At 40.2% G+C, this 120379-nt stretch overlaps 1 protein-coding gene across 1 annotated transcript; it reads left to right on the top strand.

The window, feature by feature from the left end:
* Positions 1-27761: 27761 nt before the first annotated feature.
* LOC136859540 (zinc finger protein 596) lies at positions 27762-74179 on the top strand. Its single transcript, XM_067138702.2, has 4 exons — positions 27762-27845; positions 56201-56291; positions 61527-61579; positions 69944-74179. The coding sequence occupies exons 2-4, from the start codon at positions 56223-56225 to the stop codon at positions 70989-70991; spliced, it is 1170 nt and encodes a 389-aa protein (XP_066994803.2). The 5' UTR covers positions 27762-27845; positions 56201-56222; the 3' UTR covers positions 70992-74179.
* The last annotated feature ends 46200 nt before the right edge of the window (positions 74180-120379 follow it).

Raw genomic sequence — 120379 nt, 5'->3', positions numbered from 1 at the left:
CGTCAATAAATATTTCGATTTAAAAGAGCTACTCGTAGACTTTCCCTTACATAGAAACGAGACTTGTAACCCTTTTTCGTTTGTGACTGGTGTAGAACCGTTATTTGTTGAAGATATATCATTATCTGAATCAGAAATTCTACTAAATTTTGATGGCACGTCATTTCTGGGAGCTGGATTCTTCCTGCGCTTGTTACTGTTCTGTTTATGAACAGGGTACACACTAAAAACAGAAGGAACTTTGTTGGGAAGAATTCGCTTGATTGATGTGCTTACACTAAAATCTGACTTTTTTCTTTTTTTTTTTACGTCGCACAGACACAGATATGTCTTATGGCGACGATAGGGCTGGAAAGGGCTAGGAGTGGGAAGGAAGCATCCGTGGCCTTAATTAAGGTACAGCCCCAGCATTTTCCTGGCGTGAAAATGGGAAACCACGGAAAACCATATTCAGGGCTGCCGACAGTGGGGTTTGAACCTACTATCTCCCGAATACTGGATACTGGCCGCACTTAGGCGACTGCACCTATCGAGCTCGGTGAATCTGACGTATTAAAATGCGAGCTACACACTCGATAAAAATTGTTAGGAACCTAAAGAAATCCTAGTTTATCACCTTGCCTGGAAGTGGCTTGCCTCCACTTCTCTCTTAAACCGCGCTCCGAAGGGAAGCTATGAAACGGCACATTTTCTAGCTTTTTAGCAGTATCGGAAGTACACAGAGGTACACAACAGTTCGCCATCTTCTCAACCTCACATACACACACCGACAAAAAAAATACTGACAATAAATTGCACAAAATCAACACATCACACTATTAGTCCGCACATCGCAATGTTAAAGTCCACCAAGAACAGAACGGAAACCTGACATCTAGCGGCCAAGCCGTGAACACGGTCGGGCCGCTTTTTCAGCGGCAAATTGCTTCCTATTTCCCGGCCTTATGTATCTCGTAGGCAACGTACTGAATAAAGCGCCTGACGTCACCGACAGCCATAATAGACAGTGCTACCCCAGATTCAATGGCCTGAGTGTTGTGAGATGCAGTTAGTCGAGTATTTTTAATCTTCTTAGTTATTCTAATTAGCCTCCATTCAGTCATGAAATACAGAACTCGTGGATCTTTAGATACCGTGACATTTAACATTTAAAACTAATACGAAAACATAACATGACTTCAAATCCTACTCTGTAATGACAGGCACACTCACAAAGCCGATCGTGAGTTGAGAATCAACCTTTTACGAACAACTAAAATCATAGGTATTAATCAAGTCTTAATACTGCCCCAGTTTAAAGAAGGACGAGAACTACGAACATTATTCCACTTGTAGGTCGCAGAAAGTACAGTAATTTAAGATTGTTTTGTTACGGATTTGTAAATTATGTTGATATCCAGATATAAATATTTGTAATTTATGTGTTATGTACGGTAGTAGATTTTTAAGACTTTCCATCGGGGAGTAGGTACGATTCAAGCACACGGTAATTTTAAATTTCTCTAACCCACATTTCCAGTAGTCTGAATAGGTAAAAATGTATAATAGGTTAGAAGAGTGTTAGGAAAGAAAAGTTATATTACTTCTGTCGACCAAACTATTATGCTCATTCAAATTTTGAGGTTGTTTCTGATATAACCAATAGGCTTATAAAAATCCAATTACACCATACTTTTCCTCGTTTTATTTCACGTTAGTCTCAAATGTTTAGAGTTTTAAGTTTGTACTATAATATTTTTATGGCAAATGGAACGCAGGAAGTGCCCGATTTTTAAACGTGTTTTAACCATACCTCGTACGTCAATTTTAAGAAATTATTTCTCAAAACAGGTCATCACATCGAATCCAAATTTTAACACAATATAAAATGTAATGTTTTATACATTATTTATAAATTTAAGAATTTTCTGTTCCCAATAAAAAAAGCTGTTATCAATTTTGTAAGACAACCTTTTCTCGGCTCAGGTTAGTTGGAAAACTGCATTCCTGGTCGCGTTGTAATCTTTATATATCCAATGGTTATGCTGTATGACTGTGAAATTCGTAAATGAATTCAATTCCTTTATATCAGTTTGTATTTATATTTGATAGAATGATATACTGTACATCACTGACTGGCCGGTACAAGGAAACACGTGAGGCGTTGCCGCGCACTCCCTCATTTGTTCGGTAGGAGTATGTTATTTTGCAACCGTTCTATACAACGGTTGTCTGCGCACAACGGTTGCGGCGACAACCGTTGTCTGGGCGCAACTGTTTTGTCCAGCACTACTAAACTTCACGCCGAAGCGACCCTTCTTGGCGACTTGTCTACTACTCAAAACAACACCGGGTCTACAAATGGGATAGACAAACACTTAGGAAAAACTAGGAGGGAAAAAAGAAAAGGTTAAATCTAATAGGAGGATTAATTGAAGGAGTGAGGGGTAAATGAGATATATGCCACAGAATTTAGTGTATAAATAAGAGTACTAACCTAAAAACGATAATATACAATGTTTTGATCTAGTTGCCAAAAGACGAATGCACCGGAATTACGTACGTTAATGCTTGAAGTACGAGGAATTGGAGTGACAAGAGACAGTAGCTATGGGTAGTAGCGAGAAAAACAGTAGCAACTGAAGTAAAGTATAACGGGAAACAAAAGTAAACTAAGATCAAAAGAAAAGGAGTGAATAAATGTATACCCCAGTGAAATAGGTCAGTGAAATAATCATGAACGTGGAATGATTATAGGATCAATTGAGCATCGTCAATAAATTGATTAAGAACTGTAATGACGTCAGGTAATAGATCAATTAACAGACAAGAAAGACTTGTAGGAAAGGGAATTTTCATTCGTGTCAGGCTAATGAGTAGCTTGCGCCGGGGGAGGGGGGCAGAATAGACAGGACATTGACAAAATAGATGGTTACTATCCCCTTCTAATTCACCACACACACAGTTAGACTGGTTAACTAAGTGAAAACGAAACTTGTATTGCGGAGTAAGGGAATGATTGAAACGTAAGCGAATGATGTTAGTGATATGTCGACGTGTATATGCGCCCCTGGTAAACCAAGGTTTTGTGGTAAAGTGTGGTTGGAGCTGATAATAATAGGTGCCTTTATAACGCGCAGATTGATTCCATTCATCTTGCCAGGTTCCGTAGGCAGTATCTTTAAGACTTGGATAGAAATCAAGAGGGGGTATAGCTACTGTGAGAGGGGGAGTTGGAAGACGACTAGCTTCTTTAGCAGCACTGTCACCTAGATCATTACCAAGAATGTTGGAATGTCCCGGTATCCATACAAGTGTGATATATATGCCATTTTTTCAAGATGATAAAGTAGGGATTTGACAGTATATATACACTGACTGACAGAGCAAATGCAACACCAAGAAGGAGTGGTCAGAACTTTATGCCAATTGCAGGGTAGACTGACGTCACTGAGGTATGCTCATGATGTGAAATGCGCCGCTGTGCTGCGCACGTAGCGAACGATAAATGGGACACGGCGTTGGCGAATGGCCCACTTCGTACCGTGATTTCTCAGCCGGCAGTCATTGTAGAACGTGTTGTCGTGTGCCACAGGACACGTGTATAGCTAAGAATGCCAGGTCGCCGTCAACGGAGGCATTTCCAGCAGACAGACGACTTTACGAGGGGTATGGTGATCGGGCTGAGAAGGGCAGGTTGGTCGCTTCGTCAAATCGCAGTTGATACCCATAAGGATGTGTCCACGGTGCAGCGCCTGTGGCGAAGATGGTTGGCGCAGGGACATGTGGCACGTGCGAGGGGTCCAGGCGCAGCCCGAGTGACGTCAGCACGCGAGGATCGGCGCATCCGCCGCCAAGCGGTGGCAGCCCCGCACGCCACGTCAACCGCCATTCTTCAGCATGTGCAAGACACCCTGGCTGTTCCAGTGTCGACTAGAACAATTTTCCGTCGATTGGTTGAAGGAGGCCTGCACTCCCGGCGCCCGCTCAGAAGACTACCATTGACTCCACAGCATAGACGTGCACGCCTGGCATGGTGCCGGGCTAGAGCGACTTGGATGAGGGAATGGCGGAACGTCGTGTTCTCCGATGAGTCACGCTTCTGTTCTGTCAGTGATAGTCACCGCAGACGAGTGTGGCGTCGGCGTGGAGAAAGGTCAAATCCGGCCGTAACTGTGGAGCGCCCTACCGCTAGACAACGCGGCATCATGGTTTGGGGCGCTATTGCGTATGATTCCACGTCACCTCTAGTGCGTATTCAAGGCACGTTAAATGCCCACCGCTACGTGCAGCATGTGCTGCGGCCGGTGGCACTCCCGTACCTTCAGGGGCTGCCCAATGCTTTGTTTCAGCAGGATAATGCCCGCCCACACACTGCTCGCATCTCCCAACAGGCTGTTCGAGGTGTACAGATGCTTCCGTAGCCAGCGTACTCTCCGGATCTCTCACCAATCGAACACGTGTGGGATCTCATTGGACGTCATTTGCAAACTCTGCCCCAGCCTCGTACGGACGACTAACTGTGGCAAATGGTTGACAGAGAATGGAGAACCATCCCTCAGGACACCATCCGCACTCTTATTGACTCTGTACCTCGACGTGTTTCTGCGTGCATCGCCGCTCGCTGTGGTCCTACATCCTACTGAGTCGATGCCGTGCGCATTGTGTAACCTGCATATCGGTTTGAAATAAACATCAATTATTCGTCCGTGCCGTCTCTGTTTTGTCCCCAACTTTCATCCCTTTCGAACCACTCCTTCTTGGTGTTGCATTTGCTCTGTCAGTCAGTGTATATAAGTTTAAGCAGGGGGTAACTGATGTTAATGCCTGTAAAACACTTTTAGCGTCCGTATAAATGGTAGCTTTTGGAAAGGAATGTTGTATGTAAATTAAAGCCTGTTGGATGGCAAATAGCTCTACAAAAAGATAGAGAAAGCAGTCGGAAGATGAAAGCGTTCGACTGTGCTGGAGTCTCTAATAACGAAAGCAGCACCGACTCCTTGAGGGTGTTTTGCCCCGTCGGTGTTAAAAGTCGACACCTATAACAGAAGGGGTTATGCGCATTTTTTTCGACATGCAAAGGGGCAGTCAGATATAGATGACGATCCTGAAAAGAAAGAGTTATGAGAGAAAATAATTATGGGTGTGTAATGTAAGCTTGCAAATGGAGTGGAGTACATGGGTAGAGAAGGAGTCCTGAAAATCGAAGTGCAGGATCTGTGTAAAGCGATATAAGCAGTGTATATAGCTGGAACGCGTCCCGATCGGGGCGGACATTGTTGATAGTATTCCTGTAATAGCTGTAACTTTGGAATTAAAGGAGAGGATGAAAATGCAAGCCTTTTAAGCAGATATTTTTGTGCGAGTAGTAAACGTCTTATCACAAGTGGGACTTCACTTGTTTCCATTAATAATGCGTTAGTTGGGGTGGTCTTAAGTGCTCCAGTACAAAGACGTAAGGCTTGATTGAAGGGTATTAAGCGGAAGAAGCGAGGTAACTGAAGCGATGTCTATTATATGAGCGGAATAATCGAGAAAGCGAATAGTTGCTTTGTATAAAGAAAGAGCAGTATTGGGGTCGGCTTCCCAGCTACGTCGAACTACAGTTTTAAGAATTTTAATATATCCGTCAGCTTTGTGACGTATCGATGTAATATGTCGCTGCCATGTGAGTTTTTGATCATAGATTATGCCGAGGTATTTGTGATGAGTAGTAAGAGGGATACTATATCCATCAAAAGTAAAGGGAGAGCGATCATAAGAACATTTGTGAGTAAAAATCATTGCCGCACATTTTTCAATGGAAAGTTGAAGGCCATTATCCTGAAACCATGTAGGGCCTATGTACTTTACTCATGACCTGGCTCATCAGTTGTCGTGCAATATCAATGTTATCATGCGATGTGTAAAGTACTATATCATCTGCGTAAATAAGCGCTCGGGCATGCTGTGAAATGAGATGTTCCAAATCACTGATATAGAGAGCAAATAAAATTCCACTTAATATATCACCCTGAGACAAACCATTACAAGCAAAGCGGCTAAGTACGTGATGATACGAAGTTTTAATAAGTAATGAGCGATATGTGTATAAGTGTTGTAGGATGACGACAAAGCCTTTCGCAGCTAGTTTTTCCCAAAGACGGTGGAGTAAAACAGAGTCATATGCACTTCTGATATCCAAAAATACGGAAAGAGTACTTTGTTTACGATGCTTGGCTAGGAGAGGGTCTATAGTAAATATATTGATAGGATCTTTGGTGCTTTTTCCCTTAAGAAAGGCATATTGATTCTTAGGAATTAACTGATAATACTCTGTAGTCCATAACAGCTTTTGTAATAATATTTTTTAAAATGTCTTGCGAATACAGGATCCGAGGACAATACCACGATAATTATTCGGATCCGTTGGAGATTTTTGTGGTTTGAGGATAGGTATCAGAAAAAAATCCATTCCAAGGAGGAGGAATATGTGTACTAAGTAGAATATCGTTGTAAAAAGTAAGAAGTACATGTTGTGCTCTCAGAGGTAAGAGTCGGAGTATATTATATGTAATATAGTCCGGACCTGGGGTGGATTTAGATGCGGAATGAAGGACAGTTGATAATTCGCTTAATTGAATAGGTTGTTGGAGTAATGTGGGTGAGCATTATATGGGGGCAGTTCAAAACATGGTACAACATAATCAGGGTCAGAGAATGCAGGAACTTATTCATTATATCACGCGGGATGATTCGTTGTACTTGGTGTTGAGAGTCACGCGACAGCATGCGAATGGCGTTCCATAAATGTAGAGCTGACATATGTGAATTGAGAGAGGAGATAAACGACTTCCACGCAGCACGTCGTTTCTGATCAAAGGTAAGTTTCGTTTTGGCGGTTTTTAGCATGGTGTTCATACTTCAGTTTTGACTTAAAGTATTATTACATACTGTTTGTTGAATACAGCTTTATTGCGAACAGTTTCAGAGACATCAAAGTACTCCCATACAGCCGATCTCTTTCTACCTGACATTGTTAATGTTTACAGTACTGCTTAATTCCCGCCGCTATTCTTCGACCTTCGCTCAGCTTCCAAAGACTACACTCGGTTTTTGTTCCTTTGCACAGTCATGTGTTGCAATGATAAACGTCAAAACTGAGGGTGTATTTTGTTCATTGCGTTCCATCAGCTGTTTAGCTAGAACTGAATGACGTTCTGTCTGATGATTTGCTTCGTGTACATACATCACATTCTGGACTCCTAATCTTAATACCCTAGATTATATGGCGTATGGCTGTTAGTGCCGGGAGATCCCAAGACGGGTTCGGCTCGCCAGGTGCAGGTCTTTTGATTTTACGTCCGTAGGCTCCCTGCACGTCGTGATGTGGATGAAGTGATGATAATGGCAACACATACACCCAGCCCCCGTGCCAGGGAAATTAACCAATGATGGTTAAAATTCCGGGAATCCAACCCGGGACCCCTGTGACCAAAGGCCAACATGCTAACCGTTTAGCCATGGAACCGGACACCGTAACAGTGATTTTAAATAATACTAATACTAATACTAATAATAATAATATGAGTTTTACGGCCAACTACGTACATTTTTATGGTTTTCGGAGATGCCCGAGGTGCCGGAATTTAGTCCCCAAGGAGTTCTTTTATGTGCCAGCAATTCTACCGACACGAGGCTGACGAATCTGATCACCTTCAAATACCACCGGACTAAACCATTATCGAACTTGCCATGTTGGACTCAGAAGGCCAGATAAGCTATGTTACCAATATTAGAATATAGGGCATATTCAGTGGAGTGGGTGAGAGACGCCGTGAACGGACATTTTAATACTTTATTATGCGTATCGTTCGCAAGTCATCATCAAATTCAGATTATTTATTTTGTTCATTCATTAATAATATTTCAATTGTACCGGTCTATCGCAATCCCATAAAACACCAGCGACCACTTGTACGCATGGGTCTTTCATCGATCTCTCAGAAGTGTCTGGACTTGAACTCCGTATCAACTAACCTAATTTTTGTTCGGCCGGGGGCTCTTCACCTATACTCAAGCTCTTTGTCGACCGCAATAAAGGATATGGCCGACACCGCATTGGAAGTCAGCCTCCCCAACCTACGCTACGCTCTAACTAACATGGCCAATACCACCACCCTCACCACGACCACTACGACCTCCGCCTTGGCTTATCCTTACCTGCCTATTACCACAGTAACATTTCCCATCTTTCACCGTTTTCTACAACGATTCGTCCTCTGTTATCATCTCTTGATCCGTCTACTTTCCTTCGCGTCCCTCCCCGCTACTTCAACAGTTCGTCCCCAACACCGACGCCGCAGCAACGCCACGGGTCCCACAGTCATCCTCCTCCGCCGATTCCGTACCAGGACCATCATCTCTGTCGCCGCCACCAGATCGCTCCACTGCAGAAGCCGCTCGAGAACCGTCATCACCACCACCAGATCGCACCACCATGTGCAGTTGTGTCCTTCGCGGCGTGGATCCTGCAATCTCAGACCACGACATACTCACTGAATTAAACCTGGCAGACATACCTGTATATGGAGTCTTTCGTATATGGAATGCCTTGGGACCAACTTATCTAGTCCGACTGCACCTGCCCACTGCGGACGAAGTACAACGCCTCATCGCCAGCGGAGCACGCCTCTACGGCCGACGCCTGAAAGTGGAACCTTCCCGCTCCCCTCCCTGCCCGCCTCACAGCTCACGTCATCGACCCCGGCCACCACCTCCATATCGTCTTCCACCACAAGTCCGTCTACCTCCTCCTCCAATTCATTCCTCCTTCGCACCACCACCGCAAGCCGAACTCCTCCGATTTCTCACCACCTCCCTTTGCACTATATCTGCTACGCTTCACCTCCTCATTCTACATCTTGGAACTCCTATCTAAACTTCGGCCACTCCTTAAAACGCATCTCCCTACCCGAAGTGACCCGTATCATTTATCCTTCATCAACACGCATCTTCGATCACCTACCTTACCCATATCACACTTCACTATTCTCTTCACTGCACCTGGTCCGAGAGAGGGCGTAACCTTCTAGGGGGTCCGCCCCGCCCTTCGGGCGGGGAATAAAAACGTCTCCAGAAGAAGAAGAAGAAGTTGTACGCATGCTTCATCCATCCAAGAGCGGGCGAGAGAGCGAACGAGTGACGTCATGGTGTTATCGAGTCTTCGCAATCGAAACGAGTCCGAGCCTGGACTCGAAAGTGTCGAGTACCGAGATCCAGGCATTACTCGCGTACATCACTAGATATTACCAAGATCGACTCCAATCCTCAGACCTTAATGCTACTCTCAATCGTTCAAAGATGGAGAATCTAGTAGCCGGAATTGTTGGAAATCTGGGTTTGTTTTGGTTTGTTGTTATCGTATGTAGTCTGTGTAATTTTATGACAGTTGACGATAAATGTTAGTTTCTTTGTAGAATATAAGTGTGCGAGTGTATTTATATGAATCATTGGACACATACGATCTGTAATTATACTCAGTAATGTGAGATTATGCTTGTTTTGATCGTGTTTTTACCCATTAAAGAACATGAATGCACTAGGTGGACCAGGTTTTAGTCTAACTAGGGCAATGTCTCTCATACAACTATTTTTAAGTTTCCTACGGAATAGAACATTAAGATAGAAATGGATTGGGAATATATATCGTGATTATCATGAAGACCATGACAAAACTGGAGCGTGCATACATCATTTTGAGAATAAGTCTGAGGTTAGGGAAGCCATTTCTCTACTTCCAAACTATTCGTGTTCCTCGAAAAATATTTAGATAGAATATAATTGATACTGTGTTATTCCGCCAGTGTCTATGTGCTTCAAAGAGGCGAGTGATTTAGATGCAAGTTTATTTAACAACAATCTGTGCTTTGTCTGTGGCAATGTTTGGCTGGATCTTGGAGTATAACAAAACTTATAAGTGTGACAGTTGGAGCAATCTGTATACTGTTACACAGAAGAAATAGTGTCTTAGAGGGATTAGCAGTGTTTGTAACATAGGGTTTTACACTACTAACACCTTCTGATTCATGCTGTGGTTATCTGGTACCAAGCTGACTGCGCCGAACTGAAGCTCGTTGCATGTGGTTAAATATTAATGTTTAGTCAATAGAGTTTTTGCACTCATGTTCTTTAATGGGTAAAAACTCGTTATATCTTTAGTGTCTGAACGTTTCATTACTAAGATTACTATCATTGTGTGAAGTGCCGTTATGCCACTTGTCAACATTATGTTAACATTACCAGGGCCTTTGATTGGGTTTAACATAATCATTTCGGTTGTACTTGGGCTGAGTGACTCAGACGGTTAAGGCGCTGGCCTTCTGAATCCAAATTGGCAGATTCGATCCTGGCTCCATCCGATGGTATTTGAAGGTGCTCAAATACGTCAGCCTCGTGTCGGTAGATTTACGGGCATGTAAAAGAACTACTGTAGGACTAAGTTTCGGCACTTCGACGTCTCCGAAAACCGTAACAAATGTAGTTAGTGGGACGTAAAGCCAATAACATTATTATTTCGGTTGTACTTACTATTCGTTGGGTGCTGAATTTAAGAAATAGATTACCACTTCAAAATTAAGGCAACAAATTGTGTTTCACAGTTCTCATGAGAACGAATAAATCGAATAATTTCGTACCTTAATTTATTTTGAAACATTCAAAATGATGTTATAAGTATCATTTGAACAGTTTTATAATATATTTTCATATATCCAGAGAAGTGAAATCTAAGAAAAAGCGTTATTTGACGAATTGAAATTTCTAAATAATCAGCTTGTTGATCTCTTTTCTAGTAGAGTATATGTGATTCTTGTTGGCGAAGCGTTTTCATACGTGTAAAAGTGATTTTCCCTATGATGTTACATTGATAATGTTAATTTACTGCTTTTTATATAATATATACGTGATATTTTCGTGTTAGCCAAGACCAGCAATCCGGCTACTTCGGCCGCCATGTTTTTATTTATATATTTAATGCAGCCAAATAGCCATAACAGAGAATATAGGTTACATTGATGGGTTACATATTTGCATAATTACTTATAGACATTGTTCTTCTTGTACAGAAGTCAATGTGGTACTGTTCACACGTTTTTTCACATAGTTTGCACTCACAGTCTATACTTGGGTCATGGAAATGTTTTGATTTGCAGAGTAGGTGATGAAAACCGTGAACTGCTAATCTTGTAATGACATGTCTTAATTCAAAATTAGCTTTTGTCCACGAGCGATCTATCATTGCCCCTGTGCCATAGAAGTCTGGCTGGACTTCTTCTCTCTTCTCCGTCAGATCTGCTAGCAGTTTCTTTGATGCACCGGTGTTCGGTAGTGGCATACTTGTCCTGAGATCTTCTATGAGAAATGATTCCTTTGCGAGGAGATATACAAGTCTAGATCGTGTCGTTTTTGATACACCTATCACCTTCTTTATATAGTTCGCTTTCACCTTTTCCAAGGTTGATAAGTTCCTCATTGTTAAATGTGTCCAGATAATTTCAATGCCATAAGTCATTATTGGAAGAATTTTTACTCTGAATAGCAACATTGCTGTCTCCAGATTAAGTAAAGTAAACTCATGTCCTCATCCTGAGGTTGTGCAGCTCTTTTCAGGCACACCCCCAGTGGAGGTGAGCTGCATGTACCATTTTAACCACATACCAGCCCTCCTGCCATTCTTAAATTCCTGGCAGTACCGGGAATCGAACCCGGGCCCCCGAGGACGGCAGCTAATAACACTAACCGTTACGCTACAGAGGCGGTCCAGATTAAGTGATCTAATGTCTTTTATTTCATGCATTGCCATCATTGCTTGAGTTGCCTTTTCTGTGACATGTTTTGTGAAACAATATGCGCTCGATTGCAGGGTGATGCCTAAATATTTGAAGTCTGATACTATCTTTAATTTTTTATCCCGAATGAAGGTCTCTGCTGAGGCGGGTACTCTCCCTCCTTTCCTGAATACCATGGTGTCTGTTTTTGAGATGTTTATGAACAGCTTATTTCGGAGCACCAGTTTTGGGCGTCATTTACAGTTTCCTGTAATTTTGTTATGTCTCTTGAGCCAATTACAATATCATCGGCATACGCGCAAGAAAATACTCCCTCCTTTTGGGTAATTCTTAGGATATCTGCGGTTGCAACTATAAACAGCAAAGGACTCAGTGGGTCACCCTGTAGGACCCCGTTTGATTGAGCTATTGGATCTGATAGAGTGAGGTTATCCTAAACTCGTACTTCGTTCCATTGCTGTATTGATGTGATGAGACAGGTCCATATGTTGTTCGTGCCTAGCATCTCCTTAAGCTTGTCAATCACTAGCTTCCTGTTTATCAGGTCAAAAGCTTTAGTAAAATCTATGAAGATGGTGTAATATTTTCCGTAGTTTTCTAAGGCATCCCAGATTTGGTTTAGCAGGAGTTCAATAGCGTTTAGGGTAGATCGTCCCTTCCTAAAACCAAATTGGTTCTCTGGCAGATGCTCATTTATTTCCTCATTTATTTTTCCTGTTATAATTTTGGTGAATATTTTGAAGGGGCAGTTTTCCAGTGCTATGCCTCTGTACTTATTGGGATCTCTTGGGCCTCCTTTGCCTTCATATAGAACTTTTACAATTGACTTTCTCCACTGGTCGGGAATGGAAGCAGTTTCTATACATTTGTTATATAAGTTTGTCCATATACAGTAGGGCCCACGAGAGTTGAAGTCTGACGTTTAGCGCCACCGGCGAGAAAAAGTTGACTAACGCTGTTCGAAAATGGCCTGTTGCTATGGCAACGATAACAGAGTTGCAACATTTTAGGACGCTATCACCACGTGGATTGACTTGCTCTCAGTCGTTTTTGTGATAGTATTCCGAATGGTACTGTGTTAGCTGTGCTAGTCGTTGCTGCTTAATGTGTATGTTTTCAGAATATTATGTTAGGTGTTCGTTTATTTCTTTAAGTTTATCGGTGGCTAGTTGTTCAGTTTTCCTAGTTTTGTTCGTCTGTAGATGTTAGCGATCTTGTAGTGTGACTATAGTGTTAGTGTGAAGTACTCCATTATTCGTTAAGAATCCGTGAGTTTTATTTGATCGGTTCTTTTGAGTGTTTAACAATGACTTCCAAGTCGAAAGAAACGCCAAAAAATACAACTGGCCGAGGTGTGACTGTTCGAAGCCAGGGAAGAGAAATGATTGTGTCAGTGACAGTGACGGTGACAACGAGCAGGATAGTACAGGAGATGATATCGATGGGATAGAGCCCCTTCTAGATGACTGATTGCTGTCGGCAGAGCAGTGAGTACTTTTTATTTTTACAAATATCTCGGTTCAGTGCTTTGTGTACATTGCATGTCTGTACATTTTATTGCTATTTTCTGAGCAATTACGGGGGAAAGTCCGAATATCTCCTTAATTCCATCATTGTCATTCATATTCTGACTGATTTCTTTTCTCGATGAAGTATCGTCTTCCTATTGCGTTTATTATACCGTAGTTTATTCCCGAATTGTACAAGTACCGTTAACAATCGGCGTTAAATAATAAAAACTATCAATGTGGGTAGTGTTGTTCTATACTGTAATTAACATGTGCATTTGTTGAGGTTATTGTCAGAAACTGATGTTTTTGTTAGTGATTATGAAATCTTTTATATATACGGTACCGTATCGATAATGTCGTGTTCTGTCTTAAATGCTGGAATTATTAACACGAGCTTAGGAACCGGTCAAGGGTAAATGAATTGCATTAGGCCTAGGCCTACATGTTTTATTAAACACTCAGCCTGTCTGAAAGGTGGTAGACCGCGAATTAATTGAGGTAACTATGACAACGCAGCGTACTTCGTAGTTACAGCTTTCGCCGCTCACCTGTCAGACTTCAACTCTCGTGGGCCCTACTATAGGGGCTAGCAGGTGTGCAGTGTCTTTTACATATTCATTATAGATCCCGTCCGGACCTGCGACTTTCTTGTTTTTGGTGCTGTCTATAGCGGTTCTAGTTTCCTCTATGGTCAGGGGTATCCAGTCTAATTGTATATGTGGAATAGTGGTATGTAGATCATTTCTGGGGTGCGCTGGACCTTCGATGTTGAGAATCTTACTAAAGTGTGATTTCCATGTCTGTATAGTGCGTCTGTTGTTTCTTTGGGTGTAGGGCTATGAACGGATTTTTCTTGGCTTTTTCTGCTAGCTTCTTGCTCTCCGATTCTAAGTAGGCGCGTTTCTTTTCTTTCAGTGTTCTTTTGTAGAGTTTCCTCTTCTCATTGTATATGTATATTAGATTTTGATTATTCAAGTTCTGCCTTAACTGTTGCAATTTATCTAGGGTCTCCCTCCTCAGCCTATAGCACTCACTATCAAACCATATCTTTGTTCTTCTTGTGGTCCGCGGAATGGCGGCCTTTTGTAGGATTTCTTCTATTATTCCTGTTGCATCATCCAATCTTGAATTATCTATTAATGTGTCTAGATGTGTAGTTGAATCTAGCATATCTGTAACTTTCTCAACATCTATTTTCCTTGAAAGGGGGTGAATTGTCTTTTTCTGTAGTTTTTCCCACTCCCCTTGGATACTTATTTCAATTGGTAAGTGTTTCCTAATCATGGCTTGGTTTGTTGTCCATATTGTAGTCATGATGCCTGTTATTGGTCCTTTCGTAAGTGCAATATCTATTGTGCTCTTTCAAGTATGTGAGATGTATGTAGGGATAGTGGGGTTGTTTAGCAGGATGAAGCCTTCTTCCAGTTTCTCGAGGACTAGCTTTGCTTTGTAATGCGGAATGTCCAGTCTGCAGTTAAGGTCACCTGCTATAATTATTGGTTTATCTTGCTTGCTCTGAGTGATCATTTGGCCTAGCTCGTCCATTATGTCGATCGCTGTTATGTTCGGTTGGAAGTAAGCGGCTATAATTACGAGGCCGCCTATTTCCAGTAGTAGGGTATGGTTCTGTTGCCCTTTTGATAATATTGGGGTTAGGTGCAGTTTTATGAGGATAGTTATCCCCCCAGAAGGTCTTCCTTCATCTTACAGCCGGACAGGGAGAAAAAGGAAGACCATGTTTTTTAATATTACGGTCTAAGGATTGGAGTCAGTCTTGATATTACCACGTAGGAGCGTTGTATTCGCGTTGGTTCGTGAATCGCAGTTTGAAAACTAAAATTATTACAGTAACACAGGTGGCTTGAAATTTTGTACCATATGATTGATCTGTTGTTTTTCATCTAGCTTATCGTTCGTAGTGTAATGCATTCGGATTTAAAGCTGATGTGTACGTAAAAGACTACTGTATATATATATTTTAAATTGTAACATTTGCTGATTTTCTTTTGAAGTGTGCGGAACGAATGTCAACACTTGTTACTTTTTTTTTTCGCACATTGCTTCGAGTATAGAAATAGATAGAGAGGGCGCTCAGTATGTTTCTACCGGCCAAGCGTGGCATCATCATCAAGCTCTGCCGTTTATTCCGGATATATAGGAAAACATTAGCCCCCCATCATTATTTCCGTCTTAAACAACATATTGCTTACTCTAGACGAGTTTTTCTTTCTAAACGCCGTGCTGCATGGCGATCCTTTATTTCGTCCCTAAACGCTCATACTTCGTCTTCTCACTTATAGAGTGCAATTCGTTCCCTTACCCGAGCTTCTCAATACATTCCACCCTCTGTCACCCCTCCACAGATTCTATCTATCTTTCTCAACTCCCTCACTCCTGATTATGTCGTGCCCGACTTTACTATCCCCCTGTCTCCATGTTCTTCCCGCTTTTCTGTATTACTCCAACCTATACACCTTTCAGAACTTGTGGCCACCTTGTGTAACGCAAAGAGTTCGTCTCCAGGCCCTGATTATATATCATATGATATGCTCCGGATCCTCCCTCTACGTGCTAAACAAGCTTTATTAGCTCTCTATAATAATATACTTCTCACTACTTCTGTTCCTACCTCTTGGAATGATTTTTTTTTTTAGTGCCTATCCCCAAACCTGGTCAACTTCACACTGACGCTAACAGCTTTCGAGGGATTGTCCTTGGTTCGTGTATCCGCAAGATGTTTTTAAAAATTCTCCTTCAACGCATCCTGTGGTCTCTTGAATATTATAATTTGGTTCCCAAATATCAATTCGCCTACTTTAAAGGTCGTTGTGCTCAAGATGCTATTAACATTTTACTTATAGATATTTTATTAGCGCAAATTCGTAAGGATTGTCTTATTGCTATTTTTTTGGACATACGAGGAGCTTTTCACTCCATACCACTTCATCTTCTCTGGACTAATCTCGCACAGAAAGGTTTTCATGCTCATTTTCTCCACATCTTGCGTAATTTGTTTACGTATCGGAAACTTTCACTTAAATCCGCTTATTCTTCTCTTCCTTGTCGTCTGTCATCTGTCGGTGTTCCTCAGGGAGACATTTTAAGTGGTCTGCTTTTCGCCCTGTATATGAGTAATCTTGAACAATTGGTTACCCAAAAAGCTCGCATTCTCTTTTATGCTGATGATATAGTTCTTTATTACTCTGATAGTAATGTCGATGTGTGTCGTCACCATATATATCAGCTAATGGAGCAAGCCATTACATGGCTTACTTTCCATGGTCTTACACTTTCTACCTCCAAATGCTGTGCAATGGTTTTTACCTCTAAGCGTAGGTTTAACTCTGAGTCACTTGTTTTCGATTCTCATGTCATTCCTTTTTGTTCCTCCCATAAATACCTTGGTGTTATGCTAGACCGCTTGTTATCTTGGAAACGTCATATTACTCAGTTACGTAATTCTTCTGATACGTATATTAAAATTCTCCAAGTGGTTACTAGACGATCATGGGGGTGCTGACCCTGGCACAGCTCAGTTGTTATATTCCGCTACTGTTCGCTCTAGACTCGACTACTGTGCGCATGTTATAGATACTGCGCCGGATTCTGTTCTTAACCACTTAAATACTTTACAATTTAAAGCCCTGAGAACTTGTGTTGGAGCATTGTTGTCTACCCCTACTAATGCTCTCCTTGTCGAGACCGGTGAGCTCCCTCTTCCAATTCGCCGTAAAATGATAACATCTAAATATTTACTTAAAAGATTTGCTCTGGTTCAACACCCATTGCTTCCTAAATTGCAGTTATTAGATGAATATTCTCTTCTTTCACAGGCCCGCCGTCGTAAGATGCCTGCTTTGTTGTATGCATATCAATTTCTTCTCTCCTATAAAAATACTATCTTATGCACTGCTTTTTCCACTGTTTATTCAGTAAATTTTGACTGTTTATTTTTTGTCCCTTCTATCATTGTCTCCCCTACATCTTCTTTTTCCTCTTCTATTTCGGTTCTTCGTTGACTGGCCCTCCTTTTAAGAAGCTACATTTTGCTCTTAGTGATTCTGGCGTCAACATATATACAGATGGCTCAAAAAACTCTTCTGGCGTTGGAGCAGCGTTCTATATTGTCAATACCAATGTTGCTGAACTCTATCGTTTACCCAGTGACTTTTCTATCTACACTGCGGAAATTTTTGCTATTCGTCAAGCTCTCATGTACATTAAGCATCATTCTATACCTAAAGCAGCTATTTATACGGATTCTCTCAGTGCAGTTCGGTCGCTCATGTCATCTCATCTTTCTTTTAACTGGTATTTGTATCATGTTAAAAGTCTCATTTATACTTTGCATCAATCTGGGGTGGTTCTCACTTTTGTCTAGGTTCCTAGTCATATAGGTATCTATGGGAATGAACAGGCGGATTTATTCGCTAAGCGAGCTGCTCGTGATGGAAAATCCCTACTTAAACTTGCAGTTCCTCCACCCGATTTTTACCCTGTTCTTAAACATTACGCTTATCGTCAGTGGCAAGAAGATTGGACTCGATCAGCTTCTTATAAAGGTCGCTATTATTACAATATTCAGCCTTGTATTCCTCCCTATCCTTGGTATTTGAAGGGTAACTATTCTCGCCGTCACATTACCAACATTATTCGTCTTCGCTGTAATCATGCTCTTACTCCTCTGTATAAACATCGTTTTAACCTCTCCCCCCACTCCTCCTGTTTATGTGGTACTCTGAGTGCTGATGTAAATCATTTATTATTCCAATGCCCTGTGTATGATTCTTTTCGTCTGGCTTTTATTTCTCGTCTTCTCAGTCTTCAGAAAACTCTCCCCACCAATGTCTCCTGTTTGCTTACCGATATGTCTCCTGCTATAATACATGCTATCAATCAATATTTGGATGACTCTCATATTCATTTGTAAATTACTGTCTTTTTATTGTTCGCACAGTTACATACTCCTGCTTCCACTGTTTTTTGCTTCTACGCACTTCCTTTGTTATGTTACGCGCTACTTAAGATGTGTACATAGACCTGATGCTCAACTCTGTTCTTGTGACCTTCGTAGTGAGATTCATTGCGTGTGACCTTCGTAGTGTGACTAATTGCGTGTGATTTCGCATTATAAGTGTAATATCACGATAATAAGTGTAGTGGCTGGGTGAAATAATAGAGCTCATAACCTCTCCAACAACAACAACAACATTATCAAGCTCTGAGCGATCAGCTGATGTAGGGCAAAACAAGGCGGTCTTCCATAAGAAGAGCATTGCCTAGTGTTTTTAAATCCCGATTTAAGCTTGCTCCTTATGGTTAATTTATTTAAACTATCGAAGATGGTGATAAATGCAATTCCCTACGAATATTTCCGTTCCTTTTTGTATGAAAAATGTTAAGTATCATTTTATATGTGTGATATTCTGACACACACACACACACTGGTCGTGTTCGAGTTCTCATTGAGTGCGGTTGTTCCCAGCGAAAACGAGTGTTATTCATCTTAGCGTGTAAGTTGCTGCCTTGGTAGCAGAGTGACTTAGTATTAAACATCGTGTGCTATATTCTGAGTGCTATTGTGTTTTTTCATGTAATTTAATCACTACGGCATTTGACAGTGGGGGAGGAGGAATTAACCGTAGTCCGAACCTTCTAGAGGGTGACAATTTATTGGTAGATGGTCCAGTTGATATGACTGACTCAATTATTCTCAATTCAGATAATGGAGAAGATGACTTCATGGATTCTCTTGAGGATAGAACGCCTAACCCAACACAAACAACTAGTACCGCCATTCAACAGTCTGACAACCCTCCAATTGGGGATGAACAGAATACTAATTCACATCCGATTCCCAGAAGTAAAATTCCACCAGCGACAAAATACCCTGGCAATCATATGGGCCCCTATCTTATGGTTGTTGAAGCAAATGATAACAAAAATGTGGGCAACTTACACCCAATGGCATTGGGTAGGCTCTTTTATGAGCGAAAAATTCCGGGTATCAAAGCTATTCATAGAAAAGGGAAAAATCGGATCCAGTTAACTTGTTTCACAGGTGACGCTGCTAATCATTTTATGCAACACCCCATTCTCAGTGAGAAAAACCTGAAAGCTTATATATATTCCTTCAATGTCTACAGGGTCGGTTTAGTAAGGGGAGTGGATTTTACGTTAACTTAAGATGAAATTAAGAAATTTATTGATTCACCTGTGCCTGTTATAGGTGTCCAATGCCTTAAAAGAAGGAAATCTAACGCTGATTCATTCGAGTATGTTCCGACAGGAACTGTGAAGGTCACTTTTGAAACTCAAGTTCTCCCTCAGCAGATTTCTTATGTTTAGCGTCATTTTGGACGTTCAGATTTTCATCTTTAATCCTATTATTTCCAAGCATTGTCAACGTTACGGACAGACAGCTCTCAATTGTCGGGCGAAAACTCCTCGTTGTAGCCGATGCAGCAATAACCATGTCACGAAAGACTGTCAACAAACGCTTGTCAAATGCCTCCACTGTGATCAGAATCACCAAGTAGGATCCTCACGGTGTGCTGTACACCAACAACAGACGGCCATTAAGAAGCATATGTGTACTGAGAACGTTTCCTTTGAAGAAGCCAAAAATAGGCTGCAACCCGTTACCTATAATCCTACCATACTACCCCATCATTTTCCATCCTTAGCTGAAACTCTGGGAACCAAACCTGATAATTTCAACCCACGTAAATGTAAAATCACTACCTATGTACACCGGCAACCTTGTCCACCCCCATGCTCGGGTTATGATAGGGAGACCTGTCTCAATATAATACGAACCCCCAACGGAAAAATCACCATCTAACCAAACTCCGACTACCCATACTATTACACCGGCGGTCCCTACTAATCTTGCTAGCGAAAATGAGCAGGGAATAACCCCTTCCACATCAAAAGTAGCCGCTGTTAAAGATATACGAAAAGAGATCCAGGATGACTTTGTTAATCTGATTGAACTAATGAGACCAAATGTCCAATGGCGACACTTATTAAAGTTGATACTTGATAAAATCCTTCCCATTTTAGATACTAAATCTGCAGATACTGCAATGGAACTGTAGGAGTGTGGTAAATAAGCGACATGAGTTAATCCTACTCATTAACGAATTCCAACCAGATATCTTCTTACAAGAAACATGGTTTTCAAATTATGTTAACTTTCGCGTTAAGGGATATACTATCGAACGATTAGATGGTGCAGGATATGGCGGAATTGCAATTTTAATTAAGAATTGCATACCCTACCATTTTCTACCATCGGAACAGGCTATAGCAGGAACTTACTTTCAGCGCATACAAATAAAAGATTTTATCTTTTCTAACTTTTACTGTCCTCCCGATATACATGGTTCCTACCGTAATTGGTCCAATTTTTAAACCAATTTACCGGTGCGAAGCAAAATATTATATTTGGCGACTTCAATGCGCATCCCATAACTTAGGGAAGCAAGAGCAATAGCTCCAAAGGAACTCATATCTTAACCTCTTCTCTTCAAGTCAACCTCACCATAATTAATGATGGATCACCCACCCGGCTAACAGCCCCTACAAATGCTCCGAGCGCGGTGGATCTTACTATATGTACCACGGATATAGCGCATAAATTATCTCGGCAAACTATTAAGGATCTTCATGGTAGTGACCACTTCCCCATTCTCGTTACATGGTCTAACCACAAGCCTTTTTCAACTCACACGCTTCCTCGGATACCTATACGCAATCTGAATAATATGGATTACGATCTCTTTTCGCAATTTATTCAGGATTATTTCAGTTATACCTTTAAATGACATCCGCGGAATATGATTCGCTTTTACACTGTATAAAATCGTATCTTGACATCTATCATCCAATCATTTACAAAACCTCAACCAATCATAATCCAACGCTCAAAATCCGTCGGTGGGATCAAGAATGTGAGGTCTGGATTAGGCGACGGAGAAACCTGCTGAAAAATTTACGAAAAACATTTTACTTTTACTAATTACATGCAATATAAACGAATCTGTGCAAAAACTAGATGTTTATTTAACAATAAACGTCGAATCGCATGGGAAACCTTCGTAGAGAGTATTAACAGTACTACATCCAGCAAGATCATCTGGGCCAACTTCGCTCTCTTAGTAACTCTCGGCACACACCCCAACCCTTAACTTTATCTCCGCCCCAATTATATCAATTCTACTGCAATCTAACACCCGATTTTGTTCAGCCTGACTATCTCTTAAGTTGTTCATACACATCTAATAAATATCAAACTTTGATGAATCCTATTACATATCAGGAATTAGAAGTCGCCCTACATAAAAAACTACATCCCCAGGGCCAGATTTTATAACTTACAAGATGATCGGCTTTCTACCAACTAAGGCTAAATCCATTATTCTTAACCGGTATAATAAAATTTTAACAGATACTTTAATACCATCAGACTGGAATAATTTTGACATCATTCTAATATATAAACCAGGCACGGATCCGTTACAATGTCAAAATTATAGAGGTATAATATTAGGGTCCTGTCTCCGTAAAACCTTTCAACGCATCCTTCCCAGCAGATTAATATGGCAATTAGAGTATCATAATGATTTACCGAAATATCAGTTTGCTTTCATAAAAGGACGAAGTACCACAGATGCCTTAAATATTTTTCTAACCGACCTCTTATTAGCACGGTGCCGAAAACAAGCTACTATAACGGTTTTTCTCGATGTCAAAGGAGCTTACAATAAATGATCTTAACATTTTGTTTCAAAAATTACACAAGTTAAACTTCCCACTACCCCTTATTCTTATATTTAAAAACCTTTTACTAAATTGAACATTAAATTTGAAAAATTATAGACTTAACGCTTGTGCACGAAAGGCTAATGTTGGGATTCCGCAAGGGGATATATTAAGTGGCATACTTTTTACTTTATATACAAGTGATTTGGAATGAGTTGTAAATCCTCATGCACGTATATTGCAATTTGCAGACGACATACTGATCTATACCACACAAAATAACGTCGACCAATGTCGTCACTCCATCTCCCAAGCCCTCTCCCATATATATGAGTGGATGGAACACCATAGTTTAGAAATCACACACTCCAAATGTGCTGCGGTTATATTTACCCAAACACGAACATATGACAAATCTGCACTACCATATGCCAACCACCATATTGCTATTCAACCCTATACCAAATATTTAGGAATTTTCATAGACAATAAGTTAAATTGGAAGACATGTTTTGCCCGACTGAAGTCCAACATTGAAAATACAATCCAAATTCTTAAGTCCTTAACTCGTAGAAACTAGGGATCGGGTCCGGCCACGTTACTACTTTTATATAAAAATTCAATCCAGGCAAGGATAGATTATGGCTGCCATTTCTTCGATACGGCGTCAACGACCAACCTAAAAAACTAGACACGTTACAATTCAACTCTTTACGAATCATATTAGGTGCATTACGGACAACACCCACCAATGTCTTACTGGTTGAAGCAGCAGAACTACCCTTGGCTATGCGACGAGAATATCTAGCGTCTAAATATTTACTTAAAAAAGATAGCTCTGAATTGTCATCCTATATTACCTAAATTGGAGCTTTTAAATGAGTACCAAATATGTCAAAAATTGAAAGCCAACAACATACCGGCACTTCTACTGGCATATGAAGTATTTTTTCCCTTTAGAAATAATGTTGTACAGACAAGATCATTACCGGCATATTCTCACGAATACAACTTATCTATATACCACCCTTCCATCATAACTACTACCTTCGAACACCTTCCGGGTAATCTGAAGAATAATCCCACTCTAGTTAATAAAACTTTACAAGCATTTCTCAATCCGCATAAACAATACACAAATTGCTTTACAGACGGATCTAAGATTTCAGAGGGAACTGGAGCTGCCTATTACATCCCCCAGCTGAACATTCAGCAACAATTTACGTTACCACCCAACGCTTCCATATACACTGCTGAAACCTTTGCTATTCGACAAACTCTTTTATGTTTACGGCAATATAATATTCCCAATGCCATCATCTGTACCGATTCATTAAGTGTCCTTCAAAGTATCAAAACTCCTCAGGAATCTACTAGTTGGTATATATGGAACATCCATAAATTGTTATACAACCTTTCCGTAAATCAGCATGATATAATATTAATTTGGATACCAAGTCATTGCAGCATTCCCGGTAATGTTCAGGTTGATCGTTTAGCTAAAGCAGCAGCTGCAGGACAAGGTCTTCCCTATCATCTCGCCATTCCACACACGGATTATTCCCCTACTATCAAACAGAGCGTACTTCAAAAATGGTCTCTCTGGAAAAATTCCACAAAAACGAAGGGTAAAGCTTATTATCAACTACAACCCGAACTGCAAAGAACCCCCTGGTTCACTATGGGCACTTACTCTCGGAGACATATAACTACACGAATCCGCTTACGATTCAATCATGCGCTTACACCTGAATATAAGTATAGATTTCATATCAGTGACACAGATATTTGCGCCTGTCAGCAAGCAAGTGGTGCGATTCATCACATAGTATTCCAATGTTGTAACTATTCTAACCAACGAAAAACGTTTTTCCAAGCACTAATAAATCATAACGTTCCTCTACCAACTGGTGTCGCTTGTCTTATTCATACTCCTACGGAACCATTAGTTAATACGCTCACTAATTTCCTTGATGAATGTAAAATCGCCTTATAAGTCACTTTTATTTGCCTATACATGTCACTAACATTCTCACACTTACATTACATAACCTGGCTATGCCTTTAATCTGCACATGTTAACAACAGTACAAATCAGCTCACCAATAATAGAAGAACTTCCATATCTATCATGGATATCACATATCGGCGAAGCTCAACTTATTAAACCTAATATAGGGTTAAATTAATACTTTAATCATTCTGTACCAGCACAAGCCTACTCCTCTGATTCTTCCTTAACCACGAAAAGCAACTTCCAAAACTTGCATTACCCAAGATTACCAACCTAGAACCTACGAATATTATTTCAACACAAACAAGTGCATTACCAAACGGTGTGGTTATTGGGTACGGAGTTAAAACTAAGCCCAACAACATACAAGAAGAAGAAAAATAACAGAGAGAGAGAGAGTTGTTCAACTGTTCTAAATGCTCAGGCTATATCAAACTATAACTGAGTTAGTTCAGCCTAATGAGATGTAACATTCACAAAACTATCCTTAAAAACGTACAATAACATAGTTTACAATATGATGAAAGACAGGAAGCCATGTAGGCTACAACTCACCAAAACAGCTGCAGCCAGTTAATACACAAATGTATGATAGAACACAGGAAACAAATATTTACATGTAAGTTATTCACCATTCTTCTCCAGGCTGAAGATCAGGAATGTTTTGAAAACCAGAGAACTGCATGTCTTCACAATACTGTCCTAAAGCACTGATGATTGAACAATATGTACTTGTTCAATACACTTCTTACTTTCTTTCTGTCTCTTTTCTCTTCTACCTTAGCACATTCAAGTCGCATTCTGGAATTGACAACAAAATTAATTTCTTTCAAGGTCCACCTATTCAATACAATGACGTTTTATTGTGATTTAATAACATGTCAAATAGTCAAGAGGTACCAGTTTCGGCATCTATTTGCCATCATCAGCCTTGAGTACAAATTAAAACAAGATATATATTCCTAAAACATCTAAAACACATTTTAACACATTATAAAATAACATACAATTAATGTGGTGATACATGAAATACGATAAATTATGATACAATTGGTGTGATATAAAATTCTTAAAATTCCGGCTGTTCGTTACATAATTCAGTTTGTGTGCATCCGGGATAAGTGAATTTTTTTACAGTTGTATGCTGTCTCTGTGAATGACATTTGTTCCTTTAGATATTAGGTGGTTCCAGGGAAGTTTACTTTGATCATGTAAGATCGTGATGTATTTAGAGATGAATTCCCACTTCAATTTATACCTGAAGGAGAAAATAGCTAAGTTAGATGTTGGAAGCAATGTATGGGAGTTACTAGAAACATTAGAATCGTTAAATGATGATTGACTCACCTTGAGCAGCATGTGAACGTGTTGTTACACAGACGGAGCCGGACGAAGTGTGTGAGCAACGGTAAAGGAGGCTAGGGGAAGGCGAGGGGAAGGAAGGAGGCGGAGCACTTGCGGGGGAATGGAACTAAGGCGGGGCGGAAGGATGGGGTAGTGGGGGTAATTGACGGGAGTGTGTATTCCGGATTACGTGGAAAATCGAACTGTTTTTCGATAGTTTGGTATTTTTAAGCCAATCGATTAAAAGATCAAAAAGGATATTGGGTTTCTCGTAAATCTCATTTAAATTATAATTGGGGTTAAAATATTGGTCGCAGTTGATGTAACAACTTTCAATGATATTCATTGTGGGTCCCTTGTTTACTGTTTGAAGAACTTCCATATCTTGTTCAATGTCGGTAAATTTGTGATTAGTGTCGTGCATATGTACACCCATGGCGGAGAACTTATTGTGTCTCATCGCGTTGACGTGTTCCGAATATCTAATCATAAAGTTGCGTCCTGTTTGACCTATGTAGGAGCTGCTGCATTCATTGCATTTTAGTCTATATATTCCAGATTTGGAGTAGATACTGGGGGTATTGATTGATGCAGAGTTGTGTAAAATTTCGGAAGTTCTATTGTTAGTTTTGAATAAAATTCTTACGTTGTGTTTTCGGAAAAGGTTGGTGATTTTGTGGACGTCATTATTATAAGTGAAGGTGGTTGAAATATGAGTTTTTCTTTTTCTTTTATGAGTTTGGTTTTAGGCGGTACCTATATTTGTTTATTATTTGTTCTATAAACTGCCTGTTGTACCCATTGAACTTAGCAATTGCCCTTATGGTAGTAAGTTCATTATTAAGATCTTTCTTTGCCATGGGTATGGCGAAGGCTCGATATACCATGCTGTTGTATGCTGCACGTTTGTGCATTATGGGATGTATGGAATCTTTGTGTATAGTGTTAGCAGTTTGTGTAGGTTTCCTGTATATTTTGTAAGACAGGCCAGATGTATTTCTAATAATAGTTATATCTAGAAAATTGATTGCTTTATTGGTTTCTGACTAGTGTGCATTTAATGTATGGGTCAATATTATTCAAGTCTTGAAGAGTGGATTCCGCGTTCTTGATTAATTCATCCATAATGATGAATGTGTCGTCCACATATCTAGCCCACATGAGAATATTTGGAAAGTTTTTATTATTGATTTTTGTATGTTCTAAGTTATCTAAATAAATATTAGCCAAAATTCCTGATGAAGGTGATCCCATCGCCAGTCCATTCTGTTGATATATAATTTTGTCAAAAACGAAGAAATTATTGTTGATGACCAGGTTTAGAAGCTGAATGAAATCTTGTATTTCTAGTTTGCTAAGAGAACTATACTTAGATTATTTTCAATGATTTTTGGAGGTTTAGAAATTGGTATGCTCGGGTACATATTTTCTATGTCAAAGGAGTGGAGGGAGTGGTTAGGTTGTAGGTTTAATACCTTTAATTTCTCAATCAGTTCAGTAGTGTTTTTAATGGATTTGTTGGAGAGAAAGTGATAATTTTTTGTTAGAAAATTTTAATGAATTGGGATGCTTTGTAGAGTGGACTGGGTCTGTAGTTGATAATGGGTCGGATAGGAATATTAGGTTTGTGAATTTTCGGAAGGGCTTTAACTGTAGGAAGGCCTGGATTCATGGTTATCAGTTTAGATTTTTCATGGTCTGTAAAAAGAAATGTTAAGTTCTTTAAAGTTTGCTTTAGTTGCCTCTGGATTTTTTGGGTAGGATCTTTCTTGATTATTTTAAATGTGTTGTTGTTGAAAAATTCTTTAGTTTTGGATACATAATCAGTTTTATTCATTAAGACAGTAGCTTTACCTTTATCTGCCTTTGTAATTATTAAGTCATTATGTTTTATTTTACTTTTAAGTTCTGTGATTTGTTTGTGTTCAGAGGTAAATTTGTCGTCATTAGAGTTAATGGAAATAGTTTTCCTACTTACGTTTTCAGCTGTGCCTATCTTATCTAGTTTTCCTTTTTATTTCGAATCTAATTTCGTCTTGTTTCTCCAAAGGCATTTTGTTTATTGTAGCTTCTGATTCTATAATCATGTTAGTCATTATGTTTATTTTATTCATGTTAGGCCAGTTTTGGTTAGGGCCTTTTGATAAAATGGCGATTTCTTCTTTATTAAAGTTTACATTGGAAAGGTCAACTACAGGGGGAAGAAATTTTTCAATTAAATTTTTTGTCAAATTGTTTTCTTTAGGTTGATTTACAAGTGAAAACGTTTGTTTCTTCTTTTTAAAATGTTTAATTTTCTATCTAAAGTAAGTTGATTTGCGAAAGAATATCAAACAATTTATTGTCAGTTTGACTTTGAAATATGTTCCATTGTGCTATAGAAAGCAGATGAGCTGCTTCAAGGTGAGTTTCATACAATTTGTTATTTAAAAAGGATTTTTTTCTTATGTAAAAAACAAATTTCGTTTTTCAGCCAAATCTTGTTCGTTTTTTGTTGAGTTTTGATCAAATGTGGTGCGTAACGATGTTTTTTAATTGTTCCTTTCAAGAAATTGGGTGTTAAATCATGTGTAATGCATTGCTTCAGGAAATTGATATCTTTGCCTAATTTGGCAACTTTGATTTTTAGGCCCATATATTGATAGGCCTTTCTCTTTGCCTGATAGGCCGTTTCACTTATAGTTATGAACTTCATTGGTTCCGTATTGAAGTGGGATTACAACAAAATTAATTTCTTTCAAGGTCCACCTATTCAATACAATGACGTTTTATTGTGATTTAATCACATGTCAAATAGTCAAATGGTACCAGTTTCGGCATCTATGTGCCATCATCAGCCTTGAGTACAAATTAAAACAAGATATATATTCCTAAAACATCTAAAACACATTTTAACACATTATAAAATAACATACAATTAATGTGGTGATACATGAAATACGATAAATTATGATACAATTGGTGTGATATAAAATTCTTAAAATTCCGGCTGTTCGTTACATAATTCAGTCTGTGTGCATCACACTAGAGTCAGAAACCAATAAAGCAATCAATTTTCTAGATATAACTATTATTAGAAATACATCTGGCCTGTCTTACAAAATATACAGGAAACCTACACAAACTGCTAACACTATACACAAAGATTCCATATATCCCATAATGCACAAACGTGCAGCATACAATAGCATGGTATATCGAGCCTTCGCCATACCCATGGCAAAGAAAGATCTTAATAATGAACTTAATACCATAAGGGCAATTGCTAAGTTCAATGGGTACAACAGGCAGTTTATAGAACAAATAATAAACAAATATCGGTACCGGCCTAAAACCAAACTCATAAAAGAAAAAAGAAAAAAACTCATATTTCAACCACCTTCACTTATAATAATGACGTCCACAAAATCACCAACCTTTTCCGAAAACACAACGTAAGAATTTTATTCAAAACTAACAATAGAACTTCCGAAATTTTACACAACTCTGCATCAATCAATACCCCCCAGTATCTACTCCAAATCTGGAATATATAGACTAAAATGCAATGAATGCAGCAGCTCCTACATAGGCCAAACAGGACGCAACTTAATGATTAGATATTCGGAACACGTCAACGCGATGAGACACAATAAGTTCTCCGCCATGGGTGTACATATGCACGACACTAATCACAAATTTACCGACATTGAACAAGATATGGAAGTTCTTCAAACAGTAAACAAGGGACCCACAATGAATATCATTGAAAGTTGTTACATCAACTGCGACCAATATTTTAACCCCAATTATAATTTAAATGAGATTTACGAGAAACCCAATATCCTTTTTGATCTTTTAATCGATTGGCTTAAAAATACCAAACTATCGAAAAACAGTTCGATTTTCCAAGTAATCCGGAATACACACTCCCGTCAATTACCCCCACTACCCCATCCTTCCGCCCCGCCTTAGTTCCATTCCCCCGCAAGTGCTCCACCTCCTTCCTTCCCCTCGCCTTCCCCTAGCCTCCTTTACCGTTGCTCACACACTTCGTCCGGCTCCGTCTGTGTAACAACACGTTCACATGCTGCTCAAGGTGAGTCAGTCATCATTTAACGATTCTAATGTTTCTAGTAACTCCCATACATTGCTTCCAACATCTAACTTAGCTATTTTCTCCTTCAGGTTCAAACTGAAGTGGGAATGCATCTCTAAATACATCACGATCTTACATGATCAGAGTAAACTTCCCTGGAACCACCTAATATCTAAAGGAACAAATGTCATTCACATAGACAGCATACAACTGTAAAAAAAATTCACTTATCCCGGATGCACACAGACTGAATTATGTAACGAACAGCCGGAATTTTAAGAATTTTATATCACACCAATTGTATCATAATTTATCGTATTTCATGTATCACCACATTAATTGTATGTTATTTTATAATGTGTTAAAATGTGTTTTAGATGTTTTAGGAATATATATCTTGTTTTAATTTGTACTCAAGGCTGATGATGGCACATAGATGCCGAAACTGATACCATTTGACTATTTGACATGTGATTAAATCACAATAAAATGTCATTGTATTGAATAGGTAGACCTTGAAAGAAATTAATTTTGTTGTAATCCCACTTCAATACGGAACCAATGAAGTTCATAACTATAAGTTCTGGAATTGACATAACACTTCACAATTAACTTAACCAAGTCCAATTCATGGCTCTGCGCTACTTCTTGCTCAAGTAAATGGTCCTTTATACAAGAAAACAAGGTTCCATTCACTGACCTCAACAAACTTCTTTGCTCCTTAGTACATTGATATTTCTGAGTGCACTTTCAGTCAATGTACACAACACTATCATATCTTAGGAGGGCACGATTAATCCCTCACCTCCAGAGTACATCTTCTCCTTGATTAAAGTGTAGTCTGTGTAGTTCTCTCTGGCACTCCTCAGAGCACTCAAGCATACCGCACATTTGATAAGGCATTCCACCTTCCTCACGACAAATCCAGCATTATATGTCTCAACATCACTCACATATGGGGACAACTGTTCAAATGCTGGATGAGTACAGTAGTCACGATCAAAATCTGGGGTATATGCAACCCTATCCTGTGATACTGCGAGAATTGCATGACACTGTAAATCTGAGCTGGGCTCGGGGCTAGATACACTCAATATATTAATTTGATCCAAGGTAATGCAGTTACTTGAATCTGCTCCTTTTACCTCATGTTGAGCCAGTAATCTTTTGTATGCAGCTTTAAACTGAGCAGCAGTAGGGTTTTTGTTATTATCACCACCTCTCCTAATGGCAGAGAACAATACGGTACCTCCAAGTAGTCCTGACTGAATTTGTACAATAACAAGTATTTCAGTTTATGCTGCTCACTGAGTACTAAATACTTATAGAGGCCAAGGCAACTTCTTATGCACACCAAAAATCCAAGAAATTCAGTCTTCTTTCTTGAGTGGAGAACAGAAGAGTCTAATGAACTTGATGTTAATAGCTGCATGATTATGATTCTGCCTTGCTGAGGAAATCCTTTATAGAAACCTCTGTTGCGGGAGAGAATGTGCACTTATATCCCTTTTGTTCAAACTGTCAAATATGTTATTAAAAATTTCTACAAATTCAGCTGTAGCTTCACAATCTGCAGATAAATCATGCTGGGGCTGTACCTCAATTAAGGCCATGGCCGCTTCCTTCTCACTCCTAGCCCTTTCCTGTCCCATCGTCGCCATAAGACCTATCTGGGTCGGTGTGACGTAAAGCAACTAGCATAAAAAAAGCAAATAAATCATACCCTGAATTTTTCAAATACCTGAGTGCCTGAGCCACACTGTTACTCAAAGTTGGGGCTGCTAATCTGACTTTTACGTTTTCCGATTCCCAATTGATATGGCACTTATGAATCTTAGTAGCATAGTAGCAGGCGTTAATCCCTCTTCTAGTTGTATTTCCACTAGTTTTCCTACTTATGTCCATTATATGGCATTACCTTCACTGTTAAAAATTGTGCCCAAAGAAGCCAAAGTATTCCTCGCCAATTTCAGCATGTGGCACACATCTAGAAAAATAAACACTGGCTCTTTCATCACTGGGTGCTCAAATGACGTTTTCTCATTGGCTTGGGGAATATCCAGGCCCAGAAATTTTACTATTGACAAGTTGCTGGCTGCCCCATCAAATGTTAAATTGACTTACATGAATACCAGTGTCATGCAATATGGTCAGAGCAGTGGTTAGTAAATTTGCCTTATCTTCTCGTGACAAGCTATCAATTAAAAAATAAGCTATGGGAACCTTCCAATGGCCATTGATGGCATTTACCAGAAACACAAGGGCCTCCTTTGTTTCTGGGAGTGAATCATCATCAACATCAGCCCCCATGTCTACATAACCACATGCGGCCTTTCCATCCCATTCTATCTTTTCCTGATGGACATTTCATCAATGATGAGGCTACAAAGGACAGGTTTACCTGTGGCATTACCTTCTTCCACTTTAAACTTTAGAGCTGTTAGAGCTTCCTTTTTACCAAGCTCGATAGCTGCAGTCGCTTAAGTGCGGCCAGTATCCAGTATTCGGGAGATAGTGGGTTCGAACCCCACTGTCGGCAGCCCTGAAAATGGTTTTCCATGGTTTCCCATTTTCATACCAGGCTGTACCTTAATTAAGGCCACGGCCAATAGCAAAAAAAAAGAAAGAAAAAAGAGCTTCTTTTGTGAAGCCAGGAGAGCTATCAACATGTTGGTACCATTTCCTAAGAGCGCGTGGATGAGGCAAGCATACATTGAACACCTTTCTTACATAGTGGATGGAGCATGCTGCTCAGTTGAATTATCATTACTATTAATTACTGGAAGTGAAGATGAAGTGCAAGGGGTGTTTCGACTTTTAGGTGGCTTACGATGCCTGGAATATTTGTTCAGGTGTCTTGGAAATTCAAAAACAGTCGGAACTGATCCTTTCAGAGGAACTGGATGGGTAAACCTCTCTTTGTCGAGGGGCTGATGACCTTCGATGTTAGGCCCCTTAAAGCAACAAGCATCATCATCATCATCATCTCTCTTTGTCGAAGCAGTTAGGTTCAAAATGTTTTGAACAAAGTTTTCTAAATTTTGATGGCTGAAAACCCTCTCTCTTCATATTTATGACCCATTTCTTCAGCAATTCGCGGTCTGAAGGGAAACTGAAATAAGTGAATAACATAATCAGTTATGCTTAGAGGGTGATATCCACCAATTTATCCCACAATAACCCATTGTTAACCCCCTCCTCCAACATTTATATCTTACATTAAATAAATTATGATGTTACTTCATTTGAGTGGCTTGGGACATATTGGCCATCATCCCCTTATGCTCAGGTGTTTGTTGAATTTGTCTGATAACCTAGTGTTTGTAACTAGTTTTTAAGGTCTAGAATTCAGGTAGGGGGAGGGGGGGGGTTGCTTTAAACAAGGTACCATCCCGGCATTTTCCTGGTAGGAGTATTGGAAAATCTGGTCATCCAGCTCAGCCGCGTAGTCATGGTGCGCGACTTACGGCTGTGCTGTGAGGTCCAGAAATAAATTTATGATACCAGGAAAAACGAGTATGTCAAAAAAGTTCTAAGTAAGATAAGTCCATGATGTAGTTATAAGTCAGAACTAAACTATATGTAGGCCTACTTAGGCCTAATATTTCATTTGGTCCCAACGGTACAAGTAAACATGTTAATATCATCTATGGGAAAAGAGCACAAGTCATTTTCTGACTTATACTAGTTTTCCTTGGCAGCCTAGATACTGTATGAAATCAAGGCAGTGTCTTTTGAGTTACAGATTTTAATCCTTGCCTGTGAAAAGATATCTTACTCCCCTGTTCAAATCTCTGACTGCAATGGTAAGGAGAGCAAGATATGACAATTTTTGCTATATTCTTTCAGACTGGTGTACTTCACTTATCATATAAACAAAAATGCGTGTTTTTTATATTTGTAACACATTAAAATTGCATAGAAAAAGCCTGGTTTGTCGACAATGAATCCTTGAAATCTCCCCGCTTATGCCGATGACCCGCGCAGTTTACGATAGGTGCCCAACATCAGCTGATTTGTATCTTGGCGCCATGTTCTGCTGGCAGCACCCCCTCTATCTATTTGTATGCTCGAAGGCACATTGTGTGCACAACTCCCTTCTCTCTCTTTTTTTTTTGCACGGTGAACATAATCAGCTGTATATTGTAGGCGGGTATTACACTGTCAACGAACTTGGATGAAATAAATTTGATAATCTTTGTTAAGATAACTTTGTTGAAGACGATTTTTAACCATTCTTGGACGAGTTCCTCCATATTGCTGTATTGGATCAACGAATCCTGGTAAAAATGATTTTAAAAATAACTGGAGGAAATTGCGAATTGAATTACGGAACTATTGCCAGAGTCTACGGTTGACGGTGTGAGAAAGAAAATAAACATTCTCAGGACCCAATACTTTGTAGGAAATGCTGTATAAGAGAATTGCTCATATTATTATATCTTTATCATACATAGTAAATCTCAGTGTTATAATTCCGAAAATTGAAATAAATATTGTCCGCCTCTGTGGTGTAGTGGTTAGTGTGATTAGCTGCCACCCCCGGAGACCCGGGTTCGATTCCCGGCTCTGCCACGAAATTTGAAAAAGTGGTACGAGGGCTGGAACGGGGTCCACTCAGCCTCGGGAGATCAACTGAGTGGAGGCGGGTTCGATTCCCACCTCAGCCATCCTGGAAGTGGTTTTCCATGGTTTCCCACTTCTCCTCCAGGCAAATGACGGGATGGTACATAATTCAAGGCCACGGCCGCTTCCTTCGCTCTTCCTTGTCTATCCCTTCCAATCTTCCCATTCCCCCTGTTCAGCATAGCAGGTGAGGCTGCCTGGCCCTCCCCAGTTGTATCCCCCGACCTAGAGTCTGAAGCTCCAGGACACTGCCCTTGAGGCGGTGGAGGTGGGATCCCTCGCCGAGTCCGAGGGAAAAGCCGAACCTGGAGGATAACCAGATTAAGAAGAAGAAGAAAAAATAAATACACTTGCACGTTCTTGATTATTAGTAAATTCTTGGGTTCCTAGACTCCATCCCTGGCCAGATCGGAGCTTTTAATCGCGTGTGGTTAATTCTACATACGCGGATTAGGTTCGTACAACTGTCGCCTACGTGATCAGTGGTAAGGCCTCCGTATAGCAGCTTAAGCAAAGTCACCTCCCTACAGGCCATGAAGGCCCTTGGAGGAGTGGAAGGTAAAGGCTTCCACCATTGTTAACCTCAGCACGAAGTGGGTAGAGTGGTTAGCTCTACGCCCGGCTGCCTTTGCCCCCAGGAATTAACCAGGTACTCATTTTTGGTGTAGGCTGAATGAACCTCAGGGCCATATGCACCTCCAGAAGTGGAAATCTCGTTTCTTAAATTTTATGACTTCCTGACGGGGATTCGATCTCACGTTTTTCCGGGCGGACCGAGCACGCGTTTACTGCCTCAGCCCTTAGCCTACAAGGAATACAAAGCCTGCTCACTCTGAGTGCTCTCTTCAGAAACAGTGTCCACATGGCAGTGCACGTCTTGACCACTGCAGCGCTAGTATACAACCTCACATCAGCACTCGCTAGCATTGCTAACGGGAGTTAAAACCAGCACAAATTTACCTCTACACTATTCTTAGTGTATATAATATACGTTACTGAGTAGATTGAAGTAGAGTATAATAAATATTCACCTTTTACCCCTAGGAGTTCAATATTCAGCTGTGGATTTTCATTTCAGATAACACACATAACTGTCAAAATGTATGTCTGGCATTTAAAAGGATATAAGGTCTCAACTAGATATATTTACTACCGTACCGTAGATTTTCAGTGAAGAAGGAACGACTTAACCATTTTCCTTGATATTTTCTTCTCATAAATTGTTTTTCTTCTCAAGAAGTATTTTCGGCGATACTCATCTGTCATGTTATTAGCGTGTTGTAGTTAGCGACAGAGGGGCGCAGAATCTTCTGCAGTATTATTCAGCTTAGTTCCTCAGGATGATCACTTTTCTCACACTGTAGAATAGGATTTTAAGCAACATGTGGCAACAGTATTTTGGTTAATGCTTGTACTATTTTTGGACTGCCCAACGGTACGGATGTAATTTCGTCTCTTACTTGCCCCAGTTTCATCAGCAGTGATGATGAACTCTGGATACTACTAATTTTATTAACACACTCTTGACGTGGAATGTGGTCTCGGCAACTCTTAACCAAATACTCTCCAATATATGCCATTGCAGCACTCGACATAGAAACGCATGGTGCTCCTTCAGCTGCCTTTACAATGCTTTCCAGTTGTGTTTGAAAATTTCTTGCTAACTCAGGATTAGTTGCTGCCGGTTCATCCGCGTGTGTGATTTGTTCATTAACGGTTGCAAAAGTTGGAAGAGATACATTTTATTTATTTTGTTCCAAAAAATAAGTAGAAAACCATTTAGAAGCTTATAGGAAACCATTTATTTCTTTCCTGGTTATTTTTCACGAAAAACTGAAAGGTAAAAAGGAACTACTTAAATATTATGTCACTTTACGTTCCACAACTATTAATCTCTTCCTCCTGCATAGAGGAGCACATTAACTTACGGTTTGTGATAAGAATGGGCAGCTGCACTCTTCAAATATTCCAAGGTCCAAATCACAGTTTCGACACTGGCAATTCTCAATGTGAGTTTCATGTAGAGTATACCACAAAAATAATGAAAGTATGAGAGAGCCTTCAAGTCCTGGGTACCTACTCCAATATTTGTGCCAAATACGATGGCTATGACACCCAAGGAGTCTGGCATTGCTTATACCTTCCCAAATAATATGCTAATGTTGACGGATCATGTAACTACTAAATATTTTCATTCCTCCCCTGAAGAGCGAGGCAGGCTTCCTAGACGGTGACACCGTCTCTCTGGCCAGGAGATTTATATCAAAGATAATATTATTATCATCAGAACAGGAGCAATAATAATAAGTAACCTAATTTTTGCTGTCACATGGTCTGCGTATTTACTGTACCATACCTTGTCTATTTATTGCTTTAATCCATAATTCCCTAGTTGACTCTTAGGAATTCATGGAAACTAGTTCCAGAAACTTTATTTCTAGAACCTTGTTTACAAAACAGTACGCAACAGTACACCATTGTAATTATAATTGACGTACCTATTTTAACAATACGACGTCACCAGTAAGCATACAACTTGTAGAAATACTGCCAGCCGAGGTGTTCATGTGAGTTTGAATTGCAGCGCCTCTAGCGGCAAATATAGCATCCACAGGGCGGACAGCTATGAGTGGCTATTGGGCAGGCCTTGTATTTCTTGTAGGCTAAGCTCGGCCAGGCAGCCCCTCGTATAGCAGCTTACACAGCGCGAAATACGTTCTAGTTCCAGACTCGCCGCTAGACTTCGTGTTAGTCCTCCACTGTTTAACACTGACCTATATGGAAATTGTGAAGCAAAAAGTTAAGTCAGTGAGTTCTTAGGTCAGGTAGACCTTAAAAATAATTGGTGTTGATTTGTGTATTCAGCCTGTAGGGAGTAAGTATATCGTTTGTATTTAAACTTAATTTTAAGATAATTTTTGGTGCATAGTTATAAATATACGAGGTTCTGCACTTACCGCCGAGAGAGTATTTATTGTAAATGTCTGACTCCTTGGCTGAATGGTCAGCATTGAGGCCTTCGGTTCAGAGGGTCCCGGGTTCGATTCCTGGGCGGGTCTGCGATTTTAATCTTGCATTTCATATTAAATTCTTCTGGCTCGGGGACTGGGTTTTTGTGGTTTCTCCAAAACTCTCCTCTTCATATTCATACAACATACTACACTACCAACTACCACAAAACACGTACCGTAATAATTATTACATCCCTCAATATTAAGGTTGGTGACAGGAAGGGAATCCGGCCTAAAACAGGGCCAGATCCACGGGTGCGACACATCCACGACTCCACAACTGTAGGAAGAAGCGGTCGAAAAAGAAGAAAAGACGATTATTTATAGTAAACATTCTAATCACAGGATGTTTATTGTGTATACCATTCTGCAAAAGTAAATCAAAATCAAATCAAAATCAGTCAATACTGATCTGCATTTAGGGCAGTTGCCGAGGTGGCAGATTCCCTATCTGTTATTTTCCTAGCCTTTTCCTAAATGATTTCAAAGAAATTGGAAATTTATTGAACGTCTCCCTTGGTAAGTTATTCCAATCCCTAACTTCCCTTCCTATAAATGAAATTTTGCTCCAGTTTGTCCTCTTGAATTCCAACTTTATCTTCATATTGTGATCTTTCCTACTTTTATAAACGCCACTCAAACTTATTCGTCTACTAATGTCATTCCATGCCATCTCTCTGCTGACAGCTCGGAACATACCACTTAATTGAAATAATAACATTAAGTTATTTATTAGACCACCTAATCAATACAAAATCGTCTTGGATGATTTACATAGATTTGTTAGCTAATAGTGGTACATGTTTCGCCTTCCCTGAAGGCATCATCAGCCATAGTCTTAACCTTAAATTAAAAATAAGCGTCTAAATAACATGTAGTAATGAAATGAATTTTAAAATCTTGAAGAGATTTGAAGTAAAATAACATTAAAAATAACAATGATGGTTTGAAAATACAATGTGATGAGATATAATAGTGGAAGTATTGACAAAGTTAACTTAGAAGGCTGCTAAAATAAGTACAATGGATAAAACAACAGATTGTTATACAACAAGTAGTAAGATTGCATAAAAGTAAAGTTGATAGTCTGGCGGTTATAATTAGACGATGGCGAAAAATCGTATATAATCAAAGTAAAGAAGAGAGAATAAAAGTCAAAGTTAGTCGAGAGATCCGGAGTTAATCATGATCTTGAAGATAAAAGACGAAAGTCAGATGCATATGGTGAAGTTGTAGAACACGTTGAGGTTATGAAGTTGGTGAATAGAAGTTGAAGAACAGTTTCAAATAGGATCACTATGGACCATCTCAAAATTTGAAGTGATGTTCAAATGTTGTAAATTGTGAGTTTGTAGATATTCTAGTTGAAAAAGCATATGAAAGTGGAATCATCTGACGGCGACAAAGATAGCTTGTAACATTATGAGTTAGAAGTATTTGCATCGGTAGACTGCTTGCTTCTTGTTATAACATGTAACATACCACTTAGTCGAGCAGCTCTTCTTCTTTCTCTCAGTTCTTCCCAGCCCAAACTTTGCAACATTTTTGTAACACTACTCTTTTGTCGGAAATCACCCAGAACAAATCGAGCTGCTTTTCTTTGGATTTTTTCCTGTTCTTGAATCAGGTAATCCTGGTGAGGGTCCCATACACTGGAACCATATTCTAGTTAGGATCTTACCAGAGACTTATATGCCCTCTCCTTTACATCCTTACTACAACCCCTAAACACCCTCATAACCATGTGCAGAGATCTGTACCCTTTATTTACAATCCCATTTATGTGATTACCCCAATGAAGATCTTTCCTTATTGTACCGGGCGGTACACCTCTACACCATTTATTTAAAAGTTACGCCAGTTGAAACTCCTCTTCTGGAGGAAGGTTGAACTTTATCTATTCTATTAATTCTCTACTTTCTCAGAAGATGTCACCACGTGGAAAATTTTGAGTTTTTGAACTGTGTCACTTTTGATGTGTTTTTGTTTCGCTTGAAGTAAGAAGTGTGAACTTTCTCTTCTAGAGGACACTACTGAAGATCAACAATAGTGCAACCTAGTGCGGAGTCAAAGAACTATTTTGTTGAAGAAATTTTTATTTCAAATGTTTGTTCTTTGTTAAATTTCTTTCTGCCATTGTTTATGTTGGCTGTATACCCCTCTTTTTCCCCTTAGTTTGGATCTAGCCAATCCCGAATTTCTTTAATTAATTTTCCACCAATAATGTGTTTCTTTTTCCTCTATGTAGGGGTTTCTTTTCCCTAGCCAATAAAAATTTTGTGGGAGGGTGTTTTCTTTCCCCTAACGCCTAGAAACTTCCGCGAGAGTATTTAGACTGCTGATTTTGGGGTCTCCGGGCCACTTCTGTTCCATCTTTCAGTGTATTAAGTACATAGCAGGAGGCGGGAAGCGCCTCTTTCTTCTTCAGCCGTTCAACACCAGGTAATGGCCTATTAATAACTCCTTTTCTTGCTAGGTCGGCAGTTTAACACTCGCGGCGGGTTCGAAGCATTTCCATCATGTAACCTTTTCCTAAAATGTAATTACTCTTTTCATCTTTTTCTTGTAAAGCTACATATTGGGATAGAGAGTGCTAACCCTCTCGAGCTCCCACTCACATTTGTTTTGAGGTGAACTTATTTTTTTCAAACTATTCTTCGTTTATGTAATGTAAAGTGTTCTTCTCTAAGTCACCTCTGTAGTATGGGATTAGCCCTTGCGTTAGCGGCCCAGAGCCAGATTAGGTTTTAAAAACAAAGTGTATTAGGAGTGCAAGATCGCCTCCTCTCAAATTGTTATTTTAGAGGTCATGTAATCAACCTTCTTTTCATGTAATAGACCTCCGTAGGTTGGGTATTTTACCCCTGTGAATACGTCCTTAGAAGGACAGCTTGAAGGTAGAGTTTGGTGTGGCCTTGTGATAGGCTTACAATTTTGAGAGCGGATCGCTCTTTGAAATTTGTTTCTGTATACCTCGTGCAGGCTTTATGTGTAATGTTTGGAGCCAGTGCTCCTGGGCATGAATGGGGTTTTCTGCCCCTTGGCAAAATTTTTTTTTGGAGTAAGGCGGGGCTGATTGCCCAAGAGTTATGAAGTAAGGGCACTGAGCCCGAATCCAGTAATATTGTACCTACATTTTTGCTACTCTGTACCTGTTATGATTGTTATCTCTTGTTTTTGAAAAGAAAATATAACCTAGTTAAATTTTAAATTAATTTTACATTGCACGTTAATTTCGTAGCTTGAAACCCATTCACACCCGCACCTTCTTTCACCTCTACCTACCACGGATAATCTCCGTAACAAGTGGTAGCAGAGCGTGGTTGAATGGGTCTCAATTTAGCCCCTTTTGACGGCTAAACATTGCTTTGATTCGAACTCTAACAATTTTCTCAGTTGCTGGAATTTTTTGAGTTTTTCAAAATTGTTCTGTCATCATGCCCGGCCCTCGCGATGTTCTCCTCCTTAACTACTTGCGCAAAGAGGAGTTGATATACGAGTTAACTATCAGGAATGTGCAATCTGGAGGCACGGTTGCAATCGACACCAACAAGCTTAGAGAGTCCCTTGATTTGCCCATTTCCATCCCCAATTTGGGAGAGAAAGAAATTGATGACTCTCTTTCCACGATCGTCGAGAATATTACTGGGCTAGCATCTGTAGTCAGCTTTTTTGATGAAAACGATCCGTCTCCTAATCAAATTAAGCGTGTGCAAGGCAGGCTGTATCACTTTGCAAATAGAGTTAATGATCTGTTGTCTCTAAAGGTGAATGACTTTCAGAGGAAGGACGCTAATACGCTCCTTGAAACTATTTCTGAATTGTCTAATAAGGTCACTCAATTGCTAACCGGCGAAGTTCCTCCCAAAACTGATCAACCCGCCACGGTGAATGTAGGTAACGAGGAAGAGCCTCCTCAGGGAGAAGTCAATAGGATAACCGTTGCTGCTCAAACTATCTCTGCCCCATCGAACAACGAATCTGAACGCCGTGCGTCATTGGGTAACATCCGCTCTGAATTAACTTCTTTGCCATTGAAACCTTTAACGACTATGTCACCTGGGTTCAGTAGCTTGCCTCATCCATTGGCAATGTTGCTTAGAGGTATCTCTAAGTTTTCCGTCAACACCACCAGTGATGTAATTTCATTTTTAAGATTCCTAGTGGAATTTCAGGATCATGCTCTTGTTTTTTCTCTTTCGCCATGTCAAATTTTGCAAATTATCTATCCGTATGCTATTGGTATTCTATCTGATAAAATCGTAAGAGCCATTGCCGAGCAATCATCTATTGAGGATTTCCATGCCCATTTGCTAGCTAACTTCATCCCGGCTAGGGCCAGGTCCTCCCTGATTCAGAAGTACTATTACCGTGTACAGCGCTTGGATGAAAACTTGGCTGATTTCATTCAAGATATCAAATTCTACACTAGGGTGTTTGCTCTGCACTTTCCTGAAGATCAGATTGTGCAGGCTATTGTAGAAGGTATTTCGCCATCCTACAGGTCATATTTGTGTTTCGCGGCGTGTCCGCAAACCTTCTCTGAACTTGAAGCATTGGCCGTCTCAGCGGAAGGAGTTAGATACGCCGATTCTTTGCGTGTCGCGAAAGAACCCCCGCCTTCCTTTAGTAACACTCGGCCTCCACCTCGCCGACCAGTCAATCCCCGTAAATGTTATGCGTGCGGGTCGCCTGACCATCTGCGGAATAAGTGTCCTCTGATCAAGTCAAGTGGGACAAGGAATGGAGCAGGGTCATCACAAGGCTGTTTTAGGTGTGGGGCCTTCTCACATATCGCCAAGAATTGCCCAAACTCAAATAGCACCCCCTCCTGCTCAACTTCTGGTGCAAATTCCAGCTATGCCAATAATAAAAAGTGACTAGTGGCGTCGGCTGAGCCGACTAATCCATCTTCCCGAGACTTAGCCCCTAGTAAACAGGTTGTAAATGCAGAGAACGACCAGCCTTCAAATTCATCTTTTGAATGCCCTAAAGAGTGTCTTAGGATTGCGGCGGATACCCCCGCACCTGTTCCTTTTCTTAAGATTGAGTTAAATAACGAGCCTATAACAGCTCTCTTAGATTCAGGCAGTGTTTGTTCCATTATTTCGGCTGATTGGTATTTTAAATTGAAATCTGTTTGTAAACTCCCTGACTATGACTCATCTCCTGTTAAATATGTTTCGGCTAATTCATCTCCATTAGAAATTCTAGGTTCCTTACATGTCAAAATTCGGGTTTTTAAATTTACATGGAAGATCAAATTGTTTGTGGCCAAGCGTTTGTCTTGCCCCATCATATTGGGAGCGGACTTCATTTCTCACACTGGTCTTGTGCTCGATCTCCAGAGTAGGTCGTGCACATTCAAATTTGCGTCCAATTGTAGAATTCCCTTGTTAAAGTGTAATTCTGTATCATGTTCATCTATTTCGCCTACCCAGGATGAGATGTTGTTAGACCTTAGACATCTACCTGAGGAGCAGGCTGATAGTATTCGGAAACTGTGTCAGTCGTTTCCCGAGGTGTTCTCTGATACTCTTGGTGTTACTGACCTTATTGAATACAAAATTGAGGTCACGGATTCGATTCCTGTCCGTTTTCCACCGTATAGGCTATCTCCACCTAAAATGAAGGCTCTGAAAGAAATCATCGATCAGATGTTGAAGGATGGTATTATTAGGCCCTCTAAGTCAGCGTATTCTTCGCCTATTTTTCTAGTCCCGAAACCCCAAGGAGGCTTCAGGCCTGTCATTGATTACAGGGCTCTCAATCGGAAGGTGGTGTTGCAATCTGTGCCCCTTCCCGACCTTCATTCTTGTTTTTCATGGTTTCGTAAGGCCAAGTTCTTCACGATCTTGGACTTGAATCAGGCCTATAACCAAATTCCCCTTGCCGAAGAGTCTAAACATCTTACAGCGTTTGCCACGGACTGGAACTTATACGAATACAACCGCGTGCCTTTCGGGCTCCCCACGGGGGCAGCTGTGCTCACTAGGCTACTAGATAGGGTCTTTTCCGACATCAAATTTGAGTACTTATATCACTACTTGGATGATGTCGTCGTATTTTCCGAGACTTTTGAAGAACACCTAGATCATCTGCGAGAAGTTCTCGATCGCCTTCGTAAGGCTGGGTTAACTGTCAAGTTGTCCAAGGTTGCCTTTGCTAAGCCCTCTATGTCATTCCTAGGGCATATTGTGTCACCTGATGGTGTAGCTGTCGATCATTCTAGAACACAGGCCATCCGTGATTTTAAACCTCCTAAGGACATCAAAGGTATCGCTAGATTCATTGGTATGGTGAATTTCTTCAGGAAGTTTATTCCTAACTTCGCTAATAGAGCGGCGCCCTTAAACCTTCTCCGTAGGAAAGGCATCAAATTCGAGTGGGGACCGTCTCAACAAGCCGCTTTTGAAGACCTTAAATTAGCTCTCTGTAATGCCCCTGTACTTGCTATGCCTGATTTCTCGAAGAAATTCATCGTCCAAACCGACGCGTCGTCGTCGGCGGTAGCTGCAGTCCTTCTTCAAGAGACTGAACTAGGGAGGCGCCCCATCGCCTATGCATCTAGGACTCTCTCGGCTCAAGAAGCAAAGTACTCCATATATGAGCTTGAAGGTTTGGCAGTTTTATTTGCTTTAGAAAAGTTCCGTCTCTATCTGGAACATGTCAAATTCGACTTGGAGACAGATAATCAAGCCTTAAGCTGGGTCTTAGGTAGGCCGCGTCGTACTGGTCGTATAGCCCGTTGGGCCATCCGTATTTCTGCCTTCCAATTCGATGTACGACATATCAGAGGTACTGAAAATGTTGTTGCTGATGGACTCAGCCGTATGTTTTCTAACGACGTCGAGACCCATGAACCTGTCGACAGTTCATCACCTTCCGAGTCCATACTATCTGAGGTTAATGCCATCCTAACAGATGCTCCCATGCTCTTTAGGGATATCGAGAAATACCAACGTGAAGATCCGACGCTGGGTCCGATAATGGAAACCCTTTCTTCTGGGGAACATGTCGTCCCTTATGTTCTGAGGAATGGTGTTTTATGTTGCCCATCGAGGCATGATAAGATGATGAAGGTTGTCGTGCCAGCGGTTCTTGTGCCTATGATCTTCAAGTATTATCATGAGACCCCATTAGGAGGGCATCTTGGAATCTTTAAAACCCGTGAAAAAATTCGTGAAATGTTCATTTGGAAAGGTATGGACGGTGAAATCCGTGAACTTGTAAAAGCTTGTGAATCTTGTTTGCTTAGTAAACCCACCATGTCCACCAAGGTAGGCCTTTTGTCTTCGCATCAAGCGTCGCGCCCCATGGAACGCCTGTATATCGATTATGTAGGACCCTTCCCCCAGTCAAAGGGTAATGCTAACAAGTTCATCTTTGTGTGCGTAGATGGCTTTACTAGATTTTCTTGGTTATTTCCGACTAAGCTGGCTACCGCTCAGTCCACCATTACTTGCCTAAATTCTATTTTTGCTTCTTTTGGTCCGTGCCAATATATTGTATCTGATAATGCTAAGGCGTTCACATCAAATTTATTTCGTAAATTCTGTTTTGACTTGTCCATCTCTCATGTAACTACTTCTGCTTATTACCCTCAACCATCTCTGGCTGAACGGGTTAACCGTAATCTCAGGTCCGCACTCATTGCCTATCATCATGAAGATCATTCTAGGTGGGACACGTCCCTGCATTGGTTAGCTTTTGCTTTGAATTCGGCGGTTCATGAATCTCACAAGTTTACTCCAGCTTCCTTGATGTTTAAATTTGTTCCCAACACGCCGCTCTCTAACCTCTGGTCTCTGAATGACATTCTGCCCGAGACAATAGATCCGGACAACATTAAAGATCTTTGGAAGAAGGCTAAAGCCAATCTTAAAGTGTCTCATGAAAAGGTTAGGGAAAGGTACGATCGTGGACGGAGACCCACCACTTTGAAGGTAGGTGACCAGGTTATGGTCAAAAATTTTGTTCCCGCGGGCAAGCTTGCCCCCAGATTTCATGGGCCTTGTATCATTCTCGATTTTCTTACGCCGGTTACCTTATTGCTAAGTAATCCAGCCACCGAGAGGATATTTAGAGTTCACCTGTCCCAGGTGAAACCGGTGTAATTTCTGTGTTAACTTGCTTCATATTATTTTGAAAGGATATGAAGGTTATATTTTTTTTGAGTTTCACTTTTAAGGCATTCTGCCCCTTCTGTAATATTTTGGTTTTAGATGTAAGCCTTGTGTAAAACCTGCCCCGACCCGTTAAACTGCCATCCTGTTCTTGCCACGGCCATTACCACGCTCCCGTCTCCTGCTCCACCTTACACTGTGGCTTCATAATAGTAAATGCCATGGATATCTACACGCCGCTGGCCCCTCAACCTCTCCACAAGCCTGTACCCTCAAAGAAGATGATAGTCCAACACAATTCTGCCGCCTAGCTTTAATGTTTCAGCGCCCCCGCAGCCGCGCAGCGCCGTGCAGCGACTGGGGAGGGGGATGGGCCCCCTCCTCTCCAGCGAGGACGACATGTGCACGGCGAGCCGGAGCTCTCCTCCCGGCCAAGGCTGATGTGCGGCGCACGACCTGCTACATGCCCGCAGCCTGTATCTGTTCACCGCGGGCGCGGCGTACTTCAACACCTCTGCTCCCCTCATAGTGCGGGCGAGCGGTATCTCAGGGTACTTGAGGGGTCCGAGCGGCCTCCGTTGGACGCAAGCTGCAACGGCCGGTCTGGCCATCCGACTCAATCTACATCAACTACATGGACAGTCACCATAAGCAATAACTACCCTTGGGAATTCAACAACAATATTTGGTGGACATTGCAAAATTTTTCTTCACCTTTCAAGTATTAAAAGGTTATCTTCAGAAATCCAACTTCTACAAACATAAAGACTTTCATTCACCTGCAACAACAATATTTTGAAACTGAATTAAGAAATCTTGTGAATGCTTCTGCTATCTATCTTCGTATCAACATCATTACTTGGACTTTGTTTCAAACTGATTTCATGTGTCACCCCTGGAGGAACTTTTGGGGGGGGAGGTCTGTACCGGGCGGTACACCTCTACACCATTTATTTAAAAGTTGCGCCAGTTGAAACTCCTCTTCTGGAGGAAGGTTGAACTTTATCTATTCTATTAATTCTCTACTTTCTCAGAAGATGTCACCACGTGGAAAATTTTGAGTTTTTGAACTGTGTCACTTTTGATGTGTTTTTGTTTCGCTTGAAGTAAGAAGTGTGAACTTTCTCTTCTAGAGGACACTACTGAAGATCAACAATAGTGCAACCTAGTGCGGAGTCAAAGAACTATTTTGTTGAAGAAATTTTTATTTCAAATGTTTGTTCTTTGTTAAATTTCTTTCTGCCATTGTTTATGTTGGCTGTATACCCCTCTTTTTCCCCTTAGTTTGGATCTAGCCAATCCCGAATTTCTTTAATTAATTTTCCACCAATAATGTGTTTCTTTTTCCTCTATGTAGGGGTTTCTTTTCCCTAGCCAATAAAAATTTTGTGGGAGGGTGTTTTCTTTCCCCTAACGCCTAGAAACTTCCGCGAGAGTATTTAGACTGCTGATTTTGGGGTCTCCGGGCCACTTCTGTTCCATCTTTCAGTGTATTAAGTACATAGCAGGAGGCGGGAAGCGCCTCTTTCTTCTTCAGCCGTTCAACACCAGGTAATGGCCTATTAATAACTCCTTTTCTTGCTAGGTCGGCAGTTTAACACTCGCGGCGGGTTCGAAGCATTTCCATCATGTAACCTTTTCCTAAAATGTAATTACTCTTTTCATCTTTTTCTTGTAAAGCTACATATTGGGATAGAGAGTGCTAACCCTCTCGAGCTCCCACTCACATTTGTTTTGAGGTGAACTTATTTTTTTTTCAAACTATTCTTCGTTTATGTAATGTAAAGTGTTCTTCTCTAAGTCACCTCTGTAGTATGGGATTAGCCCTTGCGTTAGCGGCCCAGAGCCAGATTAGGTTTTAAAAACAAAGTGTATTAGGAGTGCAAGATCGCCTCCTCTCAAATTGTTATTTTAGAGGTCATGTAATCAACCTTCTTTTCATGTAATAGACCTCCGTAGGTTGGGTATTTTACCCCTGTGAATACGTCCTTAGAAGGACAGCTTGAAGGTAGAGTTTGGTGTGGCCTTGTGATAGGCTTACAATTTTGAGAGCGGATCGCTCTTTGAAATTTGTTTCTGTATGCCTCGTGCAGGCTTTATGTGTAATGTTTGGAGCCAGTGCTCCTGGGCATGAATGGGGTTTTCTGCCCCTTGGCTAAAATTTTTTTTGGAGTAAGGCGGGGCTGATTGCCCAAGAGTTATGAAGTAAGGGCACTGAGCCCGAATCCAGTAATATTGTACCTACATTTTTGCTACTCTGTACCTGTTATGATTGTTATCTCTTGTTTTTGAAAAGAAAATATAACCTAGTTAAATTTTAAATTAATTTTACATTGCACGTTAATTTCGTAGCTTGAAACCCATTCACACCCGCACCTTCTTTCACCTCTACCTACCACGGATAATCTCCGTAACACTTATAATTACACCTAGATACTTTCAAAGATCCCCAAAAGGGGATATAGCGGAATTTCTTTCCACGAGTTCCCAGCAAATACAGAATTACGAGAAAAAATGGGTCAGAATTATCTTACATCGGTATAACAAAAAAAAAATAGCATGTGACATCCTTCCTCGAAATCTGTAGTATGTAGTGAACAATTTGAAAGCAAGCGCTTTAGCATTTTCCAAATGCAATTCCAATACTTCTTTCAGGGTATCCATCGTGTTTTCATGACAAGAGTAGGCGTAGTAAAATGCGTAAGCTGCCCAGGAAAGGAAGCTATGGAAATGCATTGCTGAAGGCAAATACAAATGTTTCAAACAATGTGCAAGTAGAGCAAAGGGAGTGGTGGTGGTGGTGGTGGTGGTGGTGATTGCTTTAAGAGGAAGTACAACTAGGCAACCATCCTCAGTATAACACTAATCTGAGAGAAGAAGGGAATGGATTCGACATTTCAAAAAACGAAGTTATCGGTCAAAGAAAGAAAAGGCCATGAAGGGTGTGAAAATGAAATATGCCCTAGGCCTTGAATACTCTAATACCGTCAAGGTAAAAAAGATCAAGAGTTGACCAAGGGAGGTCAGATAGGATAGATGAAAAGTGAGGTGGTGGCACAAGTGAGTGGGAGAAATTCCTAGGGCTCAGCTAAGATCCTCGTGGTCGCCAACCCACGCTCTCAAGTTTAGAGCCCCTGGGGCCACTTTTAGTTGCCTCTTAGGACAGGCAGGGGCTACTGTGGCTGTTATTCTACCGCCCCACCCACAGGGTTTACTACCCGAGGCGGAGAGGTTGGCTAGACAGTACGAGGAATGAAGTTTAAGAAGGTGAGAACAGAAAGGTAGATACAGACATGAAGGAAGAAGAGCACAGACACTTCTCAGGTCACCTTGTTAGTCTGGCCCTACTTTCCAGTCGCAACTATACGATCTGACTTGTATGAGCTCTTCTTGAATTACTGTGTGATATATTTTTTATTTATTAAACATCATATATATATTTCACTTTTCTGTTCAAAACGCAAGGTTTTATCTTTGTAATGTGCTTCTGTGTGCAAGTTACTCTCGTAAATGCCAATTGGAATCGTACTGAGGAATGGTGGGCTAGCCTGACATCTGGTGGTGCTATTTGAACTACTGCTACTCTGCCACTTTAGTACTTGTAAAGACCGCACATGCAGTGGCCTTTACTTATCTCGTAGATAACGGTACAACTCATAACATACATATAATTGCGAATGCATTCCTACGCTTAGGGTTGGCATCAGGAAGGGCTAAGTCCACACTTGCAACACAGTTCACATATCCTGAGTGTGGATGTTTTATATAAAGCTACCTGTAATTCAATCATAATAGCCTATACTTAGTTGAATACTTAAATGGGAACATACATTTGATAAATATTATCGAATGTATCATGTAAAACTAATTATACAACATAAGATGAAAACTAATATTATTATTCAGATTTTTAAGAGCAAGAAGAGAGGAGACAATGATGTTTGATTTAGCATAATAGCAAGACCGACTACAATAATATCAGACCTTAATGTTACTATCGAATAGGAGGAAAATGGCGACTTCGTGGGCGAGCGTTTGAGACATGTGGTTGGTTCATATCTATGTTTACATTCTGTTAAAGAGTGTTATTTTGATCGAGTTATTGAAGTATAAAGTATATGTTTGGTAAAATAGTAATCTATAACGGTTTATCAGTATGGTGTTTTGTTAGAAATTTATATGATGGTATTTTTGATCTATAATAGTGTTTATATTGTCGTGCTGTAACATAGCACAAAATGGGTCGTTCCTGCTGCGTTCGTGGTTGTAGATCTAATTATACCGTTGCTGAAGCTTTTAAATTCCCTGAAGATAGATCTCTACAGGAGAAATGGATAAGGAATATTCACCGGGAAAATTTGGAAGTCAAAGACCAAACTATCGTACTAGGCTATGTGTGTAACCAAAATTTGTGGTTAGGGAAGATCTCTTTCCAACCGATAACGGTGAGCTATTCGTTTTAGTTTTCTCATTCAGTCGGAGTAATTTTATGTAAGTTGACGATAAGTATTAGTTTCTATGTAGAATATAAGTGTGTGAGTGTATTTATATGGGTCACTGGTCACTAGGATCTGGAATTATATGCAGTCATGTGAGAATATATTAGTTTTGATTGTGTTGTGAACCGGATTTAAATCGAACTATGGCAGTGCCTCTTATGCATCTATTCTTAAGTTCTCTAAGGAATAAAACATTAAGAGAGAAGTGGATTAGGAACATATATCGTGAATATTTCTACAAAACAGTAGTATGCATATGTCATCTGAGAGTAAGTCTGAGATTAGGGAAGGCTATTTTTCCTAATTCTAAATGGTTGACCTATTCGTATTCCTCAAAAAACAATTCATTTAGATATTGATAATTGATATGGTGATGTTCCTTCAGTGTCTATGTGCTTCAAAGTGTCGTTGATAATTGATATGGTGATGTTCCTTCAGTGTCTATGTGCTTCAAAGTGTCGTGTGATTTAGATGCAATTGTATTTTTAAAGAATCTGTGCTTGCCTGCGGGAACATTTGGCTAGATCTTGGTGTATGACAAAACTTATAGTGTGATAGATGGAGCAATCTGAACACTGTTACACAGAAGAAATAGTGACTTGCAGGGATGGTGGTGGTGGTGATTATTGTTTTAAGAGGAAATACAACTAGGCAACCATCCTCTATATAACATTAATCACAGAGATAGAATGGAAGGAGTCCGACACTTCGAAAAATGAAGGTATCGGTCGAAGGAAGACAAGGGCCACGAAGGGCATGAAAATGAAAGACTCCCTAAGTATCCATACGTAATACCATCGGGGTCAGAAAAGAACAAGTGTTGACCAAGGGATGACGGATATGATAGATGAAAGTGAGGAGCCTGCACAAGTAAGTGGAAACAATGCCAGGACTCAGCTGAGGGCCCCGTGGTCGCTCCAGAGTTCAGAGCCCCTGGGGCCCCTTTTAGTCGCCTCTTAGACAGGCAGGGGATACCGTGGGTGTTATTCTACCGCCCCCACCCACAGGGGGGATTTGCAGAGATTAGCTTTGTTTATAACTCAGGGGTTTTATTGTACCAAAACCTTCCGATTCATGCTGTGGATATCTGTTATCAGGAAGTCTACACCAAATTGTATCTCGTCCATGTAGGTTAAAGACATCATTGTTTAGAGTCAATAGAGTTGTTTTACTCATGTTCTTCAATGGGGAAAATCCTATTATATATTTCGTGTCTGAACTCTTCATTGCTAAGTTTACCACCATGGTTGAAGTGCTACTATATCATATGTCAACATACGATTTAAGAGTTTCCAGTAAGGAAGGCTTAACATCACCGGGGCTGTTCATTGAGCTGGCATAATCACTTCGAGTGTACTTCATTTTCATCGAGTGCTGAACATTAGAAATTGTCCACCACTTCGAAACTAAGACAACACGGTATGTTTCATAGTTCTTATGAGAGTGAATAAATCGAGGAATTTCGCACCTTAAATTATTTTTAAACATTCAAAATGATGTTATAAATATCATTTTAACAGTTTTATAATGTATTTCCATCTATCCAGCGAAGTGTATTCTAAGAGAAAACGTTATTTGACTAAGTGACATTTCGAAATAATCAGCTTGTAGTTCTCTTTTGCTGTGGGGCTGTCCATCTATTCTAGCAGAATATGCGTGATTCTAGTTGATCATATGTGATGAGTACTTGTTCACGAAGTGTTTTCATAGGTGCAACAGTGATTTTCCTTATGATGTTACATTTATCATCTTAAAATACCTACCACCGTTTGCAAAATATGTACGCGAACTTTTCTTAATTTCTGACGGATTGAACCAGATATTATATAGCTCTTTCAGTGGTATCAACACGAGTAATTTAATGTGACGCCGGGCTGAGTGGCTCAGGCGGTTGAAGCTCTGGCCTTCTGACCCCAACTTGGCGGGTTTGATACCGGCTCAGTCCGGTAGTATTTGAAGGTGCTCAAATACGTCAGCTTCGTGTCGGTAAATTTACTGGCAGGTAAAAGAACTTATTTGGGACGAAATTCCGACATCTCCGAAAACCGTTAGTTGGTTTATCGTCGAAATTAAGTTATTGCGTGCTACCCTAACCTTCATCAGACGGCAGCTACTGCGCCCACGACGTCCACCATCTTGGTTTTGATATTACGGTCTGATATATTGTAGTCGGTCTTGATAATAGCGTATATTTGATTACATCATGGCGTCAAACATTGATCAAATTATATGACCAAAATTGTATCAAAATTCATTGATGATTACTACCTTGACAGAACTGTGCTAACCTCTCGTGGAGAGGCCATGTCATGAGGCTATTTTGTTCCGGTCCGGGGTTATGTATGCCCTCTTTATCATTAGTAAAATGGGTGTCTGGCCATGTTTTATTTTCAGATTAAATAGACTGCATTTTGCAAGTTTATGATAGAAGCTTAACATTTATAATGTTACAAACGGGAAATAATAACCAAAATAACACTCTACCCACTAGATGCCACAGATGATTCAGGTTACAGTTCACATTAAATTTAGTTACATTCATGCTTATTTATATCTTAAACTAGCTGATGAACCCGTGCTTCGCTACGGGATTCTCAGAAAGACTGACTTTGTGGTTTTTTCTGTTTTATTTTTTTTTGCTAGGGGCTTTACGTCGCACCGACACAGATAGGTCTTATGGGATAGGAAAGGCCTAGGAGTTGGAAGGAAGCGGCCGTGGCCTTAATTAAGGTACAGCCCCAGCATTTGCCTTGTGTGAAAATGGGAAACCACGGAAAACAATCTTCAGGACTGCCAATAGTGGGATTCGAAACTACTATCTCCCGGATGCAAGCTCACAGCCGCGCGCCTCTATGCGCACGGCCAACTCGCCCGGTACTTTGTGGTTTTCCTAACTGAAATCAACATAGGTCATTACAAAAACGTAAGTATGAATGTAGCGATTAAAAGCAATGCTATCATATAAAATACTCGATCAAATGGAAAGTCGCACGTTTTATCACTTTTAACGAACAGTGTTGTGGTTAGATTGCGGTGCCAATCTAATAGTCCAAAGTTCCAGAGCTGGGATGACCAGGCCGCAGATTGCCATGAATGAATGAATGCCATGAACACTCATCTGTCATTATTCCGCTAAATATGCACACTGTTCATTCCAATCAGTGCCTCAGAGTAGGGATTGAATAGTCCGAATGCTATGATGATCCAGTGTGTTGCGTACCAGTAGTATCAGAAAATGTATAAACCAGGGGAATGGCATGCTAAAGAAGAAAGTTATCTAACTCCCCAGCTACTTCCCATCAATATTCAGGCAGGCTGTTACACTCTGTACGACTGGGCGAGTTGACTGTGTGGTTAGCGGTGCGCAGCTGTGGGCTTGCATCCGAGAGATAGTGGATTCGAACCCCATTGTCGGCAGCGCTGAAGATGGTATTCCGTGGTTTCCCACTTTCACACCTATCAAATGCTGTGCCTGTACCTTAATTAAGGCCTAAGGCACTCCTAGCCCTTTCCTATCCCATCGTCACCATAAAACCTATCTATGTCGGTGCGACGTAAATCAAATAAAAATACTCTGTATGCAGCAGTAATTCTATCTACTGGAGATGAGGGGCAACAGAAGACACAAAGCACATCACGACAAATGTAATGTTATTGTTGATCAATGTTATCGAGCTTTCTATATTGTAGGCTTACACATTTAGTTTTCTTTCGACTCTGTGATTTGTATACCGAAAACTGTAGTTTCTTATTCTCCGACTTTACATACATATTTTCATTAAATACAGTTTACCCATTTTCTCGTTACTCTGCGCTGATATGGACTTAGTAACAAAAATCCAAATTCATGAATATCTTTGTGATCATAACCAGTACGGTAACAATGTATAAGACGTGAATAATAGGAAATTTAATACTATATAACCTTAGTTATGTAGCATTCATCGGTTACACCTCTAATAAGAAATATTTGAGAATTACATTTTAGGCCTTCCCCTAAACTACCATTTTACTCAGCGTGAATAAAATAATTTACATCCTAGACTATAGCGACTTATTTCCTGACTTTGCATACCGATTTTCATCAAGATAGGACTACTAATAACAACAATATTTGAGAATTAAATTTTAGGCCTTCGCCTAAACTACCATTTTTCTCAGCGTGAATACAATGATTGATAGCCTAGATTGTAGAAATTTATGCCCCAACTTTGCATATACATTTTCTTTAAAATACGACCACTAATAACATAAATAGTTGAGAATTCAATTTTAGGCCTTCCCCTAAAATACCATTTTACTCAGCGTGAGTAGAATGATTTATAGCCTAGATTGTAGCGGCTCATCCCCCGACTTCACATACCGATTTTCATTAGTCCACTAATAACATAAATAGTTGAGAATTCAATTTTAAGTCTTCCCCTAAACTACCATTTCACTCAGTGCGAGTAAAATGATTTATAGCCTAGATTGTAGAGGCTCATCCCCCGACTTCACATACCGATTTTCATTAAATTCCCTTCAACCGTTTTCTTGTGATGCGTGTACATACAGACAGACAGACAGAAATTACGGAAAAGTAAAAAGTGCATTTTCTTGTTACTATGGACATGATCGATACAGAAATACCATTATTTTCAAATTCTGAGCAATGTACAGACAAAACTCTTATTTTATATATATATATAGATAGAAGATTAAAATGGTTTTAAGGTAAACCGGTAAGTTTGGGTGAGTATTAGTAAATATATTATTAAAACTTGAAAACATGTATATATGGCACATGACTTTCTTTACTATTGTCCATCCAGAGTTAAGAGGGTACTACATCTCTTATGGCACAAGCATTGCTGCATGTAGTGAGTGAAGCATCAGATCTGTCGTACAGCACTGAACACAAGTAACTGCAGTTCCGATTTGAGGTGCAATAATAATGGATATGCGAGATAGATAAATTATATTTAATAATACCGAGGCCTGAAATATAAGTTACAAAACATTCATCAGTGTATCATTAGCAGCAATAAGACAAATTTGTCAGCTGCAACACATCACATATAATAAAATTATTACATGTACAGAAATAAGCGTATCTACCTCCTAGTCTCATTTCCTGATATAGGGCAGGGTCGAGGTGGGTTAAGATTATGCTTTTACAGCCGGATGCCCTTCCCAACAACAGATGAATGATGGTGAATGAAATTGGGTAAGGAGATGGAACAAATCAGCTGTGGCCTATGAATAGGAACTGCTGCGGCATTTGCCTCTAGTGAAAATGGGAAACAACAAAACCATCTTCAGAGCTGCTGATGGTGGGATTCAAACCCCTAACCACATGGCCAATTCACTTAGTATTAAGATGTAATACATTTTGACTACTATCTTCTCTTAATTATAGTAGAAGTTGTGGTTATTGTTTTATGAGGTACAACTATCCTCTTTTAAATGAAGTATGGTGGTGGTTATTACTTTACATCTTCCGCAAGGTACCGAGTGACCAATCCGGATTCATCCATTGCATCACTCTCACTATCATCTAATAAATACTAGTTATGATTTTTAAGTAAGTATCATTTTGATATAGAAAAAAGTAATACAACTTTAAAAATAATCTTTTTTTACATGTAAGCCTGTACCTTATATTATTTCTCAGCATAAGTTCCAGGCATATTAAGGCACTTGTCATATCGTGAGGCCAGCTTCTGAATACTATCTTCATACAAATCTGCCACCTGATAAGCTAGCCACTGCTGCGTGGTCGTTTTCAGGTCATCATCGTCGTGGCGCTGACCTCCTAAATGCTTTCTCAAGTGTAGGAACAAGGGGTAGTCAGTAGATCCTAGGTCACGACTGTACAGAGGATGATCAAATTGTCCCCAACCAAATGAAGCGATGAGGTCTCGGGTTCGATTAGCCATGTAAGGCCGTACATTGTGATGAAGCAAAAGAATCCCCCCTTGTGACCATGATAACCTGTTTGTTTCGGATTTTGTGAGCACAACTGCCGATAATCTACGAGTCCTGACACAATTCCATAAAGAACATTCCTTGAAATTTCAGGCAGCTCATAACTTAATGATGAAATCATGAAACATCTGTTTTCTCGAAGCTTTGTATCAAGATTTTGCACAGGTCTTCAGTATTGTCAGACGGTCGCCCACATAAGTACGGCTCTAACCCATTTTCTTACTATTCCTTTGCTCATACTGTGTTCTCCATCGACTTCACTAATCTGCTGATGAATTTGAACAGCTTTCACACCTTCTCCATTGTGTTTTTTGAGGAGGCATCACTTGCTGAGTTGTACTTGTACTATTGTTTACACTGCATTATCTTTGTAGAATTTCTTATTTCTTTTAAGATGTCATAAATGAGTTTGTAATACTGTTTACTGAGGTATGTTACTAATGTCTTTCAGTTCTCTGGTGTTAGCCAGTGCCATGGATGAACCGCTGGATATCAAGGTGGAGGCTGAATGTGTGGAGGATCCTTTAGCAACCCCAACTGAAGTAAGTAGCTCTATTACTGCAGGGATAACGTGCATTCCTTTTTTCCAGAAAGGTCCTCTTTTATTGCTGAGAAAATGTCCAGGCAGTTTTTTTGGAAAGTTTAGAAAATGTTGTCTTGTTTTAGAATGGTAAGCAGCATGTTAAATTAAATCCTGTGAAGAATGTACTTCCTAATTATGTTACCAGGGACATGCATATTCACTCTTTCCCATGCAAAAGTTTTTTTCAATGTCATGTCTTTCACTGGCCATTTGGCTTCCCAGGAGATTTTTAAGATGGCAGTTGCTGGTAGATGTGACATTGTTTTTGAAAATTTAGCAGTATTAGCACTATAATTGACTGTAAGGATTGTGTCAACTCAGATGAAAACTATTGCTCCATCTGAAGGTGAAGGCCAAAACAGAGATAATGACACACCTAGCTTATTGTTATATCAACATAACATGCCACCAGTATATTGATATGTTACAAAGCACAGCAAAGAGCATTCAATCATGGTTATACACTTACTGTGTACTTTAATGACAGGGAAATATTGGTTTTAGTCTCTTAAGTACCGGTACTTTGAAACAAATGATAAATTATTCACGATTCAGGTTAAGTGCAATCACTGTGATACACTTCCAGAAATATTGCAAATAGAAAAATTCCTCTTTTGTATCCCCAGATCCAAATGTGGAAAGAATATTTCCTTTAGTTATTGCCCTATGGAGATAAAAGAGGAAAATGTTAAATTAGAGGGAGTGCAATCAAGACAGCAAATGTCCCATAAAATTTTGATATCTTTCAGAGACAGCTTCAAAACCTACAGATTAAATTTTGTAACAGTGATGGTCAAGAGCGCTGGTGGGGGGCACTGCTAGAATACCAGTTAGAGGAGACAATGTAAGTGGAGCCAGCAATGAGTAAAACAATAAAACAACAGCCCCAGTCAATTGTTAAGGCTCATGATAAAGAAGAATTTGGAAGTGGCCGAAAATTGAATGTTGCTCAGAATGATCTGGAAGCAGAAACTTCGAGATACGTCTTTCAAATTCTTCCCTGGGTATTTAAAAAGAGAAGCGAGTTATGAGACAGTTGTGCAACCCTAAGATGGTCTTGATTATGCGATATGCAGCAAGTTGCAAAAGGAACTGTTCTAGGAATGACACTGCACCGTGAGAGGCTGTGTGTTCGACCATGGGTATGAACGGTGTGACTTGGAAAACTTAAATGCAAGTGGACATGTAAATAACTGTAAGTAGTACTTTAATAGATTTAGTAGGCAGTAAAACATGCTACCTCTCTGAGTAATCACTGTAGTTGTAAGGACCCTGATGTCCCTCCATTGTAGGTAAATATTGAGTCATCAACTCGAATGCTGATTGAATCTTCAACAGATGCATCACAGGTGATGATAGTCTATGAGTCTATAAAGATCCTAACTGGAGGAAACAGGACAGGCAGATTACTACAAAATTAAGTAAGATTTGTAACTGTTCCACCAAATTATGGTAAGAGCATCCAGGCTAGGAAGATGCACAGTTGTAACTGTGGGTAAGCACAAATGTAAAGAAAAACATCAAACTCTTGTAAAACAAAAGTAAACTTAAGTACATGCTGATATAAATGTACTTGCAAGATCAGGCCCCATTAGCTTACAGTCAGGGGATAAATTATTCTTGTTCATCTCATGTAACAAAGAGGACTTGAACGTGAAGGAGAGGATTCTGAAAGGAAATAAGCCATGAAATATACTGATATACTGTTTAATATTGAACAAAGGTAAAGATCTAGGTGGTGGTCTTGATTATTGTTTTAAGAGGAAGTAATACCAGGCAGCCATCCATCCTTTCTTAACACTAATCAAAGTGAAAGTAGACCAGGTCTGCCTCATTGAATAATGAAGTTATTGACAAAGAAAGTGAAAGTGAACATGAAATATCGTTGGGTGAGAAGAAAAGATTTGTGCATGAGAGGCTGGATAGGAAAGGTGAAGGTGAGGAGTCTTGCACAAATAAATGCTATGTCAGGCTCATGGTTACCAACCTGCTCTCCTAAGTCTTTTAATCATTTCTTACAACTACTTCTTCTACCGCTCTTCCCATCCCGGGGGGTCGTGGGTGCAAACTGCGTTGCGCATGTGGATTTGGCCCTGTTTTATGGCTGGATGCCCTTCCTGATGCCAACATTATATGGAAGTATGTAATCACTATTGCATGTTTCTGTGGTGGTTGGTAATGTAGTGTGTTTTCTGAATATGATGAGGAAGGTGTTGGAACAAACACAAACAACCAGTCCCCAAGCCAAAAGAATTAATCAAACACAATTAAAATCCCCAACCCGGCTGAGAATCGAACCCAGGACCTTGTGAACTGAATGCTGACCATTCAGCATGAGTTGGACTAATCACTTTGTACAACAGGAAGGGGATACCGTGGATGTATTGTGCCACCTCCACTCACATGCAGTTATAAAAATCTATATCACCATCCTTCACCAGATTGTATTGTATGGCTCCAAAATGTGGACCACTGGGAAGACCAGCACAGTCAAGCTTGATGTCCTCAAAAAGAAACCCGTGAGCCTATTACAGACGGAGGAGAGTAGAGGTAGAGGTCAAACAGTGGGATGGATATTGAATTCCAAAAGTCCTGATATGCAGATGGATCCAGTGGGCTGGCCATTTAGTGTGGATGGCAGAAAAGAGCTGTGATGGAAGGATTATTGCAAGCACTTGACCCCTAGATAGAGGAGGGCTCCAATAGTGAGGAGCTGAACCAATTGGACACTGAGAGGTTCAGGTAACTTATTGAGAGTTTTCCTAAAGCAATGAATTACTGTGATTAATTATTTGAAGGTCTGCTTGTCAATACAATTCCAAATCTAGTATATTTACTAATGCATCAAATACATATATAAATACATGTTTCCAGAATTAATATTCTCTTCTTCAGTTTACAGATTGCATGTGAAACACCTTATTTAAAACATTTTATGTTCTAACATAAAAATGGTTAAAAACAACAATACAATGAAAACATGGTTATGTTTGCTCTTATTTCTTTTTGTGTGTAGCTGTTTTAACAAATGAATTATGCCAAGGCAATATACAGATAATGTTTGACTGATGAACATCTGTTTGCACAGCTGAAAATAGCTTTTGCATTCATAAATTCATATTGTAGCAAAATAATTGGAAATTTAAGTAATGTAATATTTGTTAACTGTATTCTAAGATACATGTAAACCATAATCAGTATCTGTCTGACAATCAGTAATCACCTCTGCACTCATTGTCGGTTTGTACCTTTCTGTACCACTTCATTCCAAACTCTGTGGTGTGTTGACCATTTTGTTTCATCCTCGAGAATAAAGGATCTGGAGAGTAATGAAAGTACTTGGTTTGATGTTTGCCATACATGTCTTCTAGTCAGTGGTCGTAAGAATACAGAACACTTTCTCTAATGTCAGTGTTCACAACAAAGAAATAACAAAGGGGAATAAAAATCTGCTTAGTATTAAGGCTAGATTAAATTCATCTATCTTCACTTATTTTCTTTTATTTCATTTGTTTATCTTAGTTATTGCTACGTTGGAACATGTGTGTTATCTCACTAGGGTTGCAAAATTAGGTGTTGCCGCAAAAGTAGCCAGTGTTAATTGTGCATGGATGTTGACACCTGTTAAGCATATTCTCCTTTGTGAATTTAGGGTGTTCATTTTCGTAAGGAAAACAACTGATCAGAAATTTAGGTGGACCCAAATGCAGCTCTGATTTGGCAGCATGTGATCTGAAAAGTGGTCATTTAGAGGGGTCAATAGGTTTAAAAATATCTGTGTTGCAGATGATCAACTTCTAGTTGTAAGTCTAGTCCTGTTTTCACTATGTCTGTTCTTCAAGGACATGTTTGTGGTTTTGAAACCAACATCTGAACGATAGTGTAATCTCTACACTGTACACATACATGTTCTTCAAGCAGCACTCAATAACACAGTAGGTCCACTGCTGGTGTCTCTTCTAAGTTAAGCGATGTGGAGAGCAAGGAGGGGTATGGTGTCTTGCGAGAACATATTTTGCGACAGCTGCTATAGGGAAGCACAGAAGAAGAAAGAGGAGAAATCCTACCTTTCAATGAGTACGTCTATTATCTAAAGAAACGAAGGCCACAAAGATCAATAAATTGAAAGACTTCCTAGTGTTCTCACACCTAACACTACATCAAGAGTGCAGGAAAGCAAAAGTTGACCAAGGTTGTTGTGGCATCAATGCGGACTCCCTAGTTTAGAGCCCCTTGGAACTTTTAGATACTATAAAGGAATACATTATGTTTTTTAGATGGGTAATAATAAGGTGTGGTAATTGCTCACATGAAAATGTAAGATGAGACTGTGTCATTTGCTGCACGAAGAACATGGCCAGACAATCACGGGTGCCTTTCTCACATTTTCTCCACAATTACTGCAATGCCCATTAACTGCAGAATGGTATCATTCCTGACGTGGAAGATTGAGGATATGCTCATTGATCAGAGGAGCATTCACACCTTCATGGCATGAAATTTGTGTTCAGTGCATTTGTTGGAGAGCCAACATTTAGCTGTATACGATGTATTTGGACGTACTGTTTTTCAGACTTTAGGGTGAGAGACATTCTTTTGTCGAAAAGTTCGCCAGTGACTTCCCTCCACCACATCCAAGTTACGTTCATTCTAGCTTCATTGCTAATGCCGCATTCACTCTGCAGGTGAGATCCAAGGTACCTGCGGCTATTGGTCTTTGCTAAGCTCCACCACAATCCTGACTTGTATTGGTAATGGAGTTATAATCCATTGGTAACTTGGTAATAATCATTCGCTCCCTTCATTCATTTTGGTCACCTCTCCTAGTCCCCTGTCTTAAGACCGCGTGGGCATGCATTGTAGTTATAAGGACGCCAGGAAATCTGAGCATTATGAGTTATTCCAGCCTCCTCGTGATGTGTCCTTAACACTGCAATGTTGCCTTGTCTTTTGTTTGTGATTTGTCTTCTGAATGATTTTTCAGAGGCCAACATTTATAATCAAATATAAGTGCTGACCTCTCAACTGTTTTATAGATTTTTGCCTTTGATTCAGTAAGGCATGTTGATCACATAGGACATCTAATGGTTGCCTTGGTAATAATGTTGAGATATGTTTAAGCTTTAATTCAGATAATGTAAAATGATCAACTTAAATTTTATATAGTTACATAATGGCCACTGTTTTCTTCTAGGATGTGAAGGAAGAATTTGAGTTTGAAGAGAAATTCATCGATGGCTATCCAGAGTAAGTACTCCTTGTAATTGAACACATGCAACACTCAAACTTGCTAGTCCAAGAGATCACTTTTGTAACAAGGAGCTGGAAGATTTATCTGCAGTGAGATGTACACTCTCTGATCAGATGTATATGGACACTTACCGAAACTGCCCTGTACGTGTTCCCTGGGTATCTGTCCAGATGTGGACATTAATGTGGGCTGGTCCCATACTAGTGAAGGGTGGAAATGGCCATTAATGATGTAGCAATCAATAGCCATTCCACATTTGAATGTCACTAAGCTCCTTAACTCCACCCATTTAGAAGGTATCTCATAGCACCGAACAACATTCAGCTCTCAGCTGCATTTTATAATGGCTTCTTGGCTCTAGTTTACATATGTGTACCAAGGAGTGTGTGGATAGCTTTGATTTCATAGTGAATGTGTTGGAAGTTGAAAAAGGATATGCAGGTATATACAGAGTTCAATGCACCAGGTGAGTTGGCCGTGTGGTTAGGAGCTCACAGAATCAGTGTGAACGAACATAGACAGTGCTGTCATAGAGTTGGAAGATTTGTGTCCCTTTAACTTCCCTGTTATAATCCATCCTAGATAAGTCTCAAGTGCGACAAGTCCACACCGTAGAATCTTTCTTCTTCCAGTGAGAAGTTTCCCATATATATCTGCTCCAACTAAAACTTCAACTGGCTTATCTTCATCGTAGAGCTTGATATCTTTCTCAATGGCCTCAGTTAACCATGGGCCAGGCTGAATGACAGGGAATTGTGAACAAATGTTTTCTTCGTCTAGTGCTTCAAAATTACAAGCATATGTCCCATCTAGACTTCTTAACCTCGCCTTGTAAGTGAGGTGTGTTTCTGGATTAGTTACCTTACCCCCGAACAAACCATGAATCAGTGTCTCATCTCCGATGGGTTCATATCCCTTACACCGAGCAGTGTCTTTCCTAATGTAAGAACGTTATGATCCAGGATCCATGCGAACACGTACATGTTTGACCTTTTCTCCTATTATGGTCACGATAAGAGCTTGTAGAAAAACCTGACTACAGTTCACGTTTGATAGAGAATTCTCAACTGTTACATCTTCTTTTGGAGTTGGTTGCTTACAACTTCTGGGACACATAACTGGGAAATGCTTTCCTTCGCAAATTATGCATTTCAGAATAGTTTTACACTTCTTACTGACATGACCATTCTTAAGACAAGCAAAATAACAGTTCTTTCTCTTTAAAATGTCCCTCTTTCCATCAAACTCCATTTTCTGTGCTTTGAAACAAGCATCGCTTAAGTGATTCCCTTCACAAAATACACATGGTTTTTTGTTAGGCTTAAAATTAACAAGACCAGCTGCTGTAGGAATACCGTTATTATGATTGCTTGACTCTGCTCCTAATGCTTTGGTACTGCCTTTGGAACTACTTCCTATCCTAAACCCTTGGACTGCCATAGTGATTCATTCCTCTTTTTCGACTTCGCATTTCAAAAAATCTATTAGCCTATCAAGTCTGGTTTTACCATCAGGTTGAGCCGAGTTAATGTTACAGCTCCTTTGCCAAGCTCGTAAGACTTCTTCAGTGAGGCACAATTCAACTAGTGGAAAGAGCATTGCAACGTACTTCTCTTTGGTTACTCCTAGGGTTTCTAGAGCCCTTAACTGAGTCTCAATTTTGTCATAGAGAGAGGAAAGACTAACCTGCTTGTGTTTAGAATTCATAGCTAAAATCAGTTTAAGTAGTTCCCTGACATAGAACTCTACTAATACATCATCCCGACCAAACCTAGGTTTCAAGCACTCAATAGCTTTGCTATAGTTAGAGCCTATAGGGGGAAAACTTTCCACCACTTCCCTAGCTCTAGTGTTTGGCTCCATGGCTTGTAACAAATACTGAAATTTATTGGAATTATCTATGTCAGGATCATCATTTATTTTCTTAAATTGTCCCCAAAAGTTTAGCCACTCCTTAACTTCACCACCAAACTTTTAAAACTCAAGAGCAGGCAATTTAAATTTTCTCTTGGTTATGTTTTGGTCAGAGATAGAATCATCAACAGTATTTAGAGACTTTTGCAAGTAAAGGCTTATTCTCATGTACTTGCCTGAGTATTCATCCGCGGCCTGCACCTCAGTATCCAATTCTTGTGTTTTGGTAGCTGGATTTTGTAGCAGCAATTCCAAAATTTCTGAATCCAAGCGCACCAGCTCCTCGAATTTTTCATGTAGCAATTCCAGATCAGCCATTATCTCCACATCGTCTTGAGCTTCGTGATTTACTATGGAATTTCGTCTTTCTTCCAAGATATTATATACACAAGTAAATGCCGCCCGTACTACCGCTCGTTTCTTCTTCAACGTATCCATCTGTCTGTACCGTTACACAACAACTGGGGATGGATATGTTCACAATTTACGTATGGTATGTTGCAACCCACAATTTAATAGAGTCCTGTCACGGTCGCCATATATTAAATCTAAAGCCTACTCGGCGTTCTGCAGGTTTATTATTAAATACCGTGCCTCACAACCTTGTAATTTTAAGACTTCAATGTAACTTTTATTTCATGTCTGTGAGATTGCAAAACAATGAAGCATTAGCTATAGTAGAGTTGAAACGTCAATGAATATGTATAGGTCTACTTAGATGGCAGAGCCCTCTTCAGTAATCCTACAGGAAGATGGAAGAGATAGACAAAGAAGAGGGAAGGAAGCGGCCGTGGCCTTAAGTTAGGTACCATCCACGCATTTGCCTGGAGGAGAAGTGGGAAACCACGGAAAACCACTTCCAGGATGGCTGAGGTAGGAATCGAACCCATCTCTACTCAGTTGACCTCCCGAGGTTGAGTGAACCCCGTTCCAGCCCTCGTACCACTTTTCAAATTTCGTGGCAGAGCCAGGAATCGAACCCGGACCTCCGGGGGTGGCAGCTAATCACACTAACCACTACACCACAGAGGCGGATGAGATGATTTTCTGCGAAGTTTATATAATTTTCTTTTCTGATTAACCACCACCATTACCTCTGCCATGCTATTGAACGTGACACTATCATTTGGAGTCACCTACAGAGTTAGCTCAAGGAAACATGAGCAGGCGCTTACCGGGAAGAGTGTCTGCTTTATCTTTATTCACCAGAAATCTGGAGCACCCAGTCTGCTACTCGAGCGACTGGAGTGTGTGCTCAAGGTCACAGGTCTGCTGTGAGTGACTGCTTCCGACAGGCAGCTTTTATTCACCTCATTGCGAGTGCCTGCTCTTAATTTGCGAGTAAAGAGTGCGTGCTCATTTTTATTCACACCACCCAATGTCTTTATATGTGTCATGAAATTCATCTTGAAACAAATCTAGGAGAGAAACGCATTTCTCTGGTACAGTATTGAAATTCAGAGGTCCCATACACTCAAAATTGTAGAAATCTTTGTAATTTGCCTCTTGCTTAATGTTATCTTTAATTAATTTTCTTTAATTTAATTATTTTCAATTTAAATACCTCTATGGAAGCATCCATATTGGTTATTAAATTGCAGTTCCCTTGTAGATTTAATTCATTTAGGTGTGTTACAGTATCTACCATAACACCAAGTCTGAAATCCACTTTATATCACAGATCTGAGGAAATTCCTTGCCCTTTTCAACCAATAAATCAGAGATATGCTGCTGCAACTCAAACTTTCCACACTTTTTGGGCTGATTGACTACCATACTTAAGAATAATAATGGTAAATCGCTGTGCACACTGTTGATTAAATCCACATAATCTTTTAATTGGCATTGTTTTACTGCATGAGCTCTAATATAACTTACTATTTTCATTACATGTCAGTTATGTGGCTTATTTTGAGCAGTTTGGCACAAGGCATCTTTGTGAATCAAACAATGAATGGTCATAGGGGAATGAGTTAATCTAACCATAATTTTTACATTAGTTGACAAATGATTCCTGATTTTGCAACCATCAACCAGAAGCTTCCACTATCACCACAGATAGAAGTTTATCCTAACTTGTACCCATTCTTTCAGTAGATCGATAAACAGCTCTAAATATGTCTAGTTAGGTTGTAATTGTCTTCTGAGGAATTAAGTCTAATAACTCTTTGGTTCACCAAGTTGTTTCCAATGAGTCTCTCTCCTGTCAAATGGGAGTGGAACCCTTCCCCCATAGCTCTGAGGCTTGCTTAAAATATTCTAAGCATGCTTGGTGAAAGTTCTGTGAAGCAGGATGCTACCATAGCCCAAGTAAGGTTCTCTCCTCTAACGGGTTAGGCCCCACTGGTGGTTTGCATAGTCCTAGCTGCCTGAGTCAAGGAGTGCCATAACTCAGAATATGTCCGAGATGACCGCTGCCATTCCATTCCATTCCATTCCATTCCATTCCATTCCATTCCATTCCATTCCATTCCATTCCATTCCATTCCATTCCCACTTACAAGGCCACTCACCTGTTGCCCATGGTTCACGAACAATGATGTGACTACAGTAACCAACACCATAAACCACTTGAAATGGTGAAGTATAGTGGGAAGGCAGGAATGAAATGGCTTCATAGAGCAATAAGATTATCATGGAGTGTTAGTGAGATACCTTTAGTATGTGGAGAAAAGCAGTAATTTTACCTGTCTATGAGAAGGATTGCAACGACTATCGAAGTATGTCATTGATTAGTATTCCAGGCAAGGTGTTCTGTGGAATCTTGGAAGGGATGGTGCGATCAGTGGTTGAGCGTAAGTTGGATGGAAACAAGTTTAGTTTCAGACCATTGAGGGGCTGTCAGGATCAGATTTTCAGTATGTGCCAGGTAATTGAAAAATGCTACAAGAGGAATAGACAGTTATATTTATGTTTCATCGATCTAGAGAAGGCATATGGCAGAGTACATAGCAGAAAGATTTTTGTCATACTGGGGGACTGGGATTTAGGGTAGATTATTAAAATCTATCATATCATCAACTGATGACAATTGGGCTGCAGTAAGAATTGATGGTAGAATGAGTTCTTGGTTTAGGGTACTTGCAGGGGCTAGACAAGACTGTAGTCTTTCACTGTTGTTGTTCATAGTTTAATGGATCATCTGCTGAAAGGTATTAAGTGACAGGGAGGGATTCAGTTTGGTGAAAATGTAGTCAGCAGTCTCGGCTAGGCTGACGACTTGGTCTTATTTGGCAGATTGTGCTGAATGCCTGCGGTCCAATATCATGGAACGTGAAGATAGGTGCAGTGAGTATGGTATGAAAATGAGCCTTTCTAAAACTAAATTGATGTCGGTAAAGAAGAAAAACAAGAGAATTGAATGCCAGATTGGTGATACAAAGCAGGAACAGGTTGATAATTTCTCAGGTATGCAGGATGTGTGTTCTCCCAGGATGATAGCAGATTGAGTGAAGGTTCATTAAAGCTAATGCAGTGAGCTTGCAGTTGCAATCAACAGTATTCTGTAAGAAGGAAGTCAGCTCCTGGACGAAACTATCTTTATATTGGTCTGTTTCCAGACCAACTTTGCCTTATGGAATTGAAAGCTGGGTGGACTCAGGATATCTTATTCATAAACTAAAAGTAACAGAAATTAGCAGAAATGATTGCTGGTTTGAACAGGTGGGAATAATGGCAGGTTGGTACTTGGAATGAGGAAAAAAAGGCTAAGTTAGGAATGAACTCAATGGATGAAGATATATGCATAAGCGTGCTTTGGTGTTGGGGTCAAGCGAGGTGAATGGAGGAGGATAGGTTATCTAGCAGAGTAATAGACTCTTTTATGGAGGGTAAGAGGTGTAGATGGAGACAAAGATGATGTTTCTAACAATTTAAGGATAAGAGGTATACAACTAAATGAGGCCACAGCACTAATTGCAAGTAGAGAATTATGGCGACATTTAGTAAAATCACGAAGGCTTGCAAAATGAATGTTGCAAGGCATCTGCCTACTCTGTGAACAAAAATTACAAGACATGCACATTCGCAGTATCATTTATTGTAATTGAAAGAACTGTAAAATTCTTACAGATCTTCTTGAACTCCACCCTAGAGTCTTCTGTAAGTTCATTGAATCTTGCAGCTATTGCATTTGTTGACAAACCTAATGATTCATATTTATTACTTTTGGTAGGAGAAAATCTGCACTAATGTAAGTATACATACTTTAATAAACTCACCATCAGTAAAGGGGGATATTTTCAAGTGCAATTCTGTGGACAGGTTCATAGCTGGTCCTCGGGACGATGTCATCCTTAGTATTCTCAAAATTCATGCTCTTTGAAATAATGAATTTACATATCAATTAAATGCAAGGTATTTGCAGTGCATAGCATATTTTAACTTTAATGACTACAATTACTGGATTTTCCATCCAAACGAAAATTAATTATACTAATTATACTAATTATTATACTAATTATACTCACAGATTGAATACCATTTGATAATTTAGCTATTAAGGCTTTCCTACCCTCTCCTGATACACTTCACAGAATCTCTGGACATTAAACTTCTTTCTTATATGGTACTTTATTTATGTACAAGGCACTGTGCTTCTTGTCATGATCATAGCTTATAAAAAGTTGTAAGCATTCATCGTTATATTTGGAAGATCCCTTCTGCTTACCATCTATGTTTCTACTCAACATGTTTTAACCTTTTACTTGTAGTGATAACTGGAAGCATTCATAGGCAATCATGTGCAGCCCTCACTCAGCAACATGGGAAGTATAGTGAGACTGAGGGAAGACATTGTGCCTGTATTTCTATCACAGACATTGCGCTTATGGCAGACAAGGTTTGACACTCGTGTTCTACATTGCTTTGAAGAGTTCTGGGAACAGGCCCTAAGACTTGCTTGTTTGGATCTCATAAGGAAAGGTGTGTGTAATTTGGTATTCTTGCACATGCTGTGTGCTAGGAGAAAGTTTGTCAGCTGTGTTCAGTTCAGAAGTGGAATTCTGTTCCATGTATGTACACAAGGGCACCATGTGCAGGAAAACATCTTACCCTATTCATCAGTAAATAATTTTAAATCTTAAGTAGTAATTTAATACTGGAATATTAAGTTGAACCAAAATTATCATAATAAATAGAAGCCATACTTCACATTGCTGATGGTTTAATACAATTTTTTTGAACACAATGCATTGCATATCACTACCTTTTTAAATTTAAAATAAGTATTCTGGAAACCAACACAATCAATAACCACAATTAATAGTAAATCAAACTGCCCGACAAGTTACAAATTGGCAGCATATCATACCATAATTGAATGTTAAAAATTTCTAGGGTTAATGAAAAGATGATGAAAGAAGTTAAAATAAAACAAATAGCAAAAGGAAACAGATATAGTTCAGTAGTGGTAAATAGAATCTCACTAAAGGTAATAATAAAGAAGGAATTGTAGAAAACAACAAAGAGTTGAGGAGAAAACAGAATGTTACATTTTGTGAACTAAATTTATAAAATTGTATACACTTTTAAAAAATTAATTGAGAGTAGCATTCAGACCTCAAAATGAAATATCATAAAAGATATCAAACTGATAGGAGTTAGGTTAACACATGGTCATTGTGACATTAGGCTTGCACTTTTATGCAGTTAGCCCAAGTGTTGCACTTCGAGTCTCTTAACTTAAGCTTGTACTCCTAGGCGTGATCTAGGATCTAGGCCTGGGATCAAAACCAGGGTCTGTAGAGGTTAAGCCTGGACACCTAGCCAGCATAAAGTCATGTGAGGTTTAGAGCGTGCTCTAGCTAGCAGCCCACACCGTGCTGTGATGTCACCCACTGGATCATGCCTTGTCCAGGGGCCACTGGATACTGGATGCCACTGAATCCCCCAAAAGTATCTGCTGAATTCCTCCGCGGGTTTTTAACCCGTTATCTTGGAATCCCGAGGCTGGCATTTACCACTGATCCTCAGAGGCATCTATCACTTATAGTGGATCATATTATGTTTAAAAATAACATTATGCTAATTTGAGCCTCTGTCGCTCGGGCGGCAGTGCGCTGGCCTCTCACTGATGAGTTCCGTGGTTCAAAAGTCGGTCACACCATGTGAGATTTGTGCTGAATAAAGTGGAGACGGGACAGGGTTTTCTGTGTATACTCCGGTTTTCTCTGTCATAATTCATTTCAGCAACACTCTCCAATATCATTTCATTTCATTACATCTGTCATTCATTGCTCATTGCTCCAGAGGTGTGCGACAGCCAGCACAATTCCTCTCCTCGCCGCTAGATGGGGCTTCATTCATTCCATTCCTGAAATGGTCGAATGACTGGAATCAGGCTATTTTCATTGTGCTAATCTCACAAATTATGAAGTTAGCTGTTAGAATGGAAAGAGAACTGAAATTTCACAATTTTATGAATAAATATCTGCAATCTGTTTCAGTGTGAAGATATGCAGTGTTTTTGAACTAACATATGACAATCCTATCAATATTGAATGCAAGGACGAGGTAGAAGTATATGATAAAGAAGTACCTGAGGTGACCAGTGAGAACAGCCAGCCGTCTTTCATCACCAGGCGATACAGCAAAGAGGATCTGCACAAGCGTCATCTGCTGCACACAGGTGAACGGCCACTGTCCTGCAGTATGTGCAGAGAGACCTTCACATCGAGCGCTAACCTGCAGGCTCATGTCTCACAACACAAAGGTGATAGCAAACAGTCATGCAGCACGTGTCAGAAGACGTTCTCTAACAAATATGCATTAGAAATTCATTCTGTTCTTCATACAAAAGATCGACCCTTCCAATGCAGAGCTTGTGGCAAGAAATTCAATATTCCTACCGACTTCAGAAGGCACCTCTCAACACACAGCGAAGAGAAACCATTTTCCTGTAGCACATGTAGTAAATCATTTGCAGATCCAGCTTACTTGGAAAGGCATCTGTCGACACACGCTACGAGGTATCCAATGCCTTGTAATTTATGTAGTAAGGAGTATACTACTAAAAATGGCTTAAGAAGGCATTTAAGGCTCCACACAGGAAAAGATGTCTGCAAATGTGAAAGATGTGGAAAAATATTTCCTGACAAATCTAGTTTGCGGACCCACGTAGTTGTTCATTCTGGGGAACGTCACTTTATATGCGGCGTGTGTCAAAAGGCTTTCTATAGGATGTTTAATTATAGTCGGCATTTATTAACACATTCAGGAGAGCGACCGTATGCCTGTACCCAATGTAATCGCGAATTTTTTACCACGACTGCTCTTAAGGAGCACATGTACCTGCACACTGGGGAAGCTGTATTCTCTTGTAATGTATGCAATAAGGCGTTTAGTCGGAACTCGAATTTAGTGCGTCATAAAATATTGCACAGAGAATTCGGACTGCATTCCTGTCAAATTTGCAAGAGATCGTTTTCGCGTTTATATCGCCTTCGTTCTCATTTTTGTAAAAATAAAAAGAAACCTACTGAACTGATTTCTTAAGCAAGTCAGCCGCACTTTATTGTATAATTTTATCAGTCAACCGTTCATAGGATATCCTGGTAACCAATAGGGGATGTGTAAGACAGTGGTGAAACTCACAAATAAATGTAAATGCCTAGTGTGCTATAATACAAGTTACTGCTGAGATGTACGTTCATAGTTGGGACTCATCTGCTCATGCTCCCCTCAGTTCCACCCCATTCCTTCTACACCATTAGCTGCCTGCAATTCTGGTGATGTTCCATTATCTTCATTCTCAATAGTGTGTACAGTAAAAGCCCAACATAATGCGGTTGTAGGGGGATATTCTTGATTCTGTGTTGTAGCTGAACTTTGGTTTGTGAGTTTATAACTCACAAATTATCCTTTCATTTTCTGCAATGCCATGCAGTAAACTCACAATTCTATACTGTGCATGACAATACTGTACTATAACCTATCCTTGCTGACGGGATAGTTGGTGGAGGAAGGGATTTTTCAGCTGGTTCAGGAAAACTGCTGTTCCCCTTGGCAATTTTTCTTACAAATCTTAACACTCTAAATACTTGTTTCTGTTTACTTCTATGATATCGCAGTATTCCCCTTAATGTAGGTGTAACATTCTTACCTCTTACCTGGAGGTGCCAGGTTCGATTCCCGGTCATGTCAAGGATTTTTCCCTCAGCCTACTTGATTACAATTGAGGAGCTATCTGATAGTGAGGTGGATGCTCCAGTCTACAAAGCCAAGAATAGCAGCCGAGATGATTTGCCTTTCTGACCATATGCCACCTCGTTATCTGCAGGCTTTTGGACTGAGCAGTGATTGCTTAGTAGTGCATGGCCCTTCGGGGCTTTTGCACCATGTATTTGGTTTGGTGTTTGGATATCCCAAGAATTATTTTCTATATCCCCCAAGGCTAAGAGTTTAAAAGGTACTCTACTGTACTGCTTCCTGTGGACTGAAGCCTTATAAAGGTGAAATAATTGCTAATCTATATTGTTAGTATGATCGTCATATTGAAATGACAAAACAACAAATAGTAAAACTAAATATTTTTACTGACCATTCTGGATAGAGCAAGTTTTAAGCAGCATAATTTGACTTTCTGTAATAAGGTTTTCACGTGTAAATGAATAGTGTAATTTGTCGGGGCAGGGCGTCTTAGCGGTGGTAAATCCAAATCTGCTATACGGGGTGATTTTTCCACCGTGTACAAACTCTAGGGATTGATTGAGGAGAGGATACGGAACAGAAAATACCTGTCCGGAAATGCATGGTTGTTAGGGACCATTTGTTCAGGCATCCTTTGTTACAGAGACGGTGTCTAATATGCACTGTACCATGCAGCCACAGTTACAGTATGTGTCAAAACTCGTTTCGATGTGCCTTCATGCATGTGTGTACGCACCATAGCATGTTCTGTCTCATACGTTCACATCGGCCAGGCTGCATCCGAACAGTGTCAAAGGCAACATAAATATGCTGCTCCAGTGTCTCCTTATCTGGAAGGGGCTCTGCATACACTGTACTTCTGAGATGCCCCCATAACCAGAAATCATACATGTTGATATCTGATGAACGAGCAGGCCATGCAACTGGACTCCTCGTCCGTTCTATTGAACAGGGAAGACACGATTGAGATGCGTCCGGATGTTCACTGCAAGTTAGGCTGGAGCACCATCATGTAGCAGCCACATAACCCTGTGAATCATCAGTGATATGTTTTCCAGCAGGGGAGACATGGTCACCCGCATGAAAAGCTGATAGTTCCGGCCTGTTAGACAACGCGGAAGAAAGACTGGACCCGAAACAATTATTCCGGCCCTCACATTCTGGCTGAACCACTGCTGATGATTCGCTGGCACTAAACCATGTGGGTTCTGCATAGAATCCCACAGACTATTGTTATGAAAGTTGAAGTTACCACTCTGCTTAAACATGGCCTCATTTGTGAATACAATGGATGCCGCAAATCCGGGAATCATGGTTGCCTATTGGAAAAACCAGTGATAAAACTGCTCCCGAAGTGGAAAGTACGTCACTAGTAAGCCCTGCTCATGCCGTACGTGATAATGGTAGATGTCACGGAGAATGTTCCACACGGTCTTCTGGCTTACCTTGTACTGGTGGGCCAGCTGCTTGGTACTGACACGGCGGTCGACTTCCATGGTGTTAACGACATTTTCGAAGAGGCTGGGTGCGTCCTTTATGATTTCCTGCTTCTTTAAATGACCTTGTCTAAGACAAATGGTAAAACACTGTTGCAGTCATTAAATGCTGTCGTCGACGGGGATGGGTCTCGCAAAACAACCGTCCTGCTCGACAGCCGTTGCCCTTTGTCTTGCTGTAAGTAAACACTATGTCGGCAAGCTCTCGAGTTGAATACAAAACCATTGTATACTAAGCTGTAACACATCCACTACCCTGTGAGTCAGAGGGTGCTAGGGCATGAGGTATGAGGAACAGTACCACCCTCTAGGATGAAACCACACTTACTGTAACTGGCAGCATGGTACAGCATGTATTGGCCTGCAGTCTCTGTAACAAAGTATGATTGAGTACATGGTCGCTAGCATGGACACCATGCATATCTGGACATATGTTCATTGGACCATTTTGTTGCGTATCTTCTCTGCGATCAATCCCTAGAGTTTGTACACGGTGGAAGAAATCACCTTGTATATTAAACTGCATTATATTTGGCTCTTACTGTAATTAATTTATTTTCAGGTTTTTATGCTGTTTTTAATGATCTGATATCCAGTATTCATTCAGCATTATGTTTTGTCAGTAGCAATGCATCATATCACAAAACATTATCACTTAAATTGAATGATTGAAACATTAAGAAGAATCTTGTATTATGTAATAATGGTGTATGTTAGTCAGAGGGCCCTGCTGTAGGTAATTTGAGGTGCCTCCCAAGGGCAGATTGTGCTTTTATGAAGGTGGAGTCCTATCTAGGATGAAATCTAATGTTAAAATGCTACATCCACCCAGTCCCTGACTAAAATAATTAGTGAAGGCTAACATTGCTGAATGTAGGCCCATTAGACCAAAGGCTGCATGCTAAGCAGTTTGTTATGGAGATAGACATTTCATGTTGCATGGAATAATAGTTCTATTGTACATCAAACTGCAGAATTCCACATACGAAGTAAGGGTTATGGTGTAATTATCAAAGTTTCATCAGATTATATATCACATAAGAATATTAAAATTTAATGCATTGATTTGGAAAATACACTAATGTAATCATTCCCTTTCCAACCTTTCAGGTGTGCACAACAGGAAATGCATGCTTAGAAGACTGATAAAGAAATATAAGAACAAAATGATGGGAAATCTTCATTCATTAAGCAACAACACTTCACTGAAGTATAACATGACCAGTAATGTATAAAACTTAGTTTAGCACTCACCAATACAGTCAAGATTTATACTGAGTGAGTGCTGAAGTATGGGGATAGCGTTAGAGCTTTTTCGAGTGAGGATTGGAAGTTGGCAATGCAGAAGAAAGAAGAAATCAGAATCAAGTATAAGGATGAAGGGAAAGAAAATAGGGAAGATGGCAGGGCTGCTGGTGGTGGAGCATTGGTAGCACTGCTTATAATAAGTGGAGTAGAGATAAATCCATGGCCAGGTCCAGTTGGTGCCCTAGGGTGGGAAGAGATTGAGGTGTTAAAAGAAGTGGTGAGGGAGGCATGTCAGATAAACCAATTAAAGGAAATAATAAGAGACAATTCCAAGGTGTTAAAGGACTTAAGACAGTGCATTAAGAATGAGGTGAAGGAAAACGTGTGTAGAAATTAGGCAAGGATGGAGGAAATGCGAAAGTTCAAATGCAGGATGGGGGGGGGGAACTCAAAGAGAGAAGTTGCAGATGGAAACCAGGAACAAAGGAAGAATAATATTTTTATATATGATTTTGAGGAAGCTGCGAAAGAAGATGAGGTGACACTATTTACAAAGTGGTGGAGACGGTACAGAACACGATGAAGATAAACTTTAGTGAGGTGGATATTGATGAGGTTCAGAGAGTGGGAAGAGTGAAAGGTAAAGGTGGAAGACCAATTAAGCTTACTGTGATATCTACCGTAATGGTTGTCATTTTTCTAAGGAATACAGGGAACTTAAAGGAAGGGAAGATATGGTTGAAACAGGATATAAGTAGTGAAGCGAGCAGAGAGTTTACAGTGATGAGAAGACATGTGGAGAGCAAAGCAACAAGAATTGAGAGCGTTCATTAAGGGAAATAAGTGGGTGGTTGGGAATGGTAGATGGGTAAGAGAATGGTCAACTGAAAATTTGCAGCAATTGGACAAGAATTATCTGCAGGCGGTTATGCAAACGAGAGCGGCAGGTGTGACAAGAGAAGAGGAGGGTTCGGCTGGTGATGACGGATTAAGGGCTGTTGGTGAGGAGAGGAGCAAAGTCCAGTGTGAAGAAGGAAGAGGAGGCAACAGTGAAGATCACCGGGGAGAAGAAGAGGCTGATCAATGTACGGAGGGAGGTGGGGGCAGTCGTGTGTCACAGGCAAGCGCTGTGTGGGTGGGGGAGGAGAGTAACAGGAGGGAGGTAATGAGCGGGGATAGAAGTGTAAGTCTAAACGATTTGTCGTGGAAGAAACGCAAATGGCAGGAGGAGAGGGGAACCAAATAATCTGCTAAGATGTCAAAAAAGATAGATCAAGGAGGGAAAAGAAGGAATGTGTAAAACTAGAAGTAAATCGAATAACAGAGCTAATGTAAATAGACATAAGGGTGAAAAGGAGGGGGCAAGTGAGTGTAGCAGGTAGCTAGGGTGTAAGACAGGCTTTATAAATATTGAAGGGTTCGGAAGTAAGTTGGGTAGTGTAGAAGTTGGTAAGATGGTGGAGAGTTTTGATATACTGGCCCTCCTAAAGGCACGTCTAAAAGAAGGGATAAATCTAACTTGAAATGGATTTGTGCTAAGGAATATAACGAGGAAATAACAGGGAAAGAAGGGAAGAAATACACGGGGTATTTAATTGTTAGTGTTACGGCGTTACCCGTGGACCAGCCGAGGTGAAAGAAGGTGCCGGGGTGAATGGGTCTAACCACTATGGCAAGAAAGAATTTAAACTGAAATGGAAGGTTATATTTAAAAAAACAACAAGTTAACAAATTCTCACTTAGTGCGATAACAATGACAGCAATTTAGAAACAAGACTTAGAAAAATTGGGCTACAAGCCCCTAGTTTTACAATTTTTGAGCTTCCAACTTTACAGAAGGGCATACATTTACAAAAGGGCAGAAATCCCCAAAATACCAGGAGCGCTTTCTCCCAACACACAATACCAAGCCTCCCAGAGGCACTTTTACAACACTAGAAAAGAGCAGATGTACTCTTAGTTTTTGAAAGCCTATGCAAGGCGATATCAGAAAATTACAATCACTTGCCATCAAGGCACAACTTACAAATTTGAAACAGGGGTATCTAGTTTGCCGCATTTCCGACCATCAGCAGCAGAAGTTAAACAGAGGCAAGAAAATAAACGGCAACACCAAACATAAATCATTAACGTCAAACACTTACTGCTACATAGGTTAAATCCAACAGTTACCCAGAGACCATGAACCCAAAATAACCCCTGGCATGGCAATAAGTTGTTTTAACACTGCCAAAGAAAACAAGATGTTCATTGAGAACAAGGTACGTAATATTCAATAAATAAGAGTAAAAGGAAAACATAATTAGTATAAAATTAAGGAAATGAACGCCCTCGAAATGAAACCATAAACTACCTAAGATCCAAAAAAGTGATGTATAAATGTAAAATGTTCGGCCGAACGAAAAGGAAAAGGTAATAATATATTTTCTATATTTTTAAAAACCTCCAAGAAATTTAACACTTAGTAACCTGTTTTACAATCCACCAGAAACCATTTCTTTGCTCAAGTTATTCTCTTCCATAGTTTCAAGCAATTTAATTTTCTTTCATTATTATTATTATTATTATTATTATTATTATTATTATTATTATTATTGTTACCGTATTTTTGTGGTAGGTAGAGGTGAAAGAAGGTGCGGGTGTGAACGGGTCTCAAGCTACGAAATTAAAGTTAATGTAAAATTTAACAAGGTTATATTCTCTTTTCAAAATCAAGAAATAACAAACAGGGAAGGTACAGAGTAGCAAGGCAACAAAAGAGCAACAACAGTATTTACAGGCTTTGGGCTTCGAGCCCCGGACTCACAATTCTTGAGCAGTTAGCCCAAGCTTACATGTACATAAGGTTTAACAAAGGGGCAGAAAACCCCAATCACGCCCAGGAGCACTTGCTCCAAATTACACAGTAAGACCTCCTAGAGGCACGCAGAAACAAATTCCAAAAGAGCGATCCGCTCTCAAAATTTTAAGCCTATCAAAAGGCCACACCAAACTTCACCTTCAAGTTGTCCTCCAAGGACATAGACACAGGGGTAAAATACCCAACCTACTGAGGCCTATTAAGTGAGAAAAAGGTTAATTACAAGACCTCTAAAATACCAAAGTGAGAGGAGGCGAACTGCACTCCTAATACATTTTGTTTTAAAACCTAATCTGGCTCTAGGCCACTAATGCAAGGGCTAATCCCATACTACAGAGGTGACTTTAGAAAAGAACGATTTACATTACATTAAGGAAGAATCGGTTGTGAGAAGTAAGTTCACCTCAAAACAATATGAGTGGGAGCTCAAGAGGGTTAAGCACTCTCTATCCCAATATGTAGCTTAAAAGATAGAATAAATACAAAGTGTCTTTACATTTTAGGGAAAGTTACATGGTGGAAACGCTTCGGACCCGCCCCGAGAGTTAAACTGCTGAGCTAGCAAGAAAAGAAGTTATTAAATGGCCATTACCTGGTAGTTGAACTGCTGCCCGAAGAAAGAGGCGCTTCCCGCCCCCTGCTATGTACTTTACACACTGAAAGATGGTAGAGAAGTGGCACCGAGACCCGAAAATCAGCAGTTTATATACTCTCGCGGAAAGTTCGAGGCGTTTTTGGAATGAGAACACCCTCCCACAAGGATTTTATTGGTTCACCAAGAAAACCCCTACACAATACGAAGAAGAAACATATTATTGGTGGAAAATTAATTCGAGAAATTCAGGAGTGGCTAAATTCAAAACAAGGGGAAAGAAAGGGGTATACAGCCAACTTAAACAATAACAGAAAGAAATTTAAAAAGAAACAAACTTTTGAAATAAAAATTTCTCCAAAAAACAGTTCTTTCACTTCGCACTAGGGTGCACCATTGTAGTTTTTCAGTAGTGTCCTCTAGAAGAGAAAGTTCACACTTCTTACTACAGGTAAAACAAAAATACATCAAAAATGACCCAGTTCAAAAACTCCAAAATTTCCAAGTAGTGACATCTTCTGAGAAACTTGAAAATTAATACCGTACATAAAGTTCAGACTTCCTCCAGCAGAGGAGTTTCAATTGGCGCAAATTTTAAATAAGCGGCGTGGAGGTGTACCGCCCGGTATAGACCTCCCCCCCCGCAAAAGTTCCTCCAAGGAGTAACACAGAAGAACATAAACTTTTGTTTGAAAACAAGGTCCAAGTTATGATGTTGATATGGAGATTAATTGCAGAAGCATTTATCAAATTGTTGAAATTTGATTTGATCCAGTTTCAGAAATTCTCGTAGTAACTGCTGAAGTAATGTCTTTATGTTTGTAGAAGTTAAATTCAGAAGGAAATCTTTAGTTTTTAAAGTTGAGGAAAAATTTTCTAAGTCCACCAGGTATTGCAGTAAAATCCAAGAAAAGGTAGTAATGTTGAACTGGAATGTCCATATAGCTGATTAAATATTTTCAAGGTTGATTAAGTTGGATGGCCAGAGCGGCCGCTGTAACTTGTGTCCAGAGGAGGCCGCTCGGACCCCTCAAGTACCCTGAGATAACGCTCGCCCGCACTATGAGAGGAGTAGTGGTGTTGAAGCACGCCGCGCCCGCGGCGAACATATACAGGCTGCGGGCAAGTAGCAGGTCGTGCGCCGCACATCAGCCTTGGCCGGGAGGAGGGCTCCGGCTCGCCGTACACAGGTTGGCCTCACTGGGGAAGGGCGGGCCCATACCCTGCCTCAGGAACGGTACGGCGCCGCGCTGCTGCGGGGGCACTGAAACATTAAAGCTCGGCGGCAGAATTTGTTGGACCATCATCATTTTTTTGAGGGCACAGGCTTTGTGGAGAGGTTGAGGGGCCAGCGGCGTGCAGATATTTATGGCATTAATAAGCCACTGTGTGTTGTGGAGCAGGAGACGGGAGCGTGATAATGGCCGTGGCAATGACAGGATGGCAGTTTAACGGTTCGGGGAAGGTTTTACAAAATGCTTACATATAAAACAAAATATTATAGAAGGAGCAGAATGCCTTAAAAGTGAAAACTCAATAAAATATAACCTCCTTTCAAGATTATATGAGGCAAGTTAGCACAGAAATTATACAGGTTTCACCTGCGACAGGTGAACCCTAAATATCCTCTCGGTGGCTGGATTGCTTAATAACAACGTAACCGGCGTAAGGAAATCGAGAATGACACACGGCCCATGGAATCTTGGGGCAAGCTTGCCCGCGGGAACAAAATTCTTGACCATCACCTGGTCGCCTACCTTCAAATTGGTGGGTCTCCGTCCACGATCATATCTTTCCCTAACCTTTTCATAAGACACATTAAGATTGGCTTTAGCTTTCTTCCAAAGATCTTTAATATTGTCCGGGTCTATTGTCTCGGGTAGAATGTCACTCAGAGACCAGAGGTTAGAGAGCGGCGTGTTGGGAACGAACTTAAACATCAAAGAAGCTGGAGTAAACTTGTGAGATTCATGAACCGCCGAATTCAAAGCAAAAGCTAACCAATGCAGGGACGTGTCCCATCTAGAGTGATCTTCATGATGATAGGCAATAAGCGCGGACCTTAGATTACGATTAACCCGTTCAGCCAGAGATGGTTGAGGGTAATAAGCAGAAGTCGTCACATGAGAGATGGACAAGTCAAAACAGAATTTACGAAAAAGATTTGATGTGAACGCCTTAGCATTATCAGACACAATATATTGGCACGGACCAAAAGAAGCAAAACTAGAATTTAGGCAAGTAATGGTGGACTGAGCGGTAGCCAGCTTAGTCGGAAATAACCAGGAAAATCTTGTAAAACCATCTACACATACAAAGATGAACTTGTTGGCATTTCCCTTCGACTGGGGGAAGGGTCCTGCATAATCAATATACAGGCGTTCCATGGGGCGCGAAGCCTGATGAGAAGACAACATGCCTACCTTGGTGGACATGGTGGGTTTACTAAGCAAGCAGGATTTACAAGCTTTTACTAGTTCACGGATTTCACCGTCCATACCTTTCCAGATGAACCTTTCACGAATCTTTTCACGAGTTTTAAAGATTCCAAGATGCCCCCCTAATGGGGTCTCATGATAGTACTTGAAGATCATAGGCACAAGTACCGCTAGAACGACAACCTTCATCATCTTATCATGCCTCGAAGGGCAACATAGAACACCATTCCTCAGTACATATGGGAGGACATGTTCCCCAGAAGAAAGGGTTTCCATTATCGGAGCCAGCGTCGGATCTTCACGTTGGTATTTCTCGATATCCTTAAAGAGCATGGGAGCATCTGTTAAGATGGCATTAACATCAAATAGTATGGACTCGGTAGGGGATGAACTGTCGACCGGTTCATGGGTCTCAACGTCGTTGGAAAACATACGGCTGAGTCCATCAGCAACAACATTTTCGGTACCTGTGATATGCCTGACATCGAATTGGAAGGCAGTAATACGGATAGCCCAACGGGCTATACGACCAGTACGACGCGGCCTACCTAAGACCCAGCTTAAGGCTTGATTATCTGTCTCCAGGTCGAATTTGACATGTTCCAGATAGAGACGGAACTTTTCTAAGGCAAATAAGACTGCCAAACCTTCGAGCTCATATATGGAATACTTGGCTTCTTGAGCCGATAGGGTCCTAGATGCATAGGCGATGGGTCGCCTCCCTAGTTCAGTCTCTTGAAGAAGGACTGCAGCTACCGCCGACGACGACGCGTCGGTTTGGACGATGAATTTCTTTGAGAAATCAGGCATAGCAAGGACAGGGGGAATTACAGAGAGCGAATTTAAGATCTTCAAAAGCGGCTTGTTGAGAAGGTCCCCACTCGAATTTGATGCCTTTCCTGCGAAGAAGGTTCAAGGGCGCCGCTCTATTAGCGAAGTTAGGAATGAACTTCCTGAAGAAATTCACCATACCAATGAACCTGGCGATACCTTTAATGTCCTTGGGAGGTTTAAAATCACGGATGGCCTGTGTTCTAGAATGATCGACCTCAACACCATCAGGTGACACAATATGCCCTAGGAATGACATAGAGGGCTTAGCAAAGGCAACCTTGGACAACTTGACAGTTAACCCAGCCTTACGAAGGCGATTGAGAACTTCTGGCAGATGATCTAGATGTTCTTCAAAGGTCTCCGAAAATACGACGACATCATCCAAGTAGTGATACAAGTACTCAAATTTGATGTCGGAGAAGACCCTATCTAGTAGCCTAGTGAGTACAGCTGCTCCCGTGGGGAGCCCGAAAGGCACGCGATTGTATTCATACAAATTCCAATCCGTGGCAAACGCTGTAAGATGTTTAGACTCTTCGGCAAGGGTAATTTGATTATAGGCCTGATTCAAGTCCAAGATAGTAAAGAACTTGGCCTTACGAAACTATGAAAAACAAGAATGAAGGCCAGCAAGGGGCACAGATTGTAACACCACCTTCCGATTGAGAGCCCTATAATCAATGACAGGCCTGAAGCCCCCTTGGGGTTTCGGGACTAGGAAAATAGGCGAAGAATACGCCGACTTAGAGGGCCTAATAATACCATCCTTCAACATCTGATCGATAATTTCTTTCAGAGCCTTCATTTTTGGTGGAGATAGCCTATAAGGTGGAAAACGGACAGGAATCGAATCCGTGACCTCAATTTTGTATTCAGTAAGGTCAGTAACACCAAGAGTATCAGAGAACACCTCTGGAAACGACTGACACAACTTACGAATACTATCAGCCTGCTCCTCAGGTAGATGTCTAAGGTCTAACAACACCTCATCCTGGGTAGGCGAAATAGATGAACGTGATGCAGAATTACATTTTAACAAGGGGATTTTACAATTGGAAGCAAATTTGAATGTGCAAGACTTACTCTGAAGTTCGAGCACAAGACCAGTGTGAGAAATGAAGCCCGCTCCCAATATGATGGGGCAAGACAAGTGCTTAGCCACAAACAGTTTGATTTTCCATGTAAATTTAAAAATACGAATTTTGACCTGTAAAGAACCTAGAATTTCTAATGGAGATGAATTAGCCGAAACATATTGTATCGAAGAGGAACAATAGTCAGGAAGTTTACAAACAGATTTCAATTTTGCATACCATTCAGCCGAAATAATAGAACAAACACTGCCTGAATCTAATAGAGCTGTTATAGGCTCATTATTTAACTCAATTTTGAGAAAGGGGACCGGTGCGGGGGTATCCGCCGCAATCCTAAGACACTCTTTGGGACATTCAAAATATGGATTTGCAGATTGAACGTTCCCTGAATTTTCGATCTGTTTACCAGGGGCTGAGCCTCGGAAAGATGGATTAGTCGACTCAGCTGAAGCCACTAGTCATTTTGTATTATTGGCATTGGTGGAATTTGCGCCAGAGGTTGAGCAGGAGGGGGTGCTATTTGAATTTGGGCAATTCTTGGCGATATGTGATAAAGCCCCACATTTAAAACAGCCTTGTGATTAACCAGCTCCATTATTTGTCCTACTAGTTTTGACCAATGGACATTTATTGCGAAGATGGTCAGGCGACCCGCAAGCATAACATTTACGGGGTGTGACTGGTCGGCGAGGTGGAGGCCGAGTATTACTAAACGAAGGAGGGAGTTCTTTCGCTACACGCAGGGAATCGGCATATCTAACTCCTTCCGCTGAGACGGCCAATGCTTCAAGTTCAGAGAAAGTTTGCGGGCACGCCGCGAAACACAAATATGACCTATAGGATGGTGAAATGCCTTCCACAATAGCTTGTACAATCTGATCCTCAGGGAAGTGAAGAGCAAACACCCTAGTATAGAACTTAATGTCTTGTATGAAATCAGCCAGATTTTCATCCAATCTCTGTACTCGATAATAGCACTTCTGAATCAGAGATGACCTCGCGCGAGCAGGAATAAAATTTGCAAGCAGATGTGCATGAAAATCTTCAATAGATGACTGTTCGGCAATGGCTCTTACTATTTTATCTGAGAGAATACCAATTGCATAAGGATAAATTATTTGTAAAATTTGACACGGAGAAAGAGTAAAAACAAGGGCATGATCTTGAAATTCAACTAAAAACCTTAAGAATGAAATAACTTCACTGGTGGTATTAACAGAAAACTTAGAGATACCTCTGAGCAACATTGCTAATGGATGAGGCAAGCTGCTGAACCCAGGCGACATAGTAGGGAAAGGTTTCAGTGGCAAAGAAGTTAGTTCAGAACGTACATTATTCAACGACGTACGGCGTTCAGACTCGTTGTCCAATGGGGCAGAGATAGTTTGAGCTCCAACGGTTTTCCTATTGACTTCTCCCTTAGGAGGCTCTTCCTCGCTACCTACATTCACCGTAGCGGGTTGATCAGTTTTGGAAGGAACTTCCCCAGTTAACAATTGAGTGACCTTACTAGATAATTCAGAAATATTTTCAAGCACCGTACTAGCTTCCTTCCTCTGAACGTCATTCAACTTCAGAGACAACAGATCGTTAACTCTATTTGAAAAATGAAATAGCCTGGCTTGCACACGCTTAAATTGATTAGGAGAAGGATCATTTTCGTCAAAAAACTAACTACAGATGCTAGCCCAGTAATATTCTCGATGATCGTGGAAAGAGAGTCGTCAATTTCTTTCTCTCCCAAAAATTGGCGATGGAAATGGGCAAATCAAGGGACTCTCTAAGCTTGTTTGTGTCTACCGCAACCGTGCCTCCAGATTGCACATTTCTAATAGTCAATTCATAGATCAACTCCTCCTTGCGCAAATAGTTAAGATGGAGAACATCGCGAGGGCCGGGCATGATGACAGAACAATTTTGAAACAGGACAAATCAAGAATTCCAGCAACTGAGAAAATTGTTAGAGTTCGGATCAAAGCAATGTTTAGCCGTCAAAAGGGGCGAAATTGAGACCCATTCAACCACGCTCTGCTACCACTTGTTACCGTATTTTTGTGGTAGGTAGAGGTGAAAGAAGGTGAGGGTGTGAACGGGTCTCAAGCTACGAAATTAAAGTTCATGTAAAATTTAACAAGGTTATATTCTCTTTTCAAAATCAAGAAATAACAAACAGGGAAGGTACAGAGTAGCAAGGCAACAAAAGAGCAACAACAGTATTTACAGGCTTTGGGCTTCGAGCCCCGGACTCACAATTCTTGAGCAGTTAGCCCAAGCTTACATGTACATAAGGTTTAACAAAGGGGCAGAAAACCCCAATCACGCCCAGGAGCACTTGCTCCAAATTACACAGTAAGACCTCCTAGAGGCACGCAGAAACAAATTCCAAAAGAGCGATCCGCTCTCAAAATTTTAAGCCTATCAAAAGGCCACACCAAACTCCACCTTCAAGTTGTCCTCCAAGGACATAGACACAGGGGTAAAATACCCAACCTACTGAGGCCTATTAAGTGAGAAAAAGGTTAATTACACGACCTCTAAAATACCAAAGTGAGAGGAGGCGAACTGCACTCCTAATACATTTTGTTTTAAAACCTAATCTGGCTTTAGGCCACTAATGCAAGGGCTAATCCCATACTACAGAGGTGACTTTAGAAAAGAACGATTTACATTACATTAAGGAAGACTCGGTTGTGAGAAATAAGTTCACCTCAAAACAATATGAGTGGGAGCTCAAGAGGGTTAAGCACTCTCTATCCCAATATGTAGCTTAAAAGATAGAATAAATACAAAGTGTCTTTACATTTTAGGGAAAGTTACATGGTGGAAACGCTTCGGACCCGCCCCGAGAGTTAAACTGCTGAGCTAGCAAGAAAAGAAGTTATTAAATGGCCATTACATGGTAGTTGAATTGCTGTCCGAAGAAAGAGGCGCTTCCCGCCCCCTGCTATGTACTTTACACACTGAAAGATGGTAGAGAAGTGGCACCGAGACCCGAAAATCAGCAGTTTATATACTCTCGCGGAAAGTTCGAGGCGTTTTTGGAATGAGAACACCCTCCCACAAGGATTTTATTGGTTCACCAAGAAAACCCCTACACAATACGAAGAAGAAACATATTATTGGTGGAAAATTAATTCGAGAAATTCAGGATTGGCTAAATTCAAAACAAGGGGAAAGAAAGGGGTATACAGCCAACTTAAACAATAACAGAAAGAAATTTAACAAGAAACAAACTTTTGAAATAAAAATTTCTCCAAAAAACAGTTCTTTCACTTCGCACTAGGGTGCACCATTGTAGTTTTTCAGTAGTGTCCTCTAGAAGAGAAAGTTCACACTTCTTACTACAGGTAAAACAAAAATACATCAAAAATGACCCAGTTCAAAACCTCCAAAATTTCTTAGTAGTGACATCTTCTGAGAAACTTGAAAATTAATACCGTACATAAAGTTCAGACTTCCTCCAGCAGAGGAGTTTCAATTGGCGCAAATTTTAAATAAGCGGCGTGGAGGTGTACCGCCCGGTACAATTATTATTATACTTGAATATCGCCAACATCCATCACAGAGATTCCACCAGAATTCAGTTCGTATCTCACTGCCAGAAAACGTAGTTGAACATACAACCCAACCGGAGGGTAGAATAAAATCAACTCCAGAAAAATAAAGAAGGAAAAGGCAAGGAAAACGAGTTAATACACCACCAAGATGTAGAGACCACCCAACACGTATAAATAGAATACAACGAAAAGACCGAAAGGAACCCCATTAAAAAAAAAATAATAATAATAATAGTAGAGATCAGTCCAACCGGTTGCTATGGTAACGTAAACACGCCATCCGTCCGTAGCAACCACCCACAAAAAACAAGTACAACAATGGTACAAATACAGGAGGAAAAGAAACCCCAAAGATATAATGAAAAATGAACACTACAAGATAAAATTAATAAACCGGAATAGAATGTGGCAGAAAAAACATTTCACTGAAATTCAGATAAATCCTCTTGTGCTCTATGATTTATAAACAGAGTAGTTACCTTTCCAACTACACATATCGAAAACGTTAGAGAAGTATAAACTAATTTGCCTTTTCAAACAAAAAGAAATACGAAATCATAATTCTTATTTGGAAGTAACCTTCTTAAACTTCACTACCGCCACTTTTCAGAAACTGGCGATATTGTCAAGATACAATAAATCCCGATTTAATGAATACCCTAACTAAAATCAAAAGAATGCGAAGATGGACGCTTTTAGAAGTTCACAAACCCGAAATCTTGAGACACGAAGTTTTGTACACCATCTTCCGTAGAATCCAGAAGCCAAAAGGGATAGAATTGTGAAGAGACTTACATATTGGTTCAAGCTGCAGAAACACGTTACTCACGTAGAGGCACTAGTACCTCGCCACATCCAGAAGAAAAGTAAATAGATCAGAGGACGTTCAGTTCGAAAAAACGGTTAAGAAGATTTCTGAGGGCAAGCTCTCACACAAATTTCACCTATCCAGGCTTCATATCGCATGTGGAAACCAAATGCCGGAGCGGAGTAAACACGTCCTTCCTCCATCTTACATAAGGCACGACTCATGGCGGCGCACACTGACACAAATAATCAGTATGGCCCCACCAACCGGAAAGAGAAAGTAATAGACTCTCCCTCAAGAAGACACTACAACTTAGGGCACGTAATTTTACCAGACCAAGTTTAAGGATTCCAAGAGAAAACATCAAAATATAATCTCATGGTGACAATGACGAAGATGGTATCAAATAAATAAAGTGGGCAAGGCCACATAGAAAGTACTAGTAGAATACAAGGCGGAAATAATTTCCGAATAACACCAATTTCCATAGCACGAATGCAGATTCGAAATATGTTTAGGGAGAGCTAAAACTCGTCACCAACGTGACACTAGTACCCAACCTATTGGACCGTTGCGGAAAGAAACAGGTTATGTAAATGGCCCGAAACACAAATTGAATGGAGGCGAGTACTTGCACTCCAAAAATGCATTCTAGAAACCTAAGGGGCACTAGGCCGATGAAACAGGGGCTATTCCTAAACTATGGAGATGACTCGTATAAGAAAGAAATTTAAAACATTACGAAGAGGAAGAAAACCAGTTACAAAACGTAGTCACCTCAAACCAATATGAAGGGGAGCTCGAGAGGGTACCTCACTTTCTATCCCCGATTTACAGTTAAAGATATTATGAAGCTTTTAAATAAGCTGTCAGAAATTACATTTTAAGAAAGGTAGGTTACATAGTTAAAGTTTCGGACCTCCCCCTCGGGTTAAACCGCAGAGCTAGCAGGAAATACAGATTTTAATAGGCCATTACCTTGCTGAAGAACTGCTGCCTGATGAAAGAGGCGCCTCCCGCCTCCTGCTTCACACACACACTTAGTTAGATGTTGATCAAATTGCCAAGAGACGTGAAAATCCGCAGTTTATAAACCCTTCGAGAAAGTTCGAGACCTTTCATGAATAAACCAGCCACACCCTCTCACTTTTATTGGTTGACATCAAAAGTGACACTCAGAATCGAGGAAGAAGCCTGTGTTAGGCTGAAAATTAATTACAGAAATTCATGATTGGCTAAATTCAAAACCGGCGGAAGGAAAAGATCAATATTGCCAACCAAAAGTGAATGAACATAATTTAGTAAAAAAATAACTTCATCATCATCATTTCCCTTTATCCAGCTGTAACCGGGTAGGGTCAAATATGGTACCTCTCCACTTTCTTCGGTCTTTCCACCACTCCTCCTCCAACATTGTGTCCCAGTCCAGGTTTATTTCTATAATGCTGCGTTGGATGTGTCCTTCCATCTCAATCGTGGTCGTCCACAGCCTCTCCTTCCTTGGCTTTGCATTTCCATTACCTTTTTTGGCATTCTTTCGTCGCTCATTCGCTTTATGTGCCCAAACCATCTTAGTCGGCTCTTCTCTATTCTATCATTCATTTTTCCACTCCAATTTCGTCCCGGATTTTCTCATTCCTTATTTTGTCTCTTCTACTCTTCTGTATCATACTCCTCAAGAACTTCATTTCGGCTGCCTGTATTCGACTCTCATCCTTCTTTGTCATTGTCCAAGTTTCTGCTCCGTAAGTTGTTAGGGGTACGTAATACATCTTGTACATAGTATCCTTTGCTTCCGTTGGCACATCTTTGTCCCATAACATGTTTCTTACACTATGATAGAAACAACTTCCAGCTTGAATCCTTTTACTAATCTCAGCATCCAGTCGAGGATTCTCCATTAATTCACTCCCCAGGTATTTAAACATTTCCACTACTTCCAGGGGCTTGTCTGCAAGTCTAATCTGACCTTTCCTTCTTCAAAAAGGGTTCATCTACACCAGGGTGCATGTTCATAGTTTATTAGCAGTGACATCTGTTAATAAAGGTCCAAACTTCTTGATGACTGGTAAACAAAACACGTAGAATTTCATACAGTACATGAAACTTCACAATAAGAAAATTATGTCCAATTACAGTAGTGACATCTTCTGAGTAAAGGTTGAAGTAGGACTATTTTCAAGTTCACGATTTCTCCAGTAGAGGAGTTCTTTTAGGCGCAAGATTTAAATGTGCGGCGTAGAGGTGTACCTCCCGGTACAATTAGTTAAAGAAGAGTTAAGTGATAACATTATACGAGGATTGGGGCATAAGTTATGGCAACTATTTTGTTCTTGTAGATAAGTGAACGGATCACAAACGTATATGTGTCGCGTGGAAGTTCTGCTGGCATACTGAGTATGCAGAAGAACATATGGCTCTGTGATAGCTGGTAGTAGCGCAGCGAGGGCTGTGAAAGCAGTCAGTTGGTGTGTGTTTTGCGAGATGGAAGGAACTCGTGTTGAGCAGCGCGCTTAGAAAAAAATAGTTGTTCTCCGAGGGAGAAATGCGATGGAATTTCCCAGTGAATTAGTGGAAGCCCATGAGAATAATGCCCTACAGTAGCACGGTGGGTAGGACGTGTGTCAACCAATGATGAGCAACGTTCTGGACGACCTGTCAGTGTGCGGACCGACGTGGCATGTGCCGTCATCGAGCAGCTCCTGGATGAAGACAGGCGATGGACGCTACTGGAGTTAGAGAGGGAAAGTGGCATCGAGAAACGCACCGTCCACAGGGTATTGCGTAATGAGCTGCAACTGCGGAAAATCGCATCGCGGTGGGTACCGCATGCACTGACGGAAGTTCAAAGATTGGTGCGCTATGTAAAATGCTCCGACCTCCTTGCCAGCTGGCAAAAGGACGGCGATCAATTCTTGTCACGAATAATCGCAATCGATGAATTTTGGACCAGGGCATACGAACCAGAACTGAAACTTCAATCCGCGGAGTGGCGACATGCTGAATTACCAAGGAGGCAGAAGGTCCGTCGGAATCATTCCCCAGTCAGATTGATGGTGATCGTCGCGTATGACATCAGGGGTGTCATTGTTTGCCGCTTTGTTCCACATGACAGAACAATGACAGGGACTTCTGGTGCGATAGGTACGACGTGGCGTTCGGGAGAAACGTCCGGATCTTGTGGACAGTGCAATAATCCTGCACGATAATGCAAAAACACATAACGCAGAGTGTGTAGGGCAGCTACTGCGACGTTGGGGATGGGAAGAATTGGATCACCCGCCGTACACTCCCGCATTTCACCCTGTTACTTTGATTTCATTCGAAAGAATAAGGAACCACTACGTGGTAGGCGGTTTGCAACACGAGAGGACATTGATAATGCTGTGCGCAAACAGGTGACCCGATTCACACATGGTGCGGCAAATGCTGAGGCAGATGGTATTCAGCGCCTCCCACATCGTTGGCAGCGTGTGGTGTCAATTGCAGGGGACTAATTTGAGGGTCTTTAGAACCAGGTTTGTCATGTCAACTTTATGTGTACTGTGTTGTCATTCTTTTGCACCGGCAAGGCCATATTGCTCTGTATACTACCATAATAAATTAGTGTGTTACAATATTTCAGTGCTATTCATTGTCCACGCATGTAGTTAACACCTTGTCCTTTCGTCTGTGTATGTCATATTTTCCAACCGGACTGGTATCTTCAAGAAAAAAATAGTTGCCATGACATTGGCCCCAACCCTCGTAGATATAGAGAATGAGATGGAAGAGGTAATGTGGGTTAGGTTTAAGCTGGAGGGAGATGCTTGGGTTTTATATACAATCCACCAAGGGGCTCGATATATCCCAATGGATATTTTTTGATGATGCGATAGAGGAAAAAAGTAGTTTAGCGGAAAGTATGAAGATGGATTGATTTTGTTAGGGGATTGGAACGCAAGAATAGGGTGCTCCAGCCCGGAATATAGTAAAGAGGAAAATGGAGTAAAGAAGGGATGTAGGAGAAGTGAAGATAAAGGGAAGAACAGACACAGGCAGAAGTTACTAGAGTTATGTGAAGTGAGCAACTTGTACATTCTGAATGGGTGGTCCAAGGGCGATAGGGAAGGAAAACGGACATATATTACAAATGCGGGAGGAAGTGTTATTGATTTGGTAATTAGTTCGGAAGATGTGTTAGATAGAATTAACAGGATGGAGGTGGTTGATTAAGTGGAATCACACCATTCCCCGTTATATATAATCGTGAATACGAGTGGGAGAGTGGAAGAGAGGGGATTAGGAACAGGGGGAGGGAAAATTGTGGCAGAATTCCCAAGTATATTTGGACTGAGGAGGGTAAAGCGAAGTTAAACAACTACCTTGAAGATGAAGAATTTCAGATCATTAGGATAGGGATCGAGGCAGCAGTGGAGGGCAATAATATTGATAGGGCTTTAGAGTTACTGGAATATCCTGGTAGGAGAGTGGTGGTGGAAAGAGCATACAGGAAGAAGACCAGAGATGAGGCGGAGGGATGGTTCGATAAGGAGTGTAAGGTGAAGAGGAAGGTAGTGATGGGAGCGCTGGTTGAGTACCGGAAATGTGGGAGGAGCTTAAGGGAGCAGTTTTACAGGTCGAGGAAATAATTTAAGAAAATGCTAGGGGAGAGGAAAAAGGCTTGGCAGGAGGCTCAAACGGAAGCATTAAACAGGAAGTGTAAAGACAGGGAAGGAGATAGGGTGTGGGTGAAGGTTAACAAAATAGGGGGACGAGTAGAGTGACTAAACCTGAGTATGGAACATGGGTGGCGTATTTCCAGGAACTATTATGGGAGAAGGAAGGGTGGGTAAGGGTAGAAGGAGGCTATACATTTGAAAGGGGGATAGGGAGGGGCTGTAAGGAGTTGGATAAAAGAATAACAGGCAAGGAATTGATGGGAGTGGTAAGTAAATTGAAGAACAGGACTGCGGGAGGGAAAAACAGGATAACAAATGTTTATTGGAAGGAAGTAGCAAAAAATAGACATATAGTAGAGAGTTTTGTTACTTTTCTAAACAATATATTCGAGGGGGGTTAAATTCCCGAAAGAATGGAAGAAGGGGATTATATGTTTTATTTTTTAAAACAAAGGAGGGAGGGCTAATCCCAGTAACTATAGAGGCATGACCGTGCTGGACTCCCTGAGAAAGGTGTACAAAGTATTTAAGCAAACAGGTTGAGGATGTGGGCAGAAGATTACTCAGTTCTATCGATATTTCAGAGTGGCTTCAGAAAAGGGAGGAGGATGGTAGATGATTTAATGATTGTGAGAATTATAATAGATAAATATGTTAGAAAAGAAGGATCTAAAGTGTTTATAGCTGCAATTGACTTCCAGAAGGAGGTAGGGGTGGAGGAGAAGATGAGAAGAGCAATCAGAAGCATATATGAATAAGTCTATTGTAGCATTAAGGTGGAGGAAGGGGCGGTTAGTGGATTGATTGAATCGAAATTTGGGCTGAAACAGAGGTGTAATATGTTGCCAATTCTTTTCTTATTGTGTATTAACGACTTACTAGGCAGTCATGTAGATAAAAAGTGGGCCTATCCGGTCCTAGGCATACAAGAAATTCCAGGGTTGGTTTTTGCGGATGATGTATTGTTGCTGACGTTGAAAGCTGTGGGCCTACAAAGAAGCTTGAACGAGATTTGGAGTTTAGCGAAGTTATGGTCATTGAAGATCAACAGTAAAAAGACTAAGGTGATGGTACGCAGGGAAGGGAAAACCGGGGATAAAGTGGGTAATGAATGGGGAAGAGATAGAGGTGGTGGAAAAGATGGAGTATCTGGGGGTGATGATAAGTAGAAATGGTAGTTGGGTGGAGCAGATTAGGCAAGCCAAATGGAAAGGTCAAGCTGCTCTTTCATTAACTAGGATATTGGAGAATAAATTTTGGGGGGTTGGGGGTAAGCTATGTTATAAAAAGCACGGTGTTTAATGCTGTGGTGAAGAGTAAAATGCTGTATGCTTGTGAGGTTTGGGGAGTTGAGAAAAGTGTGGGGTATTAAAGGAGGTAGAGAGTAAGTTCTATAAGATTGTTATGGGGGATAGGCGAGTTATATAATATTGAAAAGGGGGGGAGAAGGGGTACGTATTGGAAACGTGATTAAGAGGGCGAAGATGCACAGCCACCTTAAAAGCTAAATCTGTTGTGTCAAGAGGAGAGAAATCAGGCAGTGTATTATCATGACACAGGTAGAGTGTCACTACTCATCACAGGAGAATGGCAGCCTTCCCCACTACTGGCTAGCTAGGAAGGTGATGACATGTGTCACTAGAGGGGGATCCTAGCTACATGTGCTATCACGTATCCAGGAAGTAGGGAGTTAGTTAACCTTGTGTTGTCTTGTTGACATGATTTTGTATTTTTGTTTTGTGTTCAGTATTGTTTGTGTTTTGCCATTTTGCCATTGTTTTTCTTTTTTCTTTTGTTTCTGCGTTTCAGTTTTGTTTTGTTCTCTAGCGTGGAGTATTATTGCATCTTTAAAGTGTACTGTCTGAAGTCGTGGTTCGCTTGTTTTTTTGTTTGTAATTTTTCCTAGTTTTGCTTGGTTTTTCAATTTTTATTCTTATTTTTCTCTGTTGAGATCGATTAGGTTGGAAAACTGAAAAATCTGGAGAAAAGTAACGGTTACGTACTTACACTAAGATCTCCATGTTTCAGGCCATGAAAACGTTTCAGAATCTGCATAGTAGAACTTTTAAAAGCCCTCCACCAAAACAGACTTGAAGTTTTCCTTCGTATTGGTTCATACTAATGCACTGAAAGTTTCATCAGAACTATTTTCATTATTTCATAGAACCTTCAAAATGTTCCATGTTGGCAGTGTAGATAAATGAATATTCTAAGATTTATTAATTAATTACTTAACTAGCTACACACTAAGACACAGTCATACCAGGACTTCAAATTACAGGACACAGTACAAAATTCACAATTACACAATTCCCAGTTCTCACTGTTGATCCACAACAATTTGCATACAGTCTTCGTTCGTTAACACGTACAGTCACAGTTACTCTCGTTGCTAGTATCACAGTCCTCAGTTCAAAACCCACACTCAACAATCTGGCAGTTCAGGTTGAAGGATGCGTTACGTTGTCCACTCACTCCAGGAGAACTCTGTTCATTGTCCCGTCTTGATAGCCAGTTATCTCATCCACGCCGCTGCACCAAACGACGTTCATAACATAGGGGCTGGTAGAAGAGACCCAAATCACAGCAACAGACATGAAGTATGACCCTCAGTTCTATGCACAGGACACACTACAGACTGCCTCCTCAAATTCAGGCTGTCATCAACACTAGCTCCGACTGACTGCACTCAACTCCCTGCTCCAACTGGACTGACACTGAACTGGTAGGTCCCTTCTGGCTTTTTACCTGGGCCCGCCCTTCGAAATAAGTTGGTCACCAGAAGTCTCCGGAAGCCTCTGGAGACCGAAGACTCGGTAGTTCTCATACTTTCTATCCCACGCGAGACCTCCATCAGCGTAGCAGTCAATGACGGTAACAGTAGGAAGATCTGATCAGTGAATGGGTGCCAGCTCTCTTTCTCATTTGCCTCTCTGTGCGGCGAATGCAGAGGTTCTACACAGTGACGGCACTCCATATGTAGTCCAGGCTTGCCTGCTCCTCCCCATGACCTGCGACAAAATTCTGTGTTACCTTGAGAATTACCAAGGGTCGTGGAATATTCCAACTGAGATGGGTAACACGACAATATTGCTGGATTAGTCTGAGGTTGCGGGCACTGTTATACATGAGTGTGCTATTCTGTTCTGTGATTTTAAAGTCAAAATGTCCTGGTGTAAAGAGAAAGAAATTAACTTTATCAATTCTATCCAGATACAAACTGAACTGTGGGATATACATCATCCGACAAATACAGAGACTGAAATGTAAAAATATGACAAATGGTCTGAAATTGCAAATAAGTTTGGTGTTTGTATAGATGTTGTGCATTCAAAATTTAAACGTTTATGGATGTATGAAAGAAGTGAAAAAATAAATTGTCGGCCAAAAGAAAAAGAGGCACTCAAGGTGGCGACCTAGAAAGTTCCTGGTTTCTTTACAAGAACCTGGTGTTTTTTATTTATTTCCATTGGACCTTGAAAAATACAAAATGCACTGGCTAACAGGCTGAATACCTCCTCAACAGTTCTTTGTGCTCGGTATAATTTATAACTTAAGACGTCTTTTGCAGATCCTTTTTGCAAATCGATATAGAAAGGCTTTAGAATATTGTCTGTGAACAGGAAGACATCATCTGCATTGACGACATAAGGTGAAGGGGCAATTCTTCCTGATAATGGTTTTGTGTTATGTATGTTTAGCTTCTTCTTTATTAACCCTTCAGCAATGGGGAACATTTGAATGCCGCTTTATCCACCAGACGGAGGTGATTCAGATGTGAGCACTATAGGAGATGCAGAGATCTCTTTAAAAATGCACTCATGCAATAGCTTAGCTAAGATTATTTTCAATTTTTACATTAGAGACTCAAAAAAAATAGTTTACATGCGTTGTCTTTACCTTATAATCTAGTAATGCGGAAGAGACCTTTCCCATTTTGTATGGAATGAAAGTGTCAATCTTGAATTTGCGTGGGTTGGCTTACAATTCAATGAAAACTGTGGTAATCACTGCCTTGGGAGCTTTGAATGGAATAACTGGAAACAATAGTTCAAAGATTCGTTTATCACAAATCTCAGGTTAGTGGAACTGTTAGCTCATGAGAAGGAGGTCATATAATTTGGCATGTTTTGTCGTCCATTATATAGTCACGCACATCGTGCCATCCCATTCCTTATGTCGTGTGTCCACTCTCGCTTCGCTCAGTTCAGTCTGGTGTAGAGCTGCTAAGGTCTGGTTTTAAAACTTACTTACTTCCCTTTCATTCAAACTGCACCGTTCCATGCGATATCGTATTTCAAAGTGTCAGCAAGTCAAGTAATTATGAGTCGTAGGAGGTTTCAGGCGTTGAAAGAACTACAGGATTCCTCATTACCTGATGTCAAATACAGTAGAGACAATACGCGACACTCTGCGATATATCGAGGGACTGCTATTAGAGCTCTCTATAGCAGATTGACCTGAGAACTACTGATTCTGTCATAAGAGAACGTGTATGTTTGTGTGAAGTTTTCGGCGTTATTTATGCGTTTGCATCAAGTTGACATAAGTAAATAGTAGCGTGTGTCATTCCTTTGTATCTCCTCTCAATATGAGTGGAAAGCTATGTGCTGTGTTTGGCTGCAATAACTATGAAGTGCAAAAGGATTCGCGGTCTTTCTTCCGTTTCCCTCGTGACAAGAAAATGTAAGTAAATATTGTGTTTGCATATATATTCTTCCAGTTGCAAAGAGATTTTTATAGTACTTCCTAAACTTCTGACCTGCGCGACCCACATTTTAATAGGCTTAAAATTTAATAAGTTTATTTTATTGTACGCGTATAGTGCAACAGTTAACCTTCAATACTGATGTGTTGTTGTAGGTGTGATCTGTGGGTTTTATTTAATTCAGGAAAATACATATGCACATGAGTGTGGCTGGTTGTGTTCCAAGTTACCCATTTGGAAAGCCATAATGCGTTGTCAAGCACTGAAGAAAATATGGGTGATTTAAGAAATGTACATATTTTGTTGAAAGAATATGATGATGCTAATTTACCTTACCCTAATGTAATGGCATTATGGCAAGTATTGCTTATAGGGACAGTTTGAATGTTTTTGAGGCTAAATTTATAGATTTTCTTTCTGTTAGTAGGCTTCAAGTTAAAAGGAAAATTGTCCAGCTCTTAAATGTAAATTCATTGAATCATGTGTGTAAGGAATGTGCCGATATTTTTGTTGACAAGTGTTTTAATATGATGATACAATGCTTTTAAATGAGAAAAAGGAAAAATCTAGCCGTAAACTTTCAGGCAGGAATTCTAAAGCTAAATAGTAATGCATAAATGAAAGATCAAGCCCTTTGACAGCAGTCCATTTCACATCTTGATTATATGTCTAATTTCAGTCTTTAAGTTATAACCTGTTAAATAATTCTTCATGCATTTATCCAGAATTGCTTTAGCAACGTTGAAGTTAATATCTTAGTAACACTTTCTTTCTAGACGTAATTTATTTATCTATTTCTGTATATACATTTCCATTGATATTTGAATTTAGCGCGAATTTTTAGGTCAAGCCACTAGGAGCACCACTTGCAACTTGTCTCCCATTTTAACAAGGCTGAATCTGGAAGTGTCGCGTATTGTCTCTACTGTATTTGGTGATGTCAACATTCACATCAGAGGTGAGATGGCAGTTTATACTATGAATCTACTTAAGGAAACATTCTGTAATGAAAGATACATCCGCTGGAATGCAACATAAATTTAACCCTATATGCTTTCAAGTGGAAAGAGGTCAGGATATTTCAAAATTTTTAGAAAGAAAAACAGAAACACCGATTTTGACTGATTGATGCAAGGAAGGCAGAGATCTTTAACATCAAAGATATACCGTTTCCATCTCGAAAACATTACAAGCTGGAACAAAATGAATTTAGGGTTACAGGGGTCTATACGTCGTGTAGAGGTCGGCGTCAAGGGGTTAAGGCTTCACCAAAAGATGTGCGGTTAAAACAACCACTCTCAGAGACCGATCTTTGGCATCCCACATGAATGTAGGTAATTTTGTTCTGAGCATCTACAGCAGCAAATAGATCAATACTATAATATTGTTTATAGTTACAATACACGCACCGGCTGTGGGATGGATTCTGGATAGCAATGTGCTTCCCGTCGATTGCTGCCAAGTGGTGAAGAAAATTCCGCCTGTGATAGAAATCCCTTTTGATATCCATCAACTACGTTCTTTTTATGTCAGGAACCTGAAACAAAACATAATATTAATTATTTTTTGTTCTTAATCGAAAGTTTTTAGCTGGGACTTCTTGAAGAAGGAAGAGTGGCTGATTCTGTCTTTTATTTACAGAGCTAAAACTTTGCCATGGAGCAGTCAAATTGTGGGATATTTTTATATGGACAGATGTGGGATCATCTTCAGAAAACTTCAGTCGCATTGCTTCAGTAACCTATAACTTTGGACATTTGACCATCATTCCCTGTAATATAAATCAGGATTACGGAACAGCTCTTATAAATGGAAAGGTTCCTTAGGTCGTGTCTCTTCTATTACATTTTTCCACTAGCTTAAAACACACACACACACACACACACACACACACACACTTTAGACACTCTTTTTCTCTTTTGTGTATTATACATTATTTTAAGAATTCTCGTTAGTAGAGAATAACCCCTATTCCACTCACCTATTATGGCATCTTTTTCTCTGTTCTTGCTCCTTTTATAACTCCTTTCCTTGTCGTATAAGCCTCACCACTATTTTGTTTGTTTCCATTCATTGTCCATATTTATCTTCCCTTTTCTTGTTTTATTCAGTTTTTAAATTTGTTGAACAAAACGTTCAACAAACTGGCATCCATCTTGAAAGTGGCATTTGCCCTTTTCCCGGGCTAAGAAACTTAAAATACGCCTGTTTAGTTCTTCTTACGGGTTGAAGAGTGTTGTTGTTTTTTTCTGTTCGTTGTGATCCTGCTGCAGCTGGCAATATAGTGAGAATTTCTTGCTTGTCTACACATTTCCCATCAAGATTCTGCTATCTTTCTTGGCCAATATTGCCGGGAATTATTGAGGCAATTAAAGAGCACATATTTCCCAACATTGATGCACATTTGTTGCTTGTCTAATTGCGCTTTATGTAAGTAATATAATATATGGAATATCAGCACTAGACCTCGTCTACAGTGTGAGTCGGTTAATGGAAAAGCATCAGGAATACTGTAGATATATGGTGATGACATTCCTTGATTTAGATAAAGCTTACAGTAGTGTACTCAAAGGTATGGAGAGTAGTGCATTGGAAAGGATTAGGAAAAGGAATGATAGAATAAGTTAAAGGAATATACAAGAAACTATTGCAGCAGTGTCAAGAGGATAGAGTGGATTTTAAATGAAACTGGACTACAAAAAGGAAGTGCGCTGTTACCACTGTTATGGACGGAATTGTGAAGGAGACAGAGGACAATAATACTGTTTGCGGATGTGGGAGCAAACAGAGAGAGGAAGTCCGAGGCCAACTCGACGTACTCAATGAGATTATTGAAAATTATGGAATGAAAACTGGTGAGCCGAACTTGTCCTCGGACATTTCTGTCAAAAAGCAATAAATCCCAACGTACTGCATGCTAAAAAGACGATACTAAACAAAGCTACAGTTAATATATTCCTCTACATAATCTTGATGTCGGGAAGAACATCCAGTCGTAACACAGTACCAAATCTACGTCAGTTACCAAACCCAATAAAATATGGAAAAGCGAGGAATATGAAGGAAAATACTGATTTTACTTTCGATAACCACTTGTGCGAATTTTGCACGCCAAGGTGTTACATGTTTTCCTGCAGGAGTTCTTTCGCGCGCCGTAAGTCTACTGACGTATTTGAGCACCTTCACCGGCTGGGCTGCAATTGAACTCGCCAACTTAGACCTGGAAATCCAGAGCCCTTCCGTCTGAGGTACTTGGTTCTGTTCTAAGCTTATGGCTTTACGCGACCGTTAATACCAATAATCCTGTTGCCCTTATATCTCACTACCTACTCTGCACGGTTTTCACAGACATCGATGTGGTTGACTTTTATTGAAGTTCCTTTACATGCCAGGAAATCTGGAGACACGAAGCTCACGTATTTGATCGCCGTTACACTCTAATGGACTGGATAACGATAGAACTAGCACATACGGTATATTTGTGATCAGTTTTCTTTCTCTTAAAGTGTATCGAACCTAGGACCTCCAGGTAAGAGGCAGACACAGCACCTCTACATCGCTGCCCCGGCTGTGTTATATACAGGCATGTTAAATATTCGTAATAATGTTTATTAGATATGAGACCAGTAGCTGCATAATGTTTTAAAGTGAGCTTGCCTGAACTTGAGAGCAAGTGTGCACCACAACACCAGAAACACCGTCTGCATGATACTGCGGGCCGGGTACACGGACTTGTATCTCACGCTTCATGTCCGTGAAATACACCTTTTAACTGCAATTACTTTCCTTGTATTCTTTGGTACGGCTAGTTAGTTATAGTTAGTATGTTACTTTCGATAATAATAATAATAATAATAATGATAATAATCGTAAGGCCTCAGCTACCATGTGCAGTTTGCCAGGCGAATGCTATGATTGTACAGTATATTAATAGTGTAATATGTTTACAGTTTATTTCGAGAGTAATAAAAATCGTATGGCCGAGTGATTGCCAAGACTCAGCTAAGGGCCCTATGGTCCGCCAACCCACGCTCCCAATTTAAGAGCATCTGGGACCACGTTTAGTCACTCCTTACGACAAGTAGGGCATATGCCTGTCGTAGCGTGGATTGGCGACCACGAGGCCCTCGGCTGAGTACTGGCATTGCTTCCACTTACTTGTGCCTGGCTCTTGACTTTTGGTTTTTCGTATGTGCTGAGTCTGGTGTATGACTGTTTGTGCAACGAATTAAATGAAACCGAGCTTTATCGGTACAAGATCTTCTGTCTAACACTTCCTTTCCATGATAATTAACAAACCATTGACACCACTCGCTGTTCTCTGAATCCGCCAACTTCAACTCCTGGATTTATAGGCATACATATTTACGTTCTTTCTTGCTGCTCTATGCGCTGTGAAGACAGATACGCTAGTCTGGTGTGCCAATTTCCACTTGCAAGGGACTCTTCCGTTAAAATTGGTGGTCTACCATTCTTGGGATTATCGAATACGGCGCCGCAGCTACATTTGCTTTTTAAATCATGCACAGTACAACGACGCGATAGAACAGAGTCCGGAAACCGTTTGCGAAATCTCTTTTTCACTGCATCCGCTCACTTGTCATTTTGTTGGAAATTACCGACTCCACTGAAAACTTTCGCTCCAAGCATCTTCTCGCAAGCTACTGACCACCTTCACTGTAACAGCATTGCTTCTCGCTCGGCCAAGCTGGAACGTTGCCAACGTATACACTATCACCGCCAATAAAGGCCACTTCGGAGACTCTTTTCTAACGCACTGTACCGTCACGTGGTTTCTAAAAACTTCCATGTTCTGTGCTTTGAAGAAATTACTTTCATGTGTTTTTCGACAGCTGTCAAATGTGCAACTCTGTTCGTAGCGCCATCTTAAGACCCATGCTGCTTCCTAACATATGTGGATGAGCATAGTATCGTGGACCTATGGATGATCCGATCGTTATCCTGTCGATTGCGTTAGCAGTTTGCCTTTCTGTACCACTGCGAGGAATATCCGTGATATCCATCCACATACGTGGATTAAGGATGATCTTTCACTTAAGCCCTTAAGTACACTCAAAATAAAAAAAACGCCTGAGGGTATTGAACCAAGGAACACATTACAGAAATAATCATGTAAATCAGTTAATTTGGCTAGAATATGAATAAAAAAGAAACGAGTTCTGTAACGCAGTTTTGAGCACGCGCTCACGTGTCTGGCGACACCCGGTATGTATGGTGGTATTACAGCCATAGCGGTTCAGACGAAAATATCCAGTTACGTAAACCGCACATGCTCCTTGGAGGAACCCATCAGTCAGGCTAGTGACCGCTTTTGGGGTAGAGGGCGCTAACGAGATACTCTGTACCGATCCATAAAAAAATAGCCAACTTCTGGTCCAGTTAGTATTCACCACTTCTGCCATCAACAGCCCCGCTTCCCTCAGACTTGGGAACCAGCTCTCTGCAAGTCTTCTCTCCTTCCACACGCTATTCATGTGGCAGTGCGAGGTAGGGAGTGGGTGCAAATGGGAAAGTGGAGGGCTATAATTATAGAGAGCAGCCCTAGTAGAGTATATAGAGTGCAGCAACACCGACACAAGTACAATATGGTGGAGATCTGTCACAGACCATGCGCGCCTTAACATATCACTTCCCACGTAACCTCCCACACTGCATGGAGGACATCAGCCAGAAAGTGGAAGGTGTAGGAGACGTCGCTATCGGGTAGTTGGGGGTATAGAGTGCAGCACTATCGACACAAGTACAAAGTGGCGGACATTTGTCACGGACCACGCGGTTATGCGCAAGAATAATGGAGGTTCGAGATATCGAGGTTCGACAGTATTTGTCTTGTTGTAGTGCAGTGTAACTTAACAGTTCTTCAGTCTGCCAAACACACACGTTCAATATGCTGTACAGTAAAATATAACACTATAACATACCTGTAAAAAGTACACACTATTAAACAAAGGTATGTACTTTCATTTTGAAAATAATTCTCAGCAGACAATGCAGGGTCCCCATTCTACGAAAAACATAACATTGAGCAATTTCCTCAATTGTGCCGAAAGTTGAAGGGATAAAGGGCCCGGAAAGGGTTCAAATTGTGAGTTTTGGATAGATCTATCAAACGAAAAGATAGGAAATCGCTTCCGGCTTAAATGCAGTTCAGAAAAATATCCTAAGGTCGCTCTAGCGATTGAACAACTCAGTCACAGCTCCTGCTGCATGCGGCCTTGCATTGTCGTGCAGAATGTTGGGTGGGTTATTCAGGAAGTTTCCTCGTTTGGCATTTCAGCTACGGTTCATATGCTCTGGCCCTGATCTCGTCAATATTGAAGGCCTCACCTTCGCGATCATAGCGCTCCAAAGTGTGTACGAGCTGCATCAAATCGCAGCCACTTTTGATGTTCGGTCAAATCATGTGGATCCCATTTGAAGGCGATTTTCCGCATTCCCAGCCGCTTCAGGATTTGAAGCACAGTCGAAGGCGACGGCGTTCTGTCGTTGGCCAATTCATGGAATTGTTGTGTTCCGATCCGCCAACACTAACGCGTTCATATTCTGCACATCGTCATCACTTACTCGAGGATGACCAGGCCGCTCTATGTCTGTCACACTTTGTTGTCCGTCTTTGAAGAACTTGACCCATCGTGCTACAGTACGGTAAGTCACCGCAAGCCTGTTGCAATCCTTGCATTGCGACCTCTAGCGTATTCAACTTTCAACCAGCTCCTCCTTCACGAGTGTGTTCTTGTTGTTATCGCTCCACACGTGCAGGGCGTGTTCATTTACGCTGAGGGAGGGTGGGTATCTAAGCTGTCTCAGGTATACATTATACTGCCTGGCTACGTTTCACGGCCTCGTTATGGCATAGTTGCCACTATTAAAATACCAACCCATGTACGAATACACAGACATAATTTTAATGTAAGGAGTATCGCAAACGGCTTGCAAAAGAGCTTCCAATTAGCCACCTGCCTTCTGTACACGTACAGTGTCTCGTCGAACTGCTTTTTCCACTGGGCACATAAACTTACACACCATTTCATTTGCAGCAGTGGCGGCTCGTGCTGAGTAAAGTTGGTGGTTCTGCTCTGTGACGCCCAGTCCATTGCAGTAAGTGTAATAGACAAATCTAATTCGTATTGCATACGGGAAGTGTCAGCTGAGCTCGTGTGAATCCATCCTCCAACTCCGCGGAAACGCTTTATTCCATGTCCTTTCAGAGTGAAGTTCTCTGAAATGTACCGAAAAAATACAGGTAGACGTTCATCTCAATTTGTAAGACCCCGATTTCTAGGGACATCGACAATATAAATAACTGACTTGTACAAAAAACAACAATTAAAAAGTTACAAAAATTAAAGTCCCTCTTCCGCTTATCGAAAAAATGTTGATCTATCGACACATTCATATTTACAAAGGTTCCGAGTCCTACATACATCTTTGGGAGCCAGCTTTCTCAATGGAGGGGGAACATCACCTGATGGTACTAACGTTTCTGTTTTCATTTTCATGACTACCTAACTCGGAGGAATTCACTACCATTACGGAGAAACATTGTCATGATTACTTGTAGGCCTAAGAACTCGCTCATTCGCTTCGTACGAGAGAGAATGTTTTCGTTCGTTGGATAGAATTATGTTGAAGTCCTGGTCATTTACACAAAAGATAAATATACATACCTCCAATCTTAAGGTACGTTGTTTGAAGACTTAACATGAACAATAAATTGATTTTGTGTTACTTAATCACAACCATTCTCTTTTATAGCGCATTTATCCTGTATTTAAGCTATTTGGGCTGAAGCAGAAGCATCGCAACTATACTGTAGTATCTGAGAATGTTGACATGTAAGAATTTTAAACCATATCAATATCCGTACAGTTTTAAAAAAATCTCTATTTACACTGATGAGTACAGTGGAGGGAGCTTTTCCCAAACAGCTGAGATTTCAACATGCTCGTCGCTGCAGCGACTCTCTCACGGACGGTGGCGCTGTCTGGTGTATTATTTACTAACTCTGTGGTCACGGGAATAGGTCAGGTGTACTGCAAGGCGTGCAGTTCATACAGAGCCTTATGGGCGACTCTTAGCCACCTATCGGAGGAAAGCTGTAGTTAAGTGTGCTCTTCCAGTCGGCTGTGGCTCTCCTAATGTTCTGTCGTTCACAGATTTAAACAGGGTTGCCAGATCACCAGTAGCTGTATGGGTATCGATCTTTGGCTCGATATAGACACTCAGTATGAAGGATGGCATCGCTGTCGCTATATATTACTGTATATCTTTCATTGTGGTGGTTCTGCAGCTCTGCAGATCGTATTATGGAGCCGCGCCTGGTTTGCAGTGAAAAACAAACCGATGTTTTCCGTTGACAATGGACGCATGGCGTACTTTATATAAGCGTTCTTTGTTTGGACTGCTTGTACCTAAACATTGCAGAAACGAAATTGAAGATATCTTCGGAAACATCAGAGGAATGGGTCCTGACGACACTTGGTGAGACACCACGTGGCAAGTGCCATACTTTCTACTTATACGATTCTTGCATGCTCTAGTATGAACTGGATGTCTAATGACTGATTTTCACAGGGGCATCACTGCCTGCACGTTATTGACGTCAGAATGTGAAAAGATAAGAATGGCGCAGCCACTCTCTGCCCGTCATATGCGTCCCCTTGCGCTAGTAAGCCTCATTTTCGAACGCTCAGCAGTGGACTGGTATTTGTTGTCAACATATAGAGAATGGCTGGTGCGTTCAGCAATACAGAGACATAATGTTAATCTGAGGAGTGTCTGTTCGGAATGCAGCCGAAGCTTGCGGACACTATGCGCAAGAGTTTCCAGATGGCCTTTTATTTACCTCAAGTATTTCGCCAAAATGTGTTGCAGTTAAGAGCTAATGGATCGTTCAAAGCACATTTAGACAACGATTTGGAAGAGTGAAATGTCTGTACGTTTATAAATTAATGAGTTATTAGACTTTATTCTCTACTTCTTTGGCACATTTAAAAATGCATGCTGTTACAGAACGCGTGGAGTAATATGAGCGCTATTTGTTTCAATCCGAAATACAGCATGTTGTAGGGCTCCTTTGTAAACCAACAATTAGGCATCCCGTTGATCAGTAGTGCATGCGGGATACTTAGGAGTAGAAAGTGCGGGACTTGAGAACCACCTGCTATAATAATTCAATATTTCTTAAAAGTATAGGTAAGTAAGCTTTTAACTCTAATAAATCATTTTAGAACAAACTTGTAAACCAACTGTTCCTATGTTCGCAAGTTTCCAGTGTGTCGTATTAGCTAGAATATGGCAGCTGGAGTAAAAGATTTCCTGTCAGATGTCGGGGATAAGAAAAATGGGCTCTTACCTATCAAACACCACTGATCTGCAATCGTCCAGGCAGCACTTTGCCTACCAGTTGTTTACCTATCCTTTTCTTAAAAATAATGGAAGGATTGCCCGGCTCCATGGCTAAATGGTTATCGTGCTGGCTTTTGGTCACAGAGGTCCCGAGTTCTATTCCCGGTAAGGTCAGGATTTTAACCATCATTGGTTAATTTCGCTGGCACGGGGGCTGAGTGTATGTGTCGTCTTCATCATCATTTCATCCTCATCACGACGCACAGATCGCGTACGGAAGTCAAATCGAAAGACCTGCACCTGGCGAGCCGAACTTGTCCTCGGACACTCCCGGCACTAAAAGCTATACGCCATTTCATTTCATATACGGATTTAGAAATGCGCTCCATTAAAAATAAAACACCCACATGGTAACTTATTCCAAAAGATCTTTTCTGAGTCATCGGACAGCATTATCTGAATCTTCCGCGGCGGGTTGTAAATAGGCCGAGTGGCTCAGACGGTAAAGACACTGGCTTTCTGAGCCCAAGTTGCCAGGTTCGGATGCTGGCTCAGTCTGGTGGTATTTCAAGTTTCTCCAGTATTTCAGCCTCATGCCGGTACGTTTCCCGGCACGTAAATGAACACCTATGGGGAAAAATTCCGGCATCTCGGCCTCTCTGAATATCGTCAAAGCAGTTGGTTCGACGTAAAACCAATAACATTATTTACTTATTTTGTGTAAATATATAGTACTTGTCTCTTGTCAGGTTTCAATGAACGTTTGATATTTGTCACGGGAAGTGCAACATAATATTTTTTTATACTGTTTTATGATCACCATTCTTTCTCACTCCCAGCAAGGTTGTGTTAGATACGATATCAACATCTCTGCATACATTAGAGTCACGTTTAAAGCAAAACAAGTCAATCAATCATAAGATAATATCGACAGGGGGCTGAGACATAAATCATTCCGTCGTTTCTCGAGACGAATATACTCACGGCTGACCGGAGAGCCCGGATGTATTTCGATTTATGTGCTTTGGGCTTCAAAGGATGACAGAGGTAAGTCATTTATTTATTTATGTCACAAGTATATACAGAGTTTTCCTCCAATTACAAGAGACATTGTGAGTTAATGATTGAATGAAAACTCTTTCTTCCCAGTCACGGATAACCACCACCTGAGGAGAGAGAGAATGAACATTCGATCTATTGAAATCTAAAACAATTCACATACAATTTAACAGTTAATTATATTAAATAATAATAACAACAACGACAATGAGAATATAACAATAATACCTATAATCAATTTTCCAGTGACGCCGAAGTTTGGTGGGCAAGGCGTTTTCGGCCCCCCCAAATGATTTTAGGGGACAGACTGTCAATTTTCCCCCAAACAATTCTACTTCTGGATGCTAAAGTCCCCTTAAAACTGCGAGTTCACTAGTCTCAAGTCGAGATTTACAGCGCAGTATGATTTAAAAAGAAAGTCCCAGTCTTGTTCTCTCAGGTCTGCTGTAGCATGGGTTGAACTGCACTGATGGGGTTATACTCAGCTCTCGCTAAGGGGTTTGGGAAGAAACTTGGGCACTTCCATTGAAACGTTGGTTGAGCGATGAATTGACGAGGGCTCGAGTTGGCTAACTGCTGCGACAGCTACTTGAACTCACTGGCGTTTCCGTAGAAGTAATCAGTGTATTCAACATGTAATCAGTCTACAGTCAAAAGAGGTGCGGAATTGAGAGTCATAGGAAAACATACGTTTCGTGAGTGTGAATTAACGCAATGCTGTCAGAAGTGGAGGTATTCGGGCAAGGCATTAAAGTTAGAATTCAAGGAGACAAATTGGGACAAATATTCGTTTATAAGAAGAAGAGTTAGAGATTGGAATAACTTCCCAAGGGTGATGTTAAATAATTTTCCAATTTCTTTGAAGTAATTTAAGAAAAGGCTAGAGAAACAGCAGACAAGGAATCTGCCACCTGGGCGACTGATCTAAATGCAGATCAGCAGTGACTGATTAAGGTACAGCCAAGGCATTTGCCCGGTGTGGAAGTATGAAACCAGGGAAGAGCATCTTCAGGTCTACCGACAGTGGGATTCAAATTTGCTCTCAGATCTGTTCAAGTTTAAAAGAAATAGTAATGACAAGTCCCGTGATAACTTCAGCAGCTGAGAGGTTTTCCTCAGGCCTTAAAATCCTTATGACTTATTAATTCATCGAGATTTCTGCATACAGGCCTACACGAGAAGGCTGCGAAGGTGTTAAATCGGGAGAAGGTGGCAGATGATTTTACATAAAGAAATGAGATTAGAAAGTGGTCATTCCTTTAGAGAACTACATTTCCGAATGGAGAGTGTTCAGACGGTACAGCTAGCGGTAGAGCTTTCCACAGTTTGTATCACGAAATTAGAAATCTTCAGAAAATGTACTTGAATCTGTTAGTTTTAAAACCCCGTAAGTCATATTTTTTTGACAATTTTGTTTTATGTGACAAAATGAAAGTTGAAGGGTGGATACATCATTTTGTGTAGAACCCCCGTAAGTCTGCTGTATACAATAGCCGTGAAGGGATCTTCGATACTTGCTTCGGTTTTAAATCTCCGTAAGTCACTGACTTGTGAGGTTTCTCCAGGTAACAATGTTTTACTACTAGCGTGTGCTGTCAGCATCAGCTGTTGGTAACACGAATTCTCAGCCCACTGGTGATTTTGAACAACTTGTTCTGCCAACTTGTGTTTGCATGCAACAACAACATTCCTTGTACATTGCCATGATCATTTTTATTAATCCCTGTCCAATTCCTTTTTGAACCAGACTGTCCCAAACTTAGTCCTGGGGACACTGTCATATGCCTTTTCAATGTCAATGAATGTCGTAACCATATAATTCCCATACTCCCATTGTTTCTCCATTAGCTGTCTCATAATGAAAATGGGCTCTGTTGTTGACTTTCCACTTCTGAAACCAAACTGATTTTCCTGTATCTGATTTTCAATACTCAACCTTTTCCTACTTTCCAGTATCCTCTCCATTATCTTAGCAACGTGGGATATCATAGTAATCCGCTGTAGTTCTTCCATACTTTCTTATCGCCTTTCTTGAAAATTTGGATGATTATTCCTGTTTGCCAATCCTCAGAGACCTCCTTATTCTCCCATAAAATCCTGAGAACTCAAAATGTCCACTGCAGGCCTAAAACTCCAGTTGCCTTTACCATCTCCACTGAAATTTCATCTATTCCACCAGTTTTTTCATTCTTCATCTTACTGCCATTTCAATTTCATTCATTGTTATTTCTTTATCCATTTCTTCTTAAACTAATTGCCTTTCCTGTTGGTCGCTTGAATGGCTGTCATTAGTTCTCATGTTCGGAAACTTCTGAAAATGCTCTCTTCATCTATTTCTTATTTCTTCTGGCTTTGTTAATGTTAGGCCGCTTTCATCCTTCACAAGTCTGGTGTTTACTTGATCTCTCCTTTTGTTACTTAAGATACCGTGCAATAATTTCTTGGTTTCCTGCATGTAATCTCTCAATTTCTGTGTGAATAAGGCCCAGCTTTTCCTCTTTTCTTCCTCCACTACTTTTTTGGCCAAATTCTTTGCCTCCACATATTTTCTTCTACTTTCTTCGGTCTTAGTTGTTTTACATGGTTTCCATGCCATTTTCTTTCCCTTCACTCTAATCTTTACCCTATCATTCCACCAATGTGTCTCTTTGTCTTTCACATTTCCTGATGTTCTACCACATACCTTTTCTCCACATCAAGCCAGTGCTTCCTTAAACCTTTTCCATTTATCTTCAACATTCTCCATCTCCGTTCTGGGTACCGAGGGTATTATTGCCCTTTGAAATTCTTCTTGTATGCTTTCTCCTTCAACTTACTGCACCCTTTAGTCGGTAGAGTTGCGGAACATCTTCTTCTATCTTGCCTCGGCTGCTAAAAAAAAATATACTCACCGCATTTTTGAGATTCTGTCTCAGATGTGCTCAGTCCTTGGTCGCCTGGAGGGTGCCGCTGAGGGATTGCCTAGCTATAGGTTGCTATATGACTACTCACTAAATAACTGTCATGACACAGACTGAATTTAAATAAAATAAAACTTTATTAACAAATGCATAGAATCAATAATCATGGATTATGTTTTGATCACAGTTTAGTATCCAAATTTATATAACTGTAAATTCACCATCGTAGATAACCACAATTAATTGTAATTAACAAAAAAATAATTAATTAATTGATTGATTAAATAATAAAATAATTAGGATAAAATTATCCATTATAAATCATAGTATAGTGGTTTCATCATATGTCATCATCAAGTACGCAAATTGGTTGAATTAAGTATTTATACCACAGGGATCTCCCGTACAATCACCTGTCTCATTATAAAACCAATTAAGTTGTGTGTCTGAATTAGAGAATCACACTATAGAAAACAAAGAACTTACGATGTTATCATCAATTTGAACCAACCTTTACTAACAGTTAGAACATTCCGTCATTTTTGGGAGCATATCCTCCACTTTCTATATAACTTATTTGATATTTAAATCTTCTCATTTAAATACTGAGGATCGATGCAATTTTAAAATAAATCACTGTGCAACGTGATGTAATTCGACTTAATTAGTCTGCAAATATAATTGTTGACTCTGGATATTACTGAACTTCAATTTAACCAAATTTTACTTTTAAATACACACAAAAATTCGTAAACTTTCATTTGACAAAATTAATCCTTTCATAACATTCTCATGACTATCAAACATCAATATCATCATATTATTTCTTGTTGAAATACAATTTAGTAACCAAAATAATCGTTCAGTAATTCCTACAAATTTTGTTGTGCCTTGTTATGTGAGAATATAATTCAAATCTAACACTTCGTGTACTTACTTTACGTGAGCTACTGTTCTATTTACAATTAAATGAACACATTAATTATCATACGAATAGGCTTAGAATTACGGAAAATAGCTATATTACATCGTAGTCACAGAGGAATCACCTAATTCTACTCATAACACGACTAAAATAGGCCCGTCAGGGTTGAATGCTCTCTGACGCATGAATTGACGTCATATTTACACTATTTATATAACAATTATTCATTCACGCGTTTAGCCGTATATATAAATCAAACACAATATTATTTAGATTGCATCATTATGGATATAATATATTATCCTACTCAGAGTCCAGTAATTCCAAATCTCTGATTAAGGATATCGTTCTACCATGACCATATTAACTTCTCATGGCTTCCCTAATTTTATTTATTTAATAAAAATCGAGGAATAATCGAGAATAAATTAATTCAAAATCAGCTGGCAATAACATTTATGAGAATGTGATAAAACACTGACTCTCATCAAAAAGTTACCAGAATACTCATTGTAATGCGATCTTGGCATGCTAAGTGGGATTTTTGCTACTCTCATGAGTCATTTACATTGGACCGATCTACTATGCTTACATATAATTATTTGGTATAAGATGGTGTGTCATGTCGCCTCCTCCCCTATTCATCGTGATAATCGCCATTTTTAATGCATTTCAATTTCATTAGGAGACTGGTCCTCCCGCTCACTTTCATTCCTCGGCTTCTCATGACCGGCACATATTTTCAACATCGCGATACTAGCTTTCACAGCTTGAATATCATCTCATTTATTTAGCCCCAACGGCTTATTCATTCATTCTCAGCTCCCCGGCTGATAATATATCAATAACTTCTCATATTTTGAGATAATTGCCTGTAGTGCATATTTAATCATCACATAATACCCATCTCTATCGTCGTTTGAGCATAATGACATAACATCTTTTCTTACTTGGGTACAAATTCCCCACTATCGAAATATTCAATGATTATCTCCCAATTGAATGCCTCTATCATATCACAACCACATTAAATTATTGCATCAAAATCCATTATGATCAGTTGACAAATAAAATCGATTTTCACCTGTCCATATAATCGTTATTCAGGCGAACTGTATGTGAAACTAATATAAATTATTTCAAAATAACCATGAATAACATAAATTTACACTCCATTAAAATTCAGCCATGTGACTAAGCGAATCGAACCGTCATAATGTGCAATCTTACAAAAAACATAATAATAATGATCCCTGATATCGTTTAAATGTAGGCCTATTCATTTAAACAAATCAATCGAAATTGATAACAACAATGAAAGAAATATTAATAATAATAATAATAAAAAATAAATGAAAATGAACACATCATGCGTGAATAAATCATTGTTATTAAATCTCCTCTGTGCTACACCCTGGGATGAAAATACAATACTTAAACATCTAATTGGTAGCTCACGTAACTAACTAAGTAAGTAGTACGTTCCATGTTAGAGTCATATATCTGATTGGAATTTACTCACATGTTGCAATGAAGCTTCGCCCGCCATCGGGCGCCCGTCGAGTTGGAATTAGAACATGATAGTATAGATATTATACATCTTCACAAAATCGACGTATCCTTCCATGGTATTTGTTACACTAGGCACACGCATTTAATATTCTTGCTGCCTTAATTCTAACACAATGACATTTAAAAATATATAAGTTACACAAAATTAAGATAATTATTATACACTATTTCTCTTCTTACGGCACACGCGGACTTGCAGCTTTCTACGAGCTAATTATATGCGCGCTGGGCTCGCTTCTCCTCGCTTCCCCGCACCTGGACTGACATCTCCGAGCTGCTTAAATCCCCTTACGAGTTTCTTGCCCTTGTAGTGGTGTTGGTGACCTGTTTGTAGTGGAATTACTCATCCATAGTCTCTCCCTTTACCTGGTATTTATGAATGAATCAAAATAGAAGTACTTCCAGGACAGCCTGTCTTTCATTGAAGGAAGTTCATTCGGTCACCCATGTAATGTTAAAATGTTACTAAGTGTTCTGGATCAAAAATATCAAGTGTGAATAGCTTATTTTCACCAAATTTTAGTGTAAGGTTCTCGATGTAATAATGTAGTAAAGTGTACTGTAATGTCTTTCAGTAAACCTATAAGTTCCTCAGGAGTTTAACTGTTAGCAGATATCTTACATTGTTCAAGTCAGAGAATTTAGATTACACGTCTAAACTTCACAACTGTTGACGAACGAGTGATCTCCCTGCCTGACGGCTTGTACCTCCTTTGGTGCGTCTGCAGAGTAATATTTACATGATTTCGGGAGCGACTTTTGAGTGATGCACCCCTACCTGCGATTTCATTTGTGTCCTAATTTATAAATAAACCTCTGGTAGTTCCATTACTGCCCTGTGATCGTTGAATTTATCGCACACATTTAAATAATTTAGATGGCTTTGGTGGGAATACTTCTTCTGTCGTATTACTGGATGTACGACGGCTATGGCGGGAATATTCCTTCACTCTCGTTCCCAGACATGTCCCCTCCTAATTTAATACTTGCTGCACATTAGCACGGTTTGCCTCACTCGCTACTTAGGATACACGAATTGAAGGGTTACTGCAGTTGAAAATTTATTAATTACTGTCAGCTTCTGCCAAACGACTGAATATTTAAGAGCGCTCCTTTCGAAATATTTGAAATAAGGCTTCTGATTGGTTGTTGGGTAGATATCACTGTCTCCCTTTGAGTGTTTTCTCTGTCTTGCAAACAGCGGAAAGTTACCGCTCCATGACCTAAATTTCTAGGTAGCTACGCGTCCTCTCGCAGTATTGTTCGGAGTTAATGGCTTTATTGGGGGACAACAAGGCATGACTTAGAGGGACTTCAGCAGCTTAAGCTTCTATTGTGTGTGGTCTTGCTTCCTGTAGTATTGTGAGAAACAGAGTTTCCACTGTGTGGAAATATTCCACCTATGATATTGATTACAATTTATTAATATAATGCAATTAAGCTCAATTCCATGGGTGCATTACATACTTTAATTCTTTTCTCTCTTCTTAAAATGGGGTTTTGGGTTTTTCAATCTTTCCTACTTTCAGTTTCCCTATCGCAACTCTATGATCCACCAAAAGCTTCTTCAGGCATTGCTATAACATCTAAAAGTTTTTTTCGGTGTTCTTTCTCTATTATTATATAATCAATTATGGTCTTTTTTCGTCTATCTCTTCCACCATACCTTGTAATCTTCTGACTTTTCTTCTTCCCAAACCAGGTGTTTCCAACTATCGTTTGGTTCCTCATGCAAAAATCCACCAACAACTTCTGAATTTACATATCTATACCCACAGGGCCTTGCAACATCTTCCTTTCCTTGTATTTCCATTCCAACATGTGCATTTAGATCTCCCATCATTAGCACTTCCTGATCTTCTATCTGACTTTTCACTTCCTGTAAAAAGTCCTCTAGATATTCGTCTATGCAACCAGCTTGTGGGGCATACAACTGAAAAAGATCTTTCATACCATTACCAATCTGGAGTCTCAACACCATCTTCCTATCGCTGACGCATTTTGTAGATTCCACACATTCTTGTATTTCTTTTCTAAGTATGATGGCCAGTCAATTTTTTGCTTAAGGTCCTCCGATGTAATACAGCCTGTATACTTCTTTCAGAGGAATCTCTCCTGTACCCCTCTCCTTGGTCTTACACAGTACAGCAGTAATATTGGACCTTTATATTTTCTTATATATATCAATGATATGAGTAAAGAAGTGGAATCAGAGATAAGGCTTTTTGCAGATGATGTTATTCTGTACAGAGTAATAAATAAGTTAGAAGTTTGTGAGCAACTACAACGTGACCTCGATAATGTTGTGAGATGAACAGCAGGCAATGGTATGATGATAAACGGGGATAAACGTCCAGTTGTGAGTTTCACAAATAGGAAAATTCCTCTCAGTTTTAAATACACGCCACAATTGATGGGGTGAAAGTTCCTTATGGGTATCACTGTAAGTACCTAGGTGTTAATACAAGGAAAGATCATCATTGGGGTAATCACATGATTATGACTGTAAATAAAGGGTACATAAGGGCATATAAATCTCTGATAAGACCCGAACTAGGGTATGGATCCAATGTATGGGACCCTCACCAGGATTACTTGATTCAAGAACTGGAAAGAATCCAGAGAAAAGCAGCTCGATTTGTTCTGGATGATTTCCGAAAAAAGAGTAACGTTACAAGAATATTGCAAAGTTTGGGCTGCGAAGACTTGGGAGAAAGGAGACAAGCTGCTCGACTAAGTAGTATGTTCCAAGATGTCAGTGGAGAGACGGCGTGGAATGACATCAGTAGACGAATAAGCTTGAGTGGTGTCTTTAAAAGTAGGAAAGATCACAACATGAAGATTGAGCTAGAATTCAAGAGGACAAATTGGGGCAAATATTCGTTTAGAGGAAGGGGAGTTAGGGATTGGAATAACTTACCAAGGCAGATGTTCAATGAATTTCCAATTTCTTTGTAATCATTTAAGAAAGGGCCCCTAAATAAATCATTCAATACTGATCTGCATTTAGGGCAGTCGCACAGGTGGCAGATTCCCTATCTGTTGTTTTCCTAGTCTTTTCTTAAACGTTTTCAAAGAAATTGGAAATTTATTGAACATCTCCCTTGGTAAGTTATTCCAACCCCTAATTCCCCTTCCTATAAATGAATATTTGCCCATATTTGTCCTCTTGAATTCCAACTTTATCTCCATAGTGTGATCTTTCATACTTTTAAAGACGCCACTCAAACTTATTCGTCTTCTAATGTCATTCCACGCCATCTCTTCGCTGACAGCTGGGAATATACCACTTAGTCGAGCAGCTCGTCTTCTTTCTCCCAGTTCTTCCCAGCCCAAACTTTGCATTTTTGTTACGCTACTCTTTTGTCGGAAATCATCCAGAAAAAATCGAGCTGCTTTTCTTTGGATTTTTTCCAGTTCTTGAATCAGGTAATCGTAGTGAGGGTCCCATACCCTGGAACCATACTCTAGTTGGGGTTCTACCAGAAACTTATATGCCCTCTCCTTTACATCCTTACTACAACCCCTAAACACCCTCATAACCATGTGTAGAGATCTGTACCCTTTATTTACAATCCCATTTATGCGATTACTCCAATGAAGATCTTTCCTTATATTAACACCTAGATACTTACGGTGATCCCCAAAAGGAATTTTCACCCCATCAGCGCAATAATTAAAACTGAGAGGACTTTTCCTATTTGTGAAACTCACAACCTGACATTTAACCCCGTTTATCAACATACCATTGCCTGCTGTCCATCTCACAACATTATCGAGGTCACGTTGCAGTTGCTCACAATGTTGTAACTTATTTATTACTCTGTACAGAATAACATCATCTGCAAAAAGCCTTATCTCTGATTCCATTTCTTTACTCATATTATTTATATATATAAGAATACATAAAGGTCCAATAATACGGCCTTGAGGAATTCCCCTCTTATTTATTACAGGGTCAGATAAAGCTTCGCCTACTCTAATTCTCTGAGAGCTATTTTCTAGAAATATAGCAACCCATTCAGTCACTCTTTTGTCCAGTCCAATTGCACTCATTTTTTCCATTAGTCTCCCATGATCCACCCTATCAAATGCTTTAGACAGGTCAAACGCGATAGAGTCCATTTGACTTCCTGAATCCAAGATATCTGCTATATCTTGCTGGAATCCTACAAGTTGAGCTAAAACTGAACTGATTTCTATTGAACCAGTTATTAATTTCGGAAACATGTCTAATACATGCAACGCATGTCAAACTTACTGGCTTGTAATTTTCAGCTTTATGTCTATCACCCTTTCCTTTGTACACAGGGGCTACTATAGCAACTCTCCATTCATTTGGTATACGGTAGAGCCTTCAACCAATCAATAATCATATAAGTACTTCCGATATGGTACTATATCCCAACCCATTGTCTTTAGTATATCCCCATAAATCTTAACAATTCCATTCGCGTTTCTTGTGTTCAACTTTTGTATCTTATTGTAAATGTCATTGTTAACATATGCACATGACAATACTTCTTTAGCATTAGTCTCCTCCTCTATCTGGACATTATCCTTGTAACCAACAATCTTTACATACTGCTGACTGAATACTTCTGCCTTTTGAAGATCCTCACATACACACTGTCCTTGTTCGTTAACTAATCCTGGAATGTCCTTCTTGGAACCGGTTTCTGCCTTAAAATAACTATACATACCCCTCCATTTTTCACTAAAATTTGTATGACTGCGAATTATTCTTGCCATCATGTTTTCCTCAGCTGCCTTCTTTGCTAGATTCAATTTGCTAGCAAGTACCTTCAATTTCTCCTTACTTCCACAGTCATTTCTAACTCTATTTCTTCCCAGTCTGCACCTCCTTCTTAGTCTCTTTATTTCTTTATTATAATAAGGTGGGTATTTACCATTCCTTACCATCCTTAAAGGTAAAAACGTGTTTTCATATTCCTCAACAATTGAATTAAACCTATCCCAGAGTCTGTTTACAGTTTTGTTTTCCGTTTCCCACCGGTCATAGTTACTTTTTGGAAACTGCCTCATGCCTGCTTTACCAGCCATATGACACTTCCTTTCTATCACATTTATTTTTAACTGCGACAAAAACAGTTTCATGATCACTAATCCCGTCTATTTCTTCGGTTTCTCTATAGAGCTCACGCGGTTTTACCAGCACGACATCCAGGATATTTTTTTCCTCTACTTGGTTCCATGCAGATCAATAGTGAGTGATTGATTGATAGTTGATTTCATCAGTTTCATCGATCGAAAGAAGCACATTGTTTTGCGTTTGTTACAGAAGCGTTTCCGATTGTTGTGCACTCATGTCTTCTTCAGATGATAATGATGTTAGTATATTAAAAAAGAATTAGGAATACGCATTTATATAAGTGTAACAAAATACATGCAGCAAGAGTGAAACAAACTTCAACTACAAAGAAGTGTACCTGCGAAATACTAATGTACCTTGCAGGTGGTTTGGTATTTAACGTAATATTTGCTTACTAATGATGCGGAACTGAATTGAACATAACTTCTCCAGCCGTCCTAATGTGTTTTCTTGATTACTGTACATAACTGGAGCACCACTAACTAGGAGTATATGGGGAATGTTCATTTTCATTTAAGAAGCATGTTCCATGTATCATTATGTATTAAAATATTTATAATATGTTTTTTCTTGTACAGTTTGGGAGGAATTTATTGATACTGTAAATGTTTATAGCTTTTTATGCATGGATAAAGTAGGTATATTCATCAGCAAGTCATATGGGTATGAATTTTGTTTTTTCTTTAAGTCAGTAACACAGTGTTCTTCATTTGGTTAAAAAATTGCTTACGTCACAGAGTTTTAAACTGATCTGTAGGTAAAGTTAACAAGGAATAAAACTTCATGTCCTACTTCCATGATGTCTTTCTATAAGTATTAATCATCAGAGACAAACAAAGTTTACATATATTTTCTGGTTTATTCACCAGTCAGTTTTCCTTTCTGTTTTCCCACAAGTGTACATTTCGTGACTTACGGGGGTTTCGAAAATAACCGCTTCATTTGTGAAGCAAGTCCTACTTTTTGTACTTGTGATTATTTTTGACAGCTTCGTTCATAAGACATTCCTTCAATATATTTTTGAATTAAGTTCTATTCTCTGTTTACTTGCGAATATCATTATAAATTCCGCTCGTATGATTCGTTATTTTAGAAAGAAGCTCGATTACGGTTCTGTTCTGTTCTGTTTGTGGATATTCTTAATGCATAGGGATGTTTGCACTAATAGTTCTTCAACATATCACATGCCTGTGCTCATGTCAATCATGCCCTCCAATAATTACCTGGCGCGCCTGAGGTATTCTAATTACCACAATTAGCCCATTATTTCTTGTAATAACATGTTTACGGCCCGAACTTAGCTATCTAGCCTTGGTCTGTCCTGCTTGTATTTCAAGATATTGCCATTTCCTTGTGTATATATTCCTGATAGGATCACAAGGCTTGTTCCATTCTTTGCTTATCATTTAACGTATGCCGTTCATTGCCATTTATACGGTACATTTCCTTCTAACCGCTAGGGTTTATACACAAAATCAGTCTTCTATTTTCATCAAATAGAAGGCATCTTACTTTATCCTTTTAATACATTCTCTGGTTTTATAAATTCTCATCAACCAACAGATCAAACTTCGTGTTTCTCTCCATTTTACATTCACAATAGTTATGTTCGTACCCTGACTTTTCCCACTGAATTCTGAGAGGGTCGGGCAGCATCCACTCTCTTTGAATGTCCGTACTTTGTTTACTCAGCGATACCTCAACCCTCTCGAAGTCTTTCTCCAAATAATTTCCGAATCGCAACCTGTCTATTTTACAGAGGTAGGTCCATAAATATTAAATCTCTACAACGAAATTATAAAGATATTTTAATGACATTGAATCAGCCTCTTGTTAGATCGAAAGGCATTAACCCCTGAGCTGGAGTGCATCATGAGTGAATACATTCACCGTATTCCCCTCACGGCAATGCGGTTTCACTTCGGTGGCCTGCTCCGGAAGACGTGGCGAGTAAGAGGGTCGCGGCGGTGAGCGCAGAAAGGTCTAGGCGTGAGACCGCCTGGAGCCGACGTCAGTGTGGACCTTGGTGGTAGTAGCAAATACTCTAGTGAGACCCTAGAGGACTGACGTGGAGAAGAGTTTCGTGTGAAGAGCCGTTGCACACGAGTCAGTCGATCCTAAGCCTTGGGAGAAATCCGATGTCGATGGGGCCCGAGACTACAGTGTTAGGACCCCGTGGGGCGGAAGGGAATCCGGTTTCTATTCCTGAACCCGGCAGCGTAACTGTAACAAGTCGGGTCCCTTGAATGAGTAGCTCGTCGGGTAACCCAGAAGATGCCGTCGGGAGATAGAGGAAGCGTTTTCTTTTCTAGATGAGTGTTCCACTCTTCTTTGGTCAACCCAGGGTAATTAGAGTAAGAGGTAGTTATCACGCGCAGGTCTCCCCACCACGATTGGCCGTCGGCGACGTCATCGGAACCCAGACATCTCAGCGCCTTGTCCACAGCAGGTGAGCTAATCTGTTTTTAACCACAAATTAGAGCTAAGAGGATATTATTGATATTCTAACCCCACTTCTTACATTAGAGTAATAACACGAGATCAATAGCGTAGGTAGCGTTTCTGAAATATTTATAAGGTCGGTATAAAATGTTGTAACAAAGTGATCGTAATGGAATGGCCATTCCATATCTTCATGTTTCTAACACCTAAGTATGAAAACAATAACAAGGGGCTCTAATTGTTTCAGACTGGAACATTTGCTAATCCTAATTTGAGAAGGAGATTCTTATTTTCCTCCGCCAGTGCATTATTCTGTTGTTCAAGCTGTTTAATATTTTTGGAAAATGATTTTTCGCTTAAAGTCTGTTCGGAGGTTGGGGATGATGACCTAGATGTTAGGTCTCTTTAAACAAGAATCATCATCATCATCTGTTCGGAGGTAGAAGTACCAGGTCGCGAAATATCTGTCGAATCGGTTACATCTGCTGCATTGGAATTTGTAACTTTTTTTGTTGTTCAGAATTGTCAAACTGACACACGAGACTGTCTACTGCTTTCCTTGTAATTGTCTTTATTAATATCTGACTTCTTGCACTGTTATCATCCTTACCTTTGGCATATGACAACTTCAAATGTGGAACAGCGTTTGATTTCAGCTTTCTTCTGGGGATTATCTGAAGTAACTCTCCAAAATGTTCCGAACAAAACTTCGTATTATCTTTTGGAAGAGGATCATATATTTTGGAAGCATGGCCCCACCGTTTATTTAGATCACTGGCTTTAGGGAATGAATGAAAATGCACGTTTCGGTCCTCTGCTTGCGTGCCTGCTATGATTTGTGCAGCCTCCAATGGCGCAAGTAACCGCACTGGAAAGTGCACACTTTTACTGCTTTTTATGTTTTATCACACAAAATAAATACACACGGTTTATTTTACACAACAAATATGCTACTATTGTGTATCATTAGACCCTATCTTCTGCAGGCACGGCGATTCTTATTGGAACTTCCTCTACCTCGTTCTGGGCAGCTTCAGCCTAAGAATCCCGCTTTGCTA

This window comes from Anabrus simplex, chromosome 1 (assembly GCF_040414725.1).
Source record: "Anabrus simplex isolate iqAnaSimp1 chromosome 1, ASM4041472v1, whole genome shotgun sequence".
Lineage (NCBI taxonomy): Eukaryota > Metazoa > Arthropoda > Insecta > Orthoptera > Tettigoniidae > Anabrus > Anabrus simplex.
The sequence above is the reverse complement of the archived record's forward strand: the minus strand, read 5'-3'. Positions and strand labels throughout refer to the sequence as shown.

Excerpts from the sequence above, each read along its gene's own strand:
- LOC136859540 (XM_067138702.2), top strand. The coding sequence starts at position 56,223 with ATGGATGAACCGCTGGATATCAAGGTGGAGGCTGAATGTGTGGAGGAT. Across the intron at positions 56,292-61,526 it reads CTTTAGCAACCCCAACTGAA|GATGTGAAGGAAGAATTTGA; the intron begins GTAAGTAGCTCT and ends GTTTTCTTCTAG. Across the intron at positions 61,580-69,943 it reads TTCATCGATGGCTATCCAGA|TGTGAAGATATGCAGTGTTT; the intron begins GTAAGTACTCCT and ends AATCTGTTTCAG.